General features: G+C 42.2%; 1 protein-coding gene and 1 long non-coding RNA gene across 10 annotated transcripts; both read left to right on the top strand.

Annotated features, from left to right (window-relative positions):
* Window positions 1–22,593: 22,593 nt before the first annotated feature.
* LOC117975245 (transmembrane protein 132B-like) lies at window positions 22,594–85,309 on the top strand. Of its 9 annotated transcripts, none has more exons than XR_004665505.2 (5): window positions 22,594–22,986; window positions 59,407–59,550; window positions 62,826–63,531; window positions 69,655–69,751; window positions 80,591–85,309. XR_004665505.2 is itself a non-coding variant. In XM_034934830.2 (4 exons), the coding sequence occupies exons 2-4, from the start codon at window positions 38,219–38,221 to the stop codon at window positions 69,718–69,720; spliced, it is 276 nt and encodes a 91-aa protein (XP_034790721.1). In that variant the 5' UTR covers window positions 22,594–22,986; window positions 38,212–38,218; the 3' UTR covers window positions 69,721–71,397. The 9 variants fall into 9 exon arrangements, 1 of the variants encoding a protein (XP_034790721.1); XR_004665504.2 differs by having other exon boundaries at window positions 62,826–63,905; XR_004665501.2 differs by having other exon boundaries at window positions 62,826–64,401.
* Window positions 85,310–122,980: 37,671 nt separating this feature from the next.
* On the top strand, window positions 122,981–133,549 carry LOC130540641 (uncharacterized). Its single transcript, XR_008954631.1, has 4 exons — window positions 122,981–123,122; window positions 123,608–124,009; window positions 132,245–132,370; window positions 133,299–133,549. It is a non-coding gene; the product is annotated as an uncharacterized LOC130540641 (long non-coding RNA).
* The last annotated feature ends 10,630 nt before the right edge of the window (window positions 133,550–144,179 follow it).

Below are 144,179 nucleotides of genomic sequence, written 5' to 3'. Positions count from 1 at the left end.
TGAATTTCTAACCACTTGAGAAGTATTGAACAACCATCAGATAAATAGACAGGTATGAAAATAATGTGACTGTCAATGTTATGTTTATCAGATAAACGTCTGATTTTTTAACTGAAATGTCATTTAAAATATCAATGTACTTTTGGGCTTCTCTTAACAATTCTACTAAAAATGAGGATTGATGAGGATGAAGGTCCTGTTTGGGCTCATCTTAAAATGTCTCAGAGTACTTTCACATTTTAGGTGTTCAAGGAAAGTGGATTGAACTGTTTTTTTCCTATGGATCATTTGGGTTTTTTTCTTGGCTAATGTTTTCTTTCTATCTCTGCTGATCTTGCTTTTATTTTTTAAATTTGCTTTTGTGCTGTTAAAATAATCACATGTGGTATTGTGTCTTGTTTTGAGGTTCCATGATCATTAGTGATGACTGACTCAAAGGCAGATGCCTTTGTTGGAGAAAGCAAATAGTCACAGTCATTTTGAATCTTCTTGAAATCCCCCTTAGGTATCACAGAGTCCATGGTAACAGGAGCTGCCTTTAAGACTTTAACACTGGTGAGGCTGCTTCTGCTAATGGCTGGGTGAATCTTTTCAGATTAATGCTTTCAATTAGAAACTATGTATAAAACAACAACTAACTGAAGGCAGTGGAGTGTACACAAAAGATTGAAATCAGCATTTGGAATTACAAAGAAATTTGAAAAAACAACACAAAACCTCAAAAAAAAAATTGTAGAATCATACAAACTGATTTCAAAGCTTACTTTCAAAGATTACTTGACAGTAATCAAAATAGTGTGGTTTTGGCATAAGCATATAGAAATAAGGCTGGGTGCGGTGGCTCACGTCTGTAATCCCAACACTTTGGGAGGCTGAGGAGGATGGATCACCTGAGGTCAGGGGTTTGAGACCAGCCTGATCAACATGGTGAAACCTTGTTTCTACTAAAAATGCAAAAATTAGTCGGGTGTTGTGGTGGCCGCCTATAATCCCAGCTACTCAGGAGGCTGAGGCAGGAGAACCGCTTGAACCCGGGAAGCAGAGATTGCAGTGAGCTGAGATTGTGCCACTGCACTCCAGCCTGGGCAACAAAGCAAGACTCTGTCTCAAAAAAAAAAAAAAAAGAAAGAAAGGATATACAAATAGATCAATGGAACAGAATTAAGAGGCTAGAAATGTATGCATATATATACATATATACATATACATATATATACATATATATACATATATACATATATATACATATATACATATATGATCAACTCATTTTCAAAGTCATGACAAGCTAAAGATGAAGAGAAAATATCTGCAAGGTCTATATCTGATAAAAGATATATATGCAGACTATATAGTCCAATGATAAGAAGTACTTATAATGCAATGATAAGGAAATAAATGACCAATTTTAAAAGTGATCAAAATCTTAGAACAGATAGTATAGCAAAGAAGATATACGCATAATTCATAAGCACATGAGAAGATGGTTGATATAATTGGTCAGTAGAGAAATGAATTAAAACCACAATGAGATACTGCTTCACACCGATTAGGTAGTTCAGATGAACAAGACTGACAATTCCAAGCGCTATCCAGGATTTGGGAGCAACGAGACTGCTTATGTATTGCTGATGGGAATGCAAAATTGTTGAAAAGCACTTTGAAAACAGTTGTGCAGTTTCTTACACAGTTAAACGTGCCCTTACAACAAGACCCGACAGTTTTACTACTCATAGGTGTTAAAGCAAACTAAATATGGCCCAAGAAAGGCTCTGTACTTCTTTATTTGAGTCCTTGTGGATGAACTGCAACCTAACTTAATAGGTAGACAAGGTTGAAAACCGAACTTAGCAGTATGTGCCTGTAACAATTGTTGAGTCTCGGCCAATCCCAGCAGCCATACTTCAACCAGTCATACACTGCTGAGTGTTCAAACTGTGTTCAAATTAGACAAATGCTGAGCTGTAACCAATCCAGCTGTTTCGGTACCTCACTTCCGATTTCTGTACATCACTTTACTTTTTTATCTTTTTCTAGAATTTTGTTCTGACCACTAGGCACCCCTGGAATCTCTCCAAATCTGCTATGATTTGGGGGCTGTCTAATTTGTGGATCTTTCATTGCTCAATTAAAAACCTTTAAATTTAATTCAGCTGAAGTTTTTATTTTAAAACAGCTGTTAACTAAAACTGTATGCTAACACTATGTTCACACAAAGACTTGAACATAAATGTTATTGCAGCCTTATTCACTACAGCCCCAAACTAGAAAAAACCCAAATGTCTAGGAAGTGAAAAGTGGATAAATAAATTGTGACTTATCCCCACAATGGAATGCCAATCAACACTAAAAAGGAATATATAATAGATGAAAGTGCGTGATTGAATCTAAAAAGAATTATGCTATTTGAAAATGCCAAACCAATGACTACATACTTTATGATCTCATTTATGTACAATTCTTGAAATGCCAAAACTATGAGAGAAAGCATGTTAGTGATTGTTGGGGTTGGGAGGGATGCAGAGGATATTGAATACGATGGAGCAGAGGAGAATGTTTTGGGGTAATGGGAAAATTCTATAGCTTGATAATGACGGCTGTTACATGACTGTATATATATTTGTCAACTTTCATTCACATATATAGGTAAAATGGGTGAATTTTATTGTACATAGACTTTAGCTAATATGGCTGATTAAAAACAATAAATTTCAATGTGACTAAAATAATCAACTTTGCACAGCATAAGTGTTACATTCAGCTTCTCTCAGCACAGACATCTGTAATCCCAGCTGTTCGGGAGGCTGAGGCAGGAGAATTGCTTGAACCCGGGAGGCGGAGGTTGCAGTGAGCCGAGATTGTGCAACTAAGTGAGACTCTGTCTAAAAAAAAAGAAAAGAGAAAAAAAGATATACAAATAGATCAATGAAACAGAATTAAGAGGCTAGAAATATATGCATATGCATATATATGTATATATGATCAACTTATTTTCAGTTATGACAAGCTAAAGATGACAAGAAAATATCTGCAAAGTCTGTATCTGATAAAAGTGAATCCTGGTGCTCTCCTTCACAGCGGTGTGAGCCACCTCTGCCAGGGCCTTCTTGTGCTTTCATCACGAATGCCGTTCACCACTTACCTTCTAGGCACGTGGGGAATTATCCTTGCTGGGCCTGGGGTCAGATGGAAACATGGGACTGGTTACAACCTCACTTCCAGGCCAGTCATTCCATTGTCACACAAGAAAACAACCAAAGCTCTCATACCACAAATATCACATGTTCCAGATGCAAAGCTGGGTCCATAATGTGCAGCATTTGTGTAAAGACAGGCAAAGCCTCAGACTTGGTGTTTGTAGAAGCATCGAATGAATAACTCTGGAAGACTAACAAGACAATGGATAGCAACTTTGGCTGAGGATTTGAGAGGGAGCAATGGGAGAATAAGTTTTCAGTTATCCTTTATGATTTTTAATTTTGAATCATTGGAATAGATAATTTATTCAGAACATTGACATTGTATTATACAAATCAAAATATACATTTTCCCGCAGGATACTCAGGCAAACATGAAAACCCATGGATGTTTGTCTCCCAGAATCTTTACCCAGGGCCCATCGAAGAGTTAACAAGATCCAATAGCCCTTCTACTGTGCACTGTGCACCGGCAAACACCACATTATTTTTTAAGTCACCCAAACCAAGATTTTTTTCTAGTTTACAGAGATTTAAATAGAAATTAATTCATTAAGTCATTTTACATTTTATGAAGGGTAATACTAAGAAGAAACAAAAAGAGGGACTATTCCTAAAAGTTGCATTTAGGAAGTTAGTTGAAGATGTTTCGGGGCCATCATTTCCTGGAAGGGCTTGAGATATTGGGAGAAAGAAACAGGCAAAGAAAAAAATAATTACACCAATTGTCTTAGCTGTCCCCAGGCTTGTCAGGATGCTGCTGATAAAAACCAGCTAAGCTGGAAGTGAGTGTGAATTGTTAACTTGAGAAATAGCTGTGGATTTGGCAGCCGCGAAAGTGGAGGTGCCCAAAGTATTTGCTCATTATTAAGATTTATCGTTTCCAATTCTGGGAAAGTGTTGGCTAAGCAAAATAAGGCCATTCATACCAGTCTGCAAGGTATATTTTACTTTAAAAATAATAAAATGAGAAGAAAAAGGAGGATGAGGAGAAGGTAGGATTATCTCCTGTGATTTGGAAGTGGGGTAATGAGTTAGCTGAATTGTTAGAAATGGAGTAAAGAGTCAAATAGGACATTTCTTAGAGTGTTTATACTGCAAAAATGTATTTAAAATTGAAATAACAACAGCAGAATTGACCAACTCAGAGATTTTGGTACAAAGTTTCAATGAAGAAAACAGGCCAGTTTGTAGAAAAGTTAGAAAATAATAAATATACAAATGCCTTATGTACCCAACACCCAGCTTTATCAACTCTTAATATTTTGATATATTTCCTTTGGCATTAAGAAAATATTACAGATAAAATTGGAAGTCTTATGTGCCTTCCTGATTTCATTCTTTTTATCCATTTCCCAAGACTGATGATGGATTTTATGTATCAACTTGACTATGATGAGGGATTCCTAGACAGCTGGTAAAACATTACTCTGGGTATATCAGTGAGTGTTTCCTTAAGAGATTAGCATTTTAATTGATGGATTGAGTAAAGGAGATTTACTCTTACCAACGAGGGCTACAATCGATCCTCTAGCTTTTTGAACATAGGTAATACAGTTGTAACTCTTGAGTGTCGATTCCTAGTAATTATCCATACCGGATATGTACTTCATTGTTTTCATCGACTAGTTTTTCTGTTCATTCAGGGTCACGTTTTTCTTCTTCTTTGAATTCATGGAAATCTTTAGTTGGATGTCAGGTGTTGTGGATTTTACTCCACCGAATGCTGATGTTTCTGTATTCTAATAAATATTCTTGAAATTTGTTCTTGGATGCATTTATGTTACTTGAAAATTTATCCTTTTTTACTATTTCTTTAGGGATTTCTCAAGTGGGACGAGTACTGCGTTTAATCAAGGATTCAATTTTCCCCACTACTGAGACCACAATCTTTTCAACATTCTAGAAAACGGTGGCATAAACACCCTAGGATGGCCCCCAATGAGTCATACCTTTGTGTAAACCTCTCTCCTCCAGTGTGGGCAGAACATGTGTGTGATTTGCTTCTATCTGATACAACACGGCAAAAGCAATGACAGGTCACTCTTGTAATTACATTATGTTATATAACAAAGGTGAAGGGTTTGTCAGATGTAATTAAAACCTCTTATCAGTTGGCTTTAAATTAAACAAAAGGGAGATTATCCAGTTTGGCCCTGACCCTTTAAGCGACGGTCTTGAGGTTGAAGAATCTATAGCAGCAGTTACTTTCTCTCTGTTTCTGCCTTTGAAGAAGCAAGCTGCTACTCATCCTACAGCCTCGAGGCAATTAATCCTGACACCATGAGAGATCTTGGAAGGAGATCCTTCCTCGTTTGAGCTCTGAGATGGAACACAGCCCAGCCAGTACTTTGATCTCAGCTTTGGGAGACCCTGAGCAGAAGGTTCCCCATCCACAAATTCTATGAGATAGTAAATGTGGTTTGTTTTAACAAACGATGTTTCTGGTAACTTGATACACAGCAGTTGAAAACTAGTACCATGAGATTTACCTGTCTGATGGATTTTTTCTATTTTATGGAGATTTAAATAGAAATTAATTCATTAAGTCATTTTGAATTTTATCTAGGATAATACTAGGAAGAAACAAAAAGAGGAACAATTCCTAAAAGTTGCATTTAGGGGTATAGTTTAAGATGCTTTTGGAGCCATCATTTCCTGGAAGGGCTTGGGATATTGGGAGAAATTAACAGTCAAAGAAAAAAATAATTACAACAATTGTCTTAGCTGTCCCCTGGTCTGAGGTGTGTTCTCTTTAATCGTTCGGGTGGTTCTTTCTCTGTTGTAGGCTAGCTTCTTCATTCATATATCCACTGGTACTCTCGAATTCACAAGAGGGACCCACTGCTGGTCTCCAGAATTCTCTCCCAGGGCAGTCGTCTCTTATTGAGTGCTCTGTTTTTTGATCAGCTCACCGGTGTTCTCCCTGTGCCTTCATCTCTGTCTCATCAACTCAGTGCCTGCTGGGCATAGTCTGGGTTCCCTTTTCCTAAGCCATAGCCTGGAAACTCCCTCAAAGGGAGATACCAGGGCAACTACACATCTCAGCTCATTGGTTTTCCATCTCTCAAGCAAGGAAGGATCACTTTCCTTCACTGTCTGAACTCCAATTTCTTGAAATTGATTGTTTTCTATATTGTTTCTGATTTTCTAGAAAATTTGTTTCAGGTAGGAGGGGATATCCGGTCCCTATTATTCCGCCTTGGTTAAAAATGGATCAAAATTTTATATTGTGATGTCATGTTAAACATAAGCAAAACCAAACAGTAGTGGGTGGGATTCATATTGAACATGTTATTCAATCCAATATAGCCAAAATATTAACATTTCAACACGTAATCAGACTTAAAAATATGAATGAGGTATTTTATACAATTACATTTGCACTAAGTCAACCATATCTTCGTGCATTTCACATTTACAGCACATCTCACTGCAGACTAGCCGCATCCCACATGTTAATATCATCTGTGGCCAGGAACTACCTTATTGGCAGCATAGCTCTTGACCTTCAAATACCAATGACTGCCTTTCCTGTCAACCTGAAATATTATTTTCACAGCAAGAGCAGAGAAAACATAACCGCCCTTGACAAAACGGAAATGAGGATGTGGTGCCTGGATTTTATGCAATTTCAGGAGGAGGTGATTTGCTCATGTCTGATTCTCAGAGCCAGCCATTAGATCCTGATGAAAAAAAGTTGTGTGAGTGGGAGAGAATTAGATGAAACGACCTCAGGGCCATTGAAGGAATCCGTGAGCGGGAATGTGCCCCGCTCCTCTCCAGGACACCAGTGTTGTTGGAGACTCAGGGAGTGCGAAGGATGTCAGGAGGGGAAACGGGGGTGATGAGGGGACCCCACGCAGTGGGGCTGTGACAGCTGCCTGTCGTCAAGCCCAGTCCTCAAAGCTCAGCTGTCACAGCCCAGCCTCCCCGGGAGCCTTCCCTGGCCTGCCCGCCTACGCAGGTCTGTCTCCTCCACTCACCTGCAGCTCAGGGGCTCTGCTGCACTCGGCACATGCTCCTCTGAGACCCGCTCAAATTGTGTTTAGCATTCATTCATTCATTCATTCAGCAGAGCACCTCCTACGTCCCAGGCAGACTTCATTCATTCAGCAGAGTACCTCCTACGTCCCAGGCAGACTTCTACATTCTGGATACATTAGTGAGCAAAACAGGCAAAAATTCCTGCCTTCAAGGCATTTCATTCTAGTAGAGGAATGGAGACCTTGCGCATAACAATATCTACTTTGATATGTTAGAAGTGAAATGATACAGAAAGAAATAGGGCAAAGAATGCAGGGAGTTAGAATCGCAGAGCTAGAGAGCTCACAGTAAGACTGGGTGCTCAGAGTGTCGCCAGGACGTGACCTTTGAGAAGGCATCTCCTTTTCACTTTATATTCTCTGTTTGTATTCATGCCAGTGAGTTGGGATAATTACTACACTGCCAGGACCACTTTTTTTTCTTAAGTTAGATTTACTCATTTGATCTGTAAATACTTACTGAGGATGTGGCTGGCTTCCACTCATCCTTCAGGTCTCAGCTCAAATATCACCTCCTTAAAGAAACAGTCCCTGAACACCCTCTCATGCTCTCCTATTGTAGTTTATATTCTGTGGGTGCAAAAGTAATTGCGGTTTTTGCTATTACAGGTAATTGCAAATTACTTTTGCACCAACCTAATATTCTTTTATAGTTTAATTTATATTATTTATATTATATCTTTATTTTAAATTCAAATTTAATGGTCATATTATTATTTTTATTGATATTATTTTAAATTGACAAATCATTGTACACATTTATGGGGTACAATGTGAGGTTTTGATATATGTATACAATGTGAAATGATTAAATCAAGCTGATTAATACATCCATCAACTCATTTACTCATTTTTTTGTGGTCAGGCTTTGACATTTACTCTTATTTTAAATTATACATTACTATTGCCTGTGGAATCTAAAAAAGTCAAACTCATAGAAGTAGAGAGTAGACAATGGCTATCAAATTTAAATTTGTATTTAACTTTTGAAGCTTTATATTTCAAGATAATTGCAGTTCACAGGTGGTTGTAAGAAATAATACAGAGAGATCCTGTGCAAACTTCACCCAGTTTCCCTCAGTGGCCACATCTGCATAACTATAGTACAGCACTTAAACTAGGACATTGAAATGGACACAATCCATGGACCTTATTAGAATTCCCCACTTTTACCTGCACTTGTGCGTGGTGATTATTCTATGCAGTTTATTCTATGCAATTGTACACATGTGTAGACTCATGTAATCACCCTCATACTCAAGATTCAGAACATTTTCTTTCTCCTTTCATAGCTACAACCACTCCTCTCCCTCCCAGCTTCCTCCCTAACCCTTGGCAAGCCCTAATTTTTTTCTTCATCCCTATGTTTGTGTCATTTTAAGAATGTTATGTAAGAAGAATCAGATAGTATGAAACCTTTTGAGATGGTCTTTTTTTTTTCCCATTCATTGTAATTCCTTTGAGGTCCATCCAGGATGGTACATGCCTCAATAGGGTGTTTCTTTTTGTTTCTTAGCTTCTCTGGTGCAGATTGTTTAAATATTTAGCAGTAAAGAACATTGGTTTGTTTCTAGTCTGGGACTATTACAAATAAGACTGCTCTAATCATTCATGTACAAGTCTATAAGGGATCTACTTTCTTTGCATTCTCCCCAGCATTTGGTATTATTATTATTATTAATTTTTATTTTTTGAGAAACAGTCTAACTCGGTCACCCCAGCTAGAGTGCAGTGGCATGATCACCACTCACTACAGCCTTGAAATCCTAGACTCCAGCGATCCTCCCACCTCAGCCCCACCAAGTAGCTGGAACTATGGGATGTGCTGCCACACTCAGCTTTATTATTATTATTATTATTTTGTGGAGATAAGGTCTTGCTATGTTGTCCAGGCTGATCTCAAACACCTGAGCTCAAGTGGTCCTCTCGCCTCAGCCTCTTAAAATGTTGGCATTATAAGTGTGAGCCGTTGCAACTGGCATTTTGTTACTTTTTAATTTTAAGCATAAGTGTGTGTTGGTATCTCATTGTGGTTTTAATTTTCTATTTAACTCTCTAAAAATTAAACTGCTCTGTTGGACTTTTATTATAGCAATTATATTTTACTTGGCATGATTTTATTTATTAATACCTATTAAAGGCGAGGGAGACTTGTCTGTTTTGTTTGCCTCTGAATTCCCATTTTCTGGCATTTAGTAGGTACTCAACAAATAAATAGTACCCTGTAGATAAATATGCCAGTGACTGTGCTAGCCCCTGGGGTGACTAAGGTGTTAATAACAGGCTTGGCCTTTAAAATGCTTACTGCATTATGCAGAGTTTCTTAGCGTAGGCATGACTCACATTTTGGGCCAGAACATTATCGTGGGTGTTGGAGAGATGGCTGTGCTGTGTTATGGGATGTTGAGCAGCATCTCTGGCCTCTACTTGCTAGATACCAGAAGCATCACCCAGTTTGTGATAAACAAATTTGTCTCCAAGTATTGTCCAATGTTCCCCGGGGGTTCAGATGGCTCCCAGTTGGGAACTAATGTTTTATTAAGAGAGATAGATGTGTTTTCCATGAAGCCAAGTGTATATAAATATACTTACCAGCTAGGTGTGAGGATATGGCTCAAGACTCAATCAACTAGTCATTTCTTGTCTCCCAGAATGCAAATTACATCCCCAGAATGTCACAGAGTATCCTGTCAGATCTTTGAGTATACTCGATGAATTAAACAAACACTGATTAGAGGATTCCTACACTTTGCCAGGCACCATGCCAGCCACTACAGATGGTGCAGGGAGCAATACACACATAATCTAGTCCTCAAGGAGTTACTGTCTACTGGGGGAAGTCAGAGATTGATCAAGTTATCTTAAACATGATGCTCATTGGGAGGCCGAGGCAGATGGATCACCTGAGGTCAGGAGTTCGAGACCAGTCTGGCCAAGGTGGTGAAACCCCGTCTTTACTAAAAATACAAACATTAGCCAGGCATGGTGGCAGGCACCTGTAATCTCAGCTACTCAGGAGGCTGAGGCAGGAGAACTGCTTGAACCCGCGAGCCGAGATCATGCCATTGCACTCCAGGCTGGGTGACAGAGCAAGACTCTGTCTCAAAAATAATAATAATAATAATAATTATTATTATTATATTATAATTATGATGCTCATTTGGGAAGTGAAGTGAAGTCAAGGGTGCTTTGGGGCTGCTTACCAAAGAGGTGGGCTGGACTGGCCTGGGAGCTGTTATTAAGAAAGATGAAGACTACATAAGTAGAGAAGATGGGATAATGACCTAAATCAGAGGGCTTTGAAGATATTAGCATACAAGGTTTAGTTTAAGATTGGTCAGCCCATGGTTTTCATACTGAATTCCATAAGACCATATAATGCAGGAAAATGCACTGGGGGACCCTATTGGAATAAAGGAAGTGCCAAGAAGGCATAGCCATAAGTCTCCTTCCCTAAGATTCAACAGAATAGCCATACTTTTATCTTTTTTACAGTGGAGTTGCATTTTGGTGTGGTGGTGTGCGTCCTGTGTTCTAATATTGGCTCATAGGGTACAGATAGCTTAGAAGCAAAATGATCCATGAAAACCTATGCAGGAAAACATGGTGCAGAAGACAGACACATTTATCTGTCCAATTCAGCATCAGTAAGTCCACACAGCCAGCTCTTCCTCAAGGTTGAGCACAGTCCTTGGGTTGAATACCAGGTGGAGCTGGTGTAGGCCTGGGCACCATGCTGCCTACACAATAGACACCATTAGTAGGCTACAGAATAGCCTAGGAGCACACTCAGTGTAGAAAGAGGCTCCCATCCTAAGAAGTGCCTGGATGCTGAGCCTGAGTGAGGAAATGACAGGTCCTCATCTTCCAACCCAGGCTCACTGCAGGACGCTTGCATGTTGAAGGAGACTGAGCCTGCTTCCCCCAGATATCCTCATAATTTATACTCCCTTTTTCCTCCTCTTCTCCCTTAATATTGTACGCTGTATGTGTTTTGGGCGGAGGAGAGAAGAAGCTTGGTGGGTTCCATATAAGTGAAAAAGACAAGGGCTATTCTTAATATTTTAATACACAAGGCGCCCCTAATTATGATAAATCGCAGGCTATTGCACTGTCAAAGAAGTCACCTAACAGAGTTAAAACAAAAGCCATCCAGCACAGGATTGTGAATGACCCCGTTTCCATCACCCTGAATTGAGCTTTACCCCGATCTAAGAAAGGCGATGGCAGAGCAACTGATCCACAATCTCCCTGAGGCTGGAATCACACACGCCGGCTTGCTCCTTCTCTGCCAGTGTGCCCGCCAGGGCCAAAGTAGGCTGAGAGATGTTCTATTCACAGGGAAGCTCTTTAAAACTCAGTGCCCAGGGTTTTTACTGTGGGCCAGTCACCTAGGTATCCCCTGCCTAGCGGATTCCAAAATTCCAGACCCCTAGAGAGAAAACGAGTGTTCAGCATGAACCATATTGTTTGCACAAAGAGATTAGGCATAGTGAGGGAATGGTGGGAAGCCTCCTCCTGAAATCTGAGTTCCTGGACATGGGCCAAGCATCAGCTTTGCCAGCAGGCTTTCTAAGGAGGGCATCCTTAGGCCTCCTGCCATTAAGAAGCAGGATAAACAGGTGAATATGTGGGGGAGTTCCTATGACGGGGAGGAGACTCTTGGTCTGAGCATAGTGGGTGGGAAAAGGGGTGACTAAAGTCCCTAAGTGAGTGTCCTTTTATGCACACGTGGGAAACAGGGCTTATGGGAAGAAAGCCCTTTTGGAAGAAGGCTGTGTGCTCTAGCTTGAGGGAGAAACAGCCAAGCAGTGTGGCCACTTCACACCAGACCCCTTCTAGCACACACACATTCACACACACACACACTCACACCTGCACTTCTTCACCCCAGCAAAAATGCCTAATGCATATCTCATGGCTGAAACTCTGATAAAAATTCCTCAAAGGCAGTGGTAATTATTAAGTTGAGAGTATCATGAAGCACTTTTCTAAATTGGAAAGGCTTATCAAGAATAGATCATGAGCAGATGAAATTAATAGCTATGAACAAACTTCCATAGAAATGGACTTATTAGCAAGTATGTCTACTCCCCAAAAGTACAAGAAGTCTTTCCTCTGGATTGAGAGAACCGATTCAAAAAAAAAAAAAAAACCCACTTTACATAGAAGTGGCTCTGCCTTACTTGTTATTCCATTCATTGCTGGACTTGGGCAGATTCCCGCAGCTGGTCCAGTTCACAGGCTGGGAAGTCAGAGAGCAGCAGGACGTGCCCACAGTCAGAGGGGCTGACCCTGTCATGCAGACCTACCCTCTTTGCCCAAAGACTGGCCACTTCTCTTTCTTTACCCCACGACCAGAGTGTGAATTTAACAGGATGAAATGGCTGGTGGCAGAGCTCATTTCTCCTCTCACTGGATCTTTGCTTCTCTGGCATTAGCTTCCCTGAGGTTTACGGAATGCTGAGAACCTGGCAGGTGTTGGAAGCAGTTCCCTAGTTCTGGTTACAAATCACAGTGCAGCCCAAAGAGAAATTGAAAATTTGATCTTACAGGACCAAGCATCCCTTGTAGGAAGTGATTTAATCGATGGATTCGTGGAGAATTCCTGTGACTAGGGAAGAGGCTTTTTAGCCTGGAATGCTGTGGATGGGAAATGGTGGTGGGGTGGAGGCTTCACAGAAAACTGGACGCCTAAGTTTCTAAGTTCCTGCATCTCTTCATCAGTTCAAAACTCAACCCTTAAATTCTCTTTTTATTTGTCTTTTCACTAAAGATATCAAAGTAAATAGGGGTCCTCTAGTGGGGAAGATGGTTCCGTGTGTACTCACTTTCAGTTCTCTCATGGTTCAGAAACCCTTATTCAACACAAATTTTCTTCCCCATGCAAAGTAACTTGTACCAATTGATATTTGAGGAATTATAGCACCCATGTATCCACACCCAGCTTGGGCTCAGCTGGGACCATTCGGTTATGTCATTTTAATAAATTTATATTTCAATTTAAATAGCCACTTCTGGTTGATGGCTGCAATATTAGAGCAGCATTTGGAAGTTTCTACAACCTTAGCTAAGCGGAAAAAAGTTGGATATGACCAATCCTATATGAAGTCTAACATAGCTCAATTGGGGGTAGAATTTGATATTAGGCAGGACAGTGCAATTTGGTTTTCTCAATGCCATGGCTATATTCCAGTGTTCCTCTGGTACCTCTTGGCAAATGCAAAGAAGCAGATAATTGTGGTTTCCTCACCCACATTCCTACAGAAGTCCCAGTGCAGGGAGCTGTCCGTGGTAGGAGATTTCGTTAGACAAGCAACAGGCAGCAGGTTCTTTTTCAAAACTCTTTCCTCACAGGTTGGGAGTTGGGAGCCCAGACTGCAGACCTTGCCTAGGCCCCCAGAGGCAGGAAAAGACTTCTCAGCCTACATTGGTCCTGGCAGGCTCATTGGCAGAGAAGGAACACCTGTGTGTGGCTCAGGCCTGGGCGGAGCTGGTGGATCAGCCGCTCTGCCGTCACCTTCCTTGGATCTGGGTGGAGGTGGATTCATGGGGACAGAAAGAGGCTGATGGATCAGGATCATTCACAGTCCTGTGCTGCATGGCTTTCTGTTTTAACTCTGTTCAGTGACTTCCCTGACAAGGTGATAGCCTGCAATTTACAAGTCCATGTCAATGACAAGGGGCTCCCTGCACATACAAATACCGTAATCACACCAGTCTTTTTCACTTATAAAGAATTCACCAACTTCTCAGCTCCCCGCTGCCCCCACCTCCAAACACACATACAATGTTGCCATTCTATGAATTAAGGCAGGTGAGATTTTCTTGCATTACTTCTAATCCCATTTGGTGAAATGAGAAGTCCAATGTAGTACCTTCTTACGTTGCTCATAGTTTATGTAGCAAATCGTGTAGTGTATGAAGTTCTTTCTCACGCTCGGTCTCCTGATGCTTCCACATACCATGAGGTCCCCACTATTTTCTGCAAATTCTAAAGCTCAGGAAGTTTAAAACTCTGGTCCTTAGACCCCAGGTAAGTAGAAGCAGCAAAGGTCAAGGTCCAGGGTGTGCTTTGTGATTGGAGGAGCGGTGAAGCTACATGAAATGATCTGGGCAGCTTTTCTGTGTGTGGAGCTAGGATTGTGGCATGCCCGTGCCTGGGCTGGGGAGGGAAGAGCTATGCGTGGCATGCACAGAGGTGAAACGCTGGCTGGGTTACTCATCCAGTGAAGGGCAGCCTGCTTTCCACAACACGGAGCCCTAGAGATGGATCGTCAGCCCATTCTGAGCTGTGGGCTGCTGATGGGCAGCCATGTATTAGGCTCCACAACACTGCCATAGTGACTTACTGAACTTGACAGTCATTCTTTTGGTTGACAAAGAAGAATGTAACAATTTATTACATTCCTGACGTTCTGCTGAGTCTCAGATTTTAAATGGAACATTAATATGTTTGTTTTCCAGAACAAATGGCTCCTTCTGTTAAATCTTGCACCAGACGTGGCCTTACCAGGGCCTAGCAAATTACCTGGCTGGGGAGTCCCTGACTGAGGACTCCACGAGTGAGCTGGTTGTCTCTGAGATCTTCATCAGCCAGACAGCCTTTGTGGGCATCATCCCTCTCGCCATGGTGAGAAATTGGGCTTCAGAAAAAGTGTCACAAAGAAGTCTTTTTTGCATATGCTTAATATTCACAGAAACATTAAGCATTTTTATAACCTGATGTTTTCCAAGCACCAGATATATTTGTTTAAACAAAGTACAGTTAAATTAAATTTAATTTACCTGTTTCCATAATGGCTCCTTAGAAACTATTTAGGGTCTACTGTGTAAATCCCTTTTCATTTGTGTATATTGTGGAACTGTTTCCTGGGGAGCCCTTATTCTTTATTTTCTCAATCTGCGTGCATATCAGGACCAAGTGCTGCACCGAGTGAAGACGACTATTGAAATGCATCAGGGTTACATGGTGGGAACAGCAGCTCTGTATGCCAAGTAGCTGGCCCCTTGTCAACTGGTTTTGCCCAGAGAGTCACCAGGTACCTTGTGGACTGGAAAATTCTAAAATGCAAATGGACTGAAAGAACCTTGCTGGGAACTGACCACCTTAAGCTGGTAGAGCCCCGGCATCTACAAAACTGCATGTGTTTCTGTTTTACTGGCCTGGAGGTGACTGGACTTCATTTTCTGATCTTAGCTGAAGCTCTATGCATGACCAGGATTGGGGCCAAATCTGAGAACAGAGTCAGGGACAAGGTTGTAGAACCTAAAAAGAATGGTGCACTTTGGGCTGTGGAGGAGGGGCATTATAGGGATAATAAACCAGTGGGAGCACTTATAGAGGTATGGAACCCTGGAGGCATCCTGGCGACCCATCTATGCAGGCCACATAGGAAGAGACTCCAGCTGCAGCTAATGTCAGTTTTGCTAGAACACCTTACGGCCCTCCAGGAACACAAGAGGGTGAGAGGCTTAAGAAGAGCCACTCTGACACCAGGCATGGTGGATCACACCTGAGTACTTTGGGAGGCCAAGGCAGGAGGATGACTTGAACCCAAGAGTTTGAGACCAGCCTGGGCAACATGGCAAAACCCCGTCTTTACAAAAAATACAAAAATTAGCCGGGTATGGTGGCATGTGCCTGTAGTCCCAGCTACCCTGGAGGCTGAGTTGGGAGGATCACCTGAGCCCAAGAGGTTGAGGCTGCAGTGAGCCATGATGGCAGCACTGCACTCCATTCTGGATGACAGTGAGACCCTCATTCAATAAAAAGAAGAAGAGCCACTCTGAGACCATCTCCCACTTACCTCCCTATATGTCCTGGGAGGCTGCCATGTGGGAGTTTCTCATCACTTTCCAGGTTCCTATGAGGTATGAATTGTCTGTCAGGCCTCCCTCAGGAAAGAGCAGCAGAATAGAAAATTCCTTAGTAGCAGCCGGGCGTGGTGGCTTATGCCTGTAATCCCAGCACTTTGGGAGGCTGAGGTGGGGGGATCATGAGGTCAAGAGATCAAGACTATCCTGGCCAACATGGTGAAACCCCATCTCTACTAAAAATACAAAAATTAGCTGGGCATGGGGGCAGGTGCCTGTAGTATGAGATACTCAGGAGGCTGAGGCAGGAAAACTGCCTGAATCCGGGAGGCAGAGGTTGCAGTGAGCTGAGATTGTGCCACTGCACTCCAGCCTGGTGACAGAGTGAGACTCCGTCTCAAAAAAAAAAAAAAAAGAAAGAAAGAAAGAAAGAAAGAGGGAAGGAAAGAAAGAAAGAAAGAGGGAAGGAAAGAAAGAAAATTCCTTAGCTGCAATTTAGGGTTGGCTTCTCAGCAGTGGCATAGCCCATGGCTTGCAATGCAATCGTCACACTTCTTGTGTCTTGGCATTGTCCTTTCTTGTGTGGGACAAGGGCCATTGAGAGCTGGCACCTTTGAGCACTCTTCCCTCCTCTGTCCATGGAAGTAGAAACTGTCTGAATCTCAGAGCAGTTCATCAAATCTCTACAGGCTGAGTCAGACCTTTGCCTTGGTCTTGCCTTGCCTTGCCTTGTGTGTGCCTGGCAGAGTCCTATTTATAATTCTGTGTGTCAAACCTAGGAAAGGCCTGGATGTATTCTGTGCTGGTTTGACTTTCCTTTCTGGGACTAAAGGGTGGGGGTATGACAGCAATTTGTCGAGTTTTCATCACCCGTCGCTCAATTTGGTTGCTGGAATCAACATCTTTGCAAATGAAAACGCTTTGTCAGACAGTAGATTCTGCATCCCCGCTTCTTTGTACTTCATTCTTCTTCTTGTCAGAAACACACTTTCTCTACATCTCCCCGTGTCTGGCTCTTCCTCTTCATTCAGGTTCAATTCAACTGTCAGAGGAATCTAAATAGGACCCCCAGCCCCCCCCCTCCGCCGCTCCCACGCCTGTGGCTGTCTTTCCATCCCATTACCCTGTTCTATGTTCTTTATAGGCCTATCATCGTATAAAATTTAGGATTAATCATCAATATTCCTCACCAGAAGGGGAAATCAATGAGCCTGAGGTCTCGGTCAGTTTTACACATCTATGCTTCCAGCACCTGGGAAAATGCTCACCTCAGTTAATAGTTGTTGAATAAGTGAGTCAAATGCTTAATTCAAGCTACCAGGGCCATTGAGTTCTGGGTTAAAACTGATGGGTGTTGTCCCAGACAGCACTGATCAGCATTCTTCTTTGACAGAGGTCACAACTTGGCAGAAAGGGGCCGTATTAAAGAGGAGAGATTTATTTATTTATTTATTCTGTTCAGAGATGGGGTCTTGCCACATTGCCCAGGCTGAACTCAAACTCCTAGGCTCAAGTGATCCTCCCTCTTCAGCCTCCCAAGGAGCTGGAATCGTAAGCACATGCCACCACATCTGGCAAAGGGTGGAGACAGATTGAAATGTAAAACTATAGAACTATAGAGAAATAAACAAATATCTTTGGGAGCTATGCTAGGTGAAGAGTTCATAGGCATGACACCGAAAGTATAATCCTTAAAATAAATACTTTACAAAAATAGTAAATTGTACTTCATCAAAATTTATAACTTTTCCTTGAAGATCACCTTGTTTACAGAATAAGAAAAATAATCAACGAGCATAGAGAAGATGTTTGTAAACCACATATATGACTAACGTTTTACTCCTAGAATATATAAAGAACTAGAAAAAAGTCAACAGTAAAAACAACAATGATAAAAACAATACAACTGGGGGAGGTGTGATGGCTCATGTCTGAAATCCCAGCACTTTGGAAGGCAGAGGCAGGTGAATAGCTTGGGTCCAGGCATTTGAGACCAGCTTGGACAACATGGTGAAAACCTGTCTCTATAAAAAAAAAATACAACTAAAAAAATTAGCTGAGTCTGGTGGCTCTCTCCTGGAGCCCCAGCTACTTGAGAGGCTGAGGTTGGAGGATTGCTTGAGCCTAGGAGATGGAGGTTGTAGTGAGCAGAGGTTACACCACTGCACTCCAGCCTGGGTGACAGAGTGAGACCCTGTCTCACAAAAAAAATACAATTAAAAAGTGGGAGGGAGGCATAAATAGATATTTAACCAAGGAAGAAATATGAATAATAAACACATGAAAAAATGTTCAGCATCATTAGCCATTAGGGAAATGCAAATTACAACCACCATGAAGTGCCAGGAGTCAGAAGGGCTCTAATAAAAAGACAGTGACAACCCCAAGTGCTAGTGAGGATGCTTTCGTATTGCTGGAGTGAAGGTAATACCATAGGTGCTCTGGAAAACAGTTTGAAAGTTTCTTATAAAATAAAACATTTACTTACCAAACAGACCAGTAATCCACACATTATTTGGCATTTATCCCAGAGAAATGAAAACTTATGTTCACACAAAACCCTGAACACACATTTTGTAATTCCTTCACTTAAATTGTCAAAATACTGTAACAACCCAAATACCCTTCAGTGGGCTAATGGTTGGACGCACACTGGTGCATCCATAAAAAGGAATATTATTTAGCGAGGAAAAATAATGACAAGATACAGAGAACTACCTAGATGGACGAGGAAGATATTACACTTAGTGAAAAATACCAATCCAAGCAGATTACATACTGTGAAATTCCAAGTATAGAACATTCTTGAAATGACAAAACAACAGAGGTGGAGAACAGAGCAGTGGCTGCCAAGACAAATGGGCAGAAGTTTGGTGGGTGTGAATACAAAGACAGAGCACAAAATAGATCTCTTGCAATGATGGAAGAGTCCTGTATCTAATTTTGCTTTTTGCTACACAAATCTATGGATGGGATTAAATTGTAAATAGAATCACACACATGCAAATGAATGCAGGTTGAAAATTTTTGAAAATATATCAATGTCAGTAGTCTGGTTTTGATAACGTACAATAACTATGTAAGATATCACCACTGGCAGAAGACTACACAATATTCTTTTTACTACTTTTGCAACTTCCTGTGAGTCTATAATTATTGAAAAATAAAATGTTTACAGGTTAAAAAATAAGTGTAAAGTAGCTACGTGACTCTAAGATCAGTAGTCAGGATTCTCCCAGGAAGGCTATCTTTCAGCAGTTTATGAGATCTGGAGACAGTCAAAAGTTCTAATTAAAAATTAAACGAATTCAACTTTTCCAGATTCAATGTGTAAGTGATATAATGTGGTCTTTGTGTCTGGCTTATTTTACTTAGCATCATATCCTCCAGGTTCGTCCACGTAGTCACAATCACAGGACTTAAAAATTGCTAAAAGAATGATTTTAAATGTTCTCACTACAAAAATAATAAGTATTAGAGGTGATGGTTATGTTAATTAGCTTGATATAATCATCAAGCAGGTATGCATATATCGAAACATCACATTTCACTCCATAAATATATACAATTATTATCAATTAAAAATTTAAAAAGGCAGGGCACAGTGGCTCACGCCTGTAATCCCAGCACTTTGGGAGGCCGAGGTGGGTGGATCACCAGGTCAGGAGTTCAAGACCAGCCTGCCCAAGATGGTGAAACCCTGTCTCTACTAAAAATACAAAAATTAGCCAGGTGTGGTGGTGGGCACCTGTAATCCCAGCTACTTGGCAGGCTGAGGCAGAGAATGGCTTGAACCCGGGAGGCGGAGGTTGCACTGAGCCAAGATTGCACCACTGAACTCCAGCCTGAGGGACAGAGGAAGACTCGGTCTCAAAAAATAAATAAATAAAAATAAAAATTAACAAAAAAATGAGTTAAAAAAAAAAAGGACTACCAACACCGGTCTTAACTCTTTTCAGTAGCTTTAATAACTTGCCGTCATTCCAGAGCCAATTTCACAGTAAATCAAGAGAGTCATCTTGACACACACACCACCACCGCACCCTCAAACTTGCCAGGTTCCAGCAATGGGTATTTAAAACCATATACACTTCCGTGCTTTGGCAGAAAAATTCTCCGAGTAAATATCAGCTCCTGTCAGAAAAACGCAGCCTGTGTAACACGAACAAAGTTGACCTCCCCACAGAAGAAAGAAAACCCAGAAAGCATCAGAGGAGAAGAAATCCCAAATGGATGCGGTTCAAGAGCAGAGGGCAGCCCGTGGGTGTGTTGGGGGGCGGGAGGGGGGGTAATGCGGCTTTCTGTGATTTGTTGTCATGTCGTTTTTAATCAACAAACTGCTGTTAGGCTTACAGGCTGCTGGGTCCTTGACTGGATTCCCTCCTTTCGTCATATGGAAACCCCTCTTGTCTCAGCGACTTTCTTTTCCTGCCTGCCCCAAACCAGCCAGTGAATACGCTGTTCAAATGACCAGCAATAACTGTCTTTGTTGGGTGATATTTAAGGGCATGCACTTTGTAAATGTCGCTGTATGCAGTTACCACGCAGTGGACCGCAGCTTTTCTATGGGATCCAATGCAATTCAACTACTCACAGGTAACACACACGAGCACCAGTGAGCCCTTCCAGGGAACCGATTACCAAACTGTTCCCACAACAGGGATCAGATGTTACACCATTTCCTAACGCACATTCAAAAATATAGAGGCAGCCCGGTGCAGTGGCACATGCCTGTAATCTCGGCACTTTGGGAGCCGGAGGCGGGCGGATCACGTGAGGTCAGGAGTTCGAGACCAGCCTGGCCAACATAGTGAAACCCCGTCTCTACAAAAAATACAAAAATTAGTCGGGTGTGGTGATGCAACGTTAATCCCAGCTACTCGGGAGGCTGAGGCGGGAGGATCACTTGAACCCGGGAGGCAGAGGTTGCAGTGAGTTGAGATCACACCATTGCACTCCAGCCTGGGTTGACAGAGCCCAATTCCCTCTCTCAAAAAAAAAAAAAGTATTTTATGTATATATATATATATATATATATATATATATACACACACACACACATACATACATATATATATACATGTGTATATATATATGTATGTATGTATGTGTGTGTGTGTGTATATATATATATACACATGGGCATATGTATATATATGGGCATATATGTATATATATGCCCAAAAAGGATCGATCCCAGACTGCAGGTTAACATCAGCTAAGTAGAAAAGAAAAAGGGAAAAAACCTTAAGATATTTGGTTCAGTTGACCTGCAACTATTTGGGAAAACCTTTGCTGATGTATAATTTCTGAAGGTGAAAGGGAAAAATAGACCCAACTAAGAGAATTCAGGAAAGAAACAGGAGTGGTTGTCAGTCAGAGCAACAAAGTCGTGGAATTCCGGGTGCTTCAATGGCAGGGATGTGAAATGACAAATTTTTTAGACTCTGTCAATACCATTAATATTTATGACCCATCTCACACACACACACAAAACCAGCTGTCGTGTGGCGCATCCATCAGAGACTTCTGCCCTGGAATTGTTCTGCTTCGTTGGGTGATAAGCCCTGAATCACAAAATTGAGGACAATGATGTGAAGGATTTTATGCTGCTGCTTTACACCTTCTTAAAGGTGGTAAAATAATCAGAATTCTGTATTCTGAAGCAGTAACTTTCTTTAAAAAGTCACCTTTACTGTTGACAGGTGAACTAGATTACTGAATCACAGTGCCGAGTCATAAATAAGCACGTGTTTATGAGCAGTGAAAGAGCTCAACTTGCTCCCGAATTGCACCGCAGTCTCCTTTAATTCTGAGATTCTGCTAAGAAATGCCAAGCCTGAACCCTTGCCCCCAACGTATTTCTCTCCTTCTGTATCGTTCAATAAGGAACAATCTCTTCTCCACAGCAGGAGAAATGTGGAAATGCTTGTGGTTAAGTGAGGTCAAGATCTCTTGGTTTAAATCTTGCCTCACCTGTTACTTAAGCCTTATGATCTCAGACCTGATCCTCACCTTTCTGAAGTCTTGGCCTTTTTTTTTTTTTCCTGCAAAATGGGTAATAGAATTCCTAGAACAATTATTTTGAGGGTTAAGTGAGGAAATTATGTATGTACAGTATGATACAAAGTATATTATAAATGACAGCAACTTTTGTAAAATTAGGATTTCAGTGTGCTTAAAAAGGAGGGGCTCAAGAGTAGTGGTGAAATTGAAATGATTTAATGAGAAGGGTGGCTTGGTCCCTGACCATTAGGAGAGACGTGTCTATCACAGCCTCTCTGCCCCGACTCCCACCCCTTATCCCAGGGCACTCCAGATGCACATCATCCCCGCCTGAGAGAAACAGCTAGGGAATGTTCCTAAACACTCTTTTTTCTTGCGTAGCTGATTGCAGAGCTCAGTAAGCCTTTCGCTAAATGACTTTACTTTGACAAGGGGTCGCGATGGCATTTTGATTGGCATCAGCTTCTCCTCCGGAAAAGGGCCTAGTGGGCGACGGTCCCGGCGCGCCCGCTAGATGGCGCCGCAGACCGGGTTGTGACCGCGCCGGCCGCGCGCCCTCCCCTCCCCGCGGAAGCTCCCAGAGCCCCTGCCCGGCAGGTCCCCTCCGTGAACTCGCCGCGTCCTCAGGACCTGCGATTTCCAGGCCTTCCCAGTTTCCACCTGAGTGTGAGCAAATGAAGCCTCCCTCCTGCAGCCCGAGCCAGCGCTCAGCGCAGCCCCTGACCCCTGGCTCCTGGCAACCTGCTTCAGCCAAAATCTTAAGAGGCTTTACTACTTTTATTTAAAATGATGCACGCTCATTATAACATTATTAAACTTAGGAAGAAAAAAAATTCTAAGCGCAGCGCCCTCCAATACGACCATTAGACGCATGGATAAGTAACTGACACGTGGACATTATAACAATGAAATCCTACTCTGTAAGTTGTATTCTATTTGTGAAAGTTCGTTTTTATTTATGATTATAAGAAGACAAAAAATCCAAAGTAGAGTTGATGTGTTTCATTAAAAATAGAGTATTCCATTATATATGGGGTGTGTGTGTGTGTGCGTGTCTGTGTGTGTGATCACATTTTCTTTACCACTAATCCATCCACGGGCACATCGGTCATTTCTATTTCTTGTGAATAATTCTGCAAGGAACATGTGAGTACTGAGATCGCTTTGAGATGGTGATTTTCTTTCCTTTGGATATATAACTAGAAGTGGGAATGGGAAATCATATGGTAGTTCTATTTCTAATTTCTAGAGGAACATTCATCCTGCTTCCCATAATGGCTGTATCAATTTACATTATTCAGCCTTTAAAAAAAAGAAAGAAATCTGCTATTTGAGACAACATGGATGAACCCGGAGGACATTATGTTAAGTGAAATAAGCCAAAGAAAGAAAGACGAATACTGCATAATCTCACCTCTATGTGAAATCTAAAAAGTCAAACTCATGGAAACGGTGGAGGAGTGGTTACCAGAGGTCGTGGGATGGGGAAAAAAGGGGAGTTAGTGGCCAAACGGTGCAGACTTGCAGTTACAAAATGAGTAAGTTCTGAAGACCTAATGAACAACATGGTGCCTGTAGTTAATAACATATTGTTTATTTGAAATTTACTAAGAGAGTAGAGCTTAAGTATTCCCACCACACAAAAAACAAAAAAAAAAACTATTAATACATGAGTTGATGGACATGTCAGTTAGCTTAATTGTCTTAATCATTTCACAGTGCAAATGTTTATCAAAACATCACATTGTACATTTTAAATATGTACAACTTTTTTTTTTTCTTGAGATGGAGTTTCACTCTTGTTGCCCAGGCTGGAGTGCAATGGCATGACTCGGCTCACCGCAACCTCCGCCTCCTGGATTCAAGCGATTCTCCTGCCTCAGCCTCTAGAGTAGCTGGGATTACAGCATGCGCCACCACGCCTGGCTAATTTTGTATTTTTTTAGTAGGGATGGGGTTTCTCCACGTTAGTCAGGCTGGTCTCGAACTCCCGACCTCAGGTGATCCACTTGCCTCCGCCTCCCAAAGTGCTGCGATTATAGGCGTGAGCCACCGCACCTTGTGAATTATACCTCAATAATGTTGAAAAAATACCAAAAATCCCCCAGAAAACATATTAACTGACAATGATACATTTTTAATTTTTAAAATACCCTGGTAATACCGAGGGGAAAAAAAGCTTGAATAAAAAATAGATCAAGGTGTGGCACAATTAAGTCATTATTATGATCACAGTGGCTGCTCTCACTGCTGTGGCTACTAGCACCTCCACCACCGTAACCTCTCCTTTCTATTCCTTTCATGACACAATTTTAGCCCATAGGATTGACTTCCTGTTTTGCAAGTGGAAGAAATGGCACTCTGAGACTTCACCCACTTCTCCTGTTGGATATTCATTAGCTTTGTCATTTTTTTCATGGCCGAGTTTGTAACATGGGTAACCTCTTATAGATCCTAATTCCCCCCTTCTGCTATCGTTGTTTCTCTGCTGGGGAACTATGCTAGGCTTATCTTTCTCGTTCCGTCGGTCACTAACAGGCCATCTGATTCTTTCCATCCTCACAGACGATTGGCATCTTTTATCTGCTGATAGCCCTATTTTGTTGCGAGATCACAACTTTCTGTTCATTTATTCTCATTTCAATGTGATCTAGAGGACAGATGAGATTAATCCAGTGATTAGTCCATAGTGTTCCTCACATTCTTTTAAACTGTGAAATGCTGCTGAGATTTAAGGTATTGTTTGGCAGTCATTCCTTACACACACCTTCACCGAGGGCCTGTGTGCTGACACTGGGCTGAAAGCTGGCATTGGATGAGGGAGGCCCAGTTCTTGCCATCAGGGATGTCAGCAAGGTTTTCTGCCAAGGAACAGAGTTCTCCTATTTTTTTTTTTTTTTTTTTTTGTAAAATTCCTTTCACGAAGGAGGAAGAATTCTATTCCATGATTAAATACCAAGCTTAAACACCGTGAGTAAATACCAAGCATAAACCCTGAGCTCCTGGGGTGGAGTAATCATGCCTTTATGCATTTAGACTCAGTTGGAAACGCTGCTGGGCTCTTTCCTGAGACAGACAAAAAGCAAGAGCATTTAGAAAAGACCGAGAGAGGACCTTGGGGGACACTGTGGACCTTGGGGGAGACATTTCTCACTTTCCCCAGAACCACCTTGGACTCTGGAAAATGTCCTCTTTGGCCAGTGATGGCTATAAGGTCCCACCCTCTCAGCAGAGGAGAGGAGCTTCAGTTGTGTCCAGTACTTTATGGAGAAGAGTCCGGTCTTCTTTTATACCAATTTTTTAATACTAAATGTGGCTTTGAAGCCACGAGAAACAGGTGCCGCTTGGTGAACACCTCCTGGGCACCAGGCAGGAGTTAGGCTCTGCAGTGCATGTCCACTAATCTCACATGCATTTGCTTTTCTATTAATATTTTTAAAAGCACCTTATTGTCGTAATCCACACACCATAAAATTCACCTCTTTACATGTACGATTAAATGATTTTTACTAAGGGTACAGGGCTGTGCAACCGTCACCACCATCCAATTCCAGGAAATCTCCATCATCCCCAGAAAATCGTGTATGCCTGTTTGTCTTCCTTGCTCATTTTGCCCCATGAATCTCATTTCTGTCTCTACAGACTTGTCTTCTCTGGGTCTTTTATATAAATGGAATCTTGCAATATGTGGTATTTTGCATCTAGTTTCTTTCACCTAATGTAATATTTTTGAGGTTCACCCATGTTGTAGCATGCATAAGAACTCAATGCTGTTTCTTGCTGTCTATGCTAATGTGTGTAAATATCATATATGCTTATCAGTTCATCAGTTGATGGGCATTATTTTCCTATTTTTTGCCTCTTCTAATTAATACTTCTATAAATATTAGTGTACAAGAAGTTGTGCTGATGTTTTTTATTTTCTCTTGGATAGACAACTAAAAAAAATTTCTTCGTGAGACTAAATTGTGTCTAAATTTGTATCTATTCATTTATTTTTAACTTTTTATTTTGAAATAACTTAGACTGTATTGAGTTACACAAACAGGATAGAGGGGTCCCCTGTACCCTTTAACTGGTTTATCCCAATGATAAGATTTTGTATAACCACAGCACAATTTTCAAGATCAGAACATTGATATTGATACCTTATAGACTTTTTATAATGTCATACATTTTTCAGTGCGCTGTGTTGTGGCTTTGTTTTGTTGGGTTTTGTTTGGTTTGGTGTAAAGTTCTATGATATTTTTTCTGCATGCACAGTGTCACATAACTGTCACCACAATCAGATATAAATACAGGGAGGCAGCAATTCATAGTCATCCCTTCCACATAACCCTAATGCCTGACAACCCCTCATAGGTCCTCCACACTATAATTTGTCATTTTGAGAATGTTCTAGCAATAAAATAATATCATAAGTGTATTTTGAATCTTTCCCCATTCAGCATAATGGTCATTGAGATCTATCCAAGTTATTGTGTTTCTCAATACTATTCCATTTATAAATGTCGCACAAGTCATCACTTGCCCACTGAAGGGCATTTGAATTGTTTAGGGTTTTTAGTTCTTGCAAACAAAGTTGCTATGAACAATTGTGTACACACTTCTGTGGACATACCTTTTTATTTATATGGGCTAAATTAATAGGGGTACACATGTTGGGCCATGCGATGAGTTTAACTGTATAAGAAAGTGTCAGATGTTTTGCAGACTAGTTGTATCATTTTGCGTTCACACCAGCAATACCTGAGAGATTCAGTTGCTTCGTATCATCACCAGCACTGGACAATGTGCAATGTGTAATTCTAATAGGTATGTAGGGGTATATCCCTGTGGTTTTAACTTGCATTTTCCTAAGAGCTAATGATGTTGAACATTTTTTCATTTGCTTTTTTTTTTTTTTTTTTTTTTTTGAGACAGAGTCTCGCATGTTCCACCCGGCTGGAATGCAGTAGTGTGATCTTGGCTCACTGCAAGCTCCGCCTCTCAGGTTCACACCATTCTCCCGCCTCAGCCTCTGGAGTAGCTGGGACTACAGGCGCCCGCCACCACGCCCAGCTAATTTTTTTTTTTGTATTTTTAGTAGAGATGGGGTTTCACCCTGTTAGCCAGGATGGTCTCCATCTCCTGACCTCGTGATCCCCCCGCCTCGGCCTCCCAAAGTGCTGGGATTACAGGCGTGAGCCACCTCGCCCGGCTTCATTTGCTTTTTTGCTATGTGAATGTATTCTTTGGTGAAATGTTCAAGTCTTTTGCCTATGTTTTATTTAATCAGGCTGTTAGATTGCTTATTATTGAGTTTTGTGAATTGTTTATACATTTTAAATGTTAAAGTCTTAGTTGGATATGCAATTTACAAATATGTTATTTCAGTCTATAGCTTGTATTTTCATTTTCTTTATAGTTTCTTCCGCAGAGCAAAAGATTTTAGTTTTCACAAAGTCTAATTTACTGAATTTTTCTTTTATGGATCATGTATTTGGTGTTATGCCAAAGAAATAAAACCCTTTATTATAACCCCAGGCCACAATAAATTTTCTCTTAAAAGCTTTATAATTCTTCATATTATTTATAGATCTATGAACCCTTTTGAGGTAGATTTTGTGCAACGTTTAAGAATTAAGTTGTTTATTGAGGTTTTTATTTTATTTAATTTATGTTTTTGCATGTGGATAGCTGCTTGTTCAACTTTATTTATTGAAAAGACTATCTTTTCTCCATCGAATTGCTTTTGCACCTATGCAAAAGAATTAGTTTGCCATAGTTATGTGGTTATATTTCTGGGGTCTTTATTCTGCTTCATTGACCTGTGTGTTGACCCCTCTGACAATCATAATGTTTTAACTATTATTGTCCTCATCTGGGGTGACTTTGCCACACAGGTAACAATTTAGCACCATCTGTAGACATCTTTAATTGTCATGATTTGGTAGGCGATATTGCTACTGGCATCTAGTGGGTAAAGATCTGTGATGCTACTCAAAATTCAATATTGTACAGAAGAGTCCTGCACAACCGCTAGAGTTATCTGATTCCACAGTGCCTATGTTGGGAAATCCTCTGTAGCTACATACAAAGTTTCAACATTGGACAACATGGTTTTTCTCACTTTTCTTTTGCAAATTGTTTTCACTATTATATTCCCATAGGCTTTCTTTATACATTTTAAAATAAGTTTCTATGTCTATAAACAATTTCTGCTAAGATTTGGAAAGGAATAGCATTAATCTGACTCATATATTTGGGGAGAATTTTCATTTTTCTGATATTGATTAAAATGAATGAATGCAGTATATCTCCATTGTGTTTTATCACATTTTGAAGTTTTTAGCATACAGAAAATGTCTGTGTTTTGTTAGATTTATATATAGATATTTCATTTTGGTTGCTACTCTAAATGGTATTATGTTTTAAATTCAGTTTCCGGTTCCTCATTCAGATAGAAATACGTTGATTTTTTTCACATTGTCCTTGTATTCTGCAACCTTCCACAACTAATTCCTTTTATGTTTCTAGCAATTTTTGTATAGATTGCTTGAAATCTCCTATGAAGATATTTTTATTATCTGTAAACAGAAACACTTTATTTCTTCTTTTCCAATCTGCGGGCCTTTTTACTTATGTGTCTTGCCTTATTGCACTGGCTAGGATTTCAGTCACTACGTTGAATAGTAGTTGTAACAGCAAACAAACTCATCTTTTTCTGTTTTTTTAAAAGGGAAAATATTCAGTCTTTAATCATTAAGTATGTTCTTAGCTATTAATATTTGTAGATACTTTTTAATTGGGGTAAAGGAATTGAATTTTATTCCTAGTTTGCCTAGAATTTTTGTCATTAGTGGCTGTTGAATTTTATCAAATGCCTTTTCTGCATCAATGGACAGGATTTTGTGTGTTTGTGTGTGTGTGTGTGTGTCCTTTACACTGTTAATATGGTAGATTACTTAATTGTTTTGTATTTCTGGAATTAACTCCTATTTAAATAGATATCCTGCTCTTGACTTTGGCTCTGAGAATGGATATCATAACTGGGACAGAGGAAGGGAGGGAAGGGAGAGAGAGTGAGAAAAGTGGGAGGAAAGGGAGGGAGAGGGAGAGAGAAAGTGAGGTAAAGAGGGAGAGAGAGATGAGAGAGAGACTGATTGATTGATGGCATTCCTGGCTGTTTCCACATGACAAAGGCAGAGGGGAGCAGAGGTAGAAGCTGAGTCAGCTTCTTCCTGGATGGGGACGTCAGGTCCTGTTCTTGTCTTGGCCAGGCTGGCAGGGAAATCTAGGAGGTGGCATATCAGGGACCACAGATGGCAAAGCTCCTCTAAAGCACAGAGTTAGGAGCATTGGGTCCTAGAGCCAGGCCAACCTGGCTTCAAATATCTGCTCTGCCACTTATTGGCTGTGGGACCTGGGGCAAGTCCCTGGATGTCCCTGAGCCTCAGTGTCCCCGCCTGCAACACAGGGATGACAGCACCTCCCCAGAGGCCACTTGACTCCAGAGTCCACACATTCATCCACCACCCCGAAACTCTGCAGATCTCCACACTGTGCCCATCCCCAGCCAGGCCTGCTTCCCCCACGTGCACGCTCAGCTCCTGGTGGCGTCAGCGTCGCCATCCCCATCTCATGTCTCCGTCCGCTGTGCTTCGGCAGCTGAAAGCCCACAGAGTGTATCCGATTTGTATGGAAACATTGTTGATCATCTAATTAAGGTCACCCTCCAAGGGAAACTGAGGCACGGGGTGACCTTTCCCAGGTGATTTATCCTGTTATTACTCTGGTTCAAAGAATGTGTTTCTTGTACCCAGCCAGGCAGCGCCTAAACAGACCTTAAAATCCACACCTTCCAAGTCCCAGTTCTTTCCTCTGAAATGTTTGGCAATCGGTGATGAGGACCATGGACTGTTACTGATTTCAGTGATACTGCTGTCGGCTGTCACATTTCAGATGAGACACGCAGACCTTCTTCAGTGGCACACCAGCAAGCACACTGCAAGTGATCAGCTGTTAGACAGTCACTTGGCCAGGGGCCATTTGTGTTTTCACCAGAAATTCATTCTTGTTCCATTACTAATCGATTCAACTTTCTGCTCCCAGTCCATGGGCTGAATACTTAGTGATTCTGATGTGAGTTGCCGTTCAAAGGGCATCATTTGTAACTCTAAGAACAAGCCTCTCATTCAGTGAAATTCCTGTTAATTAACTCTGCCTGTGGCATTTGTTTCTGGGAACCTAATTTGTAAAGGGTTTACTAAGCTTTCGGTAATTCCAGAGTTCATGAGGTTCTTCAAGTCCCATTTTTGTGTTGACAGAATTTTCCATCAGTCTCCCCTAATCAGCAAATGGCACTACCATCATCCCACTGCTTGGAATAAAAATAGAGGAGTCACCCAGGATGCTTCTCCATTTTCAAGAATCATATTCAGTCCATCAGCAAGTTCTAGTGGCTGTAACCTCCAAAATATATCCAGAGTTAACCCTCTACTCTACCTCACCACCAGCATCGGAGTCCGGCCACCACCATCTCCTGCCAGATGCCTGTCCTCGTCTCCTGCCTGGTCTTCCTGTCCTATCTTTTTTCTTCCTTTCATGGCATTTAGCACTGTTCTAAATCTTATTACATTTATTTGTTTGCTGACTTTTCTCTGTCTTCAGGAGAATGTCAGCTCCGTGAGGGCAGCTCATGTTTATCTTCATACTTATATTTATTTTATTTTATTTTATTTCATTTTATTTTTTGAGATGGAGTCTTACCCTGTCATAAGGCTGGAATGTAGTGGCACGATCTCAGCTCACTGCAACCTCTGCCACCTGAGTTCACGCGATTCTCCTGCCTCAGCCTGCCAAGTAGCAAATATTTGTATTTTTAGTAGAGACGGGGTTTCACCATGTTGGCCAGGATGGTCTCCATCTCTTGACCTTGTAATCTGCCCGCCTTGGCCTCCCGAAGTGCTGGGATTACAGGCGTCTTCATACTTTTGTATCCGCACCACCTGGAAGAGAACCTGACATCTCATGGATGTTCAACAAATGTATGTTGAAATAAGAGCTGAAAGAGAGACGGAGGTAACAGTTTCAGCCACCTTGGCTTTTTGGATGCCACCTTCTGAGGAGCATCCCTTCAGCCTGCCTCCCTCTTTCTCTCATTCCATTCCTTTTTCTTTTTTCCTTTATTTTTAAAAATATTTATCTTTTCTTTCTTTTTTCTCCTTTCCCTGTCCCTTCTTCTTATGTCTTCTGCTCTTGCATTTTTCCTATGACGGTTGCATTTGGGGCTCGTTGGTGGGTGGTAGAGGACTAAGGTCAGCTTAACCCTGGAAAAACACATGGGACTTGGCGGCAGTGTGTGTGTGTGTGCGCGCGCGCACGTGTGTGTGTGTTGGAGGAAGACATTCATCCCATAAGGATCCCACTAAACACATGATCAAACACGCAATGGGTGCCCAGTTGACAGCTGTTGAATGAATGACAATCTCGAATGGGCTGACTAGACCTAGGGGGCATGGGGAGAGCATTCAAGGCAGGGAAGAACAATTCAAATACTCTGCGGCAGGACAGAGAGAGCAGGGGACGTGCAGTGTGGCCAGATAATGGGTACAGGGAAGAGGTTGTTGAGAGGGGCCAGATGCAGCTGGGATCTCAGATGGGTCAGACCGGGAAGGGCCCTGAAGGCCATAAAGATTGGAGTCTGCATTCTGAGCTCAGTAAGAAGCCATATGACATTAATGCTGGAGATGCCATAATCAGATGTGAGCTTCGAAAGGATTAAGCGATGTGGCTGCAGTGAGGAGGAGTCTTCAGGCTTCAGGCGGGAACAAGGAGCCCACTGGGAAGCTCTTGCAGTGGGAAGTGCTGCTGGCTTGATCCTGGTGGTGGCACTGGTGTGGGGAGAAGAGGCTGGGTTTGATTAAATATTTCTCAACTGAAAGGACTTAGGAGCCTCGATGTGGGGGCTCAGGAAAAAAGACAAAGTAGGGGGTACACATAGGATTTTGTCTTGAGCACTTGGGTGGAGAATCCAGAATGGCAACTGGCATTATGCCCATTTTATAGGTGTGAAAATCAAGACCCACAAAGTGGATAGATTGGCCCAAGACCACACCACCAGGCCCCTGCGTTCCAGTCAAGCGTTCCTGGGAGTGACATTTAGCATACACCTTCGATGTGTTCAGAGTAAAGCAATTAACCTTCTGGTTCAGTTTTATAAAATTATGTTTTATTGTGGTAAAATACACATATAAAATTTACCATCTTAATTATTTTTAAGTGCACAGTTCAGAGGTATTAAACACATTCATAATATTGTATGACCATCGCCACCATCCACCCCTATAACTCCTTTCATCTTGTAAAACTGAAATTCTACATCTATTAAAAATTGGTTCCATGTATCTATATAGATAGGTAGATAGAGATATCCAAATTGTTTTGCTTTACAAACAAAATACAGACCTTACACAAATAGGCTCTGTTGAGACTCATGCTTTCTTTCCTGAAATAATGAGCTTCTAATTCTGGTTTAGGGAACCAGAATGAGAGTAACGAAAAAGGCTTTCTCAGTCACCCCAAAGAGTTTTGAAGTGTCAGTTTTCCAGGCGAGGTGCTTCCCAGGTGGAAGAACATTAGAGATACCCCAGGTGGGAGAACACTAGGGGTATCCCAGGTGGGAGAAGATTAGAGGTATCCCAGGTGGGAGAATATTAGAGGTACCCCAGGTGGGAGAACATTAGAGGCATCCCAGGTAGGAGAACATTTCTGGGGTTCCAGGCCCACAGGCGGCTGGCGGTGTCTCTGGAACACAGCAGGGAGTGTGTTGTCTGCGGCCACAGCCCCTGCCAAGAACATGGACCTCAGTGTAGAAGAAAGTCAAGAACACTTCCGTGTACAAAGCTCCTGAAACATTTTTTTAAAAAAGAACACTGCAGAATAATTAATCCCAAAGTGTCCATATCCCAATGCCTGGAACCAGTGATTATGTTAACTTACATGGCAGAAAGGACTTTTCAGATGTGACGAAATTAAGGACATTGAGATTAAGGAGACAATCCTGGATTATCGAGGTGGGCCCAATCTAATCGCAAAGCCTTTTAGATAAATAAGGGGAGGCAGAGAGTCAGAGAAGGAGGTATTGTGACAGAAGCAGAGACCAGAGTGACACAACCCGAGGAAGACGGTGCTGGGCATTGCTGGCTTTGAAGGTAGATTCTTCCCTGGACCTCCAAGAGGAATGCAGTGCTGTGGGCAATTGATTTTAGTCTGGCGAAACCTGATTTTGTCTTCTAACCTCCAGGCTCTCAGATAATAAATGTACGTTGCTCTGAGACACTAAGTTTATCATAATTTATTACAGTACCATGGAAAACTAATAAAAACAGGGTTTAAAAAGTGTGGTGTTATTTAAATGTTTATGTTTATTACACCAATGCTTTTAACCCAAATAAAAAATACTAACGTGATTCAAAAGAAAATTATGGGATTTATTTTCAAAAATAGAGTTTCCCAAATGTGCAGGGCTGATATTTCTCTGTGGGCACTGGTGTGTGTATACTGACCTTTTATGTCTGACTTCCACTAGTAGTATGGGCAGGTCCGTGCTCTCACAGCTTTAACTATGGTAGATATCACCTCTGCAAATATACAATAGATATATGACACTGGGACTCAAGTACACATTTAGGTGAGACCATATTCTTATTCTAATGCTGATGAAGTGTTTCTGTGGCTATATACCCTCTGTGTACATGGCCTTATTTGGAGATAAGATACAATATCTATCCTTGAGGTTTTTCCTTAGTTAAAACTCAGGCCAATTGTCCCATCTGACTTTTAGTTCTGATGCCTAAAAGTCTTTGAGCTCAATTCCTAGCTTGGAAGTGGAAACTACTATCAGCATGAAGTATTGTGTGTGTGTGTGTGTCTGTTCAGCTGGAGATATTTGTTTTGTAAACACCTGTGTTTAAAGTAAATGAACCCTGCTCACAATTCATGTAATGACCCAAGTCACAGTACATAAAGTTCCCCCACCACAGGGAGATGCTGGGAGCTCATGAGTGGGTGGTGTGCCTGGAGCCAGGCTCAGTTTCAGGACACCAGGTGCAGAGGTGGTGACCAATAAGGAGGCCAGGAGAGCCTGCTCAATGATACAGACCTGATGCCACATCCCAGACTGCTTCCTGGACTGGAAAAGTTTAGGGGTAAGAGACCAGCACTGGCATCTGGTGAGTATCACTGCACCCTAAAATCCCAAGCCTCCGTCTACCTTTTCCCAGTGGTGGCCCTTGTGGACAGGGCTCATCAGCCCATAGAATCCCAACGCCATTCTAGTTTTCCCTTCTAGAACCTCTAGGGTACAGCAAAAATACAATCCTTCTTGTCTGAGGAGGCTGGGAAAGAATGACAACAGTGCTCTATCTGCTCTTTTTAGAGGAAACTGCAATACTGACCACAGGCTGGCTCTCACTGAATGCTGCCGACCACACAGTGGGGTATGACGAGGTGTGATGTGGAAGGCAGGCTCTGGCGCCAGACCACTGGCTCAAACCCCAGCTATGCCACTCGTTTGTTGGATGAAGTTGGGTGATGTCACCTTCTCTGTATGTCAACTTTCTTATGTATAAAATAGGGTTCATATCAACACCTAGTGGATCAGCAACTCTTTGAGACAGGCACATGCACTGCTCATCATATTTTAGCTCTTTAACTTTAGGGCATGTGGACTGATGCCCTAAATAGCATCTGGACTGATTGTGTCCACAAAATTCATATGTTGAAGCCCTTACACCCAGTGGGATGGTACGTGCAGGCGAGCGTTTTGGGAGGTGATTAGGCCATGAGGATGGGGCTCTCAAGAATGAGATTTGTGCCCTTAGAAGAGACAGGAGACAGATGACCTCTCTCTGCTATGAGAGGAAACAGTAAGAAAGCAGCTGTCTGCACACCAGAAAAAGAGCCCACACGAGAACCCAGCCATGCTGACAGCCCATTTTTGGACTTTCAGCCTCCAGAACGATGAGAAACAAATGTTTGTTTTTAAGTCAATGAGTCTGTGGTATTTTGTTATAGCAGCCAATATTGACTAAGACAGGTGGGGCTGCATTTCCTTACTGTCTAAGTGCTAGGTGGGGCCATAGAGTCATGCAATGTTGACCACTGATTTGTGAACAAAAGTAATAACATGTCACTCATGCTGCAGGGCATTTAATCACTGTGGCATCCATAGTTTTTTTTCTTTCTACCATGATGACTAGCAGTATTCCAGTTTCACCTTCCTGGGTTTTCTGTGGTAACAGTGTGGTTGGGAATATTCAACTAATCAGTGATTGGTACATAGGTCAACAAACCAGTGAACAAGAAAAACATCTTTGTGTGTGAAGCAACTAAGGTTTGCTGTGATATTTGCTACCAAACTAGGACTGAGAGATACATTATCTCATAGGGTGAGGTAGAGTCAATGGATTAACACAAATAGTGAGCTTTAACAGTACCTACCACATGACAATGACTTAATTAATTGTAACTATTACAATTATGTCAGCTAACTAGGGCTCAGTCCTCATTTTTTATGGTGAGCCTGGCCTTTTTCATCATTGTTGGATGGAGCCCATGGAGAATAAAAACGATTTGCTCAGAGAAATTGTTGCTCAGAAAAATCCCCATTCCCAGACTAGGACATGGGTCCTGATCTGCAGTCTGTGACCTGTTGATTGTGCCTGTACCAACCACAGTCAGTGGAAAGGGCTCTGAACAAAGGGCTGGGAGGCCCAAATTGTGTCACCTGAGGAGGTGCCCCTTAAACTGTCTGAGTTTTAGGGTCCTGAGCCAAGGTGTGCAGGGTTGAAGTAGGTGAGTTCTGAGGCCCAGGTACGCCCAGACTATGGTTTCTAAACTGTTCCGTGAGTTTCATGCAACCGATTCAGATTCTCACATCAATAGACAGCAGCACTGCTTTCGTCAGTTTTCTATGTTGTAGATATTTCTAAGATTTGGTTTGATTTAGGTGAAACCATTGTGTTCAATGTTTGATAGAAGTATGGTGTGATGGGAAGAGCATGTGTAAAGCCTGGAAAACACAGCTAAAATCCTGGCTGTGCTGCTTTTCAGCTATGCCTGCTCAGCTAAGACTTGTAATCACCCTGAGCTCCAAGTTATTCATCTCTAAAACCCAGTAAGTAAATTTATTTAGCAATCTATTTGAGACACTAAGTGTGATGCTGTTTTACGTAGAGTGCCCATAGAAGTCTTTCATGGAAGCATAAGATGCTATTTCAGCAAGACCCAAAGGAAGTGCAAAAATGAATAAAACTATTATTTTGGAGACATCCATTCCAGGAATGGGAAACCACAATTAGCAAGACCTTGAAATGGATGCCTATTTGGTGTCTTAAAGAAACAGCAAGGAGCTCTGTGTGACCAGGGTAGCATGGAGAGCACACAGAGGGAAGATAGAGGAGGCGATGGGTATAAAGTGTTGACAGATCATGCACGGACAATGAAATGGGGATGATTATACACAGGCATCACAGCGTTCCAAGAATTCAATAACACAGTAAGTATTGAATACCTAGCAAGGCCCCTGTCTTCCAGAGAAGAATAGAATTAGAACAAGGGCACTGAGTGAGCAAGACTCAGGTTTGAATTGATTGCTGTTATTGGTCAAATGGCTGCATGACTTAGTGACTATAAGCTTGGGCTTGACTTACAGGAGAGAGGCACTATCAAATCCTGAATAACTTCAAACTTCAGGGCTGTGGGGGCGCCATAATCACAAGGGGAGGAGGCTCAGTGTTGGCATATATAAGGTGACACAGAGACTGCTGTATTGTGGCAAGGACCATGCATGTGGCTTGCTGCCCAAGGCGAGTTAATGATGGTATAAATGAAGTGACTCAAAGACTATTGCACTTTATACTGCGTCAGGAACTTGCACATGCACTTGCTGCCCATGAGTTAGGTAAGAGGAGCCTTATGGAAATTATTTGTAGTTTGTAGCTGGAATAAATCCTTTCATATCCACTGCAATGGTTGTAGCCATGAGAATCCATGAATCATTTAGAATACATCTTCAGAACATGGAAGATGGCCATAAAAGGTGAGCTTGCTTTTCCTTTCCCAATCATAACACATAGAATGATGTCCATTGCACTGGCCTGCTGATTATGAATTCTTCTGGTCATAACACTCTGATTTTCCTTTGGGAAACCATCTCTTCCTGGCTCTTGGACCATGAGGTTTAGCTGGTGATGGTTCTAGTCAACTGGCATATACCATCTCTCTAGCCACCATGATTGGTTCACATCACTTGGCCTATGAGGGCCCAGTGATTATCAGTCCCAAGGCTATTGTCAGAACAACCGAGCTTCCAGCTGCCATCTTCCTGTGAAGGGATAACCTGCCTGAGAGGAAAACCCTCACTAAGGAAGCACGGGTGAAAGATGAAGAGAACAAATTCCCAGTCGATCTTTGACTCCTTAGATTCATCCATACTTAAAGCTATCTCTGGCATGTTCACTTACAAGAGCTTATGAATTACTATTTTTTGATTAGGACAATAAATGGATTTTTTTCTCTTGTGATCAAAAGAATCCTGATTTGTAATGGTTTCAGGACATTAGAAACAAGATTTTTTTAAAAAACAGTTTTATTGAGATATAATTTGCCTACAGTGCATTTCACCTTTCTTAGATATACACTTCAATCAGCTTTACAAATGTTTACAGCTTTGTAACCACTACTTCCTAGAAGATAGACAATATTCCCATCATATCCCCCAAATCTCCCTATGATCTTTTGATGGAAATCCCTGTTCCCTAACTCCAGACACAGGCAAATGTGATTTGCTTTCTGACATTACAGTTTTGCCTTTTTCTAACATTTCATATATAAGAAATAAATGGAATCTTTATGTTTGTACTCTTTTGCATCTGACTTCTTTTACGTAATAATGTTTTTGACATCCATCCATGTTGTTGTATCGGTAAATCCATTCTTTATTATTCTGTTCTATTGGAACATGTTATTATGCTATTCTCTGTTTCTTGTTAAAATGGGCTGTTAATTGTTATCTTGTTTCCTTCTATGTAATGTGTCTTAATACTTATTTTTTTTTTGGCTGAGTTCAGTATTTTCTCTTTCTCTTTGGTGCTTTGCAGATTGACTATGATGTACCTTGACGTGATTTGCTTGTGTTTAAACTACTTGAAGTTCGTTACACTTCTTAGACCTGTAAGTTAACATTTTTCTCCAAATTTAGTGAGTTTTGACTGTTATTTCTGTATTTCATTTTCCTTTCCTTGTCTCTTTCCCTCTTCTGGTCTTCACTTGGCCTCGGATGAATTACATGGATGTTGGGCCATTTGGTATTGTCTCAAAGATCCAAGAAGTCTTGCTAATTTATCTTTAATATTTTTCTATTTATTCTTAAGATGTAATTATTTTTCTTAAGGTGTATTCAACTTTACTAATACATATTTTTGACATCTCAATATGTTGGTGAGTCAATATAGTAAATTTTTCATTTTTGTTATTTTTCTTTTTTAACTCTAAAATTTATATTTTTGTAGTGTACATTTCTCTGTTACAATTGCTTTCTCTCATAAATACCATATTTTCCTTTATTTCTTTGAATATGTTTTTTTCTTTAATTATTTGTATACATTTACAAAAGCTTCTATAAATCCATGTCTGCTAACTTCAGCATCTGGGATCTGGCAGGATCTTTTTCTATTCACTTCTACTTTCTGAATTATGGCCCACACTTTTCTGCCTTTTAAAATATCCCCTACTTTTTGATTGAAAAAAAGAACTTTGTAGACAACAAAATGTAGCAACTGTAGAATATGTTTTGTTTGTCTGTAGATTGTTAAATTTTAAATTTACTTTTGTTTTAGTTGACAGTTAACCTCCCTAGACTGAAACTATGAAATCTACCTCAATTTTTTGCTGTGTTTTCTCCCTGGATTTTTACCAGTCTTCCCTATGCCTCTGTATTTTATCATTTAAGCAATGCCTGGAGCAGAATTTGTATTATGATTTGATGCCCCCTCCCTTTATGTGATTTCCTGTTTTTCTTTTGTTCCCCCTAGATTTCAGTTTCTCTGAAAGTCTCAATTACTGTTCTCTAGATGGCATCATTAATTAAGACATAAAGTACTGATGACTGGTTACAATTATTATCATTGAAGATCTCCTTTAAATTTCCCATTAGGCAACAACAATAATTAGCCCCAAGGAATTTTCAAAAAAAAGCATTTAATACCAACTACATATGTAAATATTGCATCATCAAACAGATTTTTGACAACTGTTGTTACATATTGTTTATCACTGTAGAGATAAAGTATGCTTGTTGTGATAACCATAAAGTATATTGGAACAGCTGCCAAGCATGTTTAAATTTAATCTCTGTTATTAATTAAGACGAATGCTTCTCAATGACTCTACATCCCCAAAGGCTCAGAAAATCACTCTTCCTTTCACAACCTGTTATGTGAGTTGAGGAGCTTTTCATGAATGCGCTCATTCATTTTATCACTGGAAGGAAGTAGTTGCATTTGTTCCTGTTTTATTATGGAGAGAAAGTAGAAAAACATGCAAGTAGTCCCCATTTCAAAAGTGAATTTCAGCTGTCCTTGTCCATAAGAATTAAGTACAAAGACGTTTAAAGTCTTTTAGATATAGTTAATTGCTCTATTATCTTGATCTAAAGACCCATGGGAAACACAAATATGAATGAATGTCTTAAGCACTTCCTTAAGAGACAGCTTTTATTTTATTTTTTTCACTTCATATTTGACATGCTTTGTGATGTTGACTACTTATCTTCTGTTTTCATTTGCTCCCTTGGAAATTGAGTTTCTGCTAAAATGAATGATCATAACCATCCAGTACATCTTTTCAAATAGAACTGACTCATTGATAACAGATTTAGAACATTCAGAATAACAAAGATAAAATTAACACCATACAGTGTTGCAAGGTATGACAGGAAATTTCGAATACAGATGTCCTTGAACTTTCTAGAAAAAGTAATTCTGCCAATTCTGTTTGCTGCCTGTCAGCTCCAACTCCACCCATCCCTCCTTGCTTTGTGGTCTTGGAGCTGGACCCTGTAAATATTTCTGTTTTGTTGATGCAACATTGGACTTTTCCAATGGGGGGTGCTAGAGAGACAGTGAAAGGGACAGCTGAGGAAGGGCTCTTCTTCCTGATTACAGTGTCTTCTTTCTGTTCCTGTGGCATAGCTCCCAGCAGCCTGCAGAGGTCTGGTGGTGTTCATTGTTCAGTGAGTTTCACTGGCCCACCAGTGGGTAACTTGGCTCATTAGCTGGGAACCAGCTCTGGCCCAAGACACTCAGCGCACTTCCCAACCAGGCAATGGGGTACAGCCACACCAGCTCAATGAGGTCTGAATTTAAGCTTGGGAGAAAGTACGCTTTATGTTTTTTACTTCTTGGGTACGTTCCTTTAGCCCTACAAGTAGTAGCTGCTCCTTCCATTTATTATTCCTGTTCAAAGAGTCTTCAAAAATTAGTGGAAAATGCATATTTATTGAAAAATTATGCATGGATTTCAAGCCATTTTTTGCATCAAAATAAATTCATACTGACTTTTTGTAGCACATCTGAGCAGGATTTAGTTTAAGGCAGCAAGAATAAGAAGACATCAGTTTGAGAAAAAGCCTCTGTGAGTGCAACATGAATTCTGCAAACATTGAAGCAAAAACATCAAATTTATGGTGAAACTGGGTGTAAGAATGGTGAGATAATTGATGCTAAAAAATGTTTATGGGAATAATGCCTAAAGGAAATTAGCAGTTTACAAATGGTTAAATCATTTTAAGAATGAACAAAATGATATTGAAAATAAAGCCCACAATGGCAGACCATCCACATCAATTTGCAGGAAAAAAGTTCTTTTTGTTTGTGCCCTAATTGAAAAGGACTGATGATTAACAGCACAAACAACAGCCAACACCATAGACATCTCAAGTGGTTCAGCTTACACAATTCTGGCTGATGATTAAAGTTGAACAAAGTTTCCAATCAGTGGAGTCCAATCAGTGGATGCCAAACTTTACCCAGATCAGCCACAGAGAACAGCAAAGCTTTCATTCATTGGAAATTTTAAACAAGTGGGATCAAGATCCCGAAGAACTGCATTGAAGAATTGTGACAGGAGATGAAACATGGCTTTACTGGTGCTATCCTGAAGACAAAGCACGATTAAACCAATGGCCACCAAAAGGTGGAAGAGGTCCAGTCACGGCAAAAGTGGACTGATCAAGAGCAAAGGTCATGGCAATAATTTTTTGGGATGCTGAAGGCATTTTGCTTGTTGACTTTCAGGAAGGCCAAAGAATGACATCTGCTTTCTATGAGAGTGTTTTAAGAAAGGTTGCCAAAGCTTTGGCAGAAAAACACCCGAGTAAGCTTCAATAGAGAGTCCTTCTCCGCCATCACAATGCAAAGCTCCTACTCATTCCTCTCATCGAACAAGGGCAATTGTGCAGCTGAGCATGGTGGCTCACATCTGGAATCCCAGCATTCTGGGAAACCTAGGTGGGAAGATTGCTTAAGCCCATGAAGTTTGAGACCAGCCTGAGCATCATCGTGAGATCCCGTCTCTATAAAATAATAATAATAATAATTCCTTAACTGGCTATGGTGGCGTGCATCTATAGTCCTAGCTACTTCAGAGGCTAAGGTGAAAGGATTGCTTGAGCCCAGGAGTTTGAGGCTGAAATGAGCTATGATTGTGCCACTGCACTCCAAACTGGGTGACAGAGGGAGACCCTGTCTCAAAAAAAGAAAAAAATAATAATCAAAAAAATAAGGAAAAATGGCAATTTTGCCAGTGTTTCCACGGGAAATCATTAGGCATCTACCTTACAGTCCTGATTTGGCTTCTTCTGACTTCTTGTTTGCTAAAATTAAAAAAAAAATCTATATTTAAAGGAAACTTTTTACCTGTTTTTCTCCAGTTCATAATTTGAAAAGACTGCATTGACATGGTAACATTTCCAGGACCCTCAGTTCTACAGGGATGGACTAAATATCTGGCATCATCACTCACAAAAGTGTCTTCAACTTGACGGACTTCATGCTCACAAACACAGTTTATATTTTTTACTTTTATCTTTTAATTTTGTTTATCCACAAACTTTTTGAAGTCCCCTTATATTCTGAAGAGTTTTCATCCCTTTTAATAGATAATTGTTATATTAAAAGCTTAATGTTCAAACTAGTGATGTAGTGTCTGTGTCCTGACTGGAGCCCGATTGTTACGAACACGTATGAACACATTCCGCAAATATATGCATTTTCCCACTATGAATTCTTATTTATCTGTTGTATTTAAACATATTTCCCAAGGCCATTTGTAAGTTACATTTTTGATGAATCGAAGAATGATCTTTTTAAAGCTGGACTTAAGTAATGTAAATACCTGAAAAACATTCCATGATTTAGACTGATGGTTTTCATACTTTAGTGGGATTCAGAAACATCTGGGAACGTCATTTAAAATGTGGACTCCAGGGCTTCCCTCCCAGACTGATCTGGGGCAGTGGGAGTGAACAGAAGCCAGCATTTTAAAAACTATTTCAAGTGATTATGATATAAGTTGTCACTGGACCTCAGGCTGATGTTACTGTGAAGTCAAGTGACAACTTATGTCAGAATCACTTGAAATACTCACGACAAGTCATTCAGGTTCTTGGCATTTTGAATAAACAATTGCACAAAATGCACAAACAAAGCAATAAAAGAATGAAGCACTGAAAGCAGAGATTTACTGGAAAGTACAAAAGCAGAGATTTACCCTCTGGAGTGGGCGCAGGCTCAAGAGTCCTGGTTACAGAATTTTCTGAGGTTTAAATACCCTCTGGAAGTTTCCACTGGTTAATTGGTTACACCCTATGTAAATGAAGGAGTGGCCTGGGACCAGTCTGATTGGTCGCAGTAGGTGACCAATCAGAGGCTGAAGTGAAGTTACAAAGTTGCACCCCTATGCAAATGAAGACTAGGCCTGTGACCAGTATGATTGGTTGTGGGAGGGGACCGACCAATCAGCGGTACTTTCCATTTCTCATCTGCAACACAGAAAGCGGGGTCGGGTTGCAAAGGGAGTAGCCTCTGATCCTTTTGTTACTTGGGCATAGAAAGGTGGGGTTTTCCTTTTGATTCAGTTCTAGGAAGTCAGCATAAATTGGCCTTAGGTTCCCTGCCTCCAAATCCTATTCTCCTGCTTCACTGACATATAATTAAAATTTGGATTATTAAATGACCTTCCTGCATAAATGTTTGTATTTCCACATAATCCCTACAGTTGCCCTGTTAGGTGTCTTAGGCTCGTTTCACTGCTCTGTTGCTCAGAACAGTATCTCCTAGGCAGATGGGGTTGAGACAGAAACCTATCCCAGGATTTTTAATTCCAGATCCAATTTCTTTTTCCCACTAAACAACACTGCTTTGCTATCGTATACCAAAACCACCTCTCTCTTCCATACAAATGACACAAATGAACTCTGTCAGGGAAACAATTCTAGTTTTTTTACTGATTGTGAAAGTGACTAATGTTTTTGTTAAATGTGGAAAATTACAAAGAATAAAATTTTAAAATATCTATTTTCCCACTGCCTTGAGATAATCACAATTAACTTTTGACGAATTTATTTCTAGTTTCTTCTCTGCATCTATCTTTTTCTCAAGAAGATGAAAGCATATTTACTATGGTTACCATTCTTAGCATGCTCCGTTTTTAAAGTATACAGCTGTATTGGTATATTATTGTATAATAAAATACCCTTAAGTTCAGTGGTTTAAAAGAGCAGTCATTTTTTTTTAATGAATCTTTCCTACGGATGATCCAGGTGAGTTCATCCTGGGGACTCAGCTGGGGTGGCTCGTGCCACATGTCTCATGTCCTTCTCCTGGGACAGCAGTTCAGCCTGTGTGTCTCTCTCAGGATGATGACAGAAGCACACGAGGGCCAACAGAAATACATGAGACTCCTACAGGTAAGGTTCAGGACAGCCTGACTGCTTTCAGTGCTTCATTCTTTTATTGCTTTGTTTGTGCATTTTGTGCAATTGTTTATTCAAAATGCCAAGAACCTGAATGACTTGTCGTGAGTATTTCAAGTGATTCTGACATAAGTTGTCACTTGACTTCACAGTAACATCAGCCTGAGGTCCAGTGACAACTTATGTCATAATCACTTGAAATACTTTTTAAAATGCTGGCTTCTGTTCACTCCCACTGCCCCAGATCAGTCTGGGAGGGAAGCCCTGGAGTCCACATTTTAAATGAAATTCCCAGGTGTTTCTGAATTCCACTAAAGTATGAAAACCATCAGTCTAAATCATGGAGTGTTTTTCAGGTATTTACATTACTTAAGTCCAGCTTTAAAAAGATCATTCTTCGATTCATCAAAAATGTAACTTACAAATGGCCTTGGGAAATATGTTTAAATACAACAGATAAATAAGAATTCACAGTGGGAAAATGCATATATTAGCGGAATGTGTAGGTAGCTCCTCTACCTACCTGTCATGGGCCAAAGCAAGTCACTTTGGACATTTTAAGTTTCCAAGCAAATCAACAGGGTTGAGCCAGAAGTCAGAGGGGTGGAAGGTATATCCAGCCCTGAGGAGACCAGGGCTCATTGGTGTATGCTGAGATGGAAGAACTGAGGCCATTTCAGTCTGTTGTAACAATATATTGCAAGCTTTTCTCTCGTGTTACTAATACCTTTCTAAACATGATTTTAATGACATATTATATCTCACCATTCAGCTGAGACATGCATCATTTGGCTAATCCTTCTATTGTTGAGTATTTAGAATATTTCTTTTTTTATATCATTAACAATGCTGCAGTGAATATCATTTTACATATTTTTGTTCATGTCTCCAGTTATTTCCTTAGGGTGATTTATTCATATGAATTACTGGATCACTTTGCATAAGCAATGTTAAGACAGTTGCTAAATATTGACAAAGTTTTCTGGAGCAAGACTGTGTTAATTGACTTTGAAATAGATAGTATAGGAAATGTTCCTTTCACTATACCCTCCCTGACATAGGATATTACTTTATAAAAAATAAGTCTTTACCAGCTCAATAGTTAAACATGGTATTCCATTTTAATGTTCATTAGTTTTAATTCTGAAGATCTGAGTGTGCTTAGCCATGTGTATAAAAATCACCTGCGCGGTAGCTCATGTCTGTAATCCCAGCAGTTTGGGACGCCGAGGCGAGTGGATCACCTGAGGTCGGGAATTCGAGACCAGCCTGACCAACATGCAGAAACCCGGTCTGTACTAAAAATACAAAAAATTAGCCTGGCGTGGTGGCGCATGCCTGTAATCTCAGCTACTAGGGGGGCTGAGGCAGGAGAGTCGCTTGAATCTGGGAGGTGGAGGTTGCGGTGAGCTGACATCATGCCATTGCACTCCAGCCTGGGCAAAAAGAACGAAACTCCATCTGAAAAAAAAAAAAAAAAAAGAATTACCTGGAGCTTCAGTATCCAGTCTGCATAGTTAACAATATTGTTTACTCATTTTTTCATTCATTCAACACCTATCAATGGGGCACCTCATCTATTCTAGGAACTGGGGATATCGAAAAGAAAAAAATTAACAGAAATCCCTGGCTCTGTATAGAAAGAAAGTAGACCCAATCTATAAATATATAGACTGTTAGACAAGTTGCTAAGGAGTAAAATAAAGCAGAGAAACATGAAATAATATTTTGATATGTAAAGATTCATTTTTCAGGGAAGTTGCCCTGAGAAAGTCAACTAAAAATGTAAGGAAATGGTTAAAGAAGTCCTGCCAACACCTGGAGAAAGAGCAGTCCAGTAGACAGTGTGACATGTGCCAAGGTCCTGAGGCAGGAACGTGTCTGGTGTGTTAAAGGAATACCAGGGAGAACAGTGAGACCAAGGGTAGAAGGAGGAGATAAGTCTGAGAGTAGGAGAGACAGGGAGAGGCTGTGTTGAACATTATAGACTCCACTTCTATAAACGCTTTGACTGTGTGTGTGACATGGGTTGAGAAGAAGAGGCTGATAGACATTTTAACAGGATTACTTTGCTGTCAAGCAAAGGCCGACAAGTAATAAGGGCAAAAGCTAGGGATACTAGGGAGTGCACTGCAGTGATTGAGGCAAAGATGACAAGGGCTTGAGTCAGGGAGGAAGCTCTGGAGGTAGAGGTGGTGAGAAGTGTTCAGATTCTTAATTCATGAAGGTAGAGATGAGATTTGTTGATGGATATCATCTTAGGTGTAAAAAAATGAGAAATCAAGATTTTTTTTTCTTTTACAAACATAAAATATAGAGCTGCAATTAATGGAGACTGGAAATTTTACAGGAGAATTGATTCTGGGAGGGTTGGAGGAACATTCATCTTTGGCAGAGGCCAGAAAACTAAAGCCCATGGACCAAGTCTGGTCCACAATGTTTCTGTAAATAAAGTTTTATTGGACTGATACGGTGTGGCTCTGCATTCCCGCTGAAATCTCATCTCAAATTGTAATCCCCACGTGTTGAGGGAGGGAAGTGACTGGATCATGGGGGTGGCTTCCCCCCTGCTGTTCTCACGAGAGTGAGTGAGTTCTCATGAGATCTGATGGTTTTGTAAGTGTTTGACAGTTCCTCCTTCACTCACTCCTCTCCTCTTGCAGCCTTGTGAAAAAGGTGCCTGCTTCCCCTTTGCCCTCTGCCTTGATTGTAAGCTTCCTGAGGCCTCCGCAGTCAGGTAGAACTGTGAGTGGTTTTTTTTTTTTTTTTTTTTTTTTTTTTTTTGAGACGGAGTCTTGCTCTGTCGCCCAGGCTGGAGTGCAGTGGCACGATCTCGGCTCACTGCAAGCTCCACCTCCCGGGTTCACGCCATTCTCTTGCCTCAGCCTCCCTGGTAGCTGGGACTACAGGCGCTCGCCACCACGCCTGGCTAATTTTTTTGTATTTTTAGTAGAGATGGGGTTTCATCGTTGTCTCAATCTCCTGACCTCGTGATCCTCCCGCCTCGGCCTCCCAAAGTGCTGGGATTACAGGCGTGAGCCACTGCGCCCGGCCAGAACTGTGAGTCTATTAAACCTCTTTCCTTTATCATGACTCTGTCTCAGGTAATATTCTTTATAGCAGTGTGAAAACGGACTAATACGTGGACCACAGCCATGTCTCTTTTTTATGTATTGTCTATGGCTGCTTTCAGCTACAACAGAATTTAGTATTTGCAACAGAGATTCTATGGCTTGTCAAGATATTTACTAAATAGAATAGGCACTATTGGTTCCTTTTAAACTCCTGACCTACAGTACTGACAATTATTCAATGAACTGAGTTACTTAAAATTTAAAAATGGGGTCATTTATGAAATTCAAAAGTATCCTATGTGTAAAAATGTGGAAATAATGTTGGATGTTGCATTGTGGAAGCATTTTTTTTTTCAGGAAAAATTTGGATTTTGAAAATCATATTCAAACCTGCGTGTCTATGTAAGACTTTTTAAATGAATGGCCACAGTTCAGTTTGTGACTGTAAAGTCTGTGTCTTCAAATGAGAGAAAAGCTATTTCTGTCAAGAACGACAAATGGTTCCTTTGCTTTTCTATGGGCCTCCAGGTTCCTCTGTGAGAAGTAAACTTCCAATTTTCTCTTCAGTTCCTTGCAGTAATAGAGGCTGTCACTTTGTATTATATATTAATACCAAAGATCATTTAAAACTTCACCTGATAAAATAACCTGTGTAATTTTCTCCTCAGGTAAAAATGAGAAAAAAAATAATGACCACTATATTAGATAATGGCACTGTATTGTCTTTAACTGACTCTAAACTCCTGGTGAAAATGCAGATGAAGAAAGTCACCTGCTTGTGTTTTTCTCCTGGACTAATGCAGAGTATTGGGTCCCTAGAGGCTCACGGGTCACCGTGAATGACTGCACATTTTCTCAGGAGAGATGAAGAGCGGGGTGCCCTATGGTCTGAGCTTTGGGGAGGGCAGGGGTGGAGCTGCCGTAGCCTCGCTCCGTGTCTAATCACGTCATGGGGGCAGCATAGTTTGGAGCTGTGATCTAGACAAGGCACAGTTCTGACCCCAGAGAGTCATTGTATGATGCAATCCCATCCTAGGAAAACCAAAAGTCGGCTTGCAAAAGCCACCTCATCATACTCCCTGGATCCTCCCCATGCCTTCCCTCACCAGAAGGGGCTTCCTCCCTTTGCTCAGCTCACTTTTCCCAGAATGTCACTGTTGTATTTCCCTAAAAGATTTGTGGCATCTGCTTTTTGGATGATGGGTTAACCTCACGATGTGGATGAACGTCTAGCTAGTAGCTACTTTGTGTGATTTTACTTGAAATCCATTTTACAGTTTTAGAATGTAAAATGTCTCAGTAGATAAAGCCACATAGGGATGGCTTGGGGAATTATGAGCACATTCCTCCAGTAGAGGTCAGTGGAGGGGCACAGGGCCATCCAGCCTGTCTGCAGTAGGATCAGGTTCTGTCCCAATTGAGTGGCCGCCCAGCCTAAGCCTGTCTGAACACACTCAGGACTGCTGAGTAAGGTTGTGCAGGTTGTGTACTGCCCATGGACATGTTTAAGGCAATGTAATTCACATCCTAGACATTGTAGATGTATGAATTTAGTAGGAGAGCTGTACAAAAGATGGCAAGAAAGTGTCTTGTTCTACCCAAATTGATATATAAGGACAATTTTGTCAGGGATGGAAAAGGCACTATTTTCTAATTTGCATAAGCTCTTTAGGGACCATCTCTATGTCATTGGGGCACAGGATCTGAAAAGCCAAAGCTTCCGAGTCCCTGAAGAGCCAAAGCTCCCAAGTCCCTAAAGAGTGCAGCTTCTCTGCACTCAATACCCTTTAGGGAATGTACTATTTCCTGCAGTGGCCCAGAACAGTCATTCATTCAACAACATTTAATGAATGTTAAATGAGCATCTAGTAGACGCCAGTCCCAGGGCTGCGCTGCAGGATGGAATGGAGAGCAAAAGGAACAAAGAGTCCCGTCCCTATGATCCAACAGAAGGCTGACACGAAGCAACCAAGAACACACTTGACGATGTGAGTGCAATTCTGGCTACTGTGGTAGTGCAGTCACTACCAGGCCAGTCTCGGGTGTTATGAGAGCAGAGAGTGGGTGTATGGGCAGGTCTGCTGGGGCTCGGGGGAAGCTCTGAACATTGAGAGGAACACTGCATCAGAGGTTGGATAGTTCAGGTCTGGTGGAGTCTTACAAGGAAAGCCGTGAAGGCTGAGGGTGTCCCCAGGTTGAGAAGAATCATCCCAGAAGGTACTACGAGTTCACACAGTGAACAAGCCCAGTGTTAAATAAAACTGAAGCATGTAGAGAGAAAACTTTAATTGTCTTTCAACCTTTATGATTGGTAAAGAACAGACACTCCTTTGGATTGTACTGTGTATTTAATAATTCTAACATTTTCCAGTATCCCTTTTTAACAGACATATAGTAGCCCTTTGACCCAACAGTGGAAGTGAGAAACCCATCACTTTCCTAAAATTAAGGCAATGGCGCTGGTTGCACCCCCACCTCCCTCCACCTCCACCAACACACACAAAGCAGGAAGGAATAACAAGATTTACCACATAACAAAGTTTTCAGAGGAGATCAGGGCAGGCTTACAAGCAGCTGCATAAATGTTTTGGGAACACAGAAACAGATGGCCAGCTTGGGTTATATGCTGGTTAGGATGGGGCTTCCTTGTGTTGCCAGGACATACGTGGTTCAAACTTCATGCCAGCACCACGAGAAGCAGTGCACAGACTTTTTTTGCTTGTGGGTTCTGATGTGGGGCAAGGCAGGGAAAGGAAAGAGTGAGGACTGACAGCTTGATAAAAGATTCAGGCTCTTTTGACATTTGTAGTAGTTTAGTGAAAACAAGGATACTTTGGTGGGCCCACTTAACCACCCAGAAAATGATATCTGCTCTTCTGTGAATATTTGGGCTTTCTAAATCCTGACAGTTCATTAAGGTCTGGAACCAAAGAATATAGGTTGGTCACTGTTGTGGCTTCTCAGGACCAAGAATGGCCCAGAGCCTGGAACTGCCCATTTATGAGGAAGCCACCAGCAGTCCTGGCTTTGAAATTCATTTCCCTAAGCACAGGGAGCAGGGGATAGCTGGATTAGAGAATGATGCCCTCATCAACAGTGTCAGACGATGCACATGAAAGACCCGTGCAGGCCCTCCCCAGTTGTGGACGAGGCCACTCGTTCTGGGTCCTAAATAGCACTGTAGAACAGTGGATGATGGAGCTTACCCAGGGCAGTTTGGAATACACAGTTGCTGGCTGCAAGGCAAGAGGGTCCTGAGAAGCTTGGGACTATCTCTGTGTCATCAGGGCACAGGATGTGAAAAGCCAAAGCTCCCGAGTGCCCCTCTCATGCAAAGGTCCTTAGGAAGCTTGTGGGTTACCTGCCAAGATGGAGCTCCGTTTAGAGAGTACTACTAACTTCTCAAGTACAGGCCAGGGCTGCCTACTGCTGCAGAGACATGGTGGGTGAACAGGAACCATTTAACATAAGTGGGTCCCTATATATTTTACCAGGACTAAGACCTCGTCCTCTGAGGAAGAGGCAAAGTAGTATTATTACTTATAATAACTATTACCACTTGTTGAACATGTACTCGAGGCCAGGAACTGTGTTAAGCAGTTCATTAGTTCATGAATTCAAACTTTCAACCAATCTTTGCTATGCATCTACTACATGCCAGACACTAAGTACTGGGCATACAGTGGTGAACGGGAGGAGGGAGGAAGGGAGCTGGCCCTGGCCGCACAAAGCTGACATTCTAGTGGAGGAAACAGACAATCATGCAGAAAAATCGATGTGATTTAAGTCTGGCAATGAGATGGGGACAGACGTCATGAAAAAAAGATAGGAGGTAAGGGAGTAGAGAGATGGCTGGGTGTGGGTGGGCTGAAGGACTCTAGAGAAAGGATCTGGGAAGACCTGTCAGAGGAAGTGGTGTTGGTGCTGAAACCTGCACAAAAGAGGGACGAGGCATGCCGAGATCTGAGGGTAGAGGGTGCCAGGTAGAGGGAACTGCAAATGTAAAGGCTCAGAAGGACAAGGATAGTGTGTCTGAGTTTACGTAGACTCTGGCATTCCATCCTGACACTACTGTAAGAATATAAGCCCTATTTTCAAGTAATAAAATGGCATCTCACACAAGGTCACCTGGTTAGTGGTAGGCCCAGAATTCTAGGTCAAGAATGATCCTAAAGTTTGTTCCCTTTGCTACAGTGCTGTAGCGCAGGTGCAGTGTTGGGAAACAGTACGTCTTACTTTTTATTAAGAGAAATAATAATAATTCCCCAACAGAAATATTTACCTAGAATAGAGAAGATGCAGGTTCTTGCCCTGGGAAGATTTTGTAATCTTGAACCGGCCAGACGCCCTCCTGGCCTCAGCTTCCTCCTCTGTGTGATGGGGATGCTGGGACCTTCCCTGCTGACCTCACGGGGATGCTGTGACCCTCTTGACATGAAGGTAGTGTGAACGGCGTGGTGGCTGTGGAAGCTGAGTCCTATTACTTTCAGGGTAGGGAGGAGAGTGGCAGGTGTGGTTAGGAGAGGAAATTGCTGGAGTCAGTTATGTAGACTGGGGCTCCCGCTATGCCACGCACAGGAAGGCTGGCTTTGTCTCCGATGGAGACGCACGTCCTGAATGACGGCTCCACATTAAATGAGGCGGTAGCTGAATTCAGCCCGTCCTTGTTCCCGAGTCCACCTGAAAATTAGATGAGACGGGAACCTGTAGGCGGCTCCACGTGTGAGAAAGAACCCAGTGGAAAGGACTGGGAGCCCATGGCTCTAAGTTTGAACCTGGCACTGCCAGCCTCTCTGGGCTCCCGCTTCTTGATGCGAGGAAGTCACTCCCAAGTCAGAGGCCGCTGCCAGCATCAGACCTGGGGCTTGCCGAGGACCTGGGGTCAGGGAGGCTGTGCTTTCCCAGCTACAGGAAGCCCCATCTGATTGGTCCAGCTGTGGTCATGTGCCAGACCATGAACCAATCACTGGGGCCCAAGGAATGCCAGGTGCTGATTGGCTGCTGGCTTGGGTCCCCGAATGCATCTCAGGAGCAGGGGGTGGGGTCAGCTCCAGCTGGAAGTAGTCAGAGCCAGGTCAGGGGTCAAGTTCCCTGGACAGAAGAGAGAGCAGATTTAGGGCCAGTGTTTATCTGACCTTAGGTGTCTGAGCATAGCCAGTGTTCATCTTCCTTGAAATTTTTAATAAGTCACTCTTTCCTCTCTCTGTTTGGGATTCTGACCATTCAAAAATAATTTCCAAAATTTATCAAAACAAATAAATGTTGAAATTACATCAGCTCTGGACATCAGTGAGAAAGAACCCTGAACGTTACCATCTAAATCACTGAGTTCAGTAACTCTCTAACGTTCAGTCATGCTTCTTCTGCCTCCTGATATCGAAAGCAACTCCTTAAATTCAAGTATCAAGTAAGAGGATGGGTTTTTCCCCCTACTGGTAATAGTATTAGCTCAAATCAAAAGTCCACACTGCTCAATGGGTGCCCCCTTGCACAGGAAGTTACCTGACAAGAAATCACTTAGCTGCATTTGGGTTCCTGCTCCCATGTCGGCATAAATATTCTCATTTTCATTCTGTTCCAGAAGCTGGCAGAGTCACCATCCATCCCAACATCATGGATGGCCTGGCACGGTGTTATAAATTGCTGTCTCGGACCATCAATCCCTTTCCACCCTACTTTTTAGCCAATGGCACATCCCGGAGAAGTGCCTTTGACGGCATTGGATTGGAGAGAAGTACTTGTTGGAACAGCAAAGTTAACTCCCTCATTTCCCATGAAAACGGGCTAATATTATTTTCTGGACTAACTTTTCAAAGGCACAAATGAAAGCTGATATGGTTTGGCTGTGTTGCCACCCATATCTCAACTTGAATTCCCACGTGTTGTGGCAGGGACCCAGTGGGAGGCAATTGTCTCATGGCAGCAAGTCTTTCCTGTGCTGTTCTCCTGATAGTGAATAAGTCTCATGAGATCTGATGGTTCTAAAAAGAGGAGTTCCTCTGCACAAGCTCTTTTTGCCTCTTGCCATCCATGTAAAATGTGACTTGCTTCTCCTTGCCTTCTGCCATGATTGTGAGGCCTCCCCAACTGCGTGAACCTGTGAGTCCAATTAAACTTCTTTCTTTTGTAAATTACCCAGTCTCCGATATGTCTTTATCAGCAGCGTGAAATGCACTAATGCAAAAGCTCTGAGTCCTCCTAAGATTTATAGGCTAATAAGTACTATGATTCAGGAAAGGAAATGAGAGTTGTATTAATTTTCATTGCCCTAAAAATCCTCTATGCTCATCCTCTTCATCCCTTCCTTTTTGAAACCCCTGGCAACCACTGATCTCTTTACTGTCTCCATAGTTTTGCCTTTTCCAGAACATCATATATTTGGAACTGTATGTTATGTAGCTTTTCCAGGCTAGCTTCTTTCACTTAGTAATATGCATCGTTTCGTCCATACTTGGAGACATGGCTTCACAGTTCATTTCCTTTTAGTGCTCATTATCATTGTCCGGATATACCAGTTTATTTGTCCCTTCACCTACCAAAGGACACCTTGATTGCTTCCAAGTTTGGGCAATTATGAGTTAAGCTGCCATAAACATCCCTGTAGGTTTTTCTGTGATGTACATTTTCAACTCCTTTGGGTAAATGCCAAGAGGCACAACTGCTGGGTTATATGATAAGAAAATGTTTAGCTTTATAAGAAACCACAAAACTCTCTTCCAAAGTGGCTGTACCATTTTCATTCCCCCTAGCAATAAATGAGAGTTCCTATTGCCCCACATCCTCACCAGTATTTGGTGTTGTCAGTGTTTTGGATTTTTGCTATTCTAATAGGTGTGAAGTGGTATCTAATTGTTGCTTTTGCTTTCATTTCCCTGATGACATGTGATGTGGAAAATCTTTTCATGTGCTTATTTGACATATGTATATCCTCTCTGGTGAGGTGTCTTTTAAGATATTGGGCCCATTTTCTAATTGGGTTGTTTTCTTATCCTTGAGTTTTAATAGTTCTTTGTATAATTTGTGCAATAATATTTTTTCATACAGGCATTTTGCAAATATTCTCTCCCAGTCTGTGGCTTATTATTGTATTCCCGTAACAGTGTCTTTCACGGAACAGATTTTTTAAAAAAATTTAATAAAGTCTATTTTATTAACTTTTTCTTTCTTGGATCATTCCTTTGGTGTTATATATAAAAAGTCATAGGCAAACCCAACATTATGTTGATTTTCTTCTGTGTTACCTTCTAGGAACTTTATACGTTTGGATTTTATATTTAGGTCTGTGATTCATCTTGAGTTAATTTTAAAAAGGGTGTAAAGTCTGTGTCTGGATTCATTTTTTGCATGTGGATGCTCAGTTGTTCGAGCAACTTTTATTGAAAAGACTATCATTTTTAATGGTATTTCCTTTGCTTGTTTGTCATAGTTCAGTTGACTATATTGATGTGTATCCATTTACTGGGTATCTGATCTGTTCTATTGATCTATTTGTCTATTATTTTGCCAATACCACACTATCTTGATTACTGTAGCTTTATATTAACGCTTGAGGTCAAGCATTGTCAGTTCTCCAACTTTATTCTTTTCCTTCAATATTGTGTTAACTATTTTGGGTCTTTTGCCTCTCCATATAAACTTTAGCATCAATTTGTGGATATCCTCAAAATAACTTGCTGGCATTTTCATTGGGATTACATTAAATCTGACATCCTGACAGAAGAACTGACATCCTGACAATACTGAATCTTTCTGTACATGAACATGAAATATCTCTCCATTGATGTAGTTCTTTTTTTTCATCAAAATTTTGCAGTTTTCCTCATAAAGATCTCATACATATCTTGTTAGATTTGTACCCAAGTATTACATTTTTGGGGGTGCTAATGCAAATAGTATTATGTTTTTAATTTCACATTCCACCTGTTCACTGCTGGTTTGTAGGAAACTTACTGAAATTTGTATATTAACCTTATATCCTGCAATGTTATTATAATTGCCTATTAGTTCCAGTATTCTTTTTTGTTCACTTTTGGTTGATTCTTTCAGATTTTCTACATAGATAATTGTGTCATCTGTAAACAAAGTTTAACTTCTTCCTTCCCAATCTGATTTCCTTTATTTCATTTTCTTTTCGTACTGTGCTAGCTAGAAATTCCAGTGTGAAACTGAAAAGCAGTGGTGAGAGTGTGCATCCTTGCCTTGTTCCTGATCTTAGGGGGAAAGCTTCTGGTTTCTCACCATTAAGTATAATGTTAGCTATAGGTTTTATGTATATATTCTTTATTGAGTTGAGGAAGTCCCCCTCTATTCCTAGCATACCAACAGTATTTTTGTGTTTGTATGCAAATTATGAACGAGTGTTGAATTTTTTCATATGCCTTTTCTGCATCTGTTGCTATAAGCATGTGATATTTTTTCTTTTTTAACCTATTGTAATGTATTACATTAATTGATTTTTTAATGTTGAACCAGACAAGCATACCTAGGATTAATTCCCCTTGGCTGTGATGTATAATTCTTTTTATACATTGTGGATTTGGTTAACATTTTGTTGAGGACTTCTGCATCTATGTTTATGAGACAGATTAGTCCCCTGAGTCTGTGGCCAACAGAAAATCTCAGTGGATATGACATTGTAGCAAATCCCTGAGGTGCTCCTCATTTGGGGGGTTGCTCTTCCCAGTGTCCTGTCATTATGAAGAGGAGCCTCAGTAATGGGCCGGAGCTACCTCAGCTTCAGCTGAACAATCACAGAACACACCCATCAATAGGCTTTGACTGCACCTGCATTCCTTTCATGAAGCCAAAGGCTATTCAATTTTTTCAGAGCACCGAGGTCTCTGACTTGTGAGATGTCAAGACCTTTCTCTCCATTTCTTTGTTCTTGTTTGCTTGCTACCTCTGATTTTCCACCTGCCATTTTCAGCCTGGCTGCCTCCCTGTCGCTGCCTGCGTAGCTCTCTGCCTTTCTCCATTTCCTTCTCACTAAGTGTCTCTATCCTTATGCTTTTCCTCAGTTTATTTCCCAGCTGTTCTCTCTCTCTCTTTCTCTCTCTCTCTCTCTCTGATTGTCTATTTCTGAATCATTTAAGCTTATATGGTCTCTTTATACGGATATCTGCTTTCTCTCTCTCACCCCTTCTCCTTCCCTATTGTGGGAAGTCAGGGACCTCGAATGGAGGGACTGGCTGGAGCCGCAGCAGAGGAACATAAATTGTGAAGATTCCATGGACATTTACCACTTCCCAAATAATACTCTTATAATTTCTTACGCCTGTCTTACTTTAATTTCTTAATCCTGTTATCTGCATAAGCTGAAGATGTACGTCACCTCAGGACCACTATAATTGTGTTAACTGCACAAATTGATTGTAAAACATGTGTGTTTGAACAATATGAAATCAGTGCACCTTGAAAAAGAACAGTATAACAGCGATTTTTAGAGAACAAGGGAAGGCAACCATAAGGTCTGACTGCCTGTGGGGTCACGCAAAAAGAGCCATATTTTTCTTCTTGCAGAGAGCCTATAAATGGATGTGCAAGTAGGGAAGATATTGCTAAATTCTTTTCCTAGCAAGGAAAATTAATATTAATACTCTGGGAAAGGAATGCACTCCTGGAGGGAGGTCTATAAACGGCCGCTCTGGGTGTGTCTGTCTTATGCGGTTGAGATAAGGACTGAGATACGCCCTGGTCTCCTGTAGTACCCTCAGCCTTATTAGGATTGGGAAACTCCATCCTGGTAAATTTTTGGTCAGACCGGTTCTCTGCTCTCAAACCCTGTTTTTTGTTAAGATGTTTATCAAGACAATACGTGCACCACTGAACATAGACCCTTATCAGGAGTCTGCCTTTGCCCTTTGTCCTATTTCCTCAGAAGCATGTGATCTTGATCTTTGTTCTGCTTTTTGCCCTCTGAAGCATGTGATCTTTGTGACCTACTCTCTGTTTGTACACCCTCTCCCCTTTTGAAATCCTTAATAAAAACCTGCTGGTTTTGAGGCTCGGATGGGCATCATGGTCCTACCGATATGCAATGTCACCCCCGGTGGCCCAGCTGTAAAATTCCTCTCTTTGTACTCTTTCTCTTCATTTCTCAGCTGGCCGACACTTATGGAAAATAGAAAGAACCTACGTTGAAATATTGGGGGTGGGTTCCCCGATACCTTCCTCCTTCTTCATCTGTTTTTCTGCTTTGGTTTTCCTTCTATCTTGCTCTGCTCTGCCTCTCTCCGTCTCCATCTATCCATCCATCCATTCATCTGTCCATCCATGGGGCCTGACCAAAGGACTGGGAGGCAGCCGGAGCCTACAGCTAAGACTCTCACTGCTCACTGCAGTCACCAAGGCACAAGCCAATTCACAGCAAAACCCCACAAAAGAGTTTATTCATGTTTAAATAAGGCATTAACGTGGACTTGAGTTTCAATAGTTCTATGCTTTTCCTCTGGAGTATTTCTCTCAATGTGGCCATCTAATCAGGTTTAGGTTTTAAATTTATTGAACAGCTGTCATTTGCTTGCTGGTTCTGTGGCAACTTGAAGCTTTATTAAATTTTAATTTAGCCATATAAGTAGACTTACTTAAGGTAACAAAATAACAGTTGTAGTTAAGCAGAGCTTTGCTGAAGTGGTCATTGTAAAGCACAAAGAAGGAGTTAGAGAAAATGCTTTTATAATTGTGATTTACTGTCAGGGCTTGGACATGTAAATCAACAGGGTAACCAGAATCAGGAGAAGCAAAGGGCACAAGAATGCAGAGAACACAGGCCAAAATGTAATCTCTTATGTTCATCCCCCAACCCCCAACACACATACACACAATCTTCACTGAAACAGAGGGCAGGCTGATTTCAAAACCAGGCGTTCTCATTCCCAGAGCCCATACATGTGCTCTGTCTACTGCTCTGCTTTTCACACACCAGATATCATCCTGGGTTTTCAGCACAGAGATGTCTCATGCCCTTGTGGAGTGTAGAGTCTATTGTGTCTAAATGGTAAATATCATAAACATAAAAGTTATTATATAATTATAATTTTGGTAACAACCATGCAGGGAAATACCTTGAAACCTAGTAATAGGAGTGTCTTAACTCACACCAAGAGCAGACAGACACGTCCTTTTCCTGAGCAGTGGACATACATGCAGAGATCTGAAGGATGAAAGCACAGCCAGGTGTGTTTAGGTGGAGGGCTCTGCATTTGAAAGCTCAGAAGACAGAATTTAGATTGTGCTGTTGGAAGAACTAAGAAGACTGCAGTGACGGACAGAGAGAAGGGAGCAAGACAGAGCTAGAGAGGGGGGCTGAGGATGCATCACTCCATGTCAGCAGGTTTGGATTTTACCTTATGAGAAGCTGAATGCTTTTAACTTGTTTTCAGCTAAAATAAATAATCTGAATTATATATATATGTATATATGTGTGTGTATATATATGTATGTATGTATGTATGTATGTATGTATGTATATATGTAAATATTTAAAAGAACATCTTGGTTGTAAGGAGACACAGAGAAATCAGTTGTCCACGTGAGAGATTATGGCTTAATGTGGGAGTTGGTAGAGTGGATGAAGGATGTAGACAGATTTGAGATAAATTATCATGATAAAAACTACAGAACCTCGAAGAGATCATCAGAGGAAGAAATAAACTAACCACTTTGTGAGTAGAAGTACCTGGGTTTGGAGGGAGATCTCTGGGGGTTCTGGAGGTGTCAAGGAGATGGGGTGTGGCAGTCAGCTTGGGTGTGCAGAGATTTGTAATGTTCGACTAGTGCTCTTTTGTTGTTTCTGCTGTTGTCTTTCCTAATTTAAAAACACAATGAAGTCTATGTTCACTATGTTAATAAGTCCAGAAAATAGGTAGTCACTTCCCAAATGATCCTTGAGCCAAGATTTGAAAATACTGAAAGGAACTCGTATGCTATGTGTGAGTCTGTGAGACAGAGGGTGGCGGGGGGTGGAGTAAGGGAGAAGAGGTCAGGGAGAGGGAGAATGACCCTGCACCTGGGTACTGAGAAGACATTCCAACCAACCATCAGGTTTGATATCTCAGTCTGGGATGGAATGCCATCCAATTGTTTGGAACCTTCCATTTTGTGTGTGCTTCGTGGCTTCATCCCTCTGGACAACTGTCTAAATTACAGAATGAGAATGAAGGCAGTAGGGAGCTTGGTGGACACCCCTCTCCCTCTTGCCCCAGTGATGTGCGCATTTGCTGATCTCAGCCCTCTCCTCTCCTGTTTAGGACACTGAGGTTTTGAACACTGCCATTCTCACTGGAAAGCCTGTTTCAGTTCCTGTCAAAGTCGTGAGGGTACAGGAGGATGGTTCTGTGGTCTATGTGTCTGAGTCTGTGGAATGCAAGTCTGCCGATGCAGATGTCATTAAGGTAAGGGGAGATTTATCTACAGAAGTCCTAAGTGTTCAGAGCTTTTTGTCGTTCCTTCTTTTGTCTCCAAGGTGTGGTTCTGACTGAGCATCCCATGCTCTAAAGGGCTGGAAACCAGAATGACCTCATGAAGGAGGAAACAGCTGACCGCAGAGACTCCCTGGAATCAGCAGGCGGCTGCAGCAGGCGATGCTGCTTCCCTCTCCCTTGAAAGGGGAATCCCTGACCTTTAATCTCCAGCAAAAAGAATTCCCTCCCTCCCTTCTATGTTCCTTCCTTCCCTCACTCCCTATATGCATGAAACTCAATGACTATTTAAAAACATTCATCCATGTGACAACTAACCTAATATAATATTATCCACTGGTTAATCCTTATATTAGGTTAATCAAAATTGAGGAAATTGAGCCATGGTACATTTCTGCTGTTTTTTTTTAATTATTATTCCAATTAGCTGGATTTATGGTCCTAAATTCAGCCAGAAATCAGCCCATTTTTGTTTTCTTGTTCTTTGCAGGTGTCTGAACAACCCAATTTAGTGTTCCCACCTATTTTCTTTTTTTTCTAACAAAGACCTCATGGAGAAAGGATTTAAAATTTTAGAATCATCTTTTCTCCTTTAAGTTGCTAAGAGAACCTCCAGGTTCAATCTATTCATTCATTTTAGATAAATACAATAATGCTAAGCTAAGTCCTTCATGCCATTCCACTGGCTCCTGTTTAGAGGTTCAGTGAAACTTGGTTTCAGTCTTAAGAACTTCATGGTAGGCAGAAAAGCCTTTAGGGTATTCTCCCATGGTAGAGCAGATCAGAGAGCAGTTAATTTGTTCATGTTTTAGATCACAGCTTGGTGAAGGCTTCCAGGGAGGCTGTGCCTTAAGCCAGATATGGTTTCCATAAAGAAACAATGCTGTTTCTGTGAAGTATAATTTTTAAAATAATAATGATAATAATCCTGAGGAAACAGAAATTTTATACAGTCTGTTTCCTGGGCTTGGGAAGTTAATTTTTCCTGAGATAGAAGGTGAAATAGCTTAACAACTTTATGCAGCCCTGTGCTGAGGCTCCTGGCAGTTCTGGGGCTCCTGGCAGGTTTAATTAAACAAATCAAGGGCCTTAAATATTTGGAGTTTAAAACGGTCTGAGCCAAGTCACAGGCAATCATCTGCTCAGGAACAAAATAAAATTGATGACTCATTATTTAGCGTTGCCATAGCATTCATTATTACCAAAGGAGCCAAGAATTGTGGTGTTTAGAGAAAGACTGTATCTGCAGGCTGATGCTACTATGGACCAAACAAATGACTTGCCTCTGCAGGTCCTCTACAGAGAGCCTGGTGTGGAGCCCCACAAGGTAGAGACCTCAATCTCTTGCCCTCGAGATTCCACCCTAAGAGAGGCAAATCCAAGCTCTTGGAGAGTTGGATTCCATTATGCACTGTACTTAATTGTCTCCACTCTACAGAAACATACTGAATACCCTCTCCCCAACCTGACAGATATGTCACTTTGGAAAATGGGAGTTATGTGCTGCATGGTCACTGTTGTAGCTACCTGAATATGGGAATTTCTTGGCAGAAAACTGAAGCTTGATCTCCAGGAGAACATACTGAGTTTGCAAATCACCAAACATGGAGGCTGCTTCATCACCATTCTAGGTCCAGGTTCTGTTCAACTCCTGGCCTGTATAAATTGAGGGGACTTAATAAATCAGATGTATTGTAGTTTTCCAAGGTGTACTGCCCATATTAATGATGCATGTTGCCAGGACTCCTCGAGGAATGGACTCATCCTCAAAGATGTGCTTTCCTTAGCGTTGACTTTGTGATATGCCAGGTCATTGAGGACAGTGTGAACCCTCAGTAGCACCTTTTGGAGCACTCCCCAGTCTGTGGAATTTTCACTCATGTCAGTTCAGGAAATGCCGAGCAATCCCCAAGGAGGATACTCCACAGATAGCAAGGATCTTATGGAGCTTCTGCAAGAAAAGTGTGGACTGAGGAAATTCTGTGGATTGGGATATAGGGAAGGGAGAAAATGTGAATTTGGAAAAATGAAAACTGTGGTGATATGAAGAGAATATCAGCATTTGTGAACTCAAAAGTATCTGAGACAGATCTCAATCAATTTAGAAAGTTTATTTTGCCAAAGTTAGGGATGCGCCCAGTGCCTAAGGTTGGCGAGGTACGGCTTGCTTTTATGCTTTTTAGGGACGCATAATACATCAATCAATACCTAGAAGATGTACATTGGTTAGATCTGGAAAGGCAGGGCAACGGCAACTCGAAGTCAAGGGAGGGGGGCCAAGTTATAGGTAGATTTAAAATGTTCTAATTGGCAATTGTTTGAAAGAGTAGAGACAGGGTTTCACAGGCTGGTCTCACATTGCCCAGGCTGGTCTCTTGGCCAGGCTGGTCTCGAACTCCTGATCTCATGATCTGCCCGCCTCGGCCTCCCAAAGTGCTGGGATTACAGGCGTGAACCACCACGCCCAGCCATGTTCATCCATCTGGTCCCACCCTGCCCTCCCTCGCCTGCCCTGGCCATCCTAAAGACCTAAAACCATAAAAACCCTAGAAGAAAACCTAGGCAATACCATTCAGGACATAGGCATGGGCAAAGACTTCATATCTAAAACACCAAAAGCAATGGCAACCTGAAATCAACAGAAAGGAATGTCTGGTTACTATGATAAGGAATAGAGGAGTGAAAGATTTGTCATGAAGATGAAGCCTGCAGGTAGCAAGCTTCGGAAATAATAGATTATAAATGTTTCTTATCAGACTTAAGGTTTGTGTTGATGTTAATGCTGGTCAGCTTTTCCTGAATTCCAAAAGGGAGGAGGGTATCACAAGGCATGTCTGACCTGCTTCCCTATGGCCTGAACCAACTTTGGGATGCCCTTGGCTGAGGAGAGGGGTCCATTCAGATGATTTCAGGGCCTTAGGATTTTATTTTTGGCTTGCACTTTTTTTTTTTTTTTTTTTTTTTGAGACGGAGTCTTGCTCTGTTGCCAAGCTGGAGTGCAGTGGTGCGATCTGGGCTCACTACAACCTCTGCCTCCTGGGTTCAAGTGTTTCTCCTGCCTCAGCCTCCTGAGTAGCTGGGACCACGGCCACATGCCACCACGTGTATTTTTAATAGAGACGGGGTTTCACCATGTTGGCCATATTCTTTCTGAAGCTTGCTACCTGCAGGCTTCATCTGTATGATAAATCTTTGGACTCTCTACTCCTTATCATAGTAACCCAGACATTCCTTTCTGTTGATTTCAGGTCTTCAGCATTAACATCTCCATCTCTTGAACTAGTGATCTGCCCACCTCGGACTCCCAAAGTGCTGGGATTATAGGTGTGAGCCACCGCGCTGGGCCTTGGCTTGCAGTTTTGATCTCAGGATTGGTATGACTTTGAAGAAGACAGAGGACACAATTGTTAAAGAGTCCAGAATCTGGGAGAATAAAATAATTTTCAGAGACTGGAACCTCAACCTAGTCTGGCAGGTGGAAGAAGGATAAAAAGTTCTACTGTTAGTTTAAGAAAGTTTTCATTAATTTCAAAATATGCAGCATAACAGCAACATCTGTGTGAAAAAATCTTGGCATCTTTATAAATAGTAAGAGCCAATGAATCAAATGAAGAGGTCGCCATGAGGCTGATGTGATCTTCGTCAGCATTAATCAGAGCATGGTCCCAGCACAGGCAACACTGCTGTACTTCATGCCAAATCTGGTCCAGAAGGGTTGTGTGTGTGTGTTTGACTTTTTAAAATTTGAATCCATTTCCAGCATGCAAACATTGTTAATTTCACGTCTGGATTCCGAGCTCCTCTTGAAACACCATGTGGTCAGGTTGTCCTGCGCCCATACTCCTGCCGGTCATCATCATCTGGAGTGGACCAGTTGTCTACAGAGGCTCTCCACTCCCCACCACTCCAACTCACTGTAATCTCCACCACTCCCTCTCGCCTTCCACACTGAGGGTGAGGGGCACTTGTCATTTCTTGTCACATTTGTGCTACTGGCTTTCTGACAGCAGATTTCAGAGTGATGTGAGATATTTCTTTTACACTGGTCTCCATCAAAAATGAGCAACAGATGATAGCCCTCACTCTGTCACTCCAACAGAGAATTCTTTCTAGGTCATAAGCAGAACAATGGGAAGTCAGATTGTGTTCTGCTGAAGAGTGTCCATGGGCTGAAGGCTTTTGAAATCAAATCACAGTAGAATTGCCTGAAGGAAGTGAGAGTGTATAGCCTGATGCCGAGAAGGAAAAAGCCTGGGGGTAACATACAGAGTGAGAACTGACAGCTCTTTTTAAGTCTTTCAAGGGCCATCATGTGGAAGATGGAGTAGGTTTGTGCTTTTTATATTTCAACAGGGGAAGATAAAAAGGAACCATTTTTAGCTTACTTTAAGGAAAAAGAATGCAGAGCCACTGAATTCTTTGGTTAAGCTTTCAGACAGATAATGTTGGTCCGAATCCTGGTTCTATCTTCTATGTATTTGATCTTGGGAAAAATTACTTAAATTTCCCCAAGCCCAGTTTCCTCATTTGTAAAATGGGAATGACAATGCTGAGGCGCAGAGCTACCCTTTCTAGAGATCTGTTCTAATGACAGTCCATGAAGCAGAACTGACACTCATCCAAGAAATCCTTGAAAATGTTTTGGAGAACATCTAGGCTTTTAGAGGTTCCCAGGCCAATTGGTTTTTGTCTTTGCTTTAATTTCTTCTTGTATTTGACCCATGTGCAAATTTTGTGGGGCAGTATATGGTCCTCACCATACACTGGTTTTACAGGCAGTATTGAATGGAGTCATAGATAAGAAAGATTTGGAAGACAATGAAGGTAAGTTAAATTTTTCCCTCTCTATTTTATTCTTCTCTCTTTCATGTCTTCTGATAATGAACTGTTGTCAGGTGGAAATCTACAGAGAGGCTGAGCACTGATAAATAAATTATAATTAACTAGTTTAAATGTCGTATGATGCAATACCAGTGAAATTTGGGGGAGAATGAAATGATGTTTGTAAAAGGGTCACACAGTGCTTGACCTCCACTACATCAGTAAATACTACATATACATCTATGTTACATCCATATTAGTATCTTCACCTCTATCTTCTAACCTCTACTGGACTGTAGGACCCACGGAGTCTGGGCTATGTCCCTTTACTAATCACGTGTCCTCTGTGCTTGCACAGTGCCTGATATATATATGGTGCTCAATCAGTATTTTGAACATAGGAATGAATGAATCCAGAGGTGAAATAAACCCTAAGAGTGGCTGTCCAATCTTTGTTGGACTATCCCGAGTGGACTTAACATCACTGAAAATCTTCAAAAAGAGGCAGAAGGGCTTATGTGTCAAACAGATTTGGCAATGGGTGGAGACTTGGACCTGAGTTCTAAGATCCTGTGAACCAAGTCTTCCCTTGATCTTACTGAGTGATTTTAATCTAGATATACTGATTGAACATATATAATGTATAGGAAAGTGTATAAAATGTTGTGCGAGTCACAAAGATGGAATGGATATGGTTTCTGCCGTTGGGAGCTTACACTCTAATGAATATTGATAGCTAACACTGATTGAACAGTGAATATTGATAGCTAACACTTATTATGTGCCAGCTGCTACAAGTGTTGATCCATTTAATTCTCATAACAGTCCTTTGAGGTAGAAAATACCACCTTTCACAGTCCATAGATAAGGAGATGTAGATGGAGGTGTAGATGGTTTAATTAAAGTCATCTAAGGCCACTCAGCTAGTGAGTGTAGCAACCATATATTCAATCTGAAAAGACTGGCTCCAGAGCCTGTAATCTTAACCATGGAGAATTATTGAGCTGTTATTCCTTGTAGTTGTGCAGGACATGCTTAGGGGAGGTCCTTATGAGCTAGTATCAAAATGCCATCCCTATGGTCCCCATCAGAGGAATCAGTTGGTAGTGGACTTGTTCCAAAGTATTTGTAAAATACTTTGTTAAAAAAATAGCAGGAAGACATGTTTTCCTAGCTTTCTCAAGTTTCTTTGTACATCTTCACAGGGAGGACAGAAAATGTGGTTTTTAGAGTAAGATTCTCTTGTAATCTTTGAGGATCTATCTTTCTAATATGTTGGCTCATGTTTTTATTGGATTAGTAATTGTATTTTTGTCAATGAATGATGGTTCCCAGAACCCCAGAAGTCCATCATGCATCATCAACAGGAGATGAGCATCTTTATTCTTGGAAAGAAAAAAAAAAACATAGAATCATGCTGATCTCAAAGATGGTGCCCTCCTTTTTACCCTGCAGTAATTCAGTTTCTCAGCTTCCAGCGTCAGCTGGACTAGCAATGAGGAGATTCTAGAGGGCTAGTAAAAGGACATTAGTGTGCAAAAGCCTTCCTATCCCCAGGGAAACATCTTGTTTTCAAACTTAGCCTTCCAGTGGTTAAGGCAGAATATCTTCTGATGGATGAGCTCTCAAGGAAATCTAAGGTTCTCCTGCTGCTTGTTTGGCAGTGTGTGGAAAGCTGGTTACTAAATAGAACCCAATGTCACCTCTGGTGAAGATCAGCAGTTTTGATAGAGCAGCTGCATTTCTGGAGCTAATTTTCAGCAGCTACAAAAGGGCTCTGTGATGAGGTTTCCTCAAGTTTTTAAATTTTCAGATTAAAATATGGAAGGAAATATATTTTCTTTGAATTAGTCCTTTAGAGAGGCACATTTGAACTGCAGTCATTGAGCTAAAGGAATCATTATTCAGGTGGAACAGAGTAGGACAGGTGTGATAGGTAGTGAGATCTGGCAGGGATAACCTGAATTCCCTCACTAGCTATTTGTGGGCATTCTGTTTGCCTGTTTGCAAATAACAGAAATCCAAATATAACTTGCTTGAGCCACTGAAGAAAAGTCTAGTGGGCAAGTAACTAGAAGAGGTAATAATGACTTTAAGTTGGATCCAAAGGCTCCTTAGGATTTGGTTACTCTCCATCTCTTATTTCTGATATCCCCATATGTTGTCTTTATTCTCAGATGGATTATTTCTATATAGTCACCCGCAGCAGCTAAGAGGTTTACATCATTTCACATTCAGGTTCACAAAAAGGAAGATTCTGTTCTCTAGTGCTTCCAACAATATTTCCAGGTTTAAAGAACACTGGGTCTCATGCCCATGACCATTTTTGATCTGGTAGATCTGTGGCCATATAATAAAATAGGTGGATTGGCCATGCCTGGGTCATGTACCCACCTCTGCAGCTGGAGGTGGGATTGGCTTAACTTGAAGCACATGGTCAAGGAGTGAGGATTGAGTCTACAGGAAAATTTTCATCTTCCATGAGATGCTCCCTGTACTGTCAAAACACTAGGACCTACTTAGGTCTCAAAATAAGATGAGGTTTTGTTCATGGTTTTCCCATGCTCATGCTATTCCCTGCACTGGGAATCCTGTTCCCACTCCTTCACCTGGATACCTCCCAGTCACCCTGAGACTTGGCTAAAGTGCTCCCTGTTCTGTGCAGCCACCTTCCTGTTGCTCTCCCTGCCAAGGAATCTCACCTCTGTGTTTCCATTGTCCTGTACAGACACATTAGGGACCCAGCACTTTGTATGTCTTTGTGCATGTTGTTGCATGTGCCCCTTGGAGGTAGGTGCCATGCCTTGTAAATATTTCTATCCCCATGGTCTATTCAAATACAGTAATAGCAACAAGGACAACACTGTCATTACAACACCCAGTGGTACTATGCCAGAACCTGTTCTACTTTGTAAAAATACATTACAGCATTCAATCTGTACAGCCTTCCATGAAGTAGATGTATTATCCCATTTTTCAGCTCAGGAAACTGAAGCACAGAAAGGATTTTAAGTGTGTGTACTCAGTATATTTTGAATAATAAACATTAGTCTATTACATGTCCAAATTCACAGTACCTAAAAATGGACAAAAAGTTCCTTCTTACTGTGATCTCATTTAAAAACAGATGTTTCTGGAAATGTAGATTTTATGCAAGATTTTTGACTTGAAAATCTCATTCAATTGAATAACATTGCGTGTTTGGAAATGTATAGAGAACTGGTTACCTTTTTAGTTGGAAAGGGCCTATGAATACATTCTGCCTGGGGACTGTCAGTCTGATCTACCCCAAAAGTTGTGCACTGTAGGATCAGGTAAACAAAATAGAAGCTAGAGACTCAGCCACAGGCAAGGGTGGAATTGAGAGTGTTTCTGAGGAATCCACAGGTATTGATGAAGAGAAAGAAATGGGTTCAGAACAGACTCTTTGCATTGACTTATCTGGAAAAGGTCCTTGTCTTCTATGGGCTTCCAAAGAAACCCTCTGACTGATTTGAATTTTATTTGGAAGAACATATAGAAAAACTCGAAAAAAGTTTCAGGCTATTTCTTCTTTTTCCTTTAGCAATGATTGGCAAAAATTCCTACAAAAAACAGTCATTCTATTTCAGTGCATAGATTTCTTTCCTTTGCTCATCACTAGGAGCCAGACAGCTAAGAATAAGTTGTCAGGCAGTTTGGATGTTATTGCTTAATTTTGTCCTTTATGCTGGTAATTTGGACTTTTATTGTTCCATTCTAATTAGATATGTGCCATGTTTTTCCTGTTGGCCAGGAAAAGATATTGCTGCATTCTCAACCTTTTGTTCCTGTCAGCTTCACTATGATTCCAATATTAATTAGATTGTTTGTTAATTTCTGTCTTTGGCATCTCTAATTAAGAACTAACAATCTGGAATTGTTTCTGCATAATTCAGGGAAACCTTGGAATGAGCCAGTGTAAACCTGCATGCCTCCCAGCTCCACCTGCCCAGTAAACATGGCCATGTGCTTCCTTCCCTCCTCCCCTGGAAGCCTTTCATCTGCTCTTTCCTCAAGGCCCTAGAGTCTTGTGTTTCTCAGAGCCATATTTGTTTTGTGTATATTAGGAGAGACGGTGACTCTCATTGATATTTTGGGGCTTGGTTCACACTTTAAACTCCTGCCATGCAGCTTTGATGGTGGGCAGGGAACATCAATTCTCTTTACCATAAAGAAGAACTGCTTTGTGGAATTGGGGCTTGTTAATGAGTCAGAGCAGCAGAGATAAGACATACGTGGCTCTCAATCCTAGCATGTGCCCATGGCAGACATCACTAATCAATACCAGCACTCCTTCCTGCTAAAACCTAGATTCTCTCCCAAGCAGAGCTCCTTTGAGCCACAACTATAAATTGACTTGCCTTGGCCAGTGAGATGAATTTATTTCCTATTTCTAGTAGACCTTCTCACAGCCAGTGGAAGTTTTTAATAAGGATTGAAACATGATGTCAATGAGGCAAAGGTATGTATGAGGAAGTCTGATATACTGGAGGAAAACAAAGAGAACTCTTTTCTGTTATGATTCTGGAGCAAGTGATAGGGAAGTCTTTGTATTTGCTTTTCCCCTTTCCTCGTCTCAAAGATAAAAACTCAGCTGCTGATTTTTACACTTTGATTTCACAATTCACAGCATTCTTTTTATAAAAGTTTCTTTTCTAAAATAAATTTTCATAAGTAGTTTTAAAACAAGTTTGGAAAACACACACCCTGCTTTCTACCCTGAGAATATGCTTATCCTGCCAAAGTGTTTATCTTTTCTTTGACTAATTGATGTGCAAACCCTGAGCAGCTAGACTTGTGGCTTCAGCACCTGTACCAATGGCACCTAATTAACAGCAGGTTCAGAGAGTGCAGCTAGAGCTGGAGCAGGGAGCTGGGCTGCACCATATGCTGGGCTTTTACCAGATAAACAACCCCCAATCCCTTCTGCGGCACCTTTTGATGCATATGAAATGCCTGGATCTTTTCCTAATCTAACAAGTGTTGGTGGCACTTTTTAAATCTCCCAGTGTCATGAGATAAAGTGCTAAAATGAAAACAGCTCATAAATAAGCATCTAATAGATGCTGTACTGTGTAATAATCTTGGGCCTAAGTTGCAGGTGTACAATTGATAGGGAGAAAAATTTTCATAGCACTTGTTTATAAAGGTGGAATCAAACCTTGTTTCATGTGATTTGGACAAGGCTTCTTCTCAAAGGGAAAAATAACCAGAATTTTTGTTTTCTTCATATAGGAGGCCCAGCAAGCAGATTTGAGAGATTGTGCTCTGTACTTGTGCAATCTAATTGTGTCCTGTTAGAAAGGAGATGTCCTGGGAAACTCAAATTAAGGTGAGCAGCAGCCTCTTCTTGTAGTTCAGGTGGACAGAACACAGCCACTGAGGCCTGGCATCTTGTAAGCACTGTGAAAACCGTACTCTCCTACCAATCACTGTATTTTACAGCGTTTTGCACAATTCTGTGTCCTTCACTCAGTTGGGCCTCCTCCAGGGCATAAGCTCTCTGATTCCCTCTGTGTCCCCAGAGTCCTGCCCAGATCCCACCACATAACATCACTGGCCCTGAGCCAGGCCTGAGATTTAGCCTCAGGCTCTGTAAACTCTGTGCCCTTTAAAATGGTGACTTGTCCTTTCTGGGCTACGTCTCTTCAAAGTGGGCACAGATCAGATCTCTGCGGTCTCATTCAGCACCAGGACGTTAAGATTCTATGATGGAGGTGTGTGTTGAATGAGATGGGAAGGGAAGCTGTGCAGTGGTCCCCGTTCTGCCCACCCTGCCCCTGAGGTCCACACTTGCTGGGAGGCCTGGACATTTCGTCAGTTACAGGATGAGTGCTGGCCAAACCACCATGGAGAGATGAAGAAATGGCACATCCAAGCCATGGTCCAACCACGGAGGCCAGATCAACATATGTGAATAAGGATTGATAAAAAGAAATACAGCCAAGTGCAAAGCATCACAATCACACCTCAAAAGGCTGGGCTAGGGAGGTCTTTTGGAAGTGGGGGCTGAGAGTGACTTCCAGTGCTGGTGAGGGAAGGGAGGGGCTCACGGGGCCTGCCAGTTGCCAGCTGTATGATCCTGGACAACCTACTTCATCTCATTTACTCTGAACCATTCTTGCATGTCTACAATGTTCCAGGCCCCATCCATGACCCTGGACTTCAGAAAGTCAGATAAGGCAACAATCTTGTCTTCCAAGGACATGCATTACAGTCCAGAAAGGGCAGAGAAGTGTTAATGAATCAGTCTTAGCGTGTGAAGATACAAAAACGGCTCAAGGTTCCTCAAGCCCCAGGGTCCATGGACTTATTCACCTTTTACTCTCTGTGATAATTATTTGACTTTGCACATGTATTATTTATAGTACTCTAAAGGATATGTAAACAACTTTTACCATGGACACTACCCCAGACTGTGCTGCTGTATTCGAACAGTCACACGTGCAGTCGTGTTCACTGTCATCCTGGGGTGCACTTGGACTAGGGCTGTGTCCCATAGAATTTAACTCCTGAAAATTCAACTGTATGCTTTGAGCCCAAATTCATGCACATATGTGAGATGAATATATGGATATATGTATATAAATTCATATATAATTAAGTATATTAATTCATATGTGATATATATCATGTATGGTAAATATATGTAATATATAGTATATATAACTAAATAAAATATTAATTCACATATACATAATTCACAGATACATATATTAGAAACTATGACTATTATAGTGAGCAGGCAAGTGAATGGTGGTAATGATGGGTTTAATTACCTCATCTTTTCAAGAAGAAAGTAAGGAATCCATTGAGAACCCGAGAAAAGCCCTACACTTGGGAAGTGTTAGCTGAGCCATGGATGCTAATACAACAGCAACCTCTGTCATTGTATATTCCCTTTCCTTGCTCTATTTTTTTCTTTCTGACCCATCTCACTGCCTGACATTATATTTCATATCTATATGTGTGTTTAGTTTGTCTGTCTCCACCTTTAGATCATCAGTTTCATAAGGACAGGGATTATGTTGTTCATTGCCCTATTTCCAGGGCCTAGAACACTTCTTGGGTCTGAGCTGACATTAAGTAAATACTTATTTAATGAATGAATGATTTATTCTTAGTTTATAGACAAAGTCTCTGAGGCAGAGAAAGCTTAAATTATCTCAAAATGTATTGGACTCTGGGCTTGGTCTCTAAATCCTCTAAATGAAAGAAAGAACAATGTGAGAGCTGGAAAATGTGGGTACCCTCAGGTTCACAGATGTGGAATATGAGTCCCAGACATTGGAGACTGACTTATTCACGCCTGGGGAGGGGATGGGTTGAGATAAGGACTCAGGTTTCTGCCACTCCCAGTTCCATCTCCCTAGACTTGAGGACTGATTGTCAAACTCATCCCCAACTAATCCATGCCTAGTGTTTAATGGCAGAAAGCACATCAAGGTTGCCTGGGACCAGAGTTAGAGGGAGCTATGTACTGAAAACAGGCATGGCATCTTTTAGGGATGACAGGAATGTTCTGTCTAAGGGTGTGGTGGTTTCTTCGGTGGACATTGTCAAAATCATGAAATTGTACGATTTAGCTGGATGCAGTTTATGGAACATCAATTATACGTAAATGAGGTTGATCAAAAGCCTCGATGTGTGCATTTAGGTCATGCCCTTTCATGGTCAGCCTCTCATCCTCTACAGGCATGGTCATGTCTTTTCCTTGAGTGGGCTGCTCTAAGGTTATAACACAGGGTGCTGAGAAACCCTCTGGCACAGAAGACCTGAGTACAAATCACTGCTCTGCCCTTTAGCAGCTCTGATCTTTGGACAAGTGTCTTCCCCAAGGCCTTGGTCTCCCCATCCGTAATACAGAGACAGAGCAATTAACATTCACAGTGTTTGCAGGATTTAATGGGTATAACTCTATGCAAAGTTTAATAAACAATACATGGTACATAGTAAGTATATAATACATGATAGCTATTATTGTAATAATGATTGTTATCATATTTCTAGAAAGTGTAAAAACTCAGGAAGAAAAAGAATAATTTTGAGTACCTCTGCACATGACACAATGCTAGAGTTACTGAAAAAAGAGGTCTTGATCCAGACCCAAAGAAAGGGTTCTGGGATCTTGTGCAGAAAATAATTCAAGGTGAGTCACAGAGTGCAGTATTGAAAGCTACTTAATTACAGAGTAAGGCATCCCCTGAAAGCAAGCAGAGGGATGGCCTGTCTTTAAGTTTTTCTTATGTAGGGGTCTTCTCTATGTAAAGACTAAGCTAAGTTCTGATTACGTGAGGGTGATCAGATAGAGTGACAAAAATTATTATCCTATTGATTTAAAGAAAACTATCCTTGACCTTTTAGTGTGTGAGTACATCAAAGCATAACTATAATTATCTTGAAAGTGTACATTCTTATGGGTATTGGGACATCTGGATTCTCCATTGTTGTAGGAGTGTGTCCTCATAGGTATCTTCAGGCTGTTTCCTCAACTATAAATATCTTATGACCATGGGTCTTGACTGGCAAGGAGTGCATCCTGTTGGACTCAAGGTGGAGGTGATTTTAAAATGGTGTCACTGTGGCTCTCCTAGGCTCCTGCTTCACTACCACTAGGACTTTGCTAAACTCTGTAATTAGTGATAAATATTTGATCCTGATGACCAACTAATTACCAACTTTTTAGGCCACATAGATGCTTTTTTCCCTTTTCCTAAATTAGAAAGTCTGCTTTTTTATTATATTTGTAAGAGACATACCATCTGATTCTGTAGCTTTTCTCTCTTCTACCTTAGTAGCACATTTCTTAGGTCAAAGGCAGGGTGATGGGATTGAATTTTAGTGCATGGTTAGGTTTCCATCCATGCAGACAGATTGATCAATACAGTGACAAACTCAGTGGGTGCTATACAGACAGATTCAATTTTTTCTTCTCTCCTAAATAGAAAACAAAGCAAGGGATGTTTCTTATGGGATCCTCAGAGGAAACCCATTTTCATTCTAAGAATCTTTTTCTCCCCCCTCAATTACCCAAGAGTAATATTTGGCAAAAGTGTTAGTTTGGTAGTGAAAATATTATGCTCTAAAGACAACTTTTCATAAATGATATTTATAGGCCATCTTGCAAATGTTAAAAATTAAAATGGCATAAAATGTCTGTTTTCCATTTCCAAGTTCATGTTTTCCTTGACTCTTCTCATAACAGAATTTGCAGCAGTTGATTCTCCTATTTTCTCTTACAGCTCAAGAGAGCGTAGAAGGTATCAGAATGGCTGTTTGATTGTAATCTTTACCCTGGTGTGTCTTTCTATCCCCTCCCATACCTCAGCCCCACCCAACACACACACATACCCTCACTCTGTGACATCGTGTACAGAGGTCAAATCACCACTGGGAATCCAAGATCTCACATTTACCAGATTTTTTTTTTTATTATACTTTAAGTTTTAGGGTACATGTGCACATTGTGCAGGTTAGTTACATACGTATACCTGTGTCATGCTGGTGTGCTGCACCCACTAACTCCTCATCTAGCATTAGGTATATCTCCCAGTGCTATCCCTCCCCCCTCCCCCCACCCCACAATCCTGTGTCCATGTGATCTCATTGTTCAATTCCCACCTATGAGTGAGAATATGTGGTGTTTGGTTTTTTGTCCTTGCGATAGTTTACTGAGAATGATGATCTCCAATTTCATCCATGTCCCTACAAAGGACATGAACTCATCATTTTTTATGGCTGCATAGTATTCCATGGTGTATATGTGCCACATTTTCTTAATCCAGTCTATCATTGTTGGACATTTGGGTTGGTTCCAAGTCTTTGCTATTGTGAATAATGCCGCAATAAACATACGTGTGCATGTGTCTTTATAGCAGCATGATTTATAGTCCTTTGGGTATATACCCAGTAATGGGATGGCTGGGTCAAATGGTATTTCTAGTTCTAGATCCCTGAGGAATCACCACACTGACTTCCACAATGGTTGAACTAGTTTACAGTCCCAACAACAGTGTAAAAGTGTTCCTATTTCTCCACATCCTCTCCAGCACCTGTTGTTTCCTGACTTTTTAATAATTGCCATTCTAACTGGTGTGAGATGGTATCTCATTGTGGTTTTGATTTGCATTTCTCTGATGGCCAGTGATGGTGAGCATTTTTTCATGTGTTTTTTGGCTGCATAAATGTCTTCTTTTGAGAAGTGTCTGTTCATGTCCTTCGCCCACTTTTTGATGGGGTTGTTTGTTTTTTTTCTTGTAAATTTGTTTGAGTTCATTGTAGATTCTGGATATTAGCCCTTTGTCAGATGAGTAGGTTGCGAAAATTTTCTCCCATTTTGTAGGTTGCCTGTTCACTCTGATGGTGGTTTCTTTTGCTGTGCAGAAGCTCTTTAGTTTAATTAGATCCCATTTGTCAATTTTGTCTTTTGTTGCCATTGCTTTTGGTGTTTTAGACATGAAGTCCTTGCCCATGCCTATGTCCTGAATGGTAATGCCTAGGTTTTCTTCTAGGGTTTTTATGGTTTTAGGTCTAACGTTTAAGTCTTTAATCCATCTTGAATTGATTTTTGTATAAGGTGTAAGGAAGGGATCCAGTTTCAGTTTTCTACACATGGCTAGCCAGTTTTCCCAGCACCATTTATTAAATAGGGAATCCTTTCCCCATTGCTTGTTTTTCTCAGGTTTGTCAAAGATCAGATAGTTGTAGATATGTGGCGTTATTTCTGAGGGCTCTGTTCTGTTCCATTGATCTATATCTCTGTTTTGGTACCAGTACCATGCTGTTTTGGTTACTGTAGCCTTGTAGTATAGTTTGAAGTCAGGTAGTGTGATGCCTCCAGCTTTGTTCTTTTGGCTTAGGATTGACTTGGCGATGCGGGCTCTTTTTTGGTTCCATATGAACTTTAAAGTAGTTTTTTCCAATTCTGTGAAGAAAGGCATTGGTAGCTTGATGGGGATGGCATTGAATCTGTAAATTACCTTGGGCAGTATGGCCATTTTCACGATATTGATTCTTCCTACCCATGAGCATGGAATGTTCTTCCATTTGTTTGTATCCTCTTTTATTTCCTTGAGCAGTGGTTTGTAGTTCTCCTTGCAGAGGTCCTTCACATCCCTTGTAAGCTGGATTCCTAGGTATTTTATTCTCTTTGAAGCAATTGTGAATGGGAGTTCACTCATGATTTGGCTCTCTGTTTGTCTGTTGTTGGTGTATAGGAATGCTTGTGATTTTTGCACATTGATTTTGTATCCTGAGACTTTGCTGAAATTGCTTATCAGCTTAAGGAGATTTTGGGCTGAGACAATGGGGTTTTCTAGATATACAATCATGTCATCTGCAAACAGGGACAATTTCACTTCCTCTTTTCCTAATTGAATACCCTTTATTTCCTTCTCCTGCCTAATTGCCCCGGCCAGAACTTCCAACACTATGTTGAATAGGAGTGGTGAGAGAGGGCATCCCTGTCTTGTGCCCATTTTCAAAGGGAATGCTTCCAGTTTTTGCCCATTCAGTATGATATTGGCTGTGGGTTTGTCATAGATAGCTCTTATTATTTTGAAATATGTCCCATCAATACCTAATTTATTGAGAGTTTTTAGCATGAAGGATTGTTGAATTTTGTCAAAGGCCTTTTCTGCATCTGTTGAGATAATCATGTGGTTTTTGACTTTGGCTCTGTTTATATGCTGGATTACATTTATTGATTTGCGTATATTGAACCAGCCTTGCATCCCAGGGATGAAGCCCACTTGATCATGGTGGATAAGCTTTTTGATGTGCTGCTGGATTTGGTCTGCCAGTATTTTATTGAGGATTTTTGCATCAATGTTCATCAAGGATATTGGTCTAAAATTCTCTTTTTTGGTTGTGTCTCTGCCTGGCTTTGGTATCAGAATGATGCTGGCCTCATAAAATGAGTTAGGGAGGATTCCCTCTTTTTCTATTGATTGGAATAGTTTCAGAAGGAATGGTACCAGTTCCTCCTTGTACCTCTGGTAGAATTCGGCTGTGAATCCATCTGGTCCTGTACTCTTTTTGGTTGGTAAGCTATTGATTATTGCCGCAATTTCAGAGCCTGTTATTGGTCTATTCAGAGATTCAACTTCTTCCTGGTTTAGTCTTGGGAGAGTGTATGTGTCGAGGAATTTATCCATTTCTTCTACATTTTCTAGTTTATTTGCGTAGAGGTGTTTGTAGTATTCTCTGATGGTAGTTTGTATTTCTGTGGGATCAGTGGTGATATCCCCTTTATCATTTTTTATTGCGTCTATTTGATTCTTCTCTCTTTTTTTCTTTATTAGTCTTGCTAGCGGTCTATCAATTTTGTTGATCCTTTCAAAAAACCAGCTCCTGGATTCATTAATTTTTGAAGGGTTTTTTGTGTCTCTATTTCCTTCAGTTCTGCTCTGATTTTAGTTATTTCTTGCCTTCTGCTAGCTTTTGAATGTGTTTGCTCTTGCTTTTCTAGTTCTTTTAATTATGATGTTAGGGTGTCAATTTTGGATCTTTCCTGCTTTCTCTTGTGGGCATTTAGTGCTATAAATTTCCCTCTACACACTGCTTTGAATGTGTCCCAGAGATTCTGGTATGTTGTGTCTTTGTTCTCGTTGGTTTCAAAGAACATCTTTATTTATGCCTTCATTTCGTTATGACATTTACCAGATTTTAGACCCTAGACTTCTTTTGCCTTTGGTTCTTAAGTTTCTTCTCCTGGTCTGTGTCTTCTCTCATAATATATAACATCACTTTCGTTTTTCTTAATGCCATTACCGTGATAGCCTTGTGTGAGTCACCTTCTTTGCCTTCTTACATATACACACACTACTGGTGGTGGTGTACAGAAATGATTGGGTCCCAGAGGAAACAGCTGTGACATATTCATTCACACACTCAGCATCTACTTATTGAACACCTTCTGTGTGCCCAGCACTGTCCTATTAGCAGAGATAGTAGGGAAGAGGAGACAGGTCATGGTCTCAAGCAGATTACCTTCAGGTGGGGAAGAGAGATAAGAAACAACCAGGAGGGTTCTGAGAGTGGTAATTACTGTGAAGGAGTTCATCATATAACAGAGCAATCTGGTGTGATTAATACAGTGTAAGTGACATGATATAAGCAATACAAAGAGTCTAAGTAATGCATCAATGTTGTAAATATAAGTGTACACAGTAGCACACACAGCAAATTAGATACGGGAAAATAGTGTAATGTAGACAAAGAGTAACCAGAGGAGGGTGCCAAGTTTAAATTAGAAATGGCTCAAGGAATGTATACTGAGGAGTGGCATTTGAGATGAAGTCCTGTATCATTTATAATCCTTTTCGTGGCAAGTAACAAAACCACATAGATCCAGATGGCTTTACCAACAAGAAGGGCATCTCATAGTGGGGAGGTTCCAGGCAGCTGGTCCAGCAGCCCCTCCAGGTCACCAAGTCCCGAGTTCCTCTGTCTTTCTGTCCATCTGAACTCGCAGGGTCAGCCTGGCCCATTTTGGGCTCCCTCAGGGCTCTGGGATCCCTGGGGCAGTTCCTGTCGTCATTTCCTATGCGACAACATCCTGTAGGAGGAGGAGGCACCACTTCCCATGAGTCTCTTTGACCAAGTAGGTCTTTCCCAGAAGCCCTGCCGTGGACTTCTCACAGCTCATTGGCCAGAGTAATAGCACATGCTTTCCCCTAAATCAATCACTGGCAAGGAGGATGGGGGTTTAATTACTGAGTTAGAGGGGCACGTGGTGAATGGAGGGTTATCTGAAGAAAACCTTATTACTATTAAAAGAGAGAGTGAGAGTGTGTGTGTGTGTGTGTGTGTGTGAGTTGGGCAGAGGGGCTGGTGTGTGGTCACATGGCTACTAAGAAACACTTTTTTTTTTTTAAGAGAATGCATATCCCATAAGAAATAACTCAAATAATAGTCACACAGAATTGCCAAAGCCTCTCACTTAGTTACATTTTTCACTTATTTTTCCATGTGGGCTATCTCTCAATTCCTGAAAGCTGAGGCAAATTTAAGTCTGCATGTGCTCTGAAAGAATGCCGAGGGTCACTGCAATGGGATTTCATTTCTTACGTACAGAAAGGGCCTCAAGATTTCTAAAGTCGATATGTTCCTGACAATCGAATGTGATTCAAAATGATTTGAAGTAAAATTGGTGATGAGGGCGGGGAGCGAGAGGGAGTATATATGGTCAAATCAGAATTTTCCACAAATGCGGGAATGTAGAGGTCTTCTCTATAGGAGATAGGATCAGGAAGTCCTTGTGACAACCACCAGAACAATGGAGAAGGTGAAGAACTTCCTAATGCATCCATTGCAGCCTTCTTGTTTGTAGCAAGCCCGGCTATTTTCATGGAGGTCTGCATACCACATGCAAAGAACACATCAAGTCCAGGCAGATTTGGGAAGCTTCTCTGAGGAAGTGACTCATGCTTAGATAGGAAGAAAGAATAAACGCTGAGCGAATAAAACAACCAAAGCAGTCATGGAAGTGTCTGTTCCAGGAAGAGGGAATCACATGGTCAGAGGCCCTGAGGTTAATGGTTATGGCACAGCCCCTGGAGATACTAAAAGTACCTCTGTGGGGCTGGATCATTGAGTGACCAAAAGAAGGTGGGAGAGGAGATTTGGAAATAGATAGGGTTAATAACGGAGACTGAGTCAGAGATCCTGAAAGCCAAGGGAAACCATCAAAGGGCTGTAAGCAGGAGACGATTAGATCATATTTGCATACACAATCTCTCAAGGAAGAGTAGGGCAGTGTGGGAAGAGGGGATGTGAAGAGAGCAGTTTTGAAGTTGTGGCAAATGTCCAGGTGGGAAGTGATGGAGGTCTGGGCTAGTATAATAGCAGCGAAGAGAAATTCGTAGGCACAAAAGACACCTAGGGGTAAAACCAAGAGAACTTGAAGTGTTGCATGTCGGTGGTGAAGAACATGGGTGGAATTAAAGAAGACATCGTGATGTTCAATTTGTTCTGCTGGATAAAAGGCAATGTTAGTTATTGAGATGGAAGACTGTGCTGTGGGGGAAATAGGAGATCGTGAGTTTGATTTTGTATATTTGGCAGCTAAGAAACTATTGAGCCTTTCATCTGATGATGTCAAGAGGCACATGCATCTGGAGCTCAGAAGGGAGGTCTGAGCTGTAAATAGATACTTGGGTGAGGAAGAGAAACATCAAGAACAGTCCCAGTTTGCAGCTTGCTAAAGAGGCTGCATGGCGGCACCACTTGCTGAGATGGAGAACTCAGCCAGCAACCAGTCTGATGTTGCACCCGTCAACGATGTGTGTGATCTTGAGCCAGCTATGCCACCTCGCTGGCTTCAGTTTCTTCATCTGTAAAATGACATTGTGGGCCCTTTACAGTTTTATGAGTCTGTGGTGAATTGATGGCTTATTTTGCATCCTCCTTCCTCTTTCCTTCTACACACATAAATGCATTTTCCTGATGGTCCAGGAGAGAAATTCAGCAATATTTTAATAGCTTATCTGGAAGATGTGAAGTGAAATGGGGGCTTAAATTGCCTAATACTTAACCTGCCTACTTACGCACGTTAAAGAGGCTAATCCTAAGTCCCGAATAAAGAGAATGTAATGAAATACCACAGTCTCACTTCTTTTCCACAAGATTACAGTTTAATGGGGGCAAAATATTGATATTTCCAATGCATTTTGTGAATATTTTCTTATCAAGATTTTAATCTAGTGCAAAGCTCTCATGATTAACAAAAAAGTGATCCCCTTTATGGGTTGAATAAAGTGATTTTTTGGTAACACATGGCCACCTTTTATATATTTTCCAATATGGTACAAGAATTTTTGTTTGATTAACAGTAGGTTGAGCAGACCTGTTATAGAACACACACACACACACACACACACACACAAACACATATGTGGCAACAAAGCTTATATTACTTTATGAAATTATATGTATGGTTTTACTTGTCAGTATTTTGTAATACCAAATAGTTTTCTTGGTAAGACAAATACTTTTTAGTATTTGTCACTAATCAGTGCCTACAAATTACCTTTTGTACAAGTCCTGTTCTTCTGGTTGTCTTGGTGTCTTATAAATCAGAACTATTGTGTCTCATGAACTTTCACTATTTTCAATTTTTGCTGGTGCTTTTCCTGTTGATGTATCTCAAGGTTCTACCTCCTCCCCAAAGGTTTCTAGCAACTGTGAATCCATTTTATGAATGGGAAGGAAATGAGGCACATGGTGACCTTCACCTGCAGCACCTTCCCTCTCAGTATGAGGCCACCATCGGGACGCCGAGACTCCCTTGGCAGATTGAGATCTGGAACATGGAGTGAGCTACAACAAGGGCTGGAGAATTTTAGTGGCCTCCAACAGAAGCTGAGAAACCAGAGAGGAGACTGTGGATCTGATGCTCCTGGGACTCAGAACCTTTAGAACTCTTTATAAATGGGATAAAACTGGCTCTCCGGGGCTCAGACCCTAGGAAAGCATAATCCACAATAGTTAACAATGGTCTGGGCTTGGTCAGATGGATCTGACTTGCATACTTACTAGCACTTTGATGTGAAAAAATTAAATGGGAAGAATAATCGTGTCTATCTCATAGGATGGTTATTAAGTTTAAGTAAAATAATGCAATACTTAGAAGCACTGAGCACAAAACCAGGCCTTTAGGCGATAGCTGTAGTTACTTTTATTCTAATTTCCCTATTGTTCTTTCCTGTGTTATTCATTTTCAGCTATTTGTGGATGCCAACCAAAGTCCATAGACTTCAGTACATTGGGTGAGGGTGTGGAGTCTGGAGTCAGACTGCCTGGTGTTACCCTGGCTCTGACCCTTATACCTGCATGACTCCAGACTTGTTATTTAACTTCTGTTTCTCAGTTTCCTCACCTACAAATTGAGGATGAGAATTATACTTCCTAGTTGTCCAGAGAATTCAATGAAATATATCTGCGAAGCACTTAAAATCATACCTGGCAAAAAGTAAGCACTAAAAAATTATTGAAAATTTCTAGAAATTACTATTGTATTATTGCAAGTATGCTAAAATACTGAATCAAATATATTCCTGATGTATTATAGATCAAACACAGCACAGGTTTTTTCCAGCTTACTTGGTAGTCCACAGTGGGCATTCCTGAGTATGAGGTAACTCTCCTCAACGGCTGCAGAGCCCCAGAGGCCCCAAGAGCCTTCCATCCTGAGGCTCTGCCGTCATCTTGGGCTTTATTGTTGTCTGGGTCTAACTGCAGGATAGTAAAGAGAGCATGGAGGAGGCAAAACTACTTCTTAAAATCTTTTGGTCCAGAGGCAGCATGAATTACATGAATTATTTTTATATTTCTCCAATTCTATTGGTTAACATGTCTCATGTGACTATGTCTACATGCACGGGGTGCTAGGGAATGTAAGCCGAAGCAAGGCAGCACATTTGGCAAAGGAGGCCCATTTAAAAACAAACAATAAACAAAAAAGCACTCAAATTATAGATAGATGATGATACCCATGACAGAACAGCTACCTCTCCACCAAAATCATTCTTCCTCTTCCTTGTCTTGGGTAAGAACAAGGAGAAGAAAAAGAAGATGATGAAGATGGAGGAGGAGGAAGGGAAAGAGTAAGAAGGGGGGAATGAGAAGAAAGGAGAAAGAGGAGGAGACAGAAGAGGAACTAACTGATGGTGTCGTTAGAGACCTTTTGAGACTTCATCGGCCACTGAGAAGAAGGTGGCACTTGAGGGTTATAGGGCCTGATCAGCCTCAAGCAGGTTATTTATATCATGCTTTGGCTTCTTTCCAGATCACCAGTGTTTGTTTCAGTGATGTTTTCTTTTTCTTGCAGAGGACAGAAGCCCAAAACTAAGCTGTATAGTCAAAAACGTCTAGCTGTTTCTTGTAGCAGATTGTGCCAGTAAGCGTCACTGAAGAGTAATTTCAGGGGCTGGTGAAAAGATAAGATAAAACACTGATTACAGGATGACAGGTTTTCTCTGCTCAACAATCTTTGAATTATTCAGAAAACTTTGCTTCCAGAGTGGTATATTAATAACACACCTAAGCAAATATTTTGTTGCTTAAGCTGAAAGGCATTTTCTCCTTGAAGGGAAAGCTTCTGAAGATGGTAGTAGATTAACATACCCAAATATCTTAATATCCTCAATAGGAAGAAAGTCAAGTTAAGTTTCCTGATCTAAAGAGTCCAGGAAATTAAATTCTCTCTATGTTCTGTTTCTGAAGTACTGCAGAAACTGCTCAAGATGGAAGGATACCAGAGAAGAAAAACATTGCTCAATGTTTAAAACTTATTTTATTTTTTGAAAAAAGAAACATAATAACTTAGTCCAAAATCAAACAACATAAAAAGTATACATTGAAAAGTTTATCCTCACCCTATCAACTTCCAGCAATTTCCTTCCAATTCTATCTGTAGTATTTTTTCATTTTTCTTCTTGTTTTTTTAAATAAAATAAAATAATAACGCACATTATTATACCTTTTCCTTTTTCATTCTTGCACTGAATGGAGTACGCTGTATACACCATGCTGCTCTTGTTCGGTTGTTTCATTCTGTAGTAAATCCCAGAGGCTTTCTATGCCACGGCCTAGAAAGCAACCTCATTATTTCACAGCCACTGTGTGTTCCAGGGTGGGTTTGTTCCTTAGGTGTTCCTGAGCATTTTATTCCACTTTTCCTGTTAAAAGCTTGCTTTCCCTTTACCCCACTCAAAGCAAAACACAGTCATGTCACTGAGTTGTGGTCCGCCCTTCACCGTTTCCAAATTGCTCTGATTTGATGCTTAGATAGTAGCTTTGTGAAGCTGAGAATGAATACCCTCTATTCCAGTTGCAGGGCCTGAGGCTCAGAGGAATCCTACCATGCCTGAGGTGTCTGCAGCCAGTGGCAGAAGCAACTACAAAGCTCCCCTAACCTCCCCACACCACCACCATGCCTCTGCTCTCAGGGACATCACAGGAAGGACCCAAGTAGCTGATGGTCCCTCTGTAGGCAGCTTCTTCAATCCCCCCTCACATGCAAGGAACTTGAACTGAGATATCATCCATGCTGTTTAATTCCTGGATGGTTTTGAGTAGGAGATCAGGCCTTTCACAAATGTGATTCTACTTGCTTTGGTTCAAGATTCTATTAATAATAGAGTGGGCAGGAAGCCACATTGCAAGGTCAGCTCTTTAGGTTAAAAATAGTGAGTTTGCCAATATTCAGCCTTCCAAGAAAAGGGGAAAATAGAAGTGAGGAACCCATTAAACACACATGAAATTACAACTATTATTATGTTTTAATATTTTTGTAATGTCTCCCTCCCGTTTTCTAAAATATAAGCTTCCCAGGCACAGAGGACAAATCTGTTTCACTCGCTACTGCTTCCCCAGAGCACAGAACCTGGCCTGGCACTCAGTAGGGCTCATGGAAAATATCTGTTGATCAGTTCATGATAAAGAGGAGGAAGCAAAGTTCTTTGGGCCTTCAAGAAGAATGTTTGCTGGATCTGGGTGGCAGCCCAGAGAGGCCGGGAGTGCCCTGCACATATCTGGGGCTGGGAGGACAGCGCAGGTCTCCATCACCCTCTCTTGGGACCACCTGTGTCCGTGCACCTCTTTTTATATTCCTGTTGACTGTACATTGCAGCCAGAGCCCTGAAGCTGTGCTTCCTCCCTGGGCTGGGCCATGGTACGTGGGGAATGGGTTGCATGAGAGTTTTTGCTCTACATCTCTTATCTCTCTCTGTTGCCATCTATACCTGGTAACTGAAAAATGGCATGCCTTTCCTGGGTTAGAAGAAGTAATTAAAAGTAATTTTTCATTGCTAGTTACTGAACAGGAAGCCTCTAAGTCCATTAATGAAACAGAGAGGGAAGTCTGGTTTGTACGAATGAAGCTTTCGCCTCTAAAGGCAAAGGAACCACTGAGAATGGCACATTTGGAGGAAGACTGTGCACATTTTGCTTTTTAAGATGCATGTCACACTGCAAAAATATCACAACAATGCAAGATAGTTAAAATAGTTAAACATATTTTTAAGTGTATTTCCGCCTAGTGCTATAGGCCTTGGAGGTGCAAAGGTGAATAAAAGTGACATAGAGTTCACAGGTGTCTACAGAGTTAGGGTACAAAACAAAGATGTGATATTGAATATGGTATAATATGTCTTAAAATAGACCTCTGATATGATTTGGCTGTGTCCCTACCCAACTCTCATCTTGAATTGTAGCTCTCATAATTCCCACGTGTTTTGGGAGGGATCCAGTGGGAGGTAATTGAATCATAGGGGTGGGTCTTTCCTGTGCTGTTCTCATGATAGTGGAGAAGTCTCATGAGATCTGGTAGTTTTATAAAGGGGAGATCTGGTCTCATGAGATGTGGTTTTATAAAGGGGAGTTCCCCCACATAAGATCTCTTGCCTGCTGCCATGTAAGATGTGACTTTGCTCTTCCTTCACCTTCTGCCATGATTGTGAGGACTCTCTGGCCACACAGCCATGGAACTGTGAGTCGATTAAACCTCTTTTCTTTATAAATTACCCAGTCTTGGCTATGTCTTTATTAGCAGAATCAGAACAGACTAATCCAACCTGTTTTACTTCCATTTATATGGCAGCTCTAAAACTTCATTTATCCACGTACCACTTTCAAGATACTTCCTTTTTCAAATGCCACCTTTATTACTGTTCCTGTTAAACTCTTTAATCCTTATTTAAATTAGGGTGCTTCATCTTACTGACACACAAAAAATAGTACAATCCGCCATGTAATAAAAAGTCAAATAAAAATGAATTTGGAAAAAATAAACTGATGCTATTAAAAATCTGAGTAGATACTATGGTCTGCCTATGTCTATGAGTTTGTCTTTATTGACTAATGAAGAATAGCAAGGGTCAGAGAACTGTTGAAGACATTCCAGCACTGAACAGAGACTTTCTCCTAATGTCATTGAAAGGATTGAGATAATAACTTTTCCCTCTGTTTTTAAATGCTATGCTTCTGCTACTTATAATTTTTTCATCTAAAATTATTTGTTTTACCCACTGAAATATTCACCTTGCACTTTGGGAAACCCAAATTGCTGTTACTATGCTGGCGAAAATTTTCCTATCACTTAGAGCTGCAGCTCTAAGGAAGGAAGAAAGAAGCCATGATTGGCAACAGGAAAGACACATTTCAGATGTTTTAGCAGTAATGCAAGTAAATGGTTCTCGAAGTGTGCAACAGACAAGCCTCGCCCTGGGAAAACCACCTTCATGATCATGGTATCTTCCCTTCCAGGTAAGTGTAATTCTCAGACCTTACAGGGAGGCAGAACAGCATATTGTAAAGAAGTTGGGTTTCAAAAGTGAAATGGAGCTGGATCCCAATGTGCTAATTCACAATTATCTGGGCCACCCATAAGCCTCTGTGAGCCTTGGTTTCTTCATGCAAAAATAAGGATGTATTTCATACCTGTTGAGAAGACGAATGGATTTAGCTATAGAAAGGAAGAGGTCACAACAGGTGGTCTACCTGGGCACAGACCCTGCTTCTGCAGATGACCAGCTGTGTGGCCCTGGATGGGTGGCCTCTCTCTGCCATGCCTTGGTTTCCTTATCGGTAATATCAGAGAAATAATTCAACCACACTCTTTGAAGTTCTGTGAAGCTTACGTGGGTTGAACATGCATGGCTGTCCTGTGCTGCTGGGGAAGTTGATGTCAGCTCTCTTTCTCCCATGAGCACATGCAGCAGGGCACCCAACAGGTCTCACTCAGCACCCATGAGTCACTCCTCTTTCTCCCCTGCCACAATCCCCAGCTACTAAACACACAGACTAGGCAGTGGCAACCAAACAAAGTGTTCTCATAAAGCGACACAGGACAGCTACTTCTTGAGGGGAAGTTTCTGGAGTTGCAGAGCCAGAGAGGCTGTTTCAGGGTGGGTTCTGGACAGGTAAGGGTCAGAGTAGAGCATGTGCCAGAGTGAGAGGAAGGGCTGGAACCCCGAGGAAGGAAGAGAGAAACCAAGATAGGCAACACGAGAGACACATTTCAGATGTCTTAGCAGTAATACAAGTAGCTTAGCTCAGAGAGCAGTGATTTTTGATTAGGGCAGGATGGTGGAAGGAGGGGGTCCTCTGGCAACCTTAGGGCCATAAGCTCAGGAAGCTGCTTCTGTACAGACTAGAAGGTCTCTGCCAACAAAGGTGATGGTGCAGCAGCCCACACAATGATCATTACTGTCCCATAGTAAACATCTACCTGCCTGCTGGAAGGACTATGAGCAGAAGAGATATGGACACCATTCCTTTAAACAGTTTATTGCAATTCTGCAATTCTTGAAACATTAATCCCAGTTGATGGGAAAATGTTATTCTTTGAGCATTCAGTATTTCTAAATGGGCTGTTTTGAGTTATTGTCCCTTAATTAAATGAAGTTCTCAGAAAATGTACTGTTATTGTTATCATATATTTTTACCAATAAGGAAAGAAAATGGACCAAGATGATACTTTCTGAACTCCCTTTTAAATTGGCAAGTGTAATGGAATCATAGCATAACACTTTCCTAAGGAATTCCCACAAGCATATTCATTGAGCTGAGGGCTGGGAGAGCACTTTGTTGGGAGCCCTAAGTTAAGGGATTCATGGTGCTTATGAGGAACAGAGATGCATGAGCCTCCTCGCCTACATTTCAGGTCTTCTTGCCACTCTCGGACTCCATCCTGGCTGAGAAGACGGTGATTGTCCTGGATGACTGAGTCACCATGGCAGAGCTGGGAGTGCAGCTCATGGCTGGCATGTCTCTCTCCCTGCAGCCTCACTCAGCAGACAAAAGGGCCATAATCTGCACAGCCACTGCCCTGGATGTTCTTCATTCCCCACAGCAGGTGAGTGTCCCAGGGGCCCTGCATCCCTGGTCAGTGGAGATGACTTCTCTCTCAGTTAGCACATCCTGCAAAGGAGAGCAGGACAGCCCTCATGCCTAGGACTGGAGATTCTTGAAGCTTCTTGCTTCTTATCCAGGCTGCTCTGTCTCTGAGAAAAGTATTCAGTGGCTTAGACACATTTCCTCTTATGTGCTTTTCCACGCCGACCGTATCCCCATACACCATTTGCTTTGCCCTGGGCTTATCTGTGCCAGGCACAGCCTGCTGCTAGATCATGACCAAAGGATCACATGTTTTTGCTTTTGCCAAAGCAGGTGGTTTGCAATGGATAGAAATTCCATTTCAGCTACTTGAACAAGCATGGCTAATAGACACTAAATTGCTACTGTTTACAGCAATTATTGTCAACTCTGAAACTCTCTCTCATCTTTAAACTTGTACAAATCATTTTTGAAGATACCAGGGCCACTGTGCCATTCAGGCCAGCCAGCCTCATAATACATCTTCCTGTGTCCTTCCAGCCAGTGCCTGTTTTGCTTCATCAGCACCAGCTTCCTAATGAAGAGCATTCAAAGTAATATTATCTTGAACACCTGATTAGTTGCACCTGAAATTGATTCAGATAAATTGCCTGATCTTTATAAATGTTTTTAAAAAGGTCGAAGTCAAATTCTGTTGTACGCATGCAATAAATTAATTTACACTTTCATGCATTTATTAAAGAAGTCTATTATTTGTTCCTCCTACCAGAGAGGCCACAGCACATTATTGATGCCAGTTCAAGGAATAACAAGAACTGTTCAAGATTATAAAATATAAATGTCTATTTTTCTCAGACTGTATATTTAGAGAACATTTCATTATAAATCATTTTATATTTTTGATTTGTAGGAACCTGATTATAACATAATACTTTGGTTTCATTTTCCTTAGGAAGCAATAGTAAGTTCTTGAACTTTGTTCAGTGATGGTTTGGTGACACCTTTAGACATTTATGATTCCAAGGATTTTCCATTTATTGTCTCATCATTGAAAGACATGGTGGTGTCTATCCAGGTTCAAACCTTAAGCTCAAATGGTTGTTATTGCAGAGGACCCTTAAGTTAGACATGATGACTAGTGAACCTGTCAGAAGACCAAGAGGAGGAGTGTTCTTACCCTGAGTAAAGAAAACTTCAAGGTCAAATTTGAACCAAGTAGTGATAAGCACCAAATATTTTTGTTTTGTCTTATTTTTACACGTAGACAGTAAGCATTTTTTAATTGAAATTTTCTTAAAGAGGCGGGAATGATATTGAGAGCATAAATCGGGAATATAAAGACCAACTCAGTGGTTCCATAAAGCACGAAGGAAGCCAGGAGAGACCAGTCCAGGAATGGTTCCACCAAGGCACACCTGTTGGCCAAGAGGAAAGTACCAACAAAAGCACAACCCCCCAGTCTCCTGTAGGGGTGGCAGTGAGGATGGTGGGAGAAATTGTAAAATAGACACAAACCTTCTCAGAAGGCCAGAAGATTTTGCAAAAGCCTCAGGGAAAGATTATGGCTGAAAGCAGCTTAATCGTCTTTGAGCTAATAGCAAGGGTAAATAACAAAGGAATGTAAGGGAGTTTATCTAAATAGCTTGTTTACTCATGTGGTCCTAAGACAAACCTTTGATCACCTATAGGACTGCTCTCTCCAGGGGAGGGTAACAAGATTAATTACCCACAGGCGTGTTGACTCAAAGTCTTTGTCATTAAATCTGTACTAAATAAATGCAAACTTTGCTGGCTTATCAAGGTGATGCTGCAAACTCAGAGCAGAGCCCCTTATCAGGACTGACAGGCAAAATACCTGTGTCAGTGTATGTCTCTCATCCATTGCTGGGTCAAGGTCTGCAGGTTGGACCCCCACAGCCTCCCATGGATGGAAATAATAAGCTACTCAAAAGTGGTGGTCCAGATACCTTCACAAGTTTCTCCACTCAAGGGATGTCACCAGATCCCAGTAGTCCTGGTGACCATAAAGCAACCTCAAGGGGGCTAACGGACTTGGAGATTGGCATGTGTGCACTGTTCTGTGTGGGGGTGCAGAGATGCTTTTACCATACAACACATACACATAAACATATATATATATATAAGGGTATGTGTGTGTTTGTGTGTGCATGTGTAGCTGTGTGTGAATACTGAAGAGCTGGATAATAAACTAGTTAGTGAGATCAACAGTGACTGTCAAATGTTCTCAGATTTGGTTGGTATGGATGTTCTTGAGCATAATAGGATTATACCGAATATTTTTCTGTTCTAAATATTTTCTGCCTATTATAAATCATGGATTATATCACCTCCTTTTGGCTAGTCAATGTAAAACCATTAGGTACTATGTCCATAATATCTAAACCAAAATGGTGGGAAAATATAAATTAATAAGTCTTGAAGTCCAGTTTTCTAGGTGTCATGCATCTGCCTGGATTTTCTGCCATTTTATGACTGAGATATCCAGATTATCAATCTTGATAAATAAACTGAGCCAAAAAAATGTCTATAAAAGCCCTTCCCTTCCCACAGGAATGGAAAGTTTAAACTTCCCCTGAGAGAAGCACCAGCAAGCCTCTTGAGAGGGCACCTGGCTTGAATTCCATGGCCACTCAGAGGGAAGCTCAGAGGCTAAATGAAAACCACATGACCTGGAAAAATTGAAAATGGCCGACCACCATCTCCAGGGTCAAGATTTGCTGTATGAGAGGCCAGAGAACAGGAATTAAGAAGCAGCTGACACAACAAAGAACTGGCGCTTAAGCACACAGGTGGGTTGCCTTTGAGAGAAAGCAAGAAGGAAACTGGAAGAAACTTCCAGAAGATGATACCTAGCAAACCCTAGAAAACACTATGTATACCAAGAAAAGGAAAAATCGATTTGGTAGCTCTTTGGTATTGCACACTGGCAAAGTTAAATTCCCAGAATATAAGTATCCTTAAAATCTAACCGGAAAGTGTGAAAAATAGAAAGCATCAATGCAAGGAGAAAAATTGATTTTTTGTCTTATTTTTACACTTAGACAGTAAGCATTTTTAATTGAAATTTTCTTAAGATAATTATAGCTCTACATGCAATTTTAAGAAATAATTCTGAGACATCCCTCCCATATGTTTTCCCAATGGTAACATCATATAAAACTTTAGTAAATATCTCATCCAAGATAATGATACTGATACAACTTGCAAATCTTATTCAGATTTCCCCTATTTTTCTTGAACTCATTTAAGTTCTATACAGTGTTATTGCCTTTGTAGGTTTAGGTATCCAACAGCACAGTGGAGATAAGAAACAGTCCCAGCATTACAGGGATCCTTCATAGTCCATCTTATAACCACACAAACATTCCCATTTCCCCTGTTCATGGCCCATGGGAACCACTAATCTACATATCTAAAATTTTGCCATTTCAATAATGTTATATAAGTAAAATATGCTATGTAAGTAATTTACTTATATATGTTATATAAGTAAATACATTATATAAGCAATAAGCAATAGCATTACATAAGTAAAATCATACAGTATGTAACCTTTCGGCACTGGGTTTTTTCACTCAACATAATTCTCTGGAATGCACATCTTTACTATGTTGAGTCTTCCAATCCATGAACAGAAAAGTTTCGCTACTTATTTATGTATTTTATTTCTTTAACGAATATTTGGTATTTTTCAACATACAGATCCTGTACCTATTTTGTTAATTTTTTGCCTAAGTACTTTTCTTTCTTTGGAGTGATTTTAAAAGATATTGTATTTTTAAGTTAGATTTCTTCATGCTTCTTGTTAGTACATAGAAATAAAAGTGATTTCTGTGTGTTAATCTTGTATCCTGCAGCCACAGTAGCTCACTCACTTATTGGTGATAGGCACTTTTTAAAAATGATTTCTTTTTTTAAATGCATAGAAATCATGTTATCTACAAATAGAGTACTCCCTCCTTTGCAATATGTATGAATTTTATTGTTTCTTGCCTTGTTTCAGTGTCTAGAGCCTCCAGCATTATGTTGAATAAGACTGATAAAGGTATAAATCCTTGCTGTATTTATGATTGAAGGAGGAAAGCATTAAGTGTTTCATCATTAAGTACGATGCTAGCTGTAGGATTTTTTGTAGATGGTTTTATATAAAACTGGAAGTAATTTCCCACTATTACTAACTTGCCAATGTATATGTGTATGTATTTTTAAATGGATGAATGTTGGATTTTGTCAGACGCTTTTTCTGAGTCCATCAGTAGGGTTGTATGATTTCTTACTATACTACTAGCATGTTGCTATGGTGGATTACATTAATTGAATTTGAATGTTGAACTATCTTGCAGATCTGAAGTAAATTCCTTTTTGGTCATAAAATATTATTGTATTCCTATGCAGCTGGATTCAGTATGCTAATATTTTTTGGAGGATTTTTGCATTTAAGTTCTTTTCTGGTACCATTGTGTGGTTTTGATATCAGGGTAATACCAATCTCAAAAATTAGTTGGGAAGTGTTCCTTCTTCTAATTTCTGGTAAAGATTGTATATAATTCACATCAACTTACCTCTAAATGTTGATAGAATTATTTAATGAAACTATCAGAGCCTGAAACTGTCTTTGTCAGAAGGCTTGTAATTATAAATCCAATTACTTTAATGGATACAGAGCTATTCAGAATGAGTGAGGTTTGGTAGTTTTATCAGAAGGTGATTAATTTCTTGTAAGTTACTAAGTTTATGAATTTAAACCTCTTTATGACATTCCTTTAATATCTTCTTAGTGGCTGCAGACTTTGTAGTGATATTCCCTATTTTATTTCTATTATTGGTGATTTGCATTTGTCTCTTTTGTTGTCAGTCCTGTTAGAAGTTTACTAACTTTTGGTTTTTTGAAAGAACCAGCTCTTTGTCTCAATGGACTTCCCTGTTGTTTTTCTATTTTCAATTTAATTGATTTCTGCACTTCATTATTTCCTTCCTTCTTGCTTTGAGTGCATTTTGATCTCTTTCTAGGTTCCTGAGGTAGGAACTTAAGTTACTGATTTGAGACTTTTCTTCATTTTTAATGTGAATATTTTGTGCTATACATTTGCCTCTCGGAACTGCATTACCTGAATCTCCTATATTGTGATACGTGGGTTTTCATTTTCATTTAGATATATGCATTTTTAAATTTCCATTGACTCCGTTTTTCACCCATGGATTATTATGTGTGTTATTAAATTCCCAAATATTTGAAAATTTCCCTGCTGTCATTCTGTTATTGATTTCTCTCCTCTCTCATTCCAGCTTTTAAAAATTTGTTTAGACTATTTTCATGGAGCAAGATGTGGTCTATCTTGATGAATATTCTGTGGATACTTGGGAAAAAAAAGCAAAGCATTTTCTGATTTCGGCTGGAGTACAGTAAGTGTTCTTAAGCTTGACAAATCTTATTTTTAAAAGTCTGCTTTTGTGCATTTTGATCGATATTCTTTTTTACCTCTTTTAGAAAATTACCTTCCTAATGTTGGGATATTGGGATCACAGTAAAGCCTCTATCCATCAGAGAACTATCCAGGCCAATAGCAACAACTGCAAAGGGCTGTTTTATCTGAACTTTACACAAAACTGGAAACTTTTTATTTGTTTGTTTGCTTGTTTGTTTTGAAGCAGGTTCCTGTCACCCAGGCTGGAGTGCAGTGGCACTATCATGGCTTACTGCAGCCTCAACTTCCTGGGTTCCAGCGATCCTCCCACCTCAGCCTCCTGAATAGCTGGGACTACAGGTGCGTGCCACGATGCCCAGCTAATTTTTTGTATTTTTGTAGAGATGGGATTTTTCCATGTTGCCAGGCTGATCTCGAACTGCTGGGCTCAAGTGATCCTCCCACATAGGCCTCCCAAAGTGCTAGGATTACAGATGCGAGCCAGGGTACCCAGCCTGGACAACTGTTTTTATCCAGCTAAATCATGCTATAACGTATTTTCAGTTCTCTATTTCAGGCTTCAAATTGATATGACAAATGCTTTATAAACTCAGAAATTATATTTTCCATTAAAACCATAGCTGTAAAATGTAACACCTATCTTTTGTTCTTCTGTAAGGGACAACTTTAAATGAATGGTGAAAAGGCTATGCTAAAATATCCATTGCAGATTTGTGCTAGTGTGCTATAGGAAATGCATGGAAAAACTGGGGCTTGTGTTGTAAGTTAAGTCAACATGTAGCTTAAGTGCATTTTTTAAAAATTTTATTATTATTGTACTTTAAGTTTTAGGGTACATGTGCACAAAGCAGAGCAAAGCTGAAACATTTAAATATTCAGATATCTCCCTCTAAAATATTTAAGCCAATGGGGGATGAAACATTGAGTAATAATATTGTGAAATATGTGACATAATAATTTTGTCCTAGAAAGTGCCCATGTTAGGAATGTTGATGGGATCACCAGGGTCATAGTGATCTTTCTCCACATGGCTTTCAAATTTTCTTCTCCTTTTGCTGAACATTACTTCAGAAATAAAGTGACCCCATTTTCCAGAGTAAATATACCTTTTAAGCATGGGTAACATTACTTTTAGCATGGAAATAAATATTGAAATTTTCAGTTGTCTAATTATTTTACCCCCAAATATCCCCTTTTGAATTTCAGCATTTTACGGTAGGAGAGAGAAAGTAGTATCATTTCCTCACCCTTTACAAGGGTCACAGCTAACAACCCTGTAACAAAAGATAGATTAGCAAGAGAAAAGCATATTCATTTATTTAATCAAAGTTTTACATGTTACAGGAGTCTTCAGATGAAGAGCTGAGGACCCAGGAAAACTGCGCGGCCCTGTAGAAGTATGACTAGACAAAAAGGGAGCGTGGCCTAATGACAATCAATGGGAAACTTAGTAAGGACTTTGCGTTCAATTCTTCTAGGTCTGTGTATCCTCTCTTCCCTCCAGGAATGGACACCAGCAAATGGGCCAGGACACCTGTCACACGAGGGCCTTATGAACTACTTTCAGGTGATGCTGGTCAGAAAATTCCTTTATGGCCAGCTTTTGCATACCCAAGTGAGGGATGGTCTGAATGACCCTCTTGTTTCTGCAGCTTTCTCAATTCTCAAGGTGCCGTATTTTGCAGTATCGTGTTCTGAGCCCTGGCAGCTCGTACACAGTCAAATTGTACATATATCCATGTACATACACACATAGATACACATACATACACACATATATACACACATGGAAAGACACATACATAACTATTTGTATATGTTACAATTCATCCAGATTTTTTTACATCCTTCATGCAAAATTTGCGGTAATTAAAATATTACAAAAAGGAAATGTTCATTAACAATGACAAACAACTATACTGTTTAAAAACCTTTCATCTTTTCTCCTAGCAGGCTGGGGAAAACTTCTTTCCAGATGCCTCAGAAAAAGGGCTTCTGTTTCTTACAGCTCCATCCAGGGTCAAATGGTGTTGAAAGTCAGTGCTGAAATGCATGATGCTGCAGGAGTTTGAGAGCCTTTGACCTCTGTCCACCTTTGGTCTTGCTTGTCAATGGCTTGGTTATGTGTATGTATTTGGAACAGGGGCTTTGTACGGGGTCAAGGGCCCAGGGTGCTGAGGTTCTCAGAACAGGCAGAGCTCTGGAGACATAAGGAAACCACAGGACAGGTGGGGATTCTGTTCGGGAAGCTGATGTAGATGTTTCAGCTGAAAGTTGGGCCGTGCATTTGCCAAGTCCCTAGAGGCTCACTGTTGGGGTGTGAGTGTATTTCTTGAAACTGCCAGCATCATATTTGGCATCTTAGCAAATGTCACTCCTTGCTTTCAGGATGAATAGAGATGCCTCTTTGGCACTAACTTGACTTATCATAATAAATGCCTCACACCAAGCCTGCACTTTTTTCCAGGCCTTACAAATATCATTTAATTAACTGGATAAAAACACAGGAGTTGGCTTTGTGAAATCGAGGCTGTGGAGTAGCAGGCTTTCCTGCCACTAAACTGTTGGCAGCAAAAGAGCCAAAAATGCACTCCCAGGTGCACACACCCAGCCCCATCAGAATTACTTCTCGCACTTTGGGTAACTGTTTTTCACTAACAGCTTTCTCCTCCTCTTTTCCCCGGGAACGTGGGAGAATTGAGCTACAGAAGTCAGTGGGTTCTCCCCAGATCTCAGCGTGCATATGTACAGTTTAGTAAAACCAGTTTCAAAGAAGAAGGAAAAAAGGAAAGTTTGAAATAAGATGAAAAGAATGAATCTCTTAGATGAGTTTTGCGTAAATGCAAACACAACATTGAAAATGTATTTGTACATTGAAATTCTTAGTACCTCTTGATTTTTTTACTGTTTTATATAATTTACATAGGTCATACCAGATTTTTGGAATTTGCTTTTGGATTTTTACGAGCAATGTAGAAAGAGAAGAAAACACTTTAACTGGTTTCAGTGTTGATAGACTATTCTTTGCCTATCACTTTTCATATGGGAAATAATGATCAAAGTCCGTTAGGGAAAATGCTCTCCCAATGGATGAAATCAATAATGTTATCAATAGACAAAACTAGCTAATAGTCATGCTGTATGAGATGCCGTCAATATATACGTGTTTTGCCTTTAACTGTTGTTTGGAAACAGTTTTTTAATATAAAGCATTTTTTATTTTATATTAAGGTAGAGATGAGATATTAAAAGTATAAAAAGGTAGAGACGAGATATAAAAAATCATTTTTTTATTAATCTATGCTCTCCATTCAAATAAATCACCTTCAGAGTTAGATGCTGCTTCGGAAGTGGGGGTCCATGTGATGCTGGCGTTCCCACCCATTTGAACAGATTGTATTTCTTTGGGATAAACTAAATCATTTCTTAAACTGACACTTTCTTTTAGTTTTTTGGGCCGAAGAGCATGTGCCAGTTTGAGAGTTAAATCTCAATTTACTAATTTTATTTATAAGGTTAGAACTGAAATGAGCTTCTTCTTTGTTCTCAGTTGCTCTGAAACTAAGTCTGACTCAACAAAGGAAGTAACACCTAGGGCAAGTGTGGGAACTCGCATGTGATGCGGTTACTTCCCTTACAAACGCTTCCTTAGAGAGGGTGCCCATCACCATCATGTTAGGATCTCTTTTATTCTTGTGGATTCCCACTTAGTATAAGCATTTTCTGTTCCTGTAACCACTGTAGACTGATGAGGAGCACATAGCTGGCACTGATGAGCACAGGTCTCCTGGTACTCAGCCCTCTGATTTCATTTTCCCTGTTGGTGGCAGTTTCTTCTGGGCACCTCTGGAAATGTGCATGGGACCCACTGCATCTCAGTTGCTCTGGTGCAGTAAATCATCCTGCAGCAGCCAGCTCACATGCCAAGTTCGAATTAGTGTAAAATGTCACCATTATTGCCGTCCCAGCAACTCTAACATATCTGGGCTTTTAACATGTCCTACAACATAGAACAAGCTTCAGAGCGTGTCTTCCTCCTTAGGGCCAGTGAAAGGCAGCCCGCAAGATACCAGCCTGTGCTATAGGGTCGAGGGCCCAGGGTGCTGAGTGCTATAGGGAAAGAGTGGATCTCATCCTTTTCTCTGTAATTTGAGGTCCTTTGTCTTTAAGCCTTTGACCAAATCATACTGGAAGAATTTCTCCAAGAATTTCTTAACAGTCCTGGGGAGCTGGAGATTTCTTACTAAAACAGAATTTGTGGCATATTAAAGGGCACCCTCTGCTCCTGAATGTTAATGATACTTCCTAAGTATTGATTGGATGGGGGCCTCAGGCTTCTGCTAACCACAAAAGATCTCCCTCTTCCGTGATCACAGTTGTCACATATTTCATTACCAAGTCATTATCTCTTATTATAAACAATCATCTGAGGAATATTCTTCAATACAACCTGGGTTTTCTCAGAAAGTCAATGTCTGTTTCCCTTCCTTCTCTACTGGTTTGATGTTTCCCAATGGGCAAGTGTGTCTTTGACCATCAGTAAATCTCCCATAACAGGCCACAGTACCTCTGCACTCCCCCTGGAGAACAGTGACACCTCTGGCCTGGATATTCAACTTGGGAAGAGCAATTCAATAAAAAGGGAGCATCTTTTTAACTGACAATCGCCGAACGTTTGGCAGAGGAATCATCCCATGACAGTGTGGGGACGTATTATGATCATGATGGCATTTGACCTCTAAGCAGGAGTCACAGTGAGAGTGTGTCCTGGCTGCTGAAGGTGATTTCACTGGCAAGACTATAAACAGTAGAGCATCACGACTGACCACCTGTGGGGGTCTGGCACTGTGCTGTACACCTGGCACAGGTGTGTTGTTCTGCTCCAACCCTCAAAGTAGATACCAAAGGCAATAACATAATGGCAGTGTGATTTGCAGCATTTGCCTGGGAACATTAGTAATCCTCCCCCTCAGCATTACTCAGAAGGCTCTTCCCTAGACATTCCCCCAGACCCCCTTCCAGTCTGTTTTAGCCTCTGCTTCAGTGTCTCTTCCAAGGAAACCTTCCCTGACGCTCTGTCTAAAGGACCACCCACTTCCCCTCAGCTCCAGTTTTTACCCTGAGTTAATTTTCTCCATGGGGCCGTGGCCAGCTGATTTCATGGTAGATATGGGTGTATTTATTGAATTCCTCCCACTAGCCTGTGGTCAGTGGGTTCACAGGCATTGTGCCTGGAAGAGTGCCCGGCACATAGTGGGCCTTCAGACTGTTTGCTGAGTGGATCCCTGTTGCCTGTGTTAGTTTCTTAAAGAAACACTGGATGGTCAGGTTTCCTTAAAGCAGATGATTTACTGAGGGTTGGGATTTCTCAGAAGACATGTGAGTGATGCAAAAAGGGAAGAGATGCGGAAGGGACTGATGGAGCCTGGGAGAGAAGCAGGACAAAGACGTCGGCCTGGCTGAAGCCCAGCTGAAGCTGATCCCATGGGAGCTTCAGAGTGTGAATGCTTCCAGAGTGTGAATACCTCCAGAGTATCAATGCCTCCAGAGTGTGAATACCTCCAGAGTATGAATGCCTCCAGAGTGTGAATACCTCCAGAGTATGAATGCCTCCAGAGTGTGAATACCTCCAGAGTGTGAGTGCTTCCAGACTGTGAATGCCTCCAGAATGTGAGTGCTTCCAGAGTGTGAGTGCCTCCAGAGTGTGAATGCCTCCACAGTGTGAATGCCTCCAGAGAGTAAATGCCTCCAGAGTGTGAATGCCACCAGAGTGTGAATGCCTCCACAGTGTGAATGCCTCCAGAGAGTGAATGCCTCCAGAGTGTGAATGCCTCCAGAGTGTGAATGCCTCCAGACAGTGAATGCCTCCAGAGTGTGAATGCCTCCACAGTGTGAATGCCTCCAGAGTGTGAATGCCACCAGAGTGTGAATGCCTCCAGAGTGTGAATGCCTCCACAGTGTGAATGCCTCCAGAGTGTGAATACCTCCAGAGTGTGAGTGCTTCCAAACTGTGAATGCCTCCAGAGTGTGAATGCTTCCAGTGTGAATACCTCCAGAGTGTGAATTCCTCCGGAGTGGTCTCATCTCAGGTGAGGGCTCCAGCTTCTGCATCCTAACACTGGGCAACTGTTGCCTTCAGCCTACTCCTGAGGGATAGTGTAATCTCCATGGCATTTCTAAGAGGGGTGGCTGGGGTTGGCAGGAGCATTCCTCAATGGCCGGACAAGGCTGTACCCTGTTGGCTGCACTGTGGACATCAGCAGTGGATGGGTCCAGAGACCCAAAATGGGATCTGGGTGAGAACCCAAGAGCACTCACTGGACTGATTTTCTGAGTAAATCTATTTGTTGAGCAGCTATGGTATTGGGAGAAGAGAAATGGACAGGAACTCTTAACATAAAGTCTGGGAGCCCTAGGGCATTATTCAGAGGAGTTTCAGAGGGTCTACTCGTCTTCTGAAGGTCAGCTGAGAAGCTTTCCATGCTGAGAAGTATAGCATGGCTCCCTGATTAGTAGCTCTGAATCTTCCACTGAATTCTAAAAAGGATCTGTGGCCCACGAGAACATCACTGACCTCTCTAGGCTGAAGGTTATCACCTGGTTATGCAAATTTTTCTAAATAATTACATTTGACATGCATTTGTTGAATCACTGGTATGCCCATCTTATCACATGCTGGAGATCCATAGCATCCGTGCTCTGGATGTTGAGGCCAAGTACGTCCTTCCATTTCACACACCATGCTGGCGGTATCATCGTGCCGCACGTTTGTGCATATTTCTAGACTTGTCTGAACATCTGAAGAAAGAAAACCATTTGGAATATGTACATTAAATTATCATAATAAGAGCTGCAAGGCAGTGCCTTAATTTAATTCTTCCTGGTATGTTAAATCTTATTTTCTTCTTCATTTTGCAGTTGAGGAAATTGAGCCTTAAACATTAAAACAAACTGGCAGAGGCCACACCACGGCAGGTGACTGCTGGGATTTGAGCCCAGGCAGCCAAATGCCATGCAGCCCACTCTCCTAAACCCTATGTGCACCAAGTTATTCCTCAAACTCTGAAGAGTTATATATGGTAGAGTAGATTGGAAAGTGGAGGTAACACATTGCAAAGTGTCTCATCTTACAGACTATTTCACCATCTTACAGACTATTTCTTTATGGAGATTTGATTGTGCCAAGCTAGCTTCTTAAAGGCCAGGGAGAAGAGAAACTTTAAGTTGATTTATCAGGTGTCTCCACCACTGAAAACGAAGTAGAAATGAAAATAAAACAGCTTGAAAGGCAAAGTGGTATCGGCCAGAAAATGAAGTCCATTTTGACAATTTCCCCAATGCACTGCTTTGGAGAACTCCTCTATTTTGTAAAGTGAGTCAATCTCCTCATTTTTTGTCCTGGCATAGTCTGTGAACAACACAATTCCTATCATTCTTTCCCCTGACTGTTCCCCTTGTTATAAGAGTGGCAACGGGCACCTCCTCTGAGTCAGTTCCTTGTGAGTAATAATGTGTTCAAATGGACCAATAACAATACACCAGGGTCACCATTAATTAAAAATCAAACCAACAAAAATAACCAGAACAATCTGTTTTCCTTTGAAGCAAGGGCAGTATCAGTCACTTACACAGCAGTTTCTGAGATGGAAAATGTAGTTATTACCCTCAGAAAACTGGCATGCAAACACTTAGGAAGTGCACAATCTCATTAATTCTAGGTATTGAACACACTATGTCGACACTGAGCAAACCACAAATGCATTTTATTGCCTTCTATTAAATTTAATGTCAGAATTCTGCAGATTAGATTATGAAATACTCTTTTTCTTCCCCCTTAGGGTAATTTTGTACATTGGGGAAGATAAATATTAAGACACATCCTTGTCTCTATGCACAAACTGGGTTTAGCCATAGTGGGTTTACCTGCATCCATGGACTTAATGTCTGTCTTTCCTCAACTTAAAAAAATGTGGGTAGCCATTGCCTTCCTTGCCATTTGTGCAGCACCTTTGCCTATAACCTCGATGGCAGTGATGTTTACTATACGTCATCCACTCTGCCTCGGGGGTTAATAGAGTGCCCTCCCTTGGGAAATAAGGAGGAGACGAAGAGGATGATGATAGAGTTTGATGGTCGCCCTGTGGTGGATTATTTTCTGTCTTCCACAGCTGTCAGCAAACGCACCTCTGCCCCATGGACTTTGGATGTGGTCATTCATTGACCAATAGAATGAAGGTCAAAGTAACAATGGGCTGATTACAAGTGGAGGTGTTAGAAGACACACCTGGGGATTCTCACCTGCCACCACCTGGAGTGTCTTTCACCAGGAAAGCTGCAGGTGCCAGCGATGGCGGCTTCAGCCTGGATTCTGGAAAGAGAAGCCTCACGGAGCTGAGCTGAACCCAGCACAGTTGAGGATAGGAGAGTCCAGCCGAGCTGCAGGAGACCCACAGCCTCAAGTAAAATGAGCAATCAATCAATCAATATTTTTGTAAGCCACTGAGATCTGGGAGGTGTTTATTCTATAGTAATGGCTGGTGGGTATGATCACTCATAGTAATATAGAACTTACCACAAACTCTTTGTTCTAAGCACTTTATATCAGTTGTATCATTTAATCTTAACAGTAACTACATGTGTTGAAACTATTAGTATCCACATCTTACACATGGGGAAACTGAGGCACAGAGCGTCCACATAATTGGTCCAAGGGCACCAGCTGTCATGTGGCAGCACCAGGGCTTGAATCCTGGCAGCATAAACTTGATGGGCAGGACTGGCTTATACAATAGAGTGTGTGATCCTTACATCAGTTTTAGGGTGTACGTGGGACAGGTTCACTCAATGTTGCTGAAGAGGAAACAGGTTCAGAGAATGTCAAGTCCTCAACTTTAACATCAGACGGTGATGTAGCACTGGGTCTCCTTTCCTCCTCCGTTACCCCTCAGTCTGTTCTCAACGTAGCAGAAATGAGTCTGTGAAAACCGAAGTCACATCATGTCTGCTCCTAATCCTCCACAGCTCCCATCTCATTCAGAGTAAAGACAACATCCTCACCAAGACTGACAAGGACAGCCATCATCCTCCCTCCTCCCTGCCCTGACCTCACTTGTTCCTCCTCACCTCCTGGAGGCAGTGCCTGGCTCCCTCCCTCACCTCCCGGAGGCGGTGCCTGGCTCCCTCTTTAGCCCTGAAGATGGTGCATTGTTCCCTCCCTCACCTGCCATAGGTAGTGCCTGGCTCCTCCCTCACCTCCAGGAGATAGCACATGGCTCCCTCATTCACCTCCAGGAGATAGCACATGGCTCCCTCATTCACCTCCAGGAGATAGCACATGGCTCCCTCATTCACCTCCAGGAGATAGCACATGGCTCCCTCATTCACCTCCAGGAGATAGCACATGGCTCCCTCATTCACCTCCAGGAGATAGCGCATGGCTCCTCCCTCACCTCCTAGAGATAGCACATGGCTCCTCCCTCACCTCCTAGAGATAGTACGTGGCTCCTCCCTCACCTCCTGGAGGTGGTGCCTGGCTCCTTCCTCACAACCTGGAGGTCATTGCTCACCTCCTTACTGCAGTGCCTTGCACCACCAGCCCTCCTCATCTCCCTCCCCAGTCTAAGCTTCTCCAGGGCACTTGTTTGATGAGCCGTTCCGCTTCCTGCTATAGATGCTTCCTGCTTTATTCTCAGTGTCTCTTCTGGAGAGTCAGCTTCATGAGTGTAGATGCCCATCTCAGTCACTGCTGTGTCCCCAGCACCTAAATGCACTTGGCACACAGGAGGGTGGACTGGAGATGAGAATCCATGTGCCCAGACTCCTGGCTCAGTTCTCTTTCTATTCTGAATGGTAAATGGTCCCACAGTAGTTCATGAGCTCAGGATAAGATCTGCACAGAGAAAACACATACTGATGGACTGCTACCCATATGATCCCCATACGTTCCAGTTATTGGTTCTCAACCACCTCTACCTACCAGTCATTGTGCCAGGCATCAGTGATTTGCAAACTTTATAGGTTATTGTGACAGTGACCTACAAGCTGGTTTTATCATGGCCGTTTGTAAAGGAGGCAATGGAAGTTCAAAGAGGTGAAGCCACTGGTGTAAAGTCACACAGCAGTGCAGCCAGCTTGGAAGTTGACTGAAGCTGTATTACTATTATAGATCAAGACCAGTATCCAGATGAGAAACCCCTGCTGGTGATTATATCCATTATTCTCACTCCAAACGACCCCACTTATGGAGGGACCCTCTGAGCTGAACTGGGCGCCAGAAGGTGGTAGGTGGTGGTGGGGGTAGGGGGTGAGGTATGAGTTCCACCCCTGACTGATAAAAGAGGGTAAACAGGCCCAGGATCTTCCAAACACGCAGACCTTGTGCTTATGTCAACCCTTGATTAAGAAATAAATGTACTCTGTTTTTTAAAAAAAATCCAAACAACAAATACCTCAAGTTGAAAGAATAACCTAAGACCTTGACTTCATAGTAAAACATAATGTATTTGTTTTCTTTAGAGAAGATTGATTTCTCATCAGAAAATAGAAGAAATAAAATGGGAGAAAATTGACAAATTATATAAAAGTGGCTTTAAGCTTTTTGCAACTTCAAACTATCCACAATCTGGTGAGATTGCTGCTACAATACATGACTGTTTGGGCCAAAATGGGCATGGCTCACAAATGGAAGCTTGTTTTGCTCCCACGTTGGAGTGTGGACCCCTCAGCTGACATTAACAATGCCAGTGTTTACTGTTATAATCTGCAGACAGGACCACACAAGGTGGCCAGAGGAAAAAGAAATAAAAAACAATAACAGCAACAACAACAATAACAAAAGCCTTATTTTTTCCAAAATGCTTTTAGGAAGCTGTTTCTTATGCCTCAGACTCCTAGAATCTCATGAAGGATGCAATTTCTTTGACATTGACCAACTCCACTTGCCTCTTAGAGGAAATGATGTGAGTAAAGCAACAGAAATTCACATGAAGGTATAGAACATTGCTTTTGGGTCATCTTCAGATACATATTTGGGCAGAGAAAGGGAGGCCAGATAGTCCTATCTGCATATGAGTTGGGTAAGTGTTGTATTTACTCATTCTTCCTCTAAACAAATATTTTTAAATAAATTTTATTGGGTACATTTGAGGTTTACAGGTTTGCAACATCATGCTGTGGGATATATAGAGAGAGTAAAATGGTTTCTAGAGTGAAGTCTGTGAACATATCTCTCATCTCACAGTTAGTTTTTCTGTGACGAGAGCAGCTACATTGTACTTATTTAACAAAAACCCTAATGTAATATATTGTATTAAGCTCATTAACAAACGTTTTTGAGTGCCAACTCTGGGACAGTCATTGTTTTAGACATTGGGAATATGATGTTAAAATAGCATGCACAGTTCCTGCTCCCAAGGAGCTTATATAATATTATGTGTATGTGTGGGATGGGGCAGGTGTGTGGGGTGAGGGGGAAGGGGACAAGAATGCAAAGAACCAATGAAGGAGAATATAGCTGGTCAGGTAGGTTAAACTATTATGGGGAAAATAACACAGAAGGTGCATAGCGAGTACCTATTAGTGGCAACTGTTATTTGAAAAGACAATATAAGCATGGGTCTCATGGACAAGCTGATGTTTGAGCTTGAACCTAAAAGAAATGAGCGTGGAGGGCTTGGGTCCTGGGGCAAAGGAATATCCCAGGATGAGATAGCAGCAAAAGCAAAGGCCCTAATCAAGGAGTGTGCCTGACCTATTTGGGGTAGAGCAATAAGGACAGCATGCACCCAATGCCTTAAATGATGACTGTCCCAGAGTTAGCACCAGGGGAGCTGGTGGTGATGAGGTCAAGAGCTCTGAGTGAGGGTCTCATAGTGATGGCTTGGACCATGCTGTAAGGAGCAGCTGTGATAAATGCAGTTGTGAGTGTTGCCTGCCCACTGTGGGTCCCCCTTCCTGACAGCACATGCCATGTTTGCCCACACTCATTGGCCAGAACTAGCTAATGGCTTCGCTCAAAGACAAGACCTAGAATTATGTTTCTACTGTGTGCCCAAGAAGAGGGAAATCTGAAAATATTTGGCAAGCTGGCGTAATGGCCTCCATATCACAGATGCATACAGAAGTAGTTCTTTATTGTCACGTATAAACAATCAAAAACATTTGGAGGGCATTATCTAGAGAAATAATGTAGCAATTCCTGCTAGGTAATTTTGCAGTCAGATAATGATATTTGGCGTTTCTGCAATGATTGCTGTTAACGTTGGGGCATTTTAAAGTGACCTTTAATCTATTGCCTGAATTGGCAGCAGAGAGGGTGAACTTCTTAAAGCCACTCCAAGATTAAAAATGCATCCCAAGTGATGGATGTGTGTTTCTTCCTTGTTAGGCTACCCAGGTATTCACCACTTTATATATTTCTCTGGCATTAAGTGGGCAGAAATGTTCCATTTATTCTTTCCTCTCTTCCCCTTGCCCTACTGTCTTAATGTTCAGGCTCAGAAATAATAAGACAGCTGCCTTTCCTGGCATAGAGAACTAATAGTGACAGATTCTTTACACATGCAAATATATCCTTAGTTATACTTTATAAATATAAGATGCTAGATGATAATGAATTTAATGTTTTAAGTATCATGCCTAATTTAATGACATCAGCTTTTAGTGATTCAGAAATCAACACACTTTCATTCTATTGGGTAAATACTAATCAAGTTGCAATGATATAGGGTAATGAATTAGGTCTCAGGGAAAGAAGAAATTCCATTTGCTACCTGTGGTTTAAGCTTGTGTCATTCTTGAGGGCAACTTAGAATCCAGCCCGCCACAGCATGCCGCTTGTTACTGCTGGGTGAAAATCAAAGTGGTTGAAAACAGTCTTCTTTGGCTCAGAGCTATAGCCCAATATCAGACATGGATAATTGGGTAAACAGCCAGATTTAAATGTGAGCAAATAATAGAATGTAGTTCAGGATTATTTGCCATGCAAAGATTTTCTGTGGAAATTGCACGTTTCTCCTTGGGAGCAGAGTCTGACCCATGAATTTCTCTCTGTGTGCGTACAGATTTGCACATGTGCAAACACACGTGCCAGTTCAGTAGAATTATCAACATTTTAATCTTCATCGCAATTGCGTGAAACAGGCTTTTTCATTATCTGCATGTTTAGAAGTGGAGGGAACCGGGATTTCGAGAGGCAGCTTTTCTGCTTGCCCACATTCACTCAGAGAAGGAATGAGCTGAAATCCTATCAGATCTGTCAGTCACCAAGACATCCTGACATCTCTGCAAAGATCACAGTGTTAGAGGCGGCAGGTATCCAGACAGAAGCAGGAGAGGGGAGCCCCTAAAAAAGGGAGGTCTGGAAAATCTCATGTCCCAGGGACCACCCGAAGCAGGTATGATAGATAAAAGCAGAGAGGAGGGGAAATACCTAGGCAGAAAGGAACGTCTGTTCAAGTGCCCAGTATTCACCCACTCTGCAGTTAACCTGTCAGAACACAGCCAGATGCATGCTGATAAGAAGGAAAACAAGAAAGTCCTCAGAAAAAACCTGGCGCCAAAGTCCAAATTAAAACAGAGACAGGAATTCCAAGGCGAGAATGCAGGTGCAATAGGTACAGATTGAACCATTATATGAACTTTGTGGGGTAGCAGTCATGAGCAATGCAGCGGTTAGGTAGGATTCCTGTTCAGTATTGCCACACATGCCACACCAATTAACAGCAAGGAAGGGTCCCACCAGCCTGGGGAGGGAATGAGGTGGGGAAAAGGCAGGGACTTAAGGCAGGTGCAGGAAAACTAGACAAAGAGGCAGAAACTTAAGACAGAGGCAGTTACTTCAAAACAGATTCCCATTGGCCAGGCATGGTGGCTTACGCCTGTAATCCCAGCACTTTGGGAGGCCGAGGCGGGTGGATCACCTGAGGTCAGGAGTTTGAGACCAGCCTGGCCAACATGGTGAAACCCCATCTATACTCAAAATACAAAAATTAGCCTGGCATGGTGGTGCATGCCTGTTGTCCCAGCTACTCAGGAGGCTGAGGCAGGAGAATTGCTTGAACCCGGGAAGTGGAGGTTGCAGTGAGCCGAGATGACTGCACTCCAGCTTGGGAGACAGAGTGAGACTTTGTCTCCAAAAAAAAGAAAAAAAAGAACCCAACAGACATAAAACCCCAACACAGAACTCTCACCCTGCTGCTGGCACCCTCACTTCAGCAGCCCACTCTGCCATATCCTTCCAGAGTGTACTGTCTCCCTCTAAATAAGCTCTCTGCTCTCTATTTTCCTTCAATATGTTCTCTTTGTGGCTAAATCAGTCGCTTGGCAGAATGCTTTCTTCCAGGTTAGACAAGAACTGGGATCTCTGCTCTCCCCAGCAACAACAGGACTGTTGAAATCATTCACAGCAGAAGGAACTCTCGGGAACTGTCAAGGGTGGTATTTCTTTTCCCTCCTTGCTCTATACTAGGCTCAAGTCTATGGCAGAGTTTCCCTGGCAAGAGACGCCTCCAAGCTTGTCCCATGCTGGTTCTTTAACCCAGTGCCTTATTTGGCGTGTCTCTGCACGCTCTTCCTCAGAGAATCAGATGACAGTGAGGGTGTTTTAGGAGCTCCAAAGCCCAGGCAGATACCATCATATGGATGGTTTCAGCACCTTCTATTTCTCAGCAAATAGGAAAAAAATCCTACAAGAAAAATTTGAACTGAAAATACAATATCTGAAATTAAATATTCAGTAAATGTGCTCAATAGAAGAATAGAGATGACAGAAGAAAAGTCAATGAATATAAAATAAAATCCAGTGTGAAGTACGGAGAAAAACAAAGAACATATTTTATGAAATCAATAGAGCCTCATGACCTATGGGGCAATATCAACAGTTTTGAAATGTGCATAATTGGAGTCATAGAAGGACTAGAGATGTAAACTAAGCCAGAACAAAACTGCTGAAAAACTCATGGCCAAAATGTCCTATATTTGTTAATAGAAATGAATTCATAGATTCCAGGAGTTTAAGTAGAATGAATTTAAAGAAAACCTCACCCAAACACATCATCTTAAAACTGCTGAATACCAAAGACAAAGAGACAATCAATCAAGGAAGTAGCCAGAGAAAATGACACATTGGATAAAGTATGATGTGACTGACGGCAGATTTCTCCTCAGAAACCATGGCAGTCAGAAGACAGTGGAAAGACCCTGTTAAAGTGATGATGAGGAGGAAGCAAAACAAAGGAAAAACAGACTGAACGTCGTGGCTCATGCCTGTGGTCCCAATACCTTGGCAAGCTGAGGAAGAATGATCACTTGAGCCTGGTAGGTTGAGGCTGCAGTGAGCTATGAGTATACCACTGCACTCCAGCCTGAGAGACCGACTGAGACCCTGCCTCTAAAAACAAAAATAAAAACAAACAAAAATACCTTCAATTCAAAGTTAGACTCTCAGTGAAAGTATACTTCAGAAATAAGAAAAAAATAAAGATGTTTTCATGTAAGGGAAAATTAAGGAATTTTCATCAATAAAGCAATGCACTGTGAAAAATGCAATTAGAAATATAAGTGGTAAGATAAGTCTGAATATATCCGGACATCTAACCTAGCTTGAAGAAAACTTTTTTTAATCTAAAAAACTAAATGTAGGCCTTCATGATTGTATGATCTGGACCCTGATTCTGCTCACAACTGCCCTGAAGTGATAAACCAATGGGAGTATTTGGGTTCTGCTTTCTGTTTGCAGCAGAGAGTTACTGAGCAGGTATGTGGATTGACAGATGGAAACAGGATAGCAATAAGTATAATACAACAGCAGTGTTTTTTGAGCATCTTGTGTGTGCTGGACCCTCGGCTGCATACGTGGTGTGCAATCTTTCCAGCAGCCCTTTGGTAAGTGCCGTTATTGACTCTCTGTTACAGACAAGGGTGCTGGAAATGCAGAGAGATGATAGCTAGCATGGCATCACTTTTCAAAGGCAGTGGGAGATTAGGACTCCAAATAGGATCTAGCCGTTGAGGCTGTAGAATTTCTACATAAGGTTATAGAAAAAAACAAAAAAAAGAACTTCCCCCCTCTCCAAATACACTGAAATCCCCTGAAAGGGATACACATTTGGGTACACTGCTTCTGAACACCTTTAGTTTGGCCAGGTGCAAATCCCCATTTTTGGACCTCAAAATTACAAGGTAATTATTCAGAGCAAAAGTTGGTCAACTACAGCCTACGGCTAAATCCAGTTTGCTGTTTTGCTATTTGTTAATAAAGTCTTTGTGGAGCTGAACCACTTGCATTTGTTCGTGGCTGCTTACATTCTAGAGCAGCAGAGGTAGGGAATTGTAACAGACACCCTGCAGCCCACAGAGTCTAAACTTATTCCATGGATCTTTGCAAAAAATGTTTGTGGAGCCCTCACTTACAGACATCCAAAGCAATGTACAGCAAAACTGAAGACTGTGGAAACTCTGTCTCCCTCTCTCGGACTGTTTTCTCCCAAGGCATCTATGCTTTGTGAAACAACCTAATACTGCAAAATATTTTATTTTCTGTTTTTCAGTGTAAGAAAATGATGTACGGAGACTCTAAGCTTCCTTTCTGCCTGTCTCCACAGTTGTCCATTTTATTGGCAAAACTGCATGCTTGTTAGTACTCACAACACAGAACTGATGACCAGGGCTTTTCCTCTGTTCTGATGATACTAAGAGAATTAATGTGGAAAATATTTGTGGCCAAACATCATGTGCATAGCCATGTTTGGTCGGTTTCTATTAATTCCATTCACAAATCATAGATTAAAGTGGAAGCAAAAGCAGTGATGAGAGAATAGTGAATTAGCAATTTATCCCTGGGTTGTTACAATTTCATCCATTGCCAAGGTGGCACCTTTCTCTCTGTCTCTCTTCATATGAAGTTTCCTCTCAGATCCCCAGTTGCTCAAAACCAAAGGGAACTTGATATCCCTGCTCTTGAAATGCAGGTGTCATGTCACGAGGAAGACAGTGGAGAGACCCATGTGAAGAGGAAGTGGCCCCCGGCCAGTGTCCAGGCTGAGCTCCCAGAAAGAGCCAGCACTAACTTGCCCACTATGTGAGTGAGCCATCCGGGATGCAGAACCATTCAGCCATCCCATCTGACCCTATGTGGACAGAGCCTCTACAGCTGGATACAGGACAGTCACAGCTCCCTTCACCCCCTGCTTTCTGTTTACTATTCATCGGGGTCAATAATGTTGGCTTATCTCTTGTTTATAATGAGGAAAAGACTCCAGTTGTTGCAAAATAGGTTCCCATCAAAAATGAACCCATTGTGCAGATGGTGAAGATCCAGAAACTACAAGACAGATGAAGCCAATCAAATATTCCGAATACTGACGACCACCTGGCCGACAGGCTTGGTTTCTGACACGAGTACTTACAATCACTATAGGCAAGCAAAGCTCCAGTGTGAAGGCGGAAACTATATTGCAGCAGAGGCATGACTTAAAATACAGAGAAAATATGGCCCCTGGAATTTCTTTTTGCTAATTAATGAAAAAGACAAGATGTCAACTTTGTTAAGATGTAATTTAAATAGGATAAAGTGTCCAGCTTGAGTATACAGGTGGATGGGTTTGGACAAATGCATGTGTCGGTTTAACTATTGCTCCATTGAAAATCTAGCACATTTCCATCTGCTCCGCTAGTTCCCTCTCGCCCTTCACAATGACCCACTAGTTCCCTCTCGCCCTTCACACCTGACTCCACAGGCAATGATCAGATTTCCTCACTTTCATAGATTGCCTTTGCCTGTTCTGGAACTCCATGTTATTGAGGTCAAACGCCACTTAACCTTTCGTGTCTGGCTTCTTTCAGGCAACACAATGCTTTTGAGGTCCAGCTATCGAATACATTAGTGCTCTGCTGCTTTCTTACTGACAAATTAAATTACATGCATGTATCTCAGCGTGTTAATTCAACTACCGATGGATTGGGTCATTTCTACCTTATGTGTATGTTTCATTATTATACATAAAGCTTTAAAAAATCAAAGTGAATAAATCATGGTGAGATCAGGAGTTCGAGACAAGTCCAGCCAACATAGTGAAACTCCGTCTCTACTAAAAATACAAAAATTAGCTGGGCATGGTGGCGGGTGCCTGTAATCCCAGCTACTGCGGAGGCTAAGGCAGGAGAATCACTTGAACCCGGGAGGCGGAGGTTACAGTGAGCTGAGATCACACCACTGCACTCCAGCCTGGGTAACAGAGCAAGACTCAGTCTCAAAAAAAAAAAAAAAAAAAAAAAAAAAAGAAAGTCAACTAGGGCATTTCTACAGTTACCTCCAGGATCTGTCCAGATACATTCAAATACAGTGTTGTGAGTTACAGAGGTAGGGCTGGAGTCATTATGTACTGAGCCATAATTCCAGGTATTATGCATCTGCAATTTCTGACTTAATATCTTAATTAATCCTCCTTGTACTGCTGTGAGGTTCACAGTCACCCCCATGAAAACAGATGCAATCATTTCCTACATAGAACTGGGTTCCATTGCCATGTCTGGGATGGGGCCCACCTTTCCCAGTGTCCTGTCTGCAGGATCTCCAGACCCAACTCAGAACATTCCTTTCCATCTTCAAACAGTCTCTCTGATCCTTTTTAGAGAAAAGCATTCCAGAAGAGACTTCTGCATTTGAGGTTATCATTTCCTCACCTCTCATTATTCTTCACCCCACAGCAGCCTGGCTAGTCTGGCCAGTTGCTGATACAGTTATGATAAAGTCACCAGGGACCCATATGTTGCTCAGATAACTGAAGATACAATTGCTTTTTCAGCAGACCTCAATCTAGGTGACCGCTGCCTCCCTCATGGAAGTTCTGCTGCTACTCCTGTCTCTTCATTCACAGCCTTCTTTGTCCTTCTTTCTCCACTGGACAGCGTAGACCTATTCTGTAGCCCCAGAGCTTGACTAGAGGCCTTTCTTTTTGCACTCTCATTTAATACAGAGCTGAGGCCTGTGTCGTCCTTCTATCACCAAGAGCTGTGTGACTAGGCAAGTTGCTTCTCTAGGCTCCAGTTTCCTCGTTTGTTAAGCATTGATCACGATAGCACCAAACCCAAAGAATCATTGTGGAGAATAGATGAGTTCATAGCACTAAACACATCTATCAGTGTCTGGACTATGGTGACTGTCCAGTACTATCAGTCATTATCTCATCCTACTCCTTTGACAACGTAAATAAATTTAGGGAAGAGTGTTCTAAGCAGAGGGGGACAGAAAATGTCAGAGAAGCCCCTGAAGTTGAGGGTAGGGACTAGTGAAGTGTGTTTGAAGAAGGGAAAGAAGGTCGGCATGGCTGGAGAAGACACACGAGGGGAAGTGGTGGAAGCAGCCAGGTGGTCATGAACAGCCAGCACACGCAGGGCCAGGTAGGAGAAGCGAGAGGTGAGGGCTTGGCATTTATTCTCAGTCCACTGGGATGTCATTTGTGGGTTTTTATTAGGGAAATATTATGACCTTATTTAAGTTTTAAAATTACCACTTTGGATGCCTCGTGGCTTATGTTACGGGAGCCGGATTGGACACAGGGGGCGTGTTTGGAAGCTGTCCAGACTGATCCAGGCTACAGGAGGAGTGCAGGCAGAGAGAGGGAGACAGAGCCAGCGTGCAGTTCCACAATCCAGAAAAGGGACTGTGTACTGAACAAGTATTTACAGAAAGTGACAGGCCCAGTCTCAGGCACTGCAGGGCGGGGAGTGCGGCCTCCTGAAGCCAAGCAGGGACACAGGCTTGGAGGCCATCCTGTGCTGGATGCGGGGCTCAGGCATTTAAGGTGCTTGGAAGGGCGGGGCTGAATGGACTGTTTCATGTTTTGATAGCAATGCCTTGCCCACTTTGATTTTAGTGTGTGTGTGTGTGTGTGTGTGTGTGTGAAATGCTACAAATGAACACCCAGAGGGGCAAAGCCAAGTGAGAGAACTGTCATTAAGAATCCAGCAAAACACTGATGTTCATTGTGCAAATTGACACATTCATTTGGAAGTCACTTTGCAGTCCCCATAGAAATGTTAAGTGTTCAGGCACTCAGAACCAGCACTTTCACCCTGAGGGACTCAGGCGAAATGATCACAGTGTGATCTCAAACTTGATGAAATACATGTGCATAGGAGGCACAGCTAATTGGTTTGGAGGGCACTGAATTCTAGTGAACCTTAGCTTAATCCCCCGCAGCACAATGCTGTACCTGAATTGGCACCTCCTTATGTCTTGGAGGCTCAGTTTTCTTATCTGTAAAATGGGAACACTAATATGAATCATTCATAGGATTGCCGCACGAGTTCAATGAGGTTTTGCAAGGCAACACTTTAGCAGGCCTGCAGTAGAAGCCACCCATGTAGGCAGGGGCTATGATGGAATGCACAGGGCCTGGCCCAGGGCTCTGGACGCAAGTGTGTAGATGGCTGCGGCTGCACCCTGCATCCCCCGCCTCCCAAGGTGACCCAGTCACCGTGAGAGCACAACCAGCCACTTTCCTTAGAAGCCCTGAGCCTCCTTTATGGTCACCTCTCAGGTGTGCATAAAGCACACCTGAGTTTCTGGAACCTCTGCCTCTTCCTTGCTGGTGGAATACCACCTCGCAGAGGCCTGGGCTCTGCATCCTGAGAGATCACTGGAGGGGCTGGATGAGAAGAACCAAAAGTGCAGAAAAATGCAGTCCCAATGGAGTGACTCTGTTCAAAAGAAAATGAGAGATGCGCACACAAACCCTCCTCCTTAAGCCAGGGTTAAGCCAGGGTTTCCCTGGGCAGTGCCACACCCCACAGAAATCCTGCGTGCCAAGTGCATGCATGGCCCGCTGAGCAGGCTGCTGCCTCTCTGTGCTTGCCCTGCAGGGGGAGCTGGTGTGTAACACAGCGCTCTGCCTCATGGCTCATCTTCCCTTGCCTCATTTGCATTTGTCCTCATCTTTGCTACCCTACGCATGCAGCTCAGGGATCAAGCAGCAGCTTTGTGGATCCTCACCTGGGCTCTTCCTGGAGAACCCTGTGTTGGGTGCACAGTATCAGGAGATGGTAGGATTGCATAGGCACTTGTGGAATGATGGAGTGGAATCTCAGGTGTGACTATGAGAGGCATCAGTGATAAGGTGAGTGTGAGATGGGGGTGGGGAGTGGGAGGGGGGGAAGAGACCGCCTAGCCATGATCACAGCACAAAGACCCTGAGGCTGGAATGGATGGAGATCAGCACAGGTGTGAGCCAAGCTTGATGCTAGAAAACAAAATGAGGGAAGGAAGGCAAACCCAATGATGGGATCCTTGAAACACGAGGCTTGGGTCCTCCAGGTACTAGAATGAAGAGAATCAGAGTTCAGGAAGACAGACAGAGGCTTCATGTAGATGAATACACTGGGAATGGTGGAGTTGAGAAAACAGAAGAGGAGCTCTTGAGGGAGTGGCGAGGAGTGAGGGTGGAGAGGGCCCTGAGTGTGGCCATCGGAACATAGTTTTCCACAGAAGCCCCAACACTGTTCCCGAGCACTGTCTCCCCATGAACCCTCCCACAGAGGTTTACCTCTTCCCCTCAGTTACTAGCTGTTGACTAGACACATCTCTAGGATGGGTGTGGCTCTCTTCTGGAGACCCTGGGGCATCCAGAGAAATAAGGGCTGGGGTCCCAACCCCCAGTTTCCCAGGATACTCAAGGGAAAGGAGACTACTTACCGGCATGATGCCTTTCGGGGCTGCCTCAAAGCATCCTGTACTGATGCACTGAGGGGGGCCAAAGAATTGTCTAGCCTCTGGGAGTCTGCGGTTTTCCCCAGAAGACATAGTTAGATGAGGGAGGTTTGGTGGGAGGTGACAGCTTCAGATAGCCTGGGCCTTCTTCAGCTTTCCTAATGTCCTGTTTGCAGGATCTCCAGACCCAACTCAGAATATTCTGCGTACAGAAACCTCAGCTTAGAGAGGGTAAGTCATGTGAGAACCAGAGCAGCTACACTGGACAACCCATTAATGAGCTGCCACATTGCGGCAGCCACATACACACCAGATCAGCCACACCGGACAACCCATTAATGAGCAGCCACATTGGAGCAGCCCCATACACATCAGAGCAGCCACACTGGACAACTCATTAATAACAGGTGTGTGTATATGTACGTGTGTGTGTGTGTGTGCACATGGGAAGAGAGTATATATATACACACACACACATACTGTCATTAATGGGTTGTGGGTATGTGTGTGTATATATATGTGTGTGTGTGTACACACATGCATATCTATCTATAACTGTATACAGATATAGCATAAGTTCTGGTCTGAGTCTGAGGCCTGGGCATGTGGAGTACCAACATCTCAGAGTAGAAGGTGGATGTCCCAACTCAAACAGAAAGAACAAGCCTGCCCTTCCTCCACCCTTTTGTTCTATTTGGACCCCTAGTGAATTGGAGGATGCCTGCACACATTGCTGAGCGTCATCTTTATGCAACCCACTGATTGAAATAATATTTTCTTCTGGAAACACACTCACAGACATATGCAGGAATAGTATTTTACTGGCTATCTGGGCATCCCTTAGCCCAGTCAAGCTGACACATGGAAGCAGCTAGCATGGTGAGAGCACGTCGGGTGCTGGCATTTACTTTCCATTGCAGTACAGTGTGACACTCAAGCTGTCTCCCGTTTGCTGATACTGATTGGTCAGGGGGGTTCAGTAATAGCCAAATTGATCCAGTGATTGAAAAGTCATCATCTGCTATTAATAGTTTAACAAACCCTAATGACCTATGGAGATATACATATATATATATATATATCTTTATATATATATCATTATATATATCTTTATATATATCATTATATATATCTTTATATATATGTCAGTATATATATCTTTATATATCATTATATATATCTTTATACATATCTTTTTATGTATCTATATATCTTTATATTTTATATATTATATTTATTAAATAATAAATATATACTAATAATATAATAAATAATATATTTTATATAATATTATATATAATAATAATATTATATATATTAAATATATAAATATACATATATATATTTGCCAGGGATTTAAAAGTAATGGTTTTCTAAAATTCCTTCATAATTTTAGGCTGAATTTGTATTTAAAAAAATGCCTGGCCAACTCTTTGGCTATGCTGAAGTATAGCTCATGCAGAAAATGCGAGATAAGCACATTTTTTTTTTGAGACAGAGTCTTGCTCTGTTGCCCAGGCTGAAGTGCAGTGGTGCCATCTCAGCTCACTGCAACCTCCACCTCCTCGGTTCAAGCAATTCTCCTGCCTCAGCCTCCTGAGTAGCTGGGATTACAGGTGTGCGCCACCATGCCAGGCTAATTTTTGTATTTTTATTAGAGACGGGGTTTCACCATGTTTGTCAAGCTGGTCTTGAACTCCTGACCTCAGGTGATCCAGCTGCCTCAGACTCCCAAAGTGCTGGGATTACAGGCATGAGCCACCGTGCCCAGTCAAGCACGTGTTTTTTACACCTTACTACTAGCTTCTGGAATAATAGGTTTGTTTGTTAACATCCTCTAAAGGCTTTGAGGAAGTAACAAGCTTGGTGTGTTTGAGGGACGAAGGGGAGCCCGCGGCAGATCCAAGTTGGAGAGGCAGAAGGATGGCAGTTAGATAAAAAGCAGGGTCTTGATCTCCATCTTAGAATATTTTGATTATAAAACCGAGATTGTTTTCATGACCTCAATTGACCAGGAGAGTGTCCACTATCTAATAGTTTGGAAAAGGTCATCAAATCTTCTGGGGTTTTTATACAGAAACAGTGAGAAAATGCTCAATTCATAAATTTGAAAGAGGCAGGGAGAGACGAAGTAACATTATGTTTTGATCCCATGCTGCAATTTGATATAATTTGATAGTCAATGTACCAGATGTGCTTGGATTTGGGAGGAGCTAGAAGACACTGCATCATGAACAAAGTTACAATTGCAAAACTATGATCAGTGTTTCCTCTTCTGTCCCACCTGCTACCAGAGTCCCCTCCCAGTGGGGCTGCGGCCATGCTGAGCTGAGCTCTGTCTTCTCTGTGGATTCACAGTCCCAGGCTCATGACCACGAGGAGGACCTGGTGAGGGTCAGAGATGTGGACTCACTGAGCCAGGTGCTTCTTCACCTACCTCACTTCAGGTGCGCTTTGGAGCAGGTAGGACAGGTGCCCTCAACTTTATTATTTTACACATGGAGAAATAAAGCAGGTAGGGTCATGCAGCAGCACTGTGAGCTGGAGGAAGATCTGGACCCCTCTGGCCACAGGGGCACTGTTGCTCACTTCAGTACTCAAAAGGGGATGGTTCCCCGCTGCCCTTGGTGGAGGAGAGTGACCCTGTGATGCTGTATGGTTGAGGACGACAGATAGTTCAGCATCACTGGCTATGCCATTCATAAAATGCTTTAGCTGGAGTAAGTATGCAAATTTTCTTTAAAACCCTCAAACTCCCTAGAGTTGAGAGTCTTCCCATGCACCTCCAAAACTCTTGTGAAAAACCACCAATTTCACCCCAACAAGGACAAAGAAGAGGCCCTGGGATTGGGAGAGAGAGTTGTGATATTTCAGCAGGTCCTGAAACCACAGAGTCAACCACTGCCCTGCACTCATGCATTTTCATCCCATCGATGCTGTTAGATGCAGTCCATTTAGCATGACATCACAAGATGGAGGAAGAAAAGCCCAGAGAGCTCATTATCAGGAGCTGTCTAGGAAGGTGTGGGAACAAGTTCTGAATTAATTAAACTTTCATTTGAATAATGAGCGCATGCTATTTTATTGTTGAGCTGCTCCAAGATAAGCAAGGAGGCTCCCTCCTGTGGAATGCCTGGTGGCTGGAGGCCTGCCATTCTCGGCTTGGAAGAAGTGAGAGAGTTCTTTTTAACTCCCTTTTGGAGGAAACACACACATCTGGCACATTGTAGGGTGACTATCAGCTCTTCTCCTGACACATGGCTTGGGGTCGGCCGTGCATCATTTTGGCCATCCATCTGCTTATTTTGAGGCTGCTCACTGCTGTAAGCACTACAGGCACCTAAAATCTGGTGATTTAATCTCCATCCATTATATCTTAGTTTGTCATGGAGCAATGGTTTATTGCAATCTTTACTTTTACCAGGCAGTGAAACCAAGAGGGATAGCATTCTGTCAGGTGCATTAGCCTATGGCAGGTGCAGTAGGAGCCTCTGCTGAGGGAAGGGCATTCTCACAAAATGTTTACATTCACTTGCTTGATGTCAGCCTGGGTTCTGAGAAAGGGTGGATATTTCTGACCTGGAAAATGAATATTTGTACTCACAGTTGGCTACAGGGGCTTGAAACTTTTACAGGCCATTTACAGGTTGACAAAACGAAGCTTCACTTGCATATTTTCCTTATAAACTCATGGCAGATGGTGGTTGCACCTCTCGCAAAGGATGTGAAGAAGTCAGACAGGTTTCCACACCCCTTCATTCCCACATCACCATGGGTTTTGCTCCATCTGGCAATGTGGTTTCATTGAATTTGTTCACTCCATAGCAGTTCTTACCTGAATAAAAGCATAAGAGGTGTTCGTCCAATTATCTTAATTTGGTTCAAAAGAACACGCACCAGCACTCAAAAGAATCACATTGAGTAAAGTTATTATAAGACAGTGATGTTGAGGCCCGGTGCAGCAACTCATGCCTGTAATCCCAGCACTTTGGGAGGCTGAGGCAGGGGGATCACTTGAGGCCAGAAGTTCAAGACCAGCCTGGCCAACATGGTGAAACCCCGTCTTTACTAAAAATACAAAAAGTAGCCGGGCATGGTGGCGCACATCTGTAATCCCAGCTACTTGGAAGGCTGAGGCATGAGAATCGCTTGAACCCAGGAGGCAGAGGTTGCAGTGAGCTGAGATCGTGCCATTGCACTCCAGCCTGGGTGACAGATTGAGACTCTGTCCCAAAAAAAAAAGAAAAAAAGGAAAAGACAGTGATGCTAAAGCCACCATTACAGGCTTACTCAACATAGACAGTATTCCCCATTTTGAAATGTCTGGGTCTCTGGACAGGCAGTATGCAACCTGAGATCCTCTGGGGGCATCTTCTTCTCTGACTTTCACAGATATTAGAATTTCACAGAATCCCTGTTTCTTTGGGCTCCTCAGTGCTACTTTGTATTAGTATCAAGCAACAAAATATTCAACTAGGAGACTGTAAACAAGAGGAGATATCTCATATATCAAGAAGCTGAAAGCTGGGGTCTTAGGGTTGGCTCAGGAGTTCTCCCATGTTTCTAGGACTCCAGGCTCTTTCTCTCTTCTCTGCACCCTCCGGCATGTCGTCTGGCTTAACCTTATCTTCTCGTGGCCACAATATGGCAGCCAGAACTCCAAGTATCACATCCTCACCCATTCACATCCGAAGGCAATAAGATGGCAAGTTTTTTGTCTTCATCCTCTCTCATGCCCCTTTTTGTAAGCAGGAAAAGCTGTACAGAAGGTCGCATTGATATCTTTGCAGGTCCCATTGACCCATATTGGGTCCCATGTCATCTATGAAGAGCCTGGGAAAGCGGCTGTGTGTCCAGCATCGATTATTACAGGATGCTGGCTGCATCAACCAGAAGGAAGGAGAAAGAGAGCTATGAGCAGGCACTCCAGAGCATTGTTGCCCAGGAAAATCCTTTTAATCCAGGTTTCCCCAGTGAGAGGTCACTGATTAAGCTTTATCAGTCATCATTGTCTGTGTGAATTAATTCCCATCCCTCTTTCCTTCTGGCGGGATCGTCAAGTCTGATGAGGCTGGGGAAGAGGTTTGCGGCCAGTGGAGCAATGAGGCTGTGTGGGGAAGGTCCCCGGAGAGGTAATTTGGCTGTCTGTCAAAAGGACAAGGATACTCAGAGCTGCAGCCTGGAGGCCTGAGGCCTGAATCCAATGCACTGACCTGCCGTGTTCAAACTGTACAGAAACAACTAAAACATTATTTGATTTAACAAAATTAGGAGCTCCTCAGAACCAAGAGGAATGGGGGATGCTAAACGTGGACTGGCCACCACTGCTAGCCAAGCTGGCCAGTGAGGACATGGCGGACACAAGGCTGTCACCTGTGTGACGTGAGCTCGGCAGCTCATGTACATTTCGCTTCATGCCCACCTCGCCAGCCTGCACTTCCCACACTCCAGCCCCTGTGTACCAGTAACACAAGATCACTCTGAGTACCCGGCACTCCCTTGCATAGGTTTGGCCATGTCTGACAGCGCATGCTGTTAATCTGTGTACCCATGCATGCACAAAAACACAAACACACACAAACACATCTTTAAAGTGACATAGGTTTTCTTGAAATAATTTCAAAAGACACATTTTTTATTATTTTAAATAGAAGGTCACCATCATTTGCCACAAACAGAAGACATGCAAAACCATATTAAAACAAAATGTTTACAAATTCCAGCCAGATTTAGTTTCTTGTCAAAGCTCTCTGCCAGAGGCCTGTGTTCTTTTGCTACGGAAGAAGACTGAACCAGGAGCGGTGGCTCACACCTGTAACCGCAGCACTTTGGGAGGCTGAGGCCGATGGATCACCTGAGGTCAGGAATTTGACACCAGCCTGGCCAAGATGGCAAAACCCCACCTCTATGAAAAATACAAAAATTAGCCGGGCCTGGTGGAGGGCATCTGTAATCTCAGCAACTAGGGAGGCTGAGGCAGGAGTGTTACTTGAGCCCGGGAGGCGGAGGTTGCAGTGAGCCGAGATCATGCCACTGCACTTCAGCCCGGGTGATAGAGCAAGACTCTGTTACAAAAGAAAGAGAGAAAAGGAAGGAAGGAAGGAAGGAAGGAAGGAAGGAAGGAAGGAAGGAAGGAAGGAAGGAAGGAAGGAAGGAAGGAAGGAAGGAAGGAAGGAAGGGGAGAGAAAGACAGAAAGAAAGAGAAAGAAAGAGAGAGAATATCGGCAAGGGTTAAAGGTAAAAGGTACACATTCCATGAGAATGACTCAAAGATAATTAATGTGAAGTTATTCTGTGATTAAAATAATTCTGTGACTGTCTAAGTATCTAAATCATCTCCTGTAGCAAAGATGACCATCACCCATTCCACCAGGGGTCTATTCCCCACCTTCTATGACACAGGGCCCCTGGAGAATAGAAACCCACTTTTATGAATGGGCAGACGCATGGGTAATGCAGCTCCAGGAGTTTCTGTCTGCCGTGATGGGAACATTTTCTGACAAGATGCAAATGAAGCTGCCTCAAGTGCTCCAGAATTATTATTCACCCACAAATAACCTCATCTTAAGCCATTACTTTCTAAAATTTTTTTACTCGTTCTTTTGAAAATGGTAAGGATACAACCTTGCCTTTGGAGCAAAGTTTGGATCCAAAACTTTACTGCACGTATTTGAATCTAATTGTTCAGTTTCTCAGGTTTTAAAAAAATTAATCCTGAAAAATCTTTCTTAATTTGAGTGTTTTTCTCCAAAGAGTAACATATGTTATGAGGAGGTGAGCTGTGGCTATAGCATTCTGCTTGTGTTTTATACCAAACTGTTATGGGATCTAAGTTTCATCTCTGGGATGGTGATAATATTCAGAATGTCACATTTTGGTGTTTTTTTTTCAGATGCAGTGGTTTGAGACATAGTAACTGAAGATATGGACACTAAATCCCTCCATATTTCTGTACAGTGAAAAATCAATAATGGTAATTGGAATCTCTGTCTCCCTCAGCCCTGATTTATCCTTCCTCTTTGTGGTTTATACTTTCCATGTATGAACCATAAAACTGTAATGGAGAAACATTTTTGCCTATGAGGAGCAAAGAGAGCTGCTTTGCTGAATGACTGTGAGTAAATGAGGATTCTTTGAAGAAGTGCAGGGCTTCTGTTCCTCCGTGTTGTGGGCAGCACACGCCTGCCCTATTCGTCTTCGTCATGGCTGCACCTGTGCTACGGAATGCCCATAGACTAGTGCTGCCCATGCAGGGAGCCCAGAGGTTGCACTTTCTCAGTTTACCTCATGGCTTCAGAGTGACATGAGGCATTGAAGTAAGTGAGCATTGAATCTGAGGGCTCAGGAGCCACCTTCTACCTTTGCTCCTTTGGTGACATGCTAGATGCCCTCTGGTAAGTCAGTTAAATTCTTTGGGCCTCCTCTGAAAATTGGATCCAATGAGGCCAACACTTCCTGTTTCATAGGGTTGCGTGGGGCTCACATGCAATTCAAGAACAAACTTTGGAATATGAGGCAAGAGATACACAAACAAGCATGTCCATTACTCAGACAAAGGCTTGGTCCTATGAGACAATGGGGCATGTTCTCATAAGATTCCTGTGAACTTTGTAGGCTCTTGGGGCCACAGGAAAACAATTTTAATTGAAGAGAGAAAGAAGAATGAGACCAAGATGTGGCCATGTGTGATCTCAGCTACAGAGCATCCTGCCCAAGAAGCCTTGGCACAGTCCACGTGACGTCATGCCCCAGAGTTGAAGAAACTAGTAACTCACTGCAATTCTTGAGTTCATAAGATGACAGACAAAAAAGAAACGTGTGGAGATGTTGAAACTCCCTCTGCTTATGAGATAAAAAGAACTGGCTGAAATTGGTTGGAACCAATGTGGCCAAATAAAGTCTGCACAGAACAAGCTTGCTGATGTCACAGCCTGAATTTCAACACCATGTTTCATACTAACTCCCCCCGAATTTGCACATGAGACCATGAGGAGGTAGGAAGAGATAACTGTGTGAGGCTGAGGACTTTCCAGATCTCCCTTTTCCTTCTACCAATTATCTCCTAACCCCAGAATCCACCCCTAAACCTTTTCTAATAAAATTACTGCCTTAAAGCCAGCACAGGAAGACAGATTTGAGCTGTACTTCTGTCTCCTTGTTGGTTGATGTACAATAAAAAGCTTTTATATTTTCTCAAAAAAAACCAGTGTCTTGGTATTGGCCTCTAGTGCACTGGGCAGTGATCCCCTTTGGCTCAATAACACATACACAGGGTAGGCAGCAGCCATGGCTTAACTTTGGGTGCCGTTTTCTTGTTAGGCCACTTGAGCCTTGGGTGGCTAAATCCTAAAGCGTGGTTGCTTCCAGCTTCAGAGTCTCATCCATTTTCCTGAGTGCCATTAAAATATTTTCATTTCTGCATGTGCCTTGGCCGTGGAAGGGATAGGTCTCTCCTCTCCCAGCCTCCCTGATGGTTGCCAGGCACCTGTTTGTGTTTGAAATAGAAAAACACGCAGGATTCCACACCAAGTGTTCTGCCTGAGCAGGGCACTGGCAACCGGGGTGGAGCTGCAAGAGCCTTTGGCCCCATGGAGGGCCTGCTGGCTGCCGGCTTCTTCACCTCAGCTCCTTCTGGAGATGACCAAGGCTGTGGTGGTGTCTGAAGATTTAAGCAAGGCCCAGGCCATGCTGGGTTTCATGGGGAGATGATGGTATTGCGTTGTTTGTTTTCATAATAAGCCAGCAGGATGTGAAGAGGGGAAATGAAGTCATCAAAAGTTTTTTGTTTTTCCCAAATTGAAGAATAACAAAATCCATGAAAATTACGAATTGATTTAAAAAGTCTAAAAATACCTGAAGTCACCCCAGGTCTTCAAAACCTTAGAAACACTGAATTTGGCAGCAAACTATAAGAATTTGTTGGCTTATTTCTTTTCTTTCTCTTTCTCTTTCCTTCCTTCCTTCCTTCTTTCCTTCCTTCCTTCCTTGTTTTCTTCCTTTCTTCCTTACTTTCTTCCTTCCTTGCTTTTTCTTTTCTTTTATTTTCTTCCTAAAGATAGAGCTAATCAAAAAATAACTAGAAAGAGAGAAACCCACTGATTGGATTCAAGGTGTGTTTATGGGTCAATGTGTGTTTAAGGCTGATATTCAAAAAGCAATATAGTCACTAGAAAATAGCAGAAGTTCTGTCCTACAGGTTCATCAGGACAAAGACAAAAATTCCTTAAAATTTATCTCAAAAGAGTGAAGAATATCAGAAAATGTTAACAGACTGGATAAAAATGTAGATATTCAGGAAAGTCTAAAACCATTCATAATAAGCTCAAAAATTAAAAGAAGAAATAAACAATCTCAATGAACCTAGTAAAGCCACATCCACAAGCATAGGCCAAGTCACACATGACAGAGAATGACAGATCTGATCCCTGTCTACAGCCAGGGAAGTCTGACACCCTCGCCTGGCCCCCTTCTTGATGGTAACACTGTGGGGGGCAGAGAGGTGTGACTTGGACTAGGATACATAAAGTGAATCTGGAAAACAGACAACCTGGATGATCAAGCAGCAACTGATTTAAAGGAATTGATGTCTGCTGCTAAGGTAGGTTATTTTTAAACCTCAGAAGAGGAAATTTAGGAAATGCATTACAGTTTTCTGAGCAAAATAAAATAAATGGACTACTTAGAGTTTGAACTAATAGTCTCTAAACCGAGAAAGCCCTTCACGGTTAGAAAATGCACAGTCTGACAATGAGATCCAAGTGCTTCAACTGTCATGCATTTCAGCTGCCTGCACTTTTTCAAGGACATGCATTACAATTCACAGAAAGTTCTCTGAGGAGCTAGAGATGGAGAAATAGCTTTCTATGGTATGTGAATGTGTCACAAGAGAGGCAAGTGAATATTTGCCCTTTTCACATCCTCATCCTAGTCACTTCTTATCCACCACTGCCTCTGGCCCCACTGTCCTCTGCACCTGGTGTTATGAAGCACAGTGGGGAGCAGGTGAGGGATGGCACACTGTAGCCTCAGGTCCTATGGATGTGGGCTTGGATCCTGGCTGCTTACTATCCTCCCTGGCTGTGTGTCTCCAGATGAGTGATTTAACCTCTCGGCGCCCCAGTTTCTGCATCTGTAAAACAGAACAAATCAAAGCACCTCACTCATAAATACTACTGAGAAGCCTCAGTGAGATATTTCCCCTCAAGCACTGGCACAGCAAGGGAGTGTGGTGGACGTTTCATAAATGATGTTCCTCACCTTAATTTGAAGACTTAACATCCTCATTTCGCAGTTGAGGAAAGACAGGCTGAGAGGTTTGGCTGTTAGATCAACATCACACAGCTCAAGAGTGGCCGAGTTAGGATGTGGACTAAGTCACAGGTTACCAAGTGCCCCTCCAGGAGGTACTGTGGCCTTGCTCGCCTAGAAGGGGTCCCAGGGAAGGAAGGAGGCATATTCCTGCTAACTATAGCCTGGAAACAAACAATACGGTGCAGTCTCCCCCACAAAACTTAAGTGTCAGAGCACAACCCCTGGTGACCAGAAAAGGCCTTGACTCAAGGTCCAGCTGACAGATGCCTCTGGCCACCTCTAACCCCACAGTGTTCAGTCTGAAATTCCAGCTGAAGGTACAAGTTTGAAGGTCATCATATCCCCCCACTACCTGTCAAGTTAAGCTGAACCCTGGGGCAGGAATGAGGACTGACTTTCCCAAGGTCATGCCTGTGGTAATGGCTGAGCCTAGAGTCAAACCTGGACTTCGTGAATTCACATCCTCCTTTGGGGGTGATTTTGGGTTGGCAAGTCATGTGTGTGTGTGGGTCTCCTTCCTTCAGATCCATGCATCAGTGTGAATGACAGACTCTTCTAATAGATGACAAAGAACCAGGCACCTGCCTTTTCACAGCTGGATGTGCCTCAGAACATGGCACACCCAAGACTCAGAGAGGCAAGCACCTTGCTTAAGGCCACACAGTGAGACAAGGACAGAGTCAGAATCTGAGCCTAGGCCTCCTGCCTTCCAGCCCAGGGCTCTTGGGGCCCCACAGCCTTCTGAGAATATCCTATGAGAAAGTTGGCTTTTCTTTTTCTTTCATGTAGGAAACAGAAAAACAGCCAGGAATCTTGAATGTTTATCTAAATATTCTGTTCACAAAAAAAATTTTAACCACATGGACTTGAATGGGCTTAAATTCAGTGGCACGGGGTGTAAATTCCACATAAATAAAAGCATTTTGGATTGTTGAATAACTTCAAAGAATGTAAAGGGGCCGTGAGACCAAAAAGTTTGGGAACTGCTCTTCTAAGTAGAAAAAGCTTTTCTTTTCAGCTAAGCATCTAGAATGGCCAAACAGCCTGATGTATCAACACAATAATATAGTAAAAGTAGTAATAGTAATCATATAGTCATAGTCATAAAAATATAGTAATATTAATAATAATGAGTAGGCAGCTAAAAGTTGAGGATTTATCATGTAGCAGATACCTTGCTCTGTGTGCTACCTGCAGGTGCAGAATCTCATTTAATCCTCACTCCAACCCTGTGACTTAGGCACGCTCATTATCCCCATTATAGGGGTGGAGGGAACTGAGGTTCAGACCGTGAATTCCCTTGTCCACAGTTGCACAGTGAAGGGCAGAGCTGAGATTCAAATTCAGGGATTCCTGACTCTAAGACATCCTGAGAAATGATTCTGCAACTATTACTGGACCCTTTGCAACACTGTCTCCCAAACTCCCTTAAACAAGCAAAAGTGCCCTCAGGATTTGTAAGAGGTGAAATGTCTTCCACCTGTGCAGAGGGCAATCCTCCCTCCAGCCCTGCCCAGTGCCCAGGGGTTGGCAGAGTGGCTCCTCCAGCACCTGCACAGGTGGCCCCGCGCCTCTCACGCAAGTTCGGCTCCCGCTCTCTCCGGTCCCTGTGCAGAGCGCCCCCTGTCGGCCCCTCGTGGAGCCTGGGCCAGCGCAGCGAGTCTTACCGCAGACACGCCCTCTAGCGCCGGCGGCTGGGAACGCACCGCGGTGCCGCCGGGTCCTGCAGGGGCGTGGCGCGCACCTGGGGATGCACCTGCACCAGGCCGCCTGCGCCCCTGCCGCGCGCGCCCAGTCCTTCCCTTTTTCACTTCTTTCCCTGTTTCTGTTTCCTCTCTCCATCCCCATATCCAATTAAATCAGTGGAAGCTCTCCCGAGGAAGAAGAGCGCAAGCACGTAGAACTCAGCAGGGCGTGGCAGGACCTCACTGGCCACTCTGCTCTTCGTTCCTAGGCACCCCTCCCGGCAGTGGAATGTCCTGGCAGAGCTTCCTGGTGGTAACGAGAGGACCAGGCATCAGAAATAGTGTTTTCGTTAGGTTATTGTTCTGTATTTCTATTCAGGGTCCCCTTCAAATAAGTAAAGAATTGCCAAAATCAGATGTCAAAATATGTGGTATGTATTAGCTGCTCACAATGAACAAATGAATGCTTTTAAAGTGCAAATGTTCCGATGTTGAGATGAGTTGAGAATACTAATTTCAACGGGAGATTCGATCCTGTGATGGTCACATGTAGAGTGGCGGGGAAGGTGTTTTTGAGCAGCCTTTTCTGCATGACCCTTGTTTTGTTTTGAAACAGGGTCTCAGTTTGTCACCCAGGCTGGGGTGCAGTGATGGGATCTCAGCTCAGTGTAGCCTCAACCTCCCGGGCTCAAGAGATCCTCCCACCTCACCCTCCCAAGTAGCTGGGACCACAGGCCTGAACCATCACACCCGGCTAGTTTTTGTAATTTTTTTTTTGTAGAGATGGGATCTCGCTATGTTGCCCAGGCTGGTCTCGAACTCTTGGGCTTAGGTCATCCACTGACTGCCTCAGCCTCCCAAAGTGCTGGGATTACAGATGTGAGCCACCATGCCGGGCCCCTGCATGACTGTTAGTGGACTTGTAGGCTCCCTCGGAGAAAACATCAAAAGTGTAAATGTGGTGCAGGACCAGAAGTACCCCCTTCTGGGGTCTTTTGTGAATTTGAGGTCTGAGCTGGAACTCTGCTTGCTGTCTCCAGCCAGTTTAATCACGGATGAAAATGTTGGGGTCTTGCCTCCCCTTGCTAGTGGGAACTCAGGGAGTGGTTATAAGAAGCTTCCCAAAAATGATGACAGTGACACAGCTGACTTTGCTTCAGGCTGGGTGCTCTGCCTAATGCCTCATCTGCGTGAATCCCTGTACCTTTCACAACGGTCTCTAGCAAGAGTTGCTCTTATTGATGAGGAAGCCAAAGGGCTGGGTGACATAGACATATGCACAGAATCCTATTGCAGATGCTGTGGGGTGGGAGGACTCCGACCCCCCTTTCTTACCCGGGAATAACCCTGCGACTCTGCAGGAAGATTGGTAGAACACAGCAGCTCACTGAGCTGCACTGTAATGTCTGAGCAGCTGGAATTCAGCCAGGGGGTGAATCCCCGTCCTAGAGCCAAGTGGAACCTGAAGCCTCTTACAATGGCCTGAAAAATGCCTCTCTTCTCCCAGAACAATTTCCTAAGATGTCAGCTTCTTGGGAGTAAAAAACAAAAACTGAGGCACAAAGCATGAGAAAGGCTTATTCTACAGTAAGAAGATAATTGGCATCAACAGTAGCCACTAAGCTCATTTCTCCAAGTCTCCTGCTCTGGAAGTTTTATTGGTGAAGCCATCAGTCTTGTTACCACTCATAACACAGTACTGATGACCAGGCACTGTGTGTGTGTGTGTGTGTGTGTGTGTGTGTGTGCGCGCATGTGTCTGTGTATTATTGTTCTAAAATAATCACCCCTGGAAACATCTGTTGTTAAACACAGCACTGCATGCATACCTTGCTTGATTGGTTTCTGTTAATTGCATCCATAAATTATGCATTAAAGTGGATGCAGGAGCAGAGAGAATGAGGCGGGAGTTGGGAAATGGTGAGCCAGCCATCTCCCGAGTAAGTTGCTGAAACCTAGCCCATTCCCTTATGGGCTGATTCCTTTTTCCTTTCATTTCTGTTTTCCTCTTACTTCTCTGACTGATAAAAATCACAGAGAACAAATGAGCCACTAAGAATCCAGGGAAGACCAGATGCCAGGAAAATAGTTCCTTAATGTTCACTGTGATCTGTCCAGATCTGTCTAAACAGTGTGTCCTTAGCCCAGTGCTGAGGGTGCTGCTGGTCCTGAGACCTAAGCCATACTCCACTCTGAGCTCTGGGAGGCAAGCATCACAGAGGAACCTCTGTCTACTGGCATGACCCTGCTGGGTGGGAGCAGTCAGACCTGTGGAATCAGCCACATAGATTTCCATCTCAGCAGTCAGGGCCAAGGACCAAGGATGGGGCTCCCTGCATGGACGGCGCCAACCTCTCTGGGTCCTGCCTGCAGGAGATCCAGCCCCAGTTTAGGACTTTCCCCCTGAAGCCAGTGCCCCTACCTCCCCACTAATATCCCAGGCTCAAAAAAGAACCTCTGTACTTGCCCCTTCACATCCTCACCCCTCTCATTCCTCCTCTACCACATTCTCTGGCCCCATCAGTCTCTAAGGCCAGCTGGTGTTAACAGGCAGACAAGGACTGCCTGGTCCCCAAGTCCAATATGCATCTCACCTGGTTCCTCAGCAGCATCCCTGCCGGCCGCCACTCTTCCCCTGGAAGCCTGACTTCCTGGGGCTTTGGGACCCTACTGCCCTGGTTTCCTTTCGAGGTCCAGGTCACGTATCTGTGGTCTCAACTCCCATCCTCCCCACAGGACACAGATCACTGGGTTCCCTGGGACTTCCCCAGGTCTCCCTTCTGCTCACAAACCCTCCTCCTGCCACGTCATCCAGGGCACTGGTGTTGGAGCTGGGCTGCTGAGTTCTGGCTCTGCATCCTCCACTGCACTTGTTTGACTGTGAAGTGGAGCTGATAACAGTGCTTGCCTCATCTGGATGTGGTGAGGATCAAGTGAGTTACTTCAGGAAACCCCTTGGAGCAGAGTATGACACGGAGGGGCCTCTTGGTAAAGCTCAGCTGTCATGGGCTCCCAGGTTCTAATCCTGCATGCTGCCACCACTTCCCAGGGTCTCTGACCCCACCTACACCCAACCCTGCAGCTGGAGCCCAGGCCCCCGGGCCCAGCAGCCAACATCATGTTCCCCTTGCATATCCCACCATACCTGGAGGTCAAGATTGCATCACCTTCTCTCCCAGACCTGCTGTGCCTCCTGAGCCCCATCCGCCCAGTGGACTACACCACACATCCAGGGTCCCTCCTCACTCTCAGTCATGACCCACGTCCAACTCTAAAGTCCCACTGAGTCTGTATATCAGACCTACACCAAGCCCACCCCTTCCTGCCTATCTCCACTGCCGCATCTCCACAATGGCTTCCACCCTCCCTCACTTGAACTCCAGGAGCCTCCTGACTCTGGAATTTTCCCTTGTTCCCACCACCACTGCCCCACTCTCCACCAGGAGCCATGCAGGGCAACTTAGAGCTCAATCTAGTTACGTATCTCCCCGCATCCTCCCTGCAGCCACCTCACCCATCTCCTAGAGTTTAAGATAAAATATTTTCATGATCTGTCTCTACTATCTCCTTCTTGCTCCCTGACTTTTCTTTCCAGCCAGACTGAAGTTTTCTCAGTCCTTCCCACAAGTGACGTTTTCCTATTTCTTCTGGGTCTTCTCACAGACGTCCCTTTAACAAGAAGGCCTTTTCATTAATCATGTCTCCTCTTAGACAAATCCATCTGTCCTGGAAACCCTTCCTGCTATCCATGCTTGAGTCATGTGATGTGTGTGTGTGTGTGTGTGTGTGTGTGTGTGTATGTCAACACACACACATAGTTGACCCTTGACCAACGTGAAGGTTAGGGGACTGACCCCTACTCAGTCCAAAATTCTTATAAAACTTTGGGCTCCCCCTAGACTTAACTACTGATAGCCTAGTATTCACCAGAAGCCTTAAGGATAACATCAAAAGTCTGTTAACACATACTTTGTATGCTATATGTATTTTATATATATATATATATATATATATTTTTTTTTTTTTTTGAGACAGCGTCTTGCTCTGTTGCCCAGGCTGGAGTGCAGTGGCACGATCTTAGCTCACTGCAACCTCCATCTCCTGGGTTCACACAATTCTCCCACCTCAGTCTCCTGAGTAGCTGAGATTACAAGCATGCACCATCCCCGCTGGCTAATATTTGTATGTTTAGTAGAGGGTTTCGCCATGTTGGCTCAGCTGCTTTTGAACTCCTGGCCTCAAGTGATCTGCCTGCCTCAGCCTCCCAAACTGCTGGGATTACAGGCCTGAGCCACTGTGCCTGGCTTTGATAAATTGTATTCTTAAAGTAATCTAGAGAAAAGAAAGAGTTATTAAGAAAATCGTAAGAAGGAGAAAATATGTTTCCTTTTCTTTTCTTTTCTTTTTTTTTAGATGGAGTCTCACTCTTGTCACCCAGACTGGAGTGCAGTGGCGCGATCTCAGCTCACTACAGCCTCCTACTCCCTGGTTGAGTGATTCTCCTGCCTCAGCCTCCCGAGTAGCTGGGACTACAGGCATGCACCACCACACCCAGCTAATTTTTGTATTTTTAGTAGAGAAGGGGTTTCACCTTGTTGGCCAGGATGGTCTTGATCTCCTGACCTCATGATCCGCCCACCTCCCAAAGTGCTGGGATTACAGGTGTGAGCCATCGCACCCAGCTGAAAATATGTTTTCCATACAGTAAGTGGAAGTGGATCATCAGAAAGGTCTTCATCTTTATCGACTTCATATTGAGTAGACTGAGGGGGAGGAGGAAGCGGAGGAGTTGGTCTTACTGTTCAGGGGTTGCAGAGACAGAATAAAATCCATGGTCCGAGAGAACCCATGAGTTCAGACCCATGTAGTTCAATGGTCAGTTGTGTGTGTGTGTGCGTATATATATATATAATATGTAATATATATATGTGTGTGTGTGTATTTCAGATATATATAGGCCTGTGAATATATATATATGGTTATATATATATGAGTATATACATATATGAGTATATATATATTTATGTGTACTTATGTGATACATATGTTCTATAACAATAACAATGGATGTGATATTCGATATAAAGCATCAATAGCTCTTATCTGTGGAGAGCCTTTGCAGGGATGCTGTATGTTCACAAACCCATTTGTTTCTTCTGTGCACACAGATGAACTTCATTTCCCAGCTTCCTCTGTGGCTAGGTGTTGTCATGTGACTGCGTTCTAAGAAGCCAGTGGACAATGGTGTGAGTGATGCCTGCTATTTCTAGGCTTGGGTCTTAAAACTTTCCATGGGGCCACCCCCACCGCATGCTTTACTGCCTCCTTGCCCTCTTCTCTTATCTGTGGCTGGTGGGTGGAAGGAGCTTTCTTACCTCCCCAGAACCAGGAAGAAAGCAGCACCTCCCAAAACCCTTAGACTAGGAATAGTAACAGTGGGCTAATGGGTGAATGAGACACAAACAAACCAAAACAAGTTTTATCATATCGAGCCATTGTCATCTTGAGGTTGTGAATACAAAGGTTTAGATTCCCTGACTAATACTATAGATTATCTTTGCTGCTATTTTAAGCACATTTCAAATAATTGATTCACTTAAATTTCACACCCCTCCTATGAGGTAGAAAATATGGTGCCTCTCATTTTATGGTGGAGAAACTGAGTCATGGAGAAGTGAAGACACCTGCCTGAGGTTCTGATGCCCGTCAATAGTGGGGAAGAGTACATGATTCAGAGCTAGTGGTGCTTCCCTGTCTTGCTACACACTTTGCTCTTGCCATCGTATTGTTTTTTGCTCATTTTAATGACTTCCTATTTACTTCTGCATCTTATGCAGAGTATGAAGCCGTCAGGGCTGAGACCTCGTCTGCCTGGTTTTCTGTGGCAGCGGCAGCATCAACACTGGCTCTTCGAAGAGTAGCAGCTGATGAACATTACTCCGGCAAACAATTTTCTCTGCTAGGTGAGTGGTTCCAGAAAAATATCAGGGAATCTGCCTCTCCTTCTCTGAAAACTGCATGGAACAATGAGCGAAGATAAGGCTCTGTTTTGAAGAAAACTTTGTCATTTATCCATATCTGTGCATTGATACAGAAATCGGATTTTTTTCACCCTGAATTACTTTTCTAATTGTGCATTTCTATACCTGTGGTTAAGCATGCCATTTACAACTAGGGTTTTTTCCTTGGATTGGTATGCAAACCCACTTGATCTACATTGTAAGTTGGTTTTTAATTAATTTTTTTCATTGATATCTGGAATATTCAACTAAAAGATTCTAGTCTTGTTATTTCATACCCGTCTACTCCATTTGCCCAGAAGCAAGTGTGACAAAGAAGTAGAGTTTAATCATCTTATTAAATGATTGCTAGCCGGCTCCTTTACTTAACAGCTACTCTGGTCTTCTTAACAAGTTACTAATTTCATAGTAGGAATAGAGTTTTCAAATATATAACTAAAGATTTGTCTACATATAATTCTGTTTGACTTTTTCAAAAAGTATAAAGTTATATTTGTAAGAGCTTTGAGAGGGCTTGGGCAATAATTTGATGTCTCCAAAAGATTCGGATGCTGTATTGCAATTAGATTATTTCCCTAGATTTGACATCCTCATTTAGGCTTCAGGGTCATGTGCAACTTTCTAGTTAAAGTCACTTCCCTGTAACGTTCAGAATGATCAATATGAAGCCATCCCTTTATAAGAATCGTGTCCCGCTGGACTGACTTATGCAGTTCCAAAGGAGGGGTTTTGGCTTGCTGCATAGGATTTTTCTGGAAATACTTCCAGGAAAAAAAAAAGCATTTTGCCCACAGAAGTCACCCCCAAGATTATCTGTTAGAATCAGCTGTTTTATTCTGAAAATATTTATTGAATTTTATCTGTGTGCCAGGAACTGGATAAATGCAAAGGAAGGAGAGGAGAGTGTGTCAGACGGGGACCCTGCCCTACTGGAGCACATGCATCACCACCTGGGTTAGGACGGCCTCACCCGTCCCCTGGAACTTCACCTTATGTCCCAGAGAGGAGACATCTGCTAGAGCAAAGAAAATTCATTGTCATATAAAACAAACAAGAAAACACACACACACACGTGCATACACACATACAGAAAGCAAATAAAACATTGTTAGATGATGTAAATTGTCATATCAGTGTGTGCAGTGGTACCTATAAAACTGTTATGTGGCTGGGCGTGGTGGTTCATACCTGTAATTCCAGCACTATGGGAGGCCGAGGTGGGCAGATCACAAGGTCAAGTGATCAAGACCATCCTGGCCAACATGGTGAAACCCCGTCTCTACTAAAAATACAAAAATATTTAGTAGTAGGGTGTGGTGGTGTGCGCCTATAATTCCAGCTACTTGGAGACTGAGGCAGGAGAATCTCTTGAACCCGGGAGGCGAAGGTTGCAGTTTGAGCTGAGATCACACCACTGCACTCCAGCATGGTGACTCTGTCTCAAAAAAAAAAATGTTATGTACACAGGCACAAAAACTCAGTAATTCCATTCTGATGAATCCATCCTAAACTACTAAAGCAGAACAGCACAAAGATGCATGCATGAGAGACAGTTAGGAGGGAGGGCTCAGGAGCCAGAAACACCTTAGTCTAAATCCTTGTTTGAGCAGAGGTTACCTAACTCACCATGTAAAAACCCTATGTCTGAGTCCCTGTAATCTCGCCAATAAAATGGGGAAAGTCATATTGCCAACTCCTAGGGTTTTGCACAGGTTAAGTACATTTTATGAGTGTGGTGAGCCGGAGCACCTCCTTATTAAGATTAACCCCACATAGAGGGGAACATGTTTCCCCCACATATCTACAGCATCTGGTACAAATTTGTGGATGCCTTCAGATCACTGGGGCAATCACGTTCTTTCTGGACAGTGGCTCCTAAAAGCTAATATGGTCATTGCCCTGAGCTGTCACTGCACATGCAGACCAACCAGCCACATCGCCAGGGGCTTGCTGACATTACTGAACTTGGATACAACTCCACACCACCTGGAGAGTCTGGAGTATAATCAGGCATCCTCAGAAGCATAAAAAGAAGTGGGTTGTTGCAACCAGAAACTGTGCAGGGGTGACACCTTATGTGTAAACTCAACCAATGGGGAATAGCCAATAGAAAAAAGCCACCTTATTTTCCCCCATGACTTACTCCTTGTGACAGGATTTCCCCTTGAAGCCAGTCTGAAGAAGGCATTGGTGCCAAGTACCCTGGCCAGTGGCCCACTGTGTGTCACCACTAGTCATCTTAAAACAGTAGATATCACAGGCCCTCATTCCCCGATGTGGCCTCACCTCTTCAACTTTCTATGTTCTCATCCCCATTGCTGTGGGCGTACAGCTCACCCAGGAGGCATTAGACTTACAAATCCTGGACTGCAGCTTGGTTGTGGCATGCATGACTTAATAGGAATGAGGAGAGAGAGAAGTAGATTGATCATGGGTTGAAGTAGTCAGAAAAGGCCTCATGCAGAAGTCAAGGACTAAGCAGGGCTATGACAGACAGTCATAGGACAGGAAAGCCTCTAATCTTGGCAGAAGAAGAGCATGAGCATGGCACTGAGTCTTCAGTGAGCATGGTCAGATAACAGTACAAGCCACAAACCAATGACTATTGCAGGGAAGCAACAAGAAACAAAGCTGGGAGCTTTGAGGCAACAGGAGATGTTTTACTCCATGCTTGAGCCCTTCAGACAGCAGGGGTGAGGGTCATTGTGACATTGAGCAGGAGAGTAAAAGTACAAATGTCCTGTTTAGGAATATGAGTAGGCTCACCAAGTCAACGAATGGGATGGTGGTGGATTCTAGGGGAGAGATTCACAGCACTTGCTGGAGTCCCAGGAGAGTCCATGGTGGGGACTGGACAGGTGTGATGCTCCCAATTAAGTGGCTCTTCCCTGGTTTCTCTATTCTTCTTCAGAGACGGTTTTTCAGCTCAGCACTATTGACATTTGGAGTGGATGATTCTTTGTTGTGGGGGCTGCTCTGTGCATTGTAGCATGTTTCATCGTGCTGGCTTCAACCCACTAGATGTCCTGCCACCAGCTGGGACAAAGAAAAATACCTCTGAAATTGTCAAATGCCCCCTGGGGGGACAACATTGCACCGGATTAAGAACCACGGCTTGGAGACATTTTTTCTTCTCAAATCATTCATTAGAACTTTGCACCTCTTTGCCCTGAGAGCCATAGCACCTTTTTTATTGGTCGTCGAGGGCAGCGTGATGCAGGGAAGGAGTCCACACTCTGCATCCTCACATAGGCCTTAAGAATATCTCACTCTCCTCTTCTCCAGGAGGTAAGAAACCTTTGCTGTTCATTTTTTGCAAAGAGGCCTCAGCCCAGAGCAGGATTGAGGGCCACGTGCAGAGATAAAGCACTGCGGTAGGCAGTGTTGAGGGAAGCAGGCAACAATGCTCTGTCATTGCCGTTGCGCTCCCTCACGTGCAGAGCTCCTTAGACTGTGACTGAGGAATAGCTGTGGGGCATTGAACCTGCTGTGCCATGACTCTGACCTAGTGATTAATGGAGCCCCACGATCTGCACATTTCACATTAGCAACATGCCTTCCATGGGGGTGCGACTCTTGACGGATGCATCTTGCTTTCTGAAGTGCGGACTGGTCGCCCTGCAGTTAATGAGGTGGCGATACACAGCCTGACATTCCGATCATGGGACAAGACTCTGTCCTCATGAATGAAATGATTATTCATGTTTTGCTAATTATTAATTCAAATGTTAACTAGCACTAAACAGAAGCCTGTGCCATCTGGGGGGAAAAACTGTCTTTATTGCTGTTAGAGCAGCAATCCTGCTTGGTTTACTAAATATATATATATTTAGTATAATAATGTATATGTAGCACTATGTAGATATATGGTATAGTATATATATGCACACACTAATAGTATATATATATATACGTATAGCATGTGTATATATACTATTACACCATACTGTATATATAATATAGTATTTATACTATATATGCATGTTTTATTTATATATATATATACACACACACACACAGTATATATGTAGTATAAATACAGTCATTCATATATTTATACACATACTGGCTTCCAGATATTGTGATATTATACATCCCACACCCTGGAAGGGTTGTGATACTACAGAGACTCTTGTGGGTCGAACTGTAAATGGAAAGAGTTGGAAATTCCAGCCACAATCCAAGCTGGACACGACCCTCCTTGGGTGGTTGAAATAAAAAGACATTGAAATGGGCATGACTTAGAGAGACGCAGGTAGAACTAAAGGAACACCCGAGAGCTGGCGAGACACTCAGAACCCAGCAGTAGTGGGAGGCCGTCACCACGCCTTGGGCTGCAGGGGCATGATGAGAAAAGAGTATCCCTGCAGCCATACAAGGTCAATGGTTAATATCTTTGTCAAGACCTAATTTTAAAGGCCACTTCTCCAACTTTAAAGGAAACTGTAAGTAGCTCTTCCCACTGGCTACATAATCCATTTACATGATCCATTAATCTGATCAGGAGTGCTTCAGTTTACATTTTGCTAAAAATGCTATGCAAAATGTTGTGACTTACAACAATTCTTTAAAGAGTGGTAGATTCAAGTACTTAGGTTGGATGGGTCATTCGTATACTGGGTGCAGACGCACCACTCAAGCAGATAGTGGAGGGTTGGCAATCTGGGATATCCAAGACCTTCTTTCTCAGGTGTCAAACTTTTAGCGCTGTTGGTAGGGCTACCCCAAGCCTCCTTCATGCAGCCACTCATCTTCTAGTGGGCTGGACCCGCTTCCATGCATGGTGTTTTTGTTCTTAATTCTTGTTCTTGTTCTTTTTCTTGTTCTTTCTTATTCTTGGGGCTGTGTCCTAACAGGATGAAGGTGGAAACGGCAAGGTCTTGAGGCCAAGACTCTGGAAGTTGCACAATATCACCTCTGTTGCAACTCAGAGGACAGTTCAGACTAAAGACTTAGGGAATAGACTCCACCGCTGGATGGAGCAACATCAAAGTCACATGGCAAAGAAGCGTGCATATGGGGATGAGGGATTTGCTACCAGGAAGCTGACTACTGCAAGCAGTGAGCTTGGCCTCTATGGGGCAGGAAGCTGCTCCCAGTTATAAACCACTCTTGAGAATCAAATTCTTTGAGGTTTGTGCTTCCTCCTGGGCATGCCAAGCTACTTTGCTGTCATAGAATACTCCATGGCTATATGCTGCCCTGGGTCTGAATGTGTAAGACACTCCTTGGATTATGCCTGAGTATAAATTATTCCCCATGAATACATTTCAACCTGGTAGCATCAGCATAAAATACTTCCTGACAGGTGCTATTTCTGCAGTATTAGGTGTCCTCTAGAGATAATCTACTTCCTGGTCACATAGGTGTCTTCCCAATGTCCAAGCTACTCATCAGGAGAAAAAAAAAAAAAATATATATATATATATATATACACACACACATATATTTACATATGTACATGTGTATATATGTGTACATAAAACATGATTGAAAATAGTTTATTTCTGAGTGTGTAAATAATCATATTTCCTAGAAGTTTGCTACTCCTTCAGCAGAAGATGCTCCCTGAGCATGGGCTAACTTTGTTGCTGTTTGTGATGTGTGTGTGTGTGTGTGTGTGTGTGTGTGTGGTTTCCTTGAAGGTTTATTTTACCCTTTCAGTTTTAAACTCATGTATAATATAAATACAGAAGAATACACATAAAGTAAGTGTATGACATGCTTAATTTTCAACAAGGAGACACTTTGATTCCATTAGCACCGAAAGAAAGAAAAGAAATCAACGCACCTCTGAAACCCCCTTGTACCCCTTTTCATTCACTAACCCCCTCTGCAAGTAACTACTAATTTGATATATAGAAACATAGGTTAGTTTTGGTTATTTTAGAACTCATACAAATGGAACCACACAGCATATAGCCTTTTGTGTTGGTTTCTGCTACTCAACATGACTTTTGCAAAAGGCATCCGTAATGTTGCATATATTTGCATTTCACTCATTTGCATTGCTGTTTTATTTCATTGTGAGAAAATGCCACCGCTTATCTGTCCATTATATGCCTAATGAATCTTTGTGTGGTTTTCAGGTTGTGAGACATTCTAGTACGCTTCCATTGCCGGACATGTGCATGTATAATTTAGTATGCTATTTCCAGAGTATTAAAAATTCACTGGGAGAGTTCACTTCCAGGCTCATAGGCATAAATACTCCCTAGATACTTGCTACTTCTCGAGCACGATATATCCCTTGGCCTATGCTATTACTGGATAATTAAGCCCAATAATAAGCTTTGGATGTGCTGTTTTTGAATATAAGGTATGCCCTTGTTACATGCTCCTTTCAGGGTATATGTCTACTCCGAAAGTAAGCTCCTTCCTGAATATGCACCCTAATTCTGGGTCTCTGCTTGAGTGACAGATAATCTATGGGTGTGTGCTGCTTTTTGGGCAAATAGGTTTCTTCCCAGATGTGAGGCACTCCAGGGCAGAGGGTGAGGGAGTCTCTGAATGACCTTGGTGTCAGACACTTTCCCACTGGATACTGTCATTGGTGATATCTGTCAGACCATCTGCTGAATCTCATCCTCTGGAAGCTTAGTGCTCTTGGGATTCACTCTTGGAATTCCTCACCTCCTGAAAAACATTTTTGTTCTACAAGCATCTTTTTCATGTTATTCAGCACAGCAGAGGCCATCTCAGGAAGATCCACACTTTATGCAGAAGCAGATCTAATCCTTGCCTTGTTTTCCCTCAGCCCATGGGGCAGATGCCACTGCAGATGGGCACTCACGGGGATGGGTGATGGGGAGATAAACCGTTCATCAGGCACCTTGACTGTGGGACTATAGTTCAAGATTCCCAGGAGAACCTTAATGAGCCACGGTCACTGGAAATCAATGATGATAATGATGATGATATGCTCTCTGTTAATGAGCATGAGAATTTCCCACCATATGTCAGCAGACAAATTGCATTTAGCAGCTGGTATGTGATCAGCATTTACGGAGGAGGAAATGTGTTCATCTAATATTTGGACTTGCAGTCTGACCATGATAAAAACTCATTTCCTATTACCTAATTCCCATTTACAAACCCATATTTAGCTCATAGAATGGGATTCTGTGGGCACTGCTATTCATGTCGACATTCGATGATAAGCACGATATCAATTCCAGTATTTTTCCTTGACTGTCATGACTGCTAGTATTGCCAGAAAAAGAGTAAAGATAATTTGTTTCGGCTGGTCGCAGAGTCAACTATGACATGGATTTGCTTTATATTCTTATACTCTGGGCGTCTTTTTGTTGTCATTGTTGTTTGAGACAAGTTTCTTGCTCTGTTGTTCAGGCTGGAGGCTCTTGGCTCACTGAAACCTCTGCCTCCCGGGTTCAAGAGATTCTCATACCTCGGCATCTCCAGCAGCTGGGATTACAGGCAAGCACCACCATGCTCGGCGAATTTTTGTATTTTTTTGATCCACCCACCTCGGCCTCCCAATGTGCTGGGATTACAGGCATGAGCCACCATGTCTGGTCGACTCTGGACTTCTTAATGGTGACTTATTTTCTTTGTGGCGATGAGAAAACTATAAATTGGGGGCCAGTATCTGACCCTGGCCTATGCTGCTAACTTACTGTGTGAGCTCAGGCAGGTTGCAATTCTTCTCTGGGCTTGGATGTGCACGTGCTGGTATGTTTGGAACCTAGCACTCTACAAAATTATTCCCATTAGTTCTCTAATCCCAAAGTCGACTCTCAGTTCTCATCTTCCTTTAACATGCATTGCACATGGTGGAACCCTCCACCTTCCTTGAAACACCTGGCTTCTAGAGAGTCACGGGTTCCTGGCTTTCCATCTGCCCCACTGAGAGCCCTCTCTCATTCATTCGACACGACTGACTGCTCTTGGTGTCCCTGGCTTGTGGACTGGGTCAATGCTCAGTCCTCAGACTTGTCTTCCAGTCCCATATTTGTCCTTTTGGTGGCTTGTAGTATTCCATGACTTTACATGTCACCGGTTCTCTGAAGAGTCCTGAACATACATGCCCAGCTAGATTCTCCATCCTGAACTCACCTCAAACATTACGTCATCACCCATCCTGCAATTATAGCTGCCAATTCCACCACGACCCTCATCTGTTCTGCCAACAGCCTTCTCCGTGTATTCAGGTCTTCAATCTTGAGGTCATGCTTGGTGCTGCTTTCTCTCTCCCGCCAGCCCAATCCATCAGGGACATTCATAGGCCCTATGATGAGAATGTATCTGAACATGGACCACTCTTCGCCGTTTCACGCCCGCCACCCTGATCCAGGTCCCCTGTCCTCTCTCTGAGTTCATTACATCAGCTTCCCCTCTGGAATCCCTGCTTCTTCTTGTGCCACCTACAGAAGCTGAAATAAGCATTTCAAATTACGATCTAGATGATGCCACTCTCTTCAAAGTCCTCTAATTAGTTCCCACCTCATTCAGAATAAAAAACAAAATCTCTACACCATCTGGCTCTCTCTCTCTCCTGTTTTCTTTCTTTCCTTCCTTCCCTCCATTCATTCGCTGCACTCCGGCAGTGCAGCTCCGACTGCTGTTCCTTGAACGTGCCCCACAGCCTCCCTGCCCAGGGCTTCCACATGAGCTCTTCCCTCTTCCTGGGATGCCCCCTGACCCCCTAAGAAATTGCAGGACTTACATCCTGACCTTGCTCTGGAATTTTTTTTTCTTTTAGTGTCTTCTACTTTCTCAGTGAGTCTTGCTATCCTTTCATCCCTTCACAAAGAATTCCTACTTTGCTTCCCGGATGCTGAGTTGACCATAGCATGCATCACTATCTGATCAGTTACATGCTTAACCCACATATGTGTTTACCATCTGAATGTCAGCTCCATGTGGGCAGAAATGCCTTATCTGTTTTGTTTTCAACTTTATCCTAAAATAGTGCCCGACCCATCACAGGTACATGAAAATGTGAGAATCACATTAATTGGTGCTATCTGTTTGGTTGGGCTGAGGACCTTTCTGTCTTCCCAGTTACGTAACTGATGTTAAGAAGACATTTAGCTGAGACGACAACAATGGTAGAATATGAAATAAAATAAAGATAATTTCAGCCCAATAGCTGGCTGGATGACTTTGTATCCGTGAAAGAACAAGTGGTTTCCCTGAGCTTTTTACAGAAATTCCTGTTGGCTGTCTCTGCTAGATGCCACCTCAACGGTCACAAGTTGTAGGTCAGGGTCATGGCACTCGCAGCTGAATCCTGCAGAGTTTCCATGGAAATGGCATCACATGATATTCCATTTCACACAACTGCATATATGTAATCATGTATTGTGGCATTATTATATAGATAATAAATAGACATGATATATCTAATATATATTAATATATGACATATATTACATATAAAATATTATGTATCATTGATATAGAAATATAAAATACATCTTTATAAATATATATTAATATAAAATATATTCTACATATTAATATATATTAACCTCTTCTAGATGTCACCTGAAAGGTCTTAAATTATAGATCAGGGTTATAGCACTCAGAGCTGCATCCTGTAGAGCAGAAGGGTCCTATCTTTTGGCTTCCCAGGGCCACATTGGAAGAATTGTCTTGGGCAACACATAAAATACACTAACACTAACAATAGCTGATGAGCTAAAAAGAAAAATTCCAAAAAATCTCATAATGCCTTAAGAAAGTTTACAGATTTGTGTTGGGGCACATTTAAAGCCATCCTGGGTCTCATGCAGGCCACAGGCTATGGTTTGGACAAGCTTGCTCTAGAATTTCCCTGGCAATGGCATCATATGATACCCAATTTCACATAATCACATATATGTGTATATATATATATTCTGGTGTCTTTATATATTATTTATATATAATATAGATAACACATGATATATGATATATATCATATATTAATATTACTAGCTATAAATATCTATATTAATATGTAAATGATATGTAATATATTAATGTATATTATATAGTATTGTATTATTATATATTATATATAAAAATATAAAACATCACCACAATACATATATGCACATGTGTTTACCTTCAAGGTTCCTGGCTCCTAACTCCCATAGCCCTTATTAGTCTTTTCTCATGACGTTGGATATGTCAGGCCTCATGAGCAGACCTCAGTAAGCAGACTTTCTCCAACTTTCTCCTGCCCTCTTTTCACCTGTCCGAAGGCAAAATTCTAATCATCCTCTTCTTTCCCTAGTGTGGTTCATAAAGACCCTCTCCAGAGAGGGCCCCACCTTGTACCCTAAGGGAAGGAATGCTGACCTCACCAGGCTTCCATCAAAACCCAAGAGGACTGGGCTCTGGGAGCTTCCTGATAGCTGAACACGTGGAGGTTCCTGGAGCGTGGCGCCCAAGGAGGGCATGGAAGCTCTCTGTCCCTTCCCCCATACCTTGCCCTAGCATCTCTTCATCTTCATCCTTTGCAGTGTCCTTTATAATACGCTGGTAAACATAAGAATTTCTCTTCAGTCTTCTGACGGCTCCAGCAAATCAATGAAAACCAAAGAGCGGCTCATAGGGCTCCCAGCCTGAAGCTGGTCTTTCAGAAGCTCTGGAGGCCCAGACTTGTGACTGGTGGGAAGGAGGGGTGGTCTTGTGGGACTGAATCCTTGACCTGTGGAATCTGACACTATCTCCAGGTAGATAGTGTTGGAATTTAATGAACGCTATCTGGAAGTGTCCCATTTGGAGCCCAACCAAACAATAAGCATTAATTTATTCAATTCTCACATTTGTGCATATCTACTATGGGTTGGGCACTATTCTAGGATGAAACAGAGACATTGGGGGGTACCTAGCTGTTGTCCGCTGCTTGTTGGTGGGAAAAAAATCCAACACATTTGGTTACAGAAGCCCCCTGTGTTGATTGAAGTGTGGTAGCAGAGGAAAAACATGATTTGAGAATTTTCCAAAACATGTATGTATATGTATCCATATATAGAGACAGAGATTGAAAGAGAGTACAATTAGTCATTTATATTTAGAAAAAAATAAAACGAGGTTGATTTTGGTGTGTGCAGTTTGTATGTTAAGGCCTTCATTCATTTAACAGACAGTTATTGAGCATCTGTTGTGAGTCAAGCACTGTTTTAGGTACCAGGAATAGAGTAAACAGAGAAGCAAAATTATTGTCTTCAGAAGTTACACCCTAGTGGGGCAAAAAAGATCAAAAGCATATACAGAAAATCATAGCATAATATAATTTCAAAGGCTGATGGCTGCTAAGCATAAAATAAAGCAGGACTGTGAGGTAGATAGTGAGGGACTGGGGTGGGGGCTTTGATCTAGAAGAGCCAAGCCACGCTCCACTGTGGAGCGTGGAGGGCGAGGAGCATGGCGAGTCAAGGCTCTGAGGGAAAATGGGCTTGGTGTGTTCCAGAGACAGAAAGAGGCCTAGAGCAGTTGTGAGCTAGGAGAGGGGAAAGGACTCCATTTAAATCAAAAACAGAGTTGCCGTTTGTTGGACCAGATATTTTAAGTGTGTAATTCCACGGTGCATGACCTCAGCTGATGAAGGGATAGCTTAGTAATGAGTAGGGAGTAGAAAAATCAGGAGGTCTGCTGGAGTGTTTATCCAGGACAGGGAAAACTAACCAACAGTTAATACATTTAAAAGGAATACTGGGGCCACAGGCGGTCGCTCATGCCTGTAATCTCAGCATTCGGGGAGGCTGACGCGGGAGGATTGCTTGAACTCAGTAGTTTG

The sequence above is a fragment of the Pan paniscus genome, chromosome 10, assembly GCF_029289425.2.
Source record: "Pan paniscus chromosome 10, NHGRI_mPanPan1-v2.0_pri, whole genome shotgun sequence".
Classification (NCBI taxonomy): Eukaryota; Metazoa; Chordata; class Mammalia; order Primates; family Hominidae; genus Pan; species Pan paniscus.
Note: the sequence above shows the minus strand (reverse complement) of the source record. Positions and strands in the feature narration are given on the sequence as shown.

What these genes read in the sequence shown, in the direction of transcription:
- LOC117975245 (XM_034934830.2), top strand. Translation starts at nt 38,219, where the DNA reads ATGATGTACCTTGACGTGATTTGCTTGTGTTTAAACTACTTGAAGTTC. An exon ending in TCGTTACACTTCTTAGACCT is followed by an intron (nt 38,285 to 59,406) that starts GTAAGTTAACAT and finishes TCTCCTGTTTAG; the next exon opens with GACACTGAGGTTTTGAACAC. An exon ending in CCGATGCAGATGTCATTAAG is followed by an intron (nt 59,551 to 69,654) that starts GTAAGGGGAGAT and finishes TTCTTCATATAG; the next exon opens with GAGGCCCAGCAAGCAGATTT.